At 38.6% G+C, this 126,819-nt stretch overlaps 5 protein-coding genes across 5 annotated transcripts; 2 read left to right on the top strand and 3 right to left on the bottom strand.

Annotated features, from left to right (window-relative positions):
- Positions 1 to 9,800: 9,800 nt before the first annotated feature.
- Positions 9,801 to 12,861, bottom strand: insm1a (insulinoma-associated 1a). Its single transcript, XM_044376202.1, has one exon. It carries the CDS (start codon positions 12,556 to 12,558, stop codon positions 11,218 to 11,220), a length of 1,341 nt encoding a protein of 446 aa, XP_044232137.1. The 5' UTR covers positions 12,559 to 12,861; the 3' UTR covers positions 9,801 to 11,217.
- A 4,143-nt stretch (positions 12,862 to 17,004) lies between these two features.
- cfap61 (cilia and flagella associated protein 61) lies at positions 17,005 to 60,236 on the bottom strand. Its single transcript, XM_044376668.1, has 25 exons — positions 60,121 to 60,236; positions 59,492 to 59,639; positions 58,354 to 58,504; positions 58,065 to 58,141; positions 57,395 to 57,462; positions 57,167 to 57,287; positions 56,385 to 56,517; positions 55,334 to 55,525; positions 54,740 to 54,849; positions 53,524 to 53,563; positions 53,011 to 53,147; positions 52,230 to 52,356; positions 50,846 to 50,923; positions 49,422 to 49,628; positions 47,387 to 47,515; positions 41,562 to 41,689; positions 34,863 to 34,955; positions 33,570 to 33,738; positions 33,157 to 33,334; positions 28,192 to 28,484; positions 26,188 to 26,515; positions 23,451 to 23,533; positions 21,417 to 21,628; positions 17,912 to 18,005; positions 17,005 to 17,614 (listed from the first exon to the last, which is right to left on the bottom strand). Exons 2-25 carry the CDS (start codon positions 59,632 to 59,634, stop codon positions 17,444 to 17,446), a joined length of 3,462 nt encoding a protein of 1,153 aa, XP_044232603.1. The 5' UTR covers positions 59,635 to 59,639; positions 60,121 to 60,236; the 3' UTR covers positions 17,005 to 17,443.
- Positions 60,237 to 60,326: 90 nt separating this feature from the next.
- crnkl1 (crooked neck pre-mRNA splicing factor 1) lies at positions 60,327 to 67,393 on the top strand. Its single transcript, XM_044376669.1, has 14 exons — positions 60,327 to 60,499; positions 61,297 to 61,449; positions 61,636 to 61,727; positions 62,145 to 62,303; positions 62,475 to 62,641; positions 63,047 to 63,225; positions 63,384 to 63,554; positions 64,088 to 64,279; positions 64,409 to 64,468; positions 64,562 to 64,642; positions 64,968 to 65,207; positions 65,310 to 65,411; positions 66,304 to 66,552; positions 66,879 to 67,393. The coding sequence occupies exons 1-14, from the start codon at positions 60,452 to 60,454 to the stop codon at positions 67,293 to 67,295; spliced, it is 2,310 nt and encodes a 769-aa protein (XP_044232604.1). The 5' UTR covers positions 60,327 to 60,451; the 3' UTR covers positions 67,296 to 67,393.
- Positions 67,394 to 67,402: 9 nt separating this feature from the next.
- Positions 67,403 to 73,351, bottom strand: naa20 (N-alpha-acetyltransferase 20, NatB catalytic subunit). Its single transcript, XM_044376670.1, has 6 exons — positions 73,248 to 73,351; positions 72,529 to 72,553; positions 71,837 to 71,927; positions 70,053 to 70,188; positions 68,885 to 69,030; positions 67,403 to 67,719 (listed from the first exon to the last, which is right to left on the bottom strand). Exons 1-6 carry the CDS (start codon positions 73,298 to 73,300, stop codon positions 67,634 to 67,636), a joined length of 537 nt encoding a protein of 178 aa, XP_044232605.1. The 5' UTR covers positions 73,301 to 73,351; the 3' UTR covers positions 67,403 to 67,633.
- A 958-nt stretch (positions 73,352 to 74,309) lies between these two features.
- Positions 74,310 to 108,733, top strand: cd109 (CD109 molecule). Its single transcript, XM_044329985.1, has 33 exons — positions 74,310 to 74,398; positions 76,871 to 77,037; positions 77,145 to 77,173; positions 77,785 to 78,021; positions 79,083 to 79,208; positions 80,500 to 80,539; positions 81,149 to 81,230; positions 81,383 to 81,476; positions 81,859 to 82,000; positions 83,011 to 83,120; positions 84,920 to 85,201; positions 85,907 to 86,008; positions 86,140 to 86,202; positions 86,677 to 86,850; positions 87,320 to 87,472; positions 88,118 to 88,207; positions 89,778 to 89,847; positions 89,940 to 90,057; positions 91,532 to 91,649; positions 91,953 to 92,066; positions 92,876 to 93,097; positions 94,645 to 94,786; positions 96,471 to 96,647; positions 97,148 to 97,229; positions 97,549 to 97,777; positions 99,349 to 99,520; positions 101,054 to 101,244; positions 102,922 to 103,077; positions 103,953 to 104,018; positions 105,289 to 105,425; positions 106,277 to 106,433; positions 106,522 to 106,624; positions 107,051 to 108,733. The coding sequence occupies exons 1-33, from the start codon at positions 74,328 to 74,330 to the stop codon at positions 107,248 to 107,250; spliced, it is 4,416 nt and encodes a 1,471-aa protein (XP_044185920.1). The 5' UTR covers positions 74,310 to 74,327; the 3' UTR covers positions 107,251 to 108,733.
- The last annotated feature ends 18,086 nt before the right edge of the window (positions 108,734 to 126,819 follow it).

Genomic DNA, 126,819 nt, shown 5'->3' with positions numbered 1-126,819 from the left:
AGTGTGTGTGTGTGTGTGTGTGTGTGTGTGTGTGTGTGTGTGTGTGTGTCCAGCAGACTGGCAGCAGCAGAGGGGATCCAGACTCATTTACATAATTATGCCCCTGCTTCCTGCAGCGGTGAGGAGAGGAGCTGCTGTGACCTCCTATGACCTTTTTTTTTTGAAGCTGCTCTGGGATTCAAACACCTTCACAGCCAAAAACTCAACGACCCGAACACCCAACAGTGTCCCCCAAAAACCTCCCAACTGATCTTCCAGCTCAACTGTGTCCGATGGTTTGAAACTTTATTGAGTTTTGCATGTTATGTAACTGAACGCTGCTGCTGCCTTCGCCTTCGTCTCCTTAGTTTAAAAGAGACGTCCTCATTGAATCTGCTGCCGACCTTCCACCATCATAAATTAATTTCCACTATGAACATTCTGAGCCAACCTCGTCCTCGCACCCACATACCTCTTCACGTTTAGTAGAATATGGCCACTTGAGATTGTATGCCATAAGAGCTTTCTGCTTTCAGATGACACAAATCTTAAAGGACACGTATCACGTTTTTGTGATTTATTTGTTTGTTATAATGTCAGATGTTAAACATGGTCAAAAACCCCAAATATGACGTGAATGTATGTAAACATGCTGCCTGAAAGACAAGCGTCAGGCTTCAGCCTGCTCTGAATGCTTCATTTGCAAAGTTACCTCTACTTCCTCCTCATGATGATTGTTCACACACAAACAGCCGTCTGTTGAACACGAGTTGTTCACGTTTTCCACTCGCATGTTTTGGATTTGATTTTGGCTCGAACATGTACTGATGTATTTGAGAAGTTGACACTTCAAGTAAAGAATGAGAGGAAGTGAAATCCTGCTACTATGGTTTGTTTACGTAGCCTCTAGATGTGGGGGAAGTTTCCTGAAGCAACAGAGTGGACTCTTAAAGAGACAGGAGCTAAAACAGTCTGTTTCAGACAGAGGCTGAACTGAGGGGCTGCATAAAGGACCAGTAGAAGATAAATAAAGAGTTTTTACAACTGTAAATCATGCAAAGATCTTCCAGTAGAATAAGATAAGATATTCCAGAATAAAAATATAGATGTGGAAATATGCACGACATGTCCCCTTTAATAAACTCCATGAAAAATAATCAGTTTTCCATCTCTCTTAAAACTGTCAGTACTCCAGATAAACCTTTATTTTAACAGGTGCATCACAGTAAATCAGAGTGCTGTTGGTCTTAGCTAAAGTGTTAATGTTGAGAAGTTGTGCAGTTAGGTGCAACTTACTAAATGTTAAATGTGAAATAAAGTGAAGAGCTAATAATAATAATAATAATAATAATAATGATAAAGCTCATATTTTATAGCCTTTCTAGGAATGGCTACAAATTGACTTCACTCAAAGTACAGCGACATAACATTGCCTATAGTGAGGAATTTAAACTTCCACGTCTTTAGCACAGAGGATCAAAAATGTAAAATAATCTGTGATTTCTGAACGTTGCTCAGATTCCTTTATAGGCAGGTTGTCTGCATCCTGTTTATCCAACGCTATTTGTCCGTCGGAGGACATACAGTACACATCTCTGCATCGACATTAAACACTAAACAGGCGGGTTTATTTCACGGCTGACTGTAAAGCAGGATTTTCTGCTGAACCAGAATCGGGTTTCCAGTGGAGAGAGGCTTCAGTGTGCTCATTAGAAATTCATTCTGAACAGCTTGTTATTATCTTTGGCCTCTGGATGTGTGAATAGATTTACAAGCATTAGGGCCGGGGCATTGTGTGGGGCAAGTGTGGAGGAGGTCCTGGCCCCTTTGTGTTCACCAGGGCCCTCAAATCAGCTGCCCCCCACCCCTCCAAACACACACACACACACACACACACACACACAGCATCCCACTGCCCCACCCATTACCTCAACCCTCTGAACAAAAGCTTACAGAAACACACTGATGTTTTGCAGGATTTTAGGAATTACAGAACAGATGTGTGCTTTCAACCACAGCAGATGCAAAAAGCTGTTCCCCAATTTCCACAACAACCTCGTGTAATTGTGTGCCAGAGTGCACACATCCCCTGTGACTGAAACCTGTTAATAAAAACCACAAATTTAAGTGATTCTGACTGATATATACAGTTGAATAGTTTTAGGGTTTGCACTAAAGAAAAGATAACCACAAGACGTCAAAGCTGTTTCGAAGCTGATGTGTAGGATTCTGTGTAATCAGTGTTCTGCTCGCTGGGTAACGAGCTTAAATACTGTGTGAATACTGTCTGAACTGTGCCCAAGGAGCCAAATATTAAAAACTGTTGAGTACTGAAAGTTGGGAGTGAATGTTTGGGCAGGTTCTTATTGTTAGCTTTTTCTCTGATCAGATATTTTATGATTTAAGTCAGAATTTAAAGAACTCCTCCGATTTCCCACATCAAAGTGTGTTTCCAGGTGTTGGGATGTACTACTGCATATGTGAAAGAAGTAGTATGGACTGCAAGTTTGAAGATTTAAAAAAAATCTGGGGGTGTGGAGTTAGAAAGGTTACCGGACCTCTGTAGCCCCGTTCCTCATTTCTGTTGGAAGCTAGCAGCTCCAGGATACATTAGCTGCTACTAGCATAACACACCCCAACCTCTGACTGACTTGTAGATGGTGGAGTTGCATCGTGGGCACCAGGTGTTGACAGGGAAGAAGAGTGTAAGGAATAAAGAAGACAATATCTGTGGTTGTGCAGCAGATCTGAGGAGTGCTTATTGAATGATTGAGTTTGATGTGTCTAGCAAGGGATTTCAAAGCAATGTTAAAATCCCCACCACATTCACTCGCGACAAAAAGAAGCTAATTTCAAATTCATTCATATTATCTCACACCAGTCAGGATGTGCAAGTTTTCTAAAGAAAAATCCCCAGATAATCTCAAATTTAGAAAAATGCTAAATGTCAGAGAGAGTAGATGTTCTGTTATAAATATATATACATATTTATAATTTGAAAATAATCTAAAAATTCTCAAAGCTCAGTAAATTGTATTTCTCCAGTACCCTACAGTGATGGAAATGCATTGGATTTTTGTCCAGAGTTTGTAGATTTTGTTTGTATGTGGACTCAAGAGGTCTCACGGCTGTTTCACCAGCCTGCCTCCAACATGTAAACATGTAATCAAGATATGAGGTGCATCATCAAGACAGCTGAGCACATGGACATCTACTAAAGAAACAAAGGAAACCTGTGTTAAATTAACACAAAATAAATAAATTAGGTAGTAAAGAAAAGACTGTTCCCGCTTACTGTTGCTAAATAGTCTGTAATTTAGAAGACAGAAGGTGACGAGCTAACGAGGTGGGCTGGCTAACCTAAGTTAGCTAACTAGTAGCGGTGATGCTCTCATCACCAAGCATTTTAAAAATATTTCCTTATAAGAAACGTGTATGTAATTCAAGATTTTCCATGATGATGTGAAGGAAAATGGGTAAATTTGTAGGCAGGGAGTGCTTAGAGATAGATATATATCTAGATATTGATAAGTTTCAACATGTTCTATCTCATGTGCGCTGACGACGAAAACATGTCTTCACCTTAAAATCTGACAAAGGACTGAAGCTGCTGTCCTGCACTTTTTGTTCCTCTGATTATATTTTACTCTCTGTTTGGGTCATAATTGGACACACCTTTGTAAATCTTGCAGAATTTTTTATTTATTCACTTAAGTTTCTTACACAATAAACCAAACAGTAGATTCTGTCAACTACAACTCAGCCACTGATAAAAAAAAAAGGAGCAGCGTCTAAGGGTAAAATTCCTCTCTGTCTCTGCGCTGCTGGGTTGAGTTAATTAGCTTTCCCACTTTGAGAGCCTTTCACATCAACAAGGCGATTAAGGTTTTACTTGAGCCCAGCTAATCAGAGGGGAGATGGGTATCACAGCCAGCTGTATCCTGGTCTGTAAAGCTGATCAGCAGTCATCTGCAGACCTTGACCTTGGAAATCATCGCATGTCAGAGAGGTTGGATGTACTGACGCTGCTTCAGTTTAGACAGAACAAGTGCTTTTAGGTGGCGTAAGTGCATATTATACCTACTGACGTGCATTTGAGCGGTGATGCGACGGCTTAGTTTAAGAAAAAAGCAAACAAACTTAATAGTCGGTGACTACAAATCTTCAAAATGAAAGTGATCCCACCTCTCCTTGTCTCCTCCGAGATGCATTTAAGGGATTAACAGCCCAGATGATGATTGAACCACGACTGATTTATGGGCTGGAACTGAGCGGAAAGCGCCCTCGTAAGCGAGATGAAAGGGAGACGACATCACAGTCCCGCCCACTCTGTTGTGATTGACAGGAGGTCGGCGGAAAGAAACAAAAGATGGAGAGTAAATGTAACGAATGACAAATATGGGGATTTACCACTTTGACGTTAACACCCACATGTCGGGTGAACAAAAGTCACTCTATAAGTAGGAGAAGCTCAAGTTTAACGTGCACCGGGGCTGAACAGTTAGTGAAATATGGTCAAGTCTTGCAGGAGCTGCAATTTTTTGATAAAGGTAAAATGTCTCACAACATACTTTTATAAATGAAGCATTGCTTGATACAAACCCCAGTAAAAAAAAACACATAATTTTTATATTTTTTCAGTGAAAATGAAACTCAAAGATTACCATTCAAACTAAAATAGTGACTCATATCACAATCCCAACATACAATAGCCCTAAACCACACTGCTGTGGTACTTAAACCACAATGTTTCTGTGTTTGTGTTCACCTCTCGCTGCTTGTTCCTCTCCACTTGTTGACTCTCGACGCCACGCTCGCCTGCCTCTGACACCAACACCTGCCTGCCTGGAAAATGCCCCCGAGGTTTGTTTGACTTGCCTCGGCCTACGCAGCGAGGCAGCGAGGCAGCAAGGCCATGTTTACTCTGTCTGCTCTTGCTTTTTCTTTTTTTTTTTTCCTCTTTTTCTTCTCTTTGAGCATGTCGGAGATAAGAGGAGGCACGTGCAGCCGTGATAGAGGGCAGAGTGGAGTAGGAGTAGGAGGAGGATGAGGAGGAGGAGGAGGAGGAGGAGGAGGTGGAAAGATGCCAGGTGAGGCAAGAGAAGCCTTTCAAATTAGTTTTGTGTCGTTTTGCGAACGATTCATTAGGTTCGTTCACAAGGATCCTGATTGAACAGATTTTGAGATTAAACGGTGACATACATGCGTGTGATTTAATTGACCACTTACATTTCTGCACCGCTGAAGAGACAAAAACATCAGATCTGTGCGGAGCGATGAGGAGACTGTGTAACATTCCCCAAACTAATACATGAAACAAACAGAAATGTCATATTTCCATGTTTTCTATGTTATGTTTCACTGTTTTCGGTTTGACGGCCGCTCTTTTTATGACGTCATCTCGTTGTGTCCACTTCCTCTGAGATGGTTTAATGGAAAAAAAGCACCAACAAGCTGTTTTGATTGAAACATAGCTACTGTTTCGGTTCACTCTCAGCGCTCTCATAGCATTGTTTTTGCCCGCAGCAGAGAAAAAACTCTAAAAACCCACCGTACACTACCTGCTCACCAATCAGACACAGTTGGTAAGTTGGTAGAGAGTGAAACCAGAGCTAAAAGAGAGTGAATACTGGACTTACATTCACCAGGTGGACAGAAACACAGAAACACGACTCCACATGAATGATAATGTTGCTCCGTAACTGCTGGATGTGGAAATAAACAACCGTTTGCCAACAAGTTCAACTATATATAAACTTAAAAAGGAGAACAATATGTCAATGCTGTTATTGAAGAGATAACCAGATGTGCTGAGAGTCTGTGTATCTTTCTACGGCTTCATTGACTCATCACTGAGATAAAGAGGAGTAAAACATTAAAGTGTTATTTATGCAAAACAGATCACGGATGGAACAGAGTATGGGGTTTTTTTTTTTCTGTAAACACATCATGTGTCTCCTCGTATGACAGACGCTCTGCTGTCGGTCGGTCTGTGCGTCCTCCTCGGATCTGCTGCTGTTCTGTGTTTCCTTCGACGTCGGACGGCTTGTTATCAGACATGAAAGCGACACGGTGTGATTCAATTTGTCCGGTTTAATCAGACATCCACTGCTCTCTAATGCTGTTAGCTCAGGACAGGGAGTAATGTTACACCCTGTGTGTGTGTATGTGTGTATGTGTGTGTGTGTGTGTTTACCTGCAGCGTGTCGATGTACATATGTGTTGAGGATATTTTTGAGCGATGGAAGTAAACAGGAGGCTTCAGTGTCTTAATGTTTATTGAAGTTACTTGATCGAGGAGAATCGTTAACAGCGAACATCCAAGTTGGTGTAACTCGGATGCCGTCTCTTCCCGTTCTGTCCTCTGAAAGTCTGAGTCTTTAGTCTTTAACCCGAGCAGATCAGCCCTACAATATGAATAATGAGTCTAATTGGTTCACTAGTTTCTAAACAAAGGACTCGTGACATCTGAAGTCACGTTGCACTGAGCCTTTGACACACTTTGGCTGGAGATGCTGATATACTCTTTATCAGAGAGGTTTCTGCTTTCACCAAAACATCACAGACAGCTGAAGTCTCGCGGAGAGATTAAGAATTACAGTTTTGACCCAATTTGACACTCAATTTGTAACCCCTAAATATGAAGGATTAACAGCCTAATCTGTTGACTTTAAAGCTCCTATTTTTGTCTTTTATTGATACTCGGATGAAAAAGTTAATAAATCAAGTAAGTTGTGTGTTAGTGTTCATTAAGACTACATTTCCCATCTGCCCCATCACCTCCAGAACATCCATGTATCATCTATCAATCATCCATTGATGCTAATATCCATCCATCCATCCATCCATGACACATGACCCATCTATCAAGCCATTTATCCATCCATCATCCATTAATTCATTCATTCAACCAACCAACGTTCTAACCATCCATCCATTCATCCATCCATTCATCTGTCCAACATACCTCCATCCATCATCCACAAATCTATACATCCATTCATCCGTCCATCTATCCTTCCATTCATCCATCCATAACCCACTGATTCATTCATTTAGCCTCATCTTCATTCATCCAAAGCTCCGTAAAGTCGAGGGGAGCTGCTGAGTCGCTGTAGGTTCGTCACTACGAGCCACGACCAACACATTACTCACTGACAGCTCAGTGTTATTATAAAAAATATTGATTTTGGCCACTTTAAACACTGTATACAGTCTGTGACATTATATAACGTGGAAGCAGGAAGTTATTTGTATAAATTTGACTCTACTTATAGGTAAATTCAAGGGAAACATGAGAGTTTAAAGGTTTCAAGACATGTCTGACGCTGTAAAGTTTGAGTTTTAATGAGTGAATGTTAAAAATACAACAAACAATCAGCAGACACAGACATGATAACCTATATTCTTAAATAACAGGAACTATTTTCATATTCAGTTTCAGACGTACAGTTTAAGTCCTGCGGCAGATCTGACAGCTGCTGCTTTCTGTTCAGACTCTGTTGTCTTTATTTCTCTGGAAACGCTGCTGTGGTGCTCCATTATAGAGACCATGTGTGTGTGTGTGTGTGTGTGTGTGTGTGTGCTTGTGTGCCTGTATGTGTGTGTGTGTTTGTTACTGTAATGTGTGTGTTATCTGTAGCTCTTATCTGCAGTCTGCTCCCCAGCTGGCTTACACCTGTCAGAGCCAAACAAGGAGGGAGGCACAGACTGATGGCCTGTGTGTGTGTGTGTGTGTGTGTGTGTGTGTGTGTGTGTGTGTGTGGTAAAAGGGAGAAAGAAAGACAAAGTGTGTGTGTGTGTGTGTGTGATGGAGGGGTTAAAATGAGGTGAGACAAAAGGTTTCCATCCAGATATTCAAATGAAAATTCTCAGCAATTTCCCCTAAATTTTGGCAAATTCTTGAATTTCATAACTGTTTAAAATCTTAAAAACGATCCAAACTTTTGTTCATTTCTGTCGACACGCAGCTCTTACGGAGGCTGGAGTGCTGCCGGTGTTTTAGAAAAAGCCGAACAAGAGAAAGAAAAGAAAGGAAACTGCAGGAATGTCTTTCACATGCAGAAATGTTTTGTGCGCATTGACCTGCTGGTGACCTCTGACCCGACCTCTGACCTCTGTTATACACTGTACACACCGCTCGCTCTACGGGAGTTTTCCGAACCTGCGCTGATTGATCTCTGTTGCTTGGCTTTCCGCAGATCTGAACACAGCGATTTCTTCCTTCGCTCGCTCCCCGCCCCAGCCGGACACACCCGACCAATCAGAGGAGAGAACGCTCTCACCTGGCGTTCACTGGTGCATTTTTGGTTCACTTGAAGGTTTTTTCGGGGTGAAATGAAACTGAATCAAGTCTATAAAGTCATGCACTGATTCAGATCAGAGCTGTGACTCTAACAGTCAAATACCTTGTTTACACCTGACATTAAAATGTGATCTGTATCTGAATATGTAAATGCAAAAAAAAAACATGTTAAAACAGGTATAAATACACTCAGAACACAGCGATCGGATCAGCCAGACCACATCTGGAGGCTCACAGTGTGATCAGATCTCAGCCAGCTGTAAATGACATCTGTACAGCTTGACCACATTCATGAAGAAGGTTAAAGGTCATCTAGCTCCGTCTTTTCCCGCCAGCTAAAACAAGTCCTGCAAAAACTACAAGTAGCAGCAGCAGCAGCAGCAGCAGCAGCTAGAAGTCTTCCCTCGCAAAACATGATTCAGAAACGAATGACGTCCGTTTGCGGCAGCCGTTTCTTGACCTGGGATGCTCCATGTTTGTTGAGTCCGGCCAACTCCACCTGGCTAATTTGCATATTGAGATCTGATCACAATGCAGGTACAACTGGGAAAACAAGATCAGATTTTAATAGCAGGTGTAAATGCAAAGAGCCATTGACGTCATTATCTAGATCATGTATCCAGATACAGATCACATGTTAACAGCAGTTGTTAAATGGGGTTGAAGAGTGATTTCTACTCAGATTGTTGCAGTCGAATGACTTTTAGAGGCCTGAAGAGATCAAGTTGTAAATGTTTCTCACACAAGAGAAGCAACAACTGGTCTGAAAAGTAAACTTTGTGCGGGGAAACAGGCCTGAAGTAGGAAAAGTGTCCAAAATCCAGAGAATATTTGTAGAAAAATAAAATTTAAAATAATTTTCTGTGACAGCAACATGTTTCTTTATTCATCTCTGGACTCCATGGTGGGTCCCGACCACTAGGTTGGAAACCATTGCTCTACTGGTATCTTTGATCACAGAAACCTGCTTTTTCCTGTTGACATTTTCTTCAATTAAATATATATTTTTTTATTTTAAACCCACCTGGAGCGGCTGGATGTGATGTCATCCATGCAAATAACTTCACATGTAGCTGCTTTCAAGGTGATTCAGTGATTTTTACGGGAATTTGGTGGATTTCATGACCCGAGGAGAAGTTTACATTCAACACACCCTGCACATGTTGAGGTTTTTAAGGCTGATTCTGACATTTATAGACTAAATATTTTAAAATCGGACAGTTTTAGGCCAAAAAAAAAAAAAAAAAAATTACACTAATAAAAATAGTGTTTCAGTGTTTCTAAAATCCTGGCTACAAGTCTGGATATTTATAATAATACAATTTATTTATAGAGTGCATTTCAAGATACTCAAAGAAGCTTTACACAACATTAAAAAGATCCTAAACTACAAAAAACACAAAAAACACCAAATTGAAGTTGATCTTGGGTTTGAATCCGTCTGTATGTATATTTGTAGTGTTTGTGTTTCCTGGAAGCAAATAAAAGCAGCAAAAAAAAAAACATGTTTCTCAGTTTGGTTTTTATTGTTTTTGGACATTTAGCAAATTACTGCAGAAACATCCAAAGCAGTATATGAGCTAACGGTTACAAAGAAACCAGAACAGAAAAAAACATAAATTAAAAATCATGATTGCATTCAGTTATAAATGGAGAGCGGCTGATAAAAACTCATTGATTGCTATAAATGTCACTCGAACGCACCGTCCTCACAGCGCTTTCTTTTTTTTTTTTCTTCTTTTTTTTTGATATATTAAGTTAAAGAAATAAAAACAATTTGGCTACGTCATGAAAAAAAACACAGCAACAGATCACAGGTTTGACCACACAGAGCAATAATTTACACAAATAATTTAATAAATACATAAATAAATAGCAAAAAAAAAAACAACAAAAAAAGCAGTTAGATATACTGTATAGTGGTAATACAGAAGGCTTTGTAAAAAATAATAATCATAGGATACCCAGCCAGTGATAAATAAGTGATCAACAAACAATCAGATCAGTTCAGTTTAAGGCAGTTTTACAGCAGGAGTTTCTAATCCGAAGGCATTACTGGCTACACTAGTTTTTACTCTTTTTTGTTTTCAGGCAACAGCTACTGATCCACAGATCCACAAGCTATGTTAAAGCTAATCAGAGTGATGAGATAAGGTCTTCTCAGGCCTGTGAATTCTGGTTTTTCGGCTACAGGTCGTCCCCTCTCTTAGGTCTAGAAGCTAATAGCACTTGTGCAGAGATGCTAGAAAAATAAATCAACAGTCTAACGTTTTTTTTTTATTTTAAGAAATGTTTGAAACAGTGATGTAAAAGATCCTTTAAGGAGGGAGGAGGAGGAGGAGGAGGAGGAGGGGGTTGTTAGATAGGCCGGGAGGGGGGGGTTCAAACACACACCCAGAACCTGCTGAAGTGTCCTCGAGCAAGGCACTGAATCCCTGCCAGCTGCAGGTGAGCGGCTGACCTCTGACCTCTTAATATGGGTATAATATGGGTGCTGAAAGAAGTGTACATCATCATCATGTAGTAGGTAGGAGTTACACTGCAAGAAATATCCTTTAATTTCCTGTTTTACCTCAGTTATTGTCAAAATGTGCCAGAATTTATGATTATTATGTGATTTGTGCTTTTTTCTTGAATTGATATCCCAAAAAATAAGACAAAAATAGGCAAATCACTCCAGCAGTTTTGAGGAAAATTATCACAGTTTTAAAAATTTTGCACCAAATAATTGAAACAAGTCAAACAGTTACAGTGCCATAGGCCTATATTTTCACTTGATTTTTTAAAAAAGTCAGATTTTAGGCGCTCAAACGTTTAAAAATAAACCTTTTAAGGCGGATATTTTTGCAGTGCATCCTAACATCCACTCAGAAAACACGTCTGGACTGTGTATCTTGTTGTCTGACAGTGTGAAGGCAGCCTAAAGTCCCGGATCAGCAGGCGGGGCGGAGCGGCATCTGCAGCAGGATCACCTGCCGGTTCTCGGACGGGTGGCATTTGTTGATGTGCCTCGTGAGTCCCGGAGAGCTGTAGAAGATGGCGGGGCAGTATTTGCACGGGTAGACCTGCGAGGAGTGCAGCAGGCGGATGTGCCGCTCCTGGCTGTCCCTGTTGGAAAAGTTCTCCCCGCAGACCGGACACAGGTGGCAGGTGGAGGAGCTCAGGTTGAGCGGCGCCGCGCTCTGCTCGCAGGCCGGCGCGTCCTCCTCCTCCGCCGGTTTCGGGGAGCCGTGTTGTGACGCCAGGTGCTTCCGCAGGTACGCTTGGCGCTTAAACTTTTTCCCACAGTGATTACAATCATACAGCCCTTCCTCTGAGCCCGACTCGGACGGTCCTGGGCTGGGTGTGTCTCTGTCACTAGAATCCTTCGCTTCATCCGGAGCAGCCTTCCCGGACGCGGCAGCTTTGTCGCTCTCCAAATTTTGCGCACCGGAGGCTCCGCTCTGCGGCTTGGGTTTGTGCCACCGCCGGTGCGAAGCGAGGTTAGCCGGGCAGCTGAACACCTTGTCACACTCGGGACACCTGTACTCAACCCGGACTATTCTGGAGCACTTGTGCTGCGCCAGAGCGAACGGGTCTGCGTACGCCTCCCGGCACAGCTGGCACACGAACTCGCCCAGCGGGTTGTTGTCACCTCCGGCCGTCTGCGGTCTGGGAGGCTTCTGGTCCACCGGCGCTTCTTTAATTTTGAGCCCGAGGACCGGAGATGTGGTGACATCATCCTCAAAGTGCAGTTTCCGGATAGCTTTGGTTTTCTTGGACGGCGGTTTGCTTTTGCGCTCGGTGTCGCTGGAGGGTCGCTTGGCTCCGGGGTTAGGGAGCGTCGCGGTGGATGTGGCGCTGGTGTCGGTGCGGCTGCTGTTGCTGGAGACGGTTTTCAGATCCACCGGAGCGAAGAGGTGGTCTAGAGCCGTTAGTGCTGCTGGTGTTGGGAAAGACTCCGCAGAAACCGGTGAGCCGAGGTTGAAGCGTCTCTCAAAGTAGGAGCGGTCGTGGTCCTGGCTGACGGGCCGGGTGGGGCTGTAGAGCGCCTGGTACACCGCCTCCGGGTTCCCGAACTGGACCGGTTTAGCGTTCTGCTCCGGTGCTGCAGCTGCCTCCCCGCAGGTGGGCGTCGGCGTATGTGCGCGCACCGGGAAGGAGGCGAGAGCTGCGGAAGAGGACGGCAGCAGCGCATCAGCCGCTGTTTGCTCAGCTTCCTCCTCATCGGAGCGAACCCGGTAGGACACCGGGTTGGGTTTCTTGTTCCTTTTCACTAAAAATCCTCTCGGCATGTTCGCGCTGTTCGGAGAGCTGAAGGCACTTTGGACGCTGCTGCGGGGAGAAGAAATCCACTTTCAGCCGCTCGCGGATAGAAACATCTGATGCGTCTTTTTGTGTTGTTTCCTCCTGCTATTGATCCTCTGTTCTCCTCCCGAGGTGCTTTCACCACAACATAGCTGCACTCTTTTTAAGGCGACATGATGACATTGTTTCCGTCCCCCCCTTGTTGCCTCATCCCTGACCAATCAGAAGGAGCCGAAGTCCCCTGTGGATTTGGGGAGTGGGTGTGGGAGGATGGAGAGGCTGATGGAGGAGAGGAGAAGGGAGGGAGGGGGGGGGGGGGGGGGGGTGATGGAGGGAGGATTTGCAGATTGCAAAGCAGATGTACCTGAGGGTTTTATTGTATTTCACCCCCCCCTCTACACACACACACACACACACACACACACACTCCTCCTCCTCCTCCTCGTCTCGACCCGGGCACACGCCAGGAGCCTCCTGCTTTTACGGTCTGATGAGTTTGTATAGAAATCTACACGTGCCTCGGCTTTATGTGTCTCCTTTGGGTGGGGGCTCTGATTTGTCCAAAAAAAAAAAAAAAAGGGGAGACATCCTTCCAGTATAACGGCGTCAAGTCGAGGTGATAACAAATAACAACAATAAAGAATCGCAGGCTGTAAATGAAACTCCGGTGAGGAAAAACGCAGGAGAACTTTTAGAGATTTAAAATTCCAGTTTAGAAGCAAATTTCAGAAATGAGATAAAAGTGAAAATAAAGTCCAGAAAAAACAACTGCAACAAGCGCTCCAAACCTAAATAAAAACTCACTCTGAAGACCTTGTTTCACATGAAATCATTTAAGATATTCAAACACTTTCCAGGACAATTAAACATCCCCCAAAACTGGCTTGCAGAGCGGTTTTACGCACAGAATAATGAGGTTAAATACAGCCTGCTGCATTACACAAATAGACAAACAGCGAAGAAATAAACATTTCAAACCACCACGGCCCTGCAGCATGTGTGCTGGCGTGACAGTTAACTCCGGACATATGAATCCGTCATTTTAGGCATACATAATTAATAGCGAGAGGAGGGTTTCCTGCTTTGCATCACAATGGCTGCGCTTGTGCAAGCTGTAGACCCGCCGTGATTGAAAAGGAAATTGCACAGTAGAGAAGAGGGGCAAAAAAAAAAAAAAAAAAAAAAAAAAAAGGGAGAAGAAGAAGCGGGGGCCCTCAAAAGCAATCTGGCCCCTAGATACCGTCGGCGCGTGCTGTGCGTAATCACTGCGCTCTTTCTGTGTCTCCAAATGGGGCAAACCGAGATTATCTGCGAGTTAAAACACATCAAACCCAATTCCTGCTGGTCAGACCTGACCCGGTCAGTCGGATATGAGACACCGTGAGGGATGACGGGATGTCACATGTGAGGAGACATATGAAATGTTTAAATTAAGAGGAGATGTGGAGGTTAAAGGTGTTTGAGAAGCAGCAGGTTTTAGTTGATGTCTCCTTGAGCTCAGGATCAGATTGATCATTTGGTCACATTTCTGACTGAAAGCTGAATATGACCCATCATGATCTCATCATAACTGCCTAAAAATATTTGTTTTCATTTTTTTCATAAATTAGTGTTTTAAAATGTTGCGTAATCTGAACTAAAATCAGTTTATACTCCAAAAAAATCTCCACTTTATCAACTAATTTGTGGATTTTTATCATAAAACAACTGAAAATCTGCCTGTTAGCTGAGATTATTCCAAACCTGTTTCCAATATGAATCAACTTGCTTCAAGACTTTTCTCAAATCAAGTGTCTTTTTTTTATTGATTCTGCTGCAGCAACCTGCTTTAATCTGTCTGGTTTTAAGATGCTGACACCTGAAACAAGTTGATCTCTAGTGGAACCAGGTTGGAAAAAAAAAGTCATTGTATTAGAAGATTATGTTAATTATTTTGGGAAAGTTGTAGGAATTAATGATACACAGAAATGACTTTGTTTTTGCAGTAGAACAGTTTTGTTTTACATTTGGTTTCAAAAAATACATCTATAACTGAAAGGTTTTATTACATTTTATGCTGCAACAACCGGTAAAACATAAAATAAACTAATTCAGCAACATCATGTGATGTGATGTGATGTTATAATGAACCACAAAGGTCCTTGCAAGGATACGAGTCTCTGTGTAGAATATTATATAAATACTGTAATACAACAGAAAATTAAAAATCATTAAATGCCATAAAAACTATATTCTTAATAGTGATGTTATTGTAAAAAGCAGCACTTTTAGAATATAAGAACTGAGGTTATTAGTTATTAGAATGTCATTAAGTGCAGTAAAGTCGCCATTAAAGTCATAAATACTGTGTAGTATTTAGTACTACAGAGAAAATGATGTCATAGAAATATCATATATATAAAAATATAAAGTAGTTTAAATTGAAATACGTCAAAAGTTTCTGTAACTGCAGATTGTAAGACAGTCTGTTGGTTCGCTTGTTTTCTTAGGTAATTATACTTCAAACATGGCTGATCATATACGAATCCTAAAATATGTGACTTTATATTTTGACACCAGCAGTTGGTGTGTTGTTTGTAGATGCGGACATATGCTGTGGTGTGCGGTTATTTTCCATGACAGGCTTCAGCTAAGCCTCATTAGCATACAGCTGTAGAGTGACACCCTCCTCCTCCTCCTCCTCCTCCTCCTCCCTCCTTCTCCTCCAAAAAGCCACACATCCACTTTCATCTACAGCCACTATACAGCCGCCTGATTGGTCACGCTGCTGCAGAGTCACTGAGGGGAGAGTTACAGTTGGCACATTGTAGTCGTCTGCACAGAAACGTTAAAGAATGTCAGAAATACTAATTTTTACTTGTATTAAAGAATTCACTATACACTCCTTACTCCTTACTATAAGTAAGGAGTAATTAGGCAGCCTCCACACATCAAATAACATCAAATAAAGGATTTTTCAATGATTAAAAAGCAAATTAATTTGATTTTTAAAGGAGTAAAATGTTCTGTAAATGTCTGTACAAGTTTTGACTGTTATTGTGGGAGAAGTGGGGCTTAAATTCTGGAAAAGTCTCTTAATTTCATCAAATTAAAGAACTTTTCTGTGTTTTAATTTATTGGAAATCCCTTAAAATGTTCCAGTTAACAGGGAACATAATACAAAGTGCTACTTTTAAGATCTGATATTCATTTGCAATGTTTACTGAACATTTTGCAGATGTTAATATTAGTTACATAAGTGTTTCCACTCATTTAACACGAATAACATCTTTTCAGTTATTGAAAAGTCCTTCAAAATTCAATATGTATTTGAGTAAATTACAGGACTTTTCTGATTTAAAGAACAAAATTAAAGTGACTTGTCTTCAAGAAATAGTTAAACTTTTACTCTCTTGAGAGCGAGATGAGAAGCTCAACGTGTGGTTAGCATATTTTAGCTAGCTAGCTTTTAGTCTGGCCCTTTCTAAAGTTTAAAACAAGTCCTCCAAATTAAACAACCAAATCAACACATCCTCATAATTAAACGACAGTATAGGTCTAAAATTCAGCCGGCAAAACACGACCTGTAGCAGCCATGCTATATAGGAGCGTAATATACAAGCAGCAACCTCTGGGGCTGAAAAATGAAGCCAGCATGGAAGTGTCAAAAACTGCAGTTCCTAGAATGACCACTTGAGGCTCCACAATCGAGTCCATGGACCCTCATGTTAAAATGTCCAACTTTACAGCAGTAATAAACATTTTCACAGCCTGGTGCAAAAAAAGGTTTTGGTCTCTATAGCTAATCTCCCCGTTCATGACAACTGTACAGGGATGGATTTTTACATAATTCACCCGTTTAAATGTTATTAAGGCTTAAAGTTATGCATAATTAAGGGTGTGGCTGCTTTGAGTGACAGGTCGCTACCACGGCGACTACGTTGGTTAGGTAACGTAAGCATGGTGTAACCCCATATTTCCAGCATATAGCCGTAGCCGTTGTTACTTCACAGTGTGTTTTCAGTTCATGAACGTTAATTGTAACATTTTGGTTGTACTAAAAGATCCTCTGAAGAGTCAGATGTTCAATTTTTTCCAGTAAGTACATTTTGTATTGATGGTTTTAAGCCTGTTTTTCGCTAGCAATGTTAGCATATTGACATCGTCTGAACTGGGTCACTTTGCAGGGTCATAAGTACTACGGCTGCTAGATTGCGTAAACGTAGGGTTGTTTTTGCTGGCCTTACTTTTAAACCTATATTGTTGTTTTTCTTGTTAACCAAATACATTGTTTGACTAAAGTCACTTAATGTGATGTTAAATTACACAGTTTAAGACTTTTATTAAGGAACAAACTAAAGCCACTTTTCAAATCAAGGGCCTTTTCAAAAACTTAATTAGAAACACAATTTAACTACAGGGGGGATTCAGTGACCCAATAAGCTGAGACAAGGTTGAGATGGTTAGAAAGAATCGTCGTTTTATAAGGTGGAGAGATATTCTGATGTTCCACTGATAAATTGTGGTGCTGAATATGGACGATACTTTTGAGAGTAATCAGCTGAAACTTTTCAAAGACTCACTTTCCTAAATTCCACAACTGTTCAAAGTTTTCTTTCCTGCTGGATTACTTCAGATGTCACCAAGGTACATTTACACAGGTGTTGTTTATATCATGATGCAATGATTTTCAATTTTCAAATGTCTCTTTTTACTTTGCTGAATCATATCAAGAAAGACCAAAACAGAAACCAATTCAACGCTCATCTTAGGTTTACTAAAACTGATTTTAAATGCTGGAATTTGGAAAAGTTTGAAAACACACATCAGCATTTCCTCACAATTTTAATGACACTATGTTTAAATAAAAACTTTCTGATGTCACTTGTGATGTCACAGCTGACCCGGGTAGGCGAACATGGGCAGCAGATTACGGTTGTAGGTCAGATATTTCACAGCGCTGCTCCTCACAGCTGCTCGACTCTCTTCCTGTAACTCGTCCTGATGGAGGACGTTTGGCTCCTCGCCGTCCTCCGACATCACCTGATGCCTCGACTCATCGTCCTGCAGAGACGCAGAGATTAAAACACGATCTGCGACGACCTGAGTGACTTTTCCAGTGACGGATTATATGCTGAACTGCACTTTGTCTCTACTTTAGTGGGTTGAAAATAATCATTCTTATGTGCTGTTTTCACCTGTTTCCTCCTACTTATCAAGGAAGTCCTGGAATTTTATATGTTGTTTAGTATTTTATATACATGTTTCAAATTTCCCAGTGTGCAAGCTAAAGAAAAAAAAGCTCAGATTCAGAACAAACTAAATCTGGTTGATCTACAGGATGAAAATGAAACCTCGAACCTTCAGGTGAGTTGAGGTGATCTGCTGAAGCTCCTGCTCAAAGTCGGAAAATCTGTCGTGATAAACGGCCAAACACCAGCTCTGCCTGAGGAAACTGCAGCACAACCACACACATTAACACACACACACACAGATGATGTTTGTACATGTCTTCAGTGGTCTGACAGCCTGTATTAGAGTCAACCATAATTACGTTATGTGTGAGACTGTATGATATCAGTTTGAAGCTGTCAGATTGTGTGATGGATGTGTGGTCAATCGTAGCGCTATGATGTAAATAGAAAAAAGTACATCACACAAACTCCTTTTTTGTTTCTGCTCCATGGTTTCACAGCAGTCAGATGTTTAGAAACTGGTCCTAAATTTCTGACACTTGTCAGATTTGCTGCCTGCTGTCTTTGGTCAGCACCATTTTGGACTGACAACCAAAGATTCAACCACTTCTTTGTCTCACTACTGACAACTTTTGTCTTAGACAGTGTTAAGCAGTTTTTAGTCTTTCATACCAAAAAGCAACAATTCAGTGTTTCCTCTGTTGACTTTTCCTCTGAAACACCAAGTGACACTAAAACTCTACAGTAAATGAAGACATTTATTCACAATGAAGTGAACTCTGAGATAAAATCCTTTAAAAGGAAAATTAATTGACACAAAAACATTATTAAACAATTCAATTAAGACAAATGTCCAAAGAAAATCTAATTTCTGACAAATGAAAACAAACTAAACCATCTCCACGACAACTGAGGAAGAGATGTAGCCGATAGCTTCACTGACCCTGATGAAGGCCACGAGCCACGAGTTGATCCTCATGCTACACTCGTTTCTGGAGGTTTGACGCTTTTAAACATCACAAACACCAAGTGAGTGAACCCTGTGTCAAGTCACTATTGACAGTTTCTATGGAGCATTGAGCCTCACAGAGAGTCGTGTTTTATTAGTTCAGGTTTTGAGATATTTGACAAAACAGAACATTTAAAATATTTTCAGGAGCGGCGTGCCTGACAACCCACAGACCTCAGTGTCAAGAGTTTTCATAGAGAATATTTCTTCAGTAGAAACTAATCCCACTGAAACTGTTGACAGTGAGGTCTGTGGATTATCCAGACTAACGTGGACACCTTCTCTGGAAAGATAGGCTACTTTTTCATCTTTAAATACACATTTTTAGCAAGCTGTGAGCACTGCAAACTAAATTTCACTCACAGTTATTGTATCTGGGATGGAGGCAGAAATCTAAGGCACAGATATCTCAAATAAAACGATCTGCATCTGCAGGTAATCTTTGTGATTTTGAGAAATGACCCTTTAAATAAAATCTTGTGAACCCTTGAAGGAACCAAACACTCTAACCGTGTTGGCTGAATAACCCCCAGCCGCCGCTCGGTCAATCAATTATTTTAACGGCTGCTGATGCCCCGTCAGCCTCCACAATGACTTTACGAGTCAGCTGACTGAGCGGCGTGACGAGGAATCGGTCTCTGCTGCAGGGAGGCTCCGGCTTTGTCTCGTCCAGGACCGGGCACAAAGACAGATTGGGGAGCTGCATAAACAGATTAGGAGGCGGAGGACAATAGCTGTCCATGTCTGGGGGTCATTTGTGTTGAAACCTCAGAAGCAGGTCACCCGCTGTTTGACAAACACACACACACACACACACACTTTGCAAAGTCACACCAGCAAACACACAGACAGCAGGAGAACAAAAGACACTAAAGGCCTAAATCCCGTCACTCCTCTCATGTTATTTTGACACGCGAGGTCATCAGTCATCAGACACAAGACGAGTCTCGCTACCTGCAGCTTTCTGAGACTCAAACTCGCTCCTTTCTATGCAGAATCTGCTTATGAAAACATTTTTTTAAAAAAAAGCTTGACCACCTGCTGTCTGTCACATTTTGGTACCGAAATCAGACAACTGCAACACAGCAACATGTATTCATGTGGGATGACTGGACAAAATAACAGAAACACTGTACAACAGGATGTGCAGAAAATATCAGTTTGGTGAAGCTTGTTTTGTTGTTTTGTTGACAACAAACTAAAACCAGGCATCGTGTGATTCGCCAAACCGCTCGTTTCTGCAGGTCTATTGTGCTGTAAGTCGTCTGTTGTGCTGTTTTGTTTACTTCGTGAGTCACTGAAGGTAATAAGGAACTTCAGAGAAAGATGATATTAAAGGAAAATGTCTCTTTGTACACTGTTATATGACTGTGCTTCTACTTCTGCTGTAGATTTAACAGCCTTCACAGAGGGAGAAATAAAAGTTTAGTTATGACAATTAAAGGATAATTACAGTTTCTCACAATTAATTTTTGCAGTTTTTTTTTCCATCTTTGCTATTGATAACAGGTTGTAAAACAAACCTCCAGGTTAAAATTATAACCCAAACTGTCTGTTGGAAGCAGCCGTCACAGTTTATAGACCCACTTCCTGCTTCAATTTTCAGAAAAGTGCTTAAAATTCAATGTAATATTATTATTACACGACTCGGCTAAAGGCTGAACGGGCAAGTTTTGGCTGTTTGATAGCCACATTCACTATTAGGCATACACGTTCCTGACATCATATTTGTGTCTCATCGCTCATACACATGAAGACAAGAAAACATCTTGTCAGAATCAGACTCGCAGGTTGTTCTCTCTCTATAAACAGCAGCTCACATGTCCCATTAGAATATCTGCAACCTTTTTGTTTGTTTGCTTGTTTGTCCTTAAATGTGAGATCATTTTAATTAGCGTATTTCATTGCGTTTACTGTTTATTTCAAGTTAAATATTTAAGTTAAATAAGTAAATCTGCACAGCACCAAGTGATTACGAATGAGCCCATAGTATTTAACTTAATGTTGATATAATAGGCTATAATATGATGTAATATAATAGAAAATTGTTATACAAAAATGCCACATTGTAGGTTCTGTGGCTCTAAAAGGACTAGAAAAGTTTAGACCCCACTGACCTACTGTACTGTTCCTGTTAAATAAGAGATTATTACAGACACTGCAGATGCAAGGTTTGTTTACAACCTGTCTGACTGTAATTAGTACTTCTGATCGTCTTATCTCTTACAACAATAGTCAGGCGCCAAAATGAACATTGAAACAGATTTTGCTCTCTGTAATCATTCCTCCTGTTCATACTGACCATTATTCCAAAGTTGAGGCTTCATCAGTCTGAGTTAGTCATATCAAGTGGATATCTGACACATTTACAGTCTTTTTAGCATCAGATTCCCTCTTTGTGTTTCCCTGTTGAGCTGCAGTGGAAGAATAGTAACAAAAAGAGCAACTTTGACACTAAAAAGATTGTAATGTTGAAAGATATCTACTTGATTTGACTCATTTGGACGACTGAAGCTTCATATTAGCTTCAGATAAACTTTTAAATACATTTCTGCACAGAAGGAGGACTGTGGATCTTGTGTAGTGCATTATGTATGTGTAGTTTTACCCTCTCAGTATGTTTATCTAGAGATTAGTGGTGCAGTAACAGTTTCTCCCCCACCTGTACAGATCTTGGATCAGGCCCTGGTGGTAGCGGGACAACAGCTGTCCCAGCAGCTGCTGGTGTTTCCCGTACAAACTCAGGTAATTAGAGACAGGGAGGGGCTTCAGGGACAGGCAGGTGAGCGTGTCCACCAGCTCGTTGCAGTCGAGATGTAAACTGAAGTAGTTCCCCGTCTCCACTCGTCCGGTCACGATGCCGCTGTCCTGTAACTTTATACGGATGAACAAAGGAGTTAGTGAGAGAACATGCTGGTCTGGTTTTCAGAATAATTTATTAATGTGACACTACGTCAGTGGCTGTTAAAGATGGATTAAAGGATAAGGCTATATATAGTTTGATGTTTAAAAAAGTCAGTAATTTCCTTAAACAGCTGGCCACTGTAGTTTTTAACAAACAAACAGGAGGATATAATGCATTTGTTGAGGACTATTCTCAGATGAACATGTCACCCAGTGCAGCAGTGTGGCTCATTGATGTGTTTTTAATAGTTTTTGTACAACAATGGAGGTCTAGAGCACAAAGAAATAAGATATATCAGGCTCTGGATACACACACAATACTTGGTAGTAGATCAGTTCATTATTGGTCTTTTCATGAGATTTGTTGACTATAAGAAAAAAAACAGAATATCATCAGACTTATCCTTCACATAATACCTTTCCAGTACCAGTGTTGGGTACTTTTATAATAAAAATATTATATGTACTTGTTTACTTTTCAACATATGGTATTAGGTTGATGAATTACACAAGTTTAATCATTTACCAGGTTTTTCCTCTCTGACATGAACTGCTCACTGAAGCAGCCAGTGAAAACTCAACTCATTTATTAAAGTGAAGTATTTGTACTTGGATACTATACTCCTTATGCTACTTTATATTTCTACTACCCTACATTTGCAGATTACAATTTTTGATACAGAATGTATAATTTGCATAAAATATGATGCATCAATATAGATTAAACTACCCAGCAGTAGTTAAAATGATGTTAAAATGAGTATTCAGATGAACAGTCAAATGTTCCTTTGGCAATATCTCTGTGATAATAACACAAGTAACATGTAACATAATATAAAACAAGTAAAACTTTAAATGCAGGACTTTGACTTGTAATAGAATATTTCTATATTGCAGTATTGCTGCTTTAAGGATCTGAATTCTTCTTCCATCACTGGGAGCAGCAGGTTTCTTCACAGTCTTCCTCTCTTTTATTATAAGCTACTAGTTGACTCTCTCTCTTCCTTGAATGCAGTTTTTCTCATATTATCATCATCATTATTCTCTTTGTCTGTGTTAATGAGGATTTTGAGGGGGGGGAGATGGTTGGTGCACCTATCATCTAACAAATGAGTCGACGCAACAGGAAAACGTTAGTAACCGTGGTCCTGCTAGTTGTTTCAGGGGGAGCAACAGAAAAGCAGATTACCATCCGGAGTTTAACAATGATTGCAATGATTGAAATGCACACTGTGACAACTCTGTTTCACTGTTTGCTGTTGTGTTAAATTGCACGTTTATCCAGTAATGGAAGAGTAGTCTGTAGTGCACGAGGAGGGTCGCACATTGACAATGATTTGAAAAGGCTTTGGGGGCCTTTTGTAAGTAATTTGGGGTTATAATGAATAAGAATCGTAACATAATTTCATATGTTTCATATCTAAACATCATAATAAATCTATAGCTGTGTGGGGCCTCTGTCAGTTGGGGGCCCCAGGCACTTCGCCCCTGGTCATGATTCCATGATGGTGTGCAGCATTAAAATGAGATGGAAGGAAGGACAACAGCTCCAATTAAAATCTGGCTCTATTTTTTTTTTCTCCTTGTTATATTTATTTATTCATCATCTTGAAATTAATTTGCTGTTGTGTGTAATGTTATTCATGAGTCATTTGTAAAGTCTCCTGTGTTTTTATTTGTTTAATTAAGTGTGATGTCCTGCTGGTATGAAAATAAATAAAAGTAAACCACTCTTGTGAAGCAGAGCAAATAAAACAAACACTGACCGAGATGTTGGGTAATAAAAACCTACGTGTTTAACAGGAGGACCTGTCAGGTCTGTAGTGAACGGTTTGGTAACGTGCAGGTAGTTGTATCCTCCAGGCAGCTTCCCACCTGAGGACAGAATGGAAAACACATGACATACTGTAGGTTAAGGTGGTTTATATACTTCATGTTGTAACATAAATCCATCAGTAAGTGAATAATGGCTGGATGGATGGATTTGCAGTTAGATAATTCAAAAATAGTGAAAACAGATGTTATTTGACTGGTCAGTCAATGATTTGCCAATTCACCAATTAGTCAGGCGACACAAAATGTATTGAAAACAATTGTTTACGTCATTCATTAAGAAAAAAATGCGAATTATTCTCTGGTTCCAGCTTTTCAAATGTGAGGATTTTCTTATTTTCTCCGTTTTATATCATTCCACATTGAATATTTTTGGGTTTTTGACAGTTGGTTGGACAAAACAAGCAGTCTGAAGACATCACTGTGTACTTTTTTTCGTGCGTTTTTCATTATTTTCTGATATTTTGTAGAATAAATGAATAATCCAAAAAATAGTTGTTAGCCGCAGCCACACTTGAGAATAATAAAAGACATGAACAATGCTACAGAAAATCTGAAAGCCTGAAAATATTGTTATTAAAAAGCCCAATCATGGGATCAACATCAATAAAAGATGTTTTTTATCAGAAGACAATATTGAAATAAGATTAGTTTCAGTGTGGAAACATGCACTCAAACCGATACTGGGACAAAAGAAGATACAACATAACATGCAATTCTCTGTTAGCATCCACCCACAGAGAGGAAAACAGAGCTGAGGCAATGAACTCAGATAGCAGGCGATGATATGACATCTCTGCTCTCCCTGAAAAGTTCATGTGTGTTTCATCTCTCTGAGAGGGGTGACACAGAGTGGCTGTTATGGTTATGTAACCTGTGGAGTGGCCTTGGTTAGTCTGTGAATACACGGCAGCAGAATACGGCATTGTTACACTCTGTTATGGTTTGAGTGTCCGTCACAATAACATGGGCAGTGGGTGGGCGGGTGAAAGATTGGAAAATGTTTTACTAAAGCATAATGAAAATATATTGGCAGTGCGCATTCTCTCAGATAAAAGCAGACGGACATTTTGACGGACAGGGAGAAGGACACAGAGAGGGGAGTATTGTGGTGATATGCTGATAGACCCTGAAAACATATGGAAACATGAGATCTGCTGATGGATGTGAAGGAATTTTGTGTTTGTGATAAACATACTTAACAATAAAAAAGGATGAAAAAAATTAAATTGGGAATATTTTCATCATCCCAAGAAGGAAACTTCCCAGTTAGCTCAGAGTGCAGAATTAACTGTTAGCTTCAGAGATCTGGTCAGAGTCCTGGATTTTATATATTTTATACTCACTCTGTTACTGTGTGTTTACAGGTGTCCAGAGTCTTTTGTCATACTGATTAAATCCTTTATTGTCTGTATACACCACAGTCCAGTGTCTAGTATATTATGAAGAAACAGCAGGATTTTGATTTTGAGAGTTAACATTACAAATATAACTAGAATGAGTGTGTCTGTCCTGTGCAGCAAGCAGCAGGAATTATATGCTAACATTACTGTATTGTTTTCATACTAATGTTACTTTATTGTTTTCATGCTAATGTTACTTTATTGTTTTCATGCTACTGTTACTTTATTGTTTTCATACTAATGTTACTTTATTGTTTTCATGCTAATGTTACTTTATTGTTTTCATGCTAATGTTACTTTATTGTTTTCATACTAATGTTACTTTATTGTTTTCATGCTAATGTTACTTTATTGTTTTCATGCTACTGTTACTTTATTGTTTTCGTGCTAATGTTACTTTATTGTTTTCGTGCTACTGTTACTTTATTGTTTTCGTGCTAATGTTACTTTATTGTTTTCATGCTACTGTTACTTTATTGTTTTCGTGCTAATGTTACTTTATTGTTTTCGTGCTAATGTTACTTTATTGTTTTCATGCTACTGTTACTTTATTGTTTTCGTGCTAATGTTACTTTATTTTTTATGCTAACGTTACTTTATTGTTTTCATGCTAATGTTACTTTATTGTTTTCATGCTACTGTTACTTTATTGTTTTCGTGCTAATGTTACTTTATTTTTTATGCTAACGTTACTTTATTGTTTTCATGCTAATGTTACTTTTTTATTTTTTATGCTAATGTTACTTTTTTGTTTTCACACTAACATTAACATGTGCTGCTGGTTGATGTTGTGGGATGCATTCAGTTAATTTCTCACTACCTGTAGAGCTAACTTTGTGGAATCTGTGTAAGCGTTATCACTGCTGCTAGCTGCCGTTTCTCGCTGTAATATGTGTCATATTAATTAGTTTATTAGTTAGCCAGAGACTGAGACGAAAATGTCCATATATAAGACATCTATTCTCTGTTATCATTACTGTAGTATCTGCCATAACAAAAAACATGATTTTTCAGAAACAAAGCTCAAATAATTGAAAGTGAGGATCATAACATAAACTCATTAAATTATCCTGTTTCCTGTTTTTAGGAACATTGAGGATATCATTAGAAGAGAACTTTCACATGGGAATTTACATTTGTAAAACTACTTTCAGAACCAACCAAATCATAGAAATTTAAATCTATGTGAATCTTTTTTTTATATTGTGGAATATGAATGTCAGCTGGTCTTCCAAATACAACATTAAATATATTTTCTTCCAAGACTGACTAAATCATGACTTGAAGTCAGACCTTGAATCTTAGCCTGTTTGTAAAGCGGTATAAGATGATCCATTTCAGGTGGAGATTCATCAGCAGGCTCTAGCGTCAGGTCGAAGAGGGGCAGCAACATGGCCGCCAGGTCCTGGCCCACCTCCTTGGAGTTGAAGTGGGCGTGTGACCACTCGTCTGTGTAGTAGCAGCGAGAGAATTTGGTGAGAGGCCCGGCACCGCAAATGGCTGGATCGCTGGTATGGAAAGCGGCCTTTATGACAAGTCTGCTATCAAAGACCAGGAAGGAGTTTATGATGCTCTTGAAGGCGTCGTAGTCGACTCCTTTATTGAAGAAGTTGATGAACACCTGAGAGGAGAAAAAAATATGTATGTTTTATTGTGATTTCATGATCAGATTTGGTGTAAAAGGTACAATGTGGGGAATTCTAAACATCAAGACCACATTTCAATTTTTCTGCTCGTCCCTCTGTAACTTCCCTGGTGTTTTGTCTAAGTAAGGCAGGGTTTCTCTTTGTGAAAGGAATAGTTTGGAAAATGTGCTTATTAGCTTTCTTGCCTTGCCAAGAATTCAATGACAAGATCGGCAACAGTTGTATCTGTCTGTTAAATGTGAAGCTACAGCCAGAAGATGGTTAGCTTAGCTGAGCATAAAGAGTGGAAACAGAGGGAAACAGCTACCCTGGCTCTGTCTGAAGGTTACAAATACACCTACCAGCATCACTCAAGCTCACTAATAAATATGTTAACTTGTTTGTTTAATCTGTGCAAAAATCCAAGTGTAAAAACGACAAGTTTGATTCCTGGAGTGTCATCACCGTGACATCGGCAGGCAACCAGTGGAGACTTTATGTACAGACTAAACAAAAAAATGCAATGTAGTAATTAGTCCAATTAAGCAAATGTGCACAATGCAGCACTTTCAGAGCCTGTTTAAAATTTTGACCAACCAGTTTCATCTTCAATTTTCATCAGTTGAAATTAAACTGAGGATGAAGCTGATTGTTCTCTTGAATGTTTGGACTGCTCATTCTTGACCTTAGAAACAGCAGCTGACAAAACAATTTCAATTCAAGGTCCACTTACTCATTGTTTGAGTGACTGATTTGGTTTATTTGAAGATTAAAAATACAAAAGGACTCTTCTGGTGCTTTCAAACTTTTCACATGGTCTTGATCACCAGATGCAGTTGCTCAGTTGTCATGGAACTGAATGTGTTAAGATTTTGCATGATTCAACTTTTAGCTTGGAATAACAAGACATGCTCAGAATCATGAAGACAGTGTGATACGGTCAAAAGCTCTAGAACAATCAATTAAGTGGACCTTGATTTGAGATTGTTTTGTCAACCGGATAGCTGGCATTTGTTTTGAAGAGCCAGAAGAAAGATGAGAATCTGAATCACAGCTTGAAAACAGTGAACATGCTCTTTGAGCAAACTGAAGCTCTGGTTAGACTGGTGAAGTAGGAATAAAGTGGTAGATTATTTGCAAGATTTAAGTTCACTGTGAAGTTTTCTTGTAAACAACAGTTATGTTTAAATTCAGCGTCTCTCTTGTGTATATCCTTGAGGCCTTACAAATATGATGAATGTATTTCCTTCCTCATAAAACATTTGCAATACAAATAACTTGGATATTTTGCAACCTGCATTGTCTCATGGTGCATACACGTACAAGGACAACAGGACCCCATCTACGGTATGTTTCTATTTTAGACTAAAATGGAAAAAAGCAGACTTCAATATCCTCTTCTGTCTAAAACAATGAATATGGGAAAAACACCAAAATTACTTTGTGCTTGACAAACACAGTCTGCTTCCAGGAGGGAAATTAACATCCAAACAACAGCGACAATCTGGTGAATTCAGCCTGTTCCTTGTGAGCTTTTCAGCTCTACCAGACACCTTGGCTGGTAACCCACTATTGTTTGGATATCATGTTCTTTTGTAAAAACTAATAACTGGCTGGATAAGCTGTTAAATCACCCAATGGATTTTGAAAGTCACCAGAAAATTTGACTTACTCCACACTGCAGATGGAGGGGCTCTGTGTCTGTGGTGAATGACACCGATGAGAGAGGGTCGGGGTGTTCGCCATTGTTCATCTGAGCCAGCAGGCAGTTATGGTGGACCTGGACTTTGGCCTTCTCCATGCTTGTCGTCACAGCCTTCTCCACTTCTGGGTCGCTGAAGCAGGAACTCCGGGGTTCGCATGGTGGAAGTACCAGATGGATACGAGATCCCTCGATGCCGAGACTGAGCAAAGTCTCCACGGTGGTGTAGACATCAATGCTGTTTCCATAGACGACGGCATTATCTGAAGAGACACGAGGAAGAGACAGTTAATATAGTGTTTTCAGGGTGATTTTTGTTAATTTTTGGGGTTAGGGGACTTACTTATATAGTTAGATTTGGCAAAAAAAGGCTCAGCTCTTTGACAACAATAATGCAGGCATGACTTAAGTGCTCTGGCTGAAAACTATGTTTCATAAATGTATTTTTTGAAGACAAACTAAGTTTACATTGAAGTTGGCTTTTCTCTGGCTGACTGGTTTGGAAAAGAAGCCTGTGAGGAAACCTTTCAGGAAAACAAAGAACTGTATACTTTTATTTGAATCATTGTTCCACATGTAGGAAAGAGCTGAATTTGTAATTACACCTGGTAGGCAGGTATTTACAGTAATACTCTCTAGGCCATCAATTCATCCCTGGAGTGTACTTGATTGAAAATAATTTAAATTTTAATGCTAATAGTGATCAGAACAACATGAGGAGTCTGCAGCCATGCTAGCAGCTCTGTGAGGCTGTACTTAAGCTAAAAGCAACATGCTCTCAATGAAAATTCTAACATGCTGATGCTAAGCAGGTTTAATGTGTACCATGTTCACCACCTTAGTTCAACATGATAACATTTGCTAATTAGCACTTAACACAATGTACAGCTGAGGCTTATGGGAATGTTATTAGTTTTGCAAGTATGGTCATAAACCAAAGTATTAGATTTTAAAAAAGACCTGATGATGACATTAAAGAAAAAGATTACCAAAGTTCTTACAATTCATCCTGAGAACAACATGAAAGTTTGTACCAAATTTCATGGCAATCCATCTAATAGTTGATGACATGTTTCTCCACAAACCACAAATGTAACCTCATAAGTCAGGGCATCACCGAAGTCATTATGATACATCATCTGGGAGCCATGACTGTCTGGACCAAATTTTGTCCCATTTTCATTGGATAAGAGAAAACTTTGACCTGCTGTTAGCACTAAAAGTCAGAGGGTCACCAAAGTCAGTAGGAGTCATCATCTGGGGACTATGAATATCTGTACCAAACAACAATCCATCCAATAATTGTTGAGATATTTCAGCCTGGACCAAAGTGGTGGACCATCCCTTGAGCCACATCGCTACTGTGGCTAAAAATCCCTATTAAGTAGATATTTTCCCCATTCAGTCCTGTTTTCACAAAAAAGTTCCATGCAATATCTAAAACTGATGGATGAGCCTCAACATTGGACATCCAATTAAAGTAACACCTCATAATTTTAAATGACACTGCTGAAATAGCAGCAACTGCTATTTATGTTTATGAATAACAAATGTAAACCAGTACTAGCTTTTAGACTTTGTTACGCACTAAAAAATAATATAGAAGCAAACTACACACTACAGTAATAACACTTGTGCTGAAAAAGAAGATCATTTTTTGATTCATTTTTTCAGTTTCAGCACTCCTGTCGTTACTTCTGATTGTAGACACAGTAGATGTTTATCTTAAAAAATTATTCCAAATACAAGATGCTCTACAATTTAGGGGGACTGAATGCTGACCACGAAGCACTGATTTCTAAAAGACGAGTGTATTTTGCAAAGGAACTCTTCATTTGCACTGCGGAGGCATGATACAAATGATTTCCCGTTTTCAATCCACGGTTTTCCTGTCAACAATAGTTTGTGCTCAGGTGTTCAAGACAGCCTTGGAAAAGGACAGCAAAAGCTACACGTTTCACAAGAGGCCCTCAGATTCCTGAACAATGAACCACAGATGCACCGAGAGAAATGAAAAAATAAACAATGTAAATCTGAACATCTGAATGAGTTCTTCCCAAGTAAATCCATAATTTGATGCACGCTCTTTAGAGTCCTCTTGACATTTTGCAGAACATACAAGTTTCTATACAATGAGTTGGACTATGTGGTCCTCATCTTTCACTGATAATGTTTCATTTAAAGGAACAATGCCTGGAGCAGCAGGGCCCATTTCAAAGGATCTTCCAGAGATAAACCAAGATTTAATAGGTGCATTCATTCATTTTTATGTTTTTGTGAGTGCTGGAGTTCATATAATAGTTACAAAACAGATCATTTTATGAATCTTAACTAGTGGGCTACAGGGTGTCCCTCATAAACAAATTCTTACAAACACCTTAATGTACTTAAATTATGTGAGAAAAAGAGTGTTGCCTCCGCAGTCATTGTTGGGTTGCAGGATAATGTCAAAGATGGGCATGAAGTAGTTGATTGCCTGCAAAATATTTGTTTCCCTAAAATAAAGTAGAAATTTTGCAAGCTGATCCCCAGGATCAAGATCAGGATCAGGATCAGGACATCCCTGGATCGGGCATCAGCTATATAAAGCACAATCGTTTTCCTTTAGCTGTTTGTACTTTAGAAAATATTAAAGGCAGGTTATTCAGCTGTCAAACATCTAAACTAATTTTAGTGTAGTCTCACTGTGGGCTATGTATTTACTGTAAGCTGTATTATGTAAGAAGAAAGAAAGAAAATAACAAATCATAGTTAAAATAAATACTGTATAGGACTCAAATGTATTGAATATTAAAGGGATTTAGGGGAAATATGTTAACAAGACGTTACAAAAATGAAGTGTTGTTCAAATCTTACTCAAAGTAGATACAGCTAATTTACTTTATATGTGGACAGTATCATGTTTTATCTTTTCAGAAAGATTGATGATGGAAAGCTTCTGTGTGAAAATACATTGTGGAATGGAAGCTAATGGAACCAAACCTAGCTGTGAAGAAGAGTGGGACTGTGGGTTTTCTAGACCAACAAAGATGAGTGTATTGGTGATTGTATTATCGTGTCTCCATTTCCCTTTTTACTGTCTATTTTTGATAAACTTTCATCACACAAAAAAGGCGACATTTACAATAACTACAGTACATTTTTATATTATGTTTTAAAACATGAAAATGGAAGAAATAAGCAATAAACATCAAAATAACCATATAGAAACGTGGTGACAGTTGGTTAAACAATGGAAAGATTTGTCACTGTAAACAGAGCTCAAAGAAATGCTGATATGTGTGAGCTCAGTCTGAGACAATTGAACAAAAGAGCCAAAAACACTAAAATTAGACTGTAAATTAAAAGCTACTGGCTTCTGTGGATGGGGGAAGCTAGCTGCCCCACAAAGAATGTTTCATCTGCAGGGAAAAACAATCAATCAAGTAAGCTCAACACAAAATACCTTTATTTAAGCTGCAAAGATCGGAAATACTTCTAGTGACTAAAGCTCCTTTTTCAGATTGAGTAAAAATAAACCTACATTATCTGTTAATTCATCTATTCATATAGTAAAGTAGAGTTGGTGTTGGTGATGAACACAGCTTTCAACAGCTGTTGTACGTGGTCTCTGTCCATGGTGCTGAATGAAAGGAGCGCTGCTACCACTGAACCATCAAGGCCAGCAGAACATAAAGCTTCTCCGCTGTCATCAATAAATCTATATTCCACTGCTCACTTAATCAGTTTACTGCTTCTGTTACAAGAACTACCCGAGGAAACATGTTATATATGTCCTTTATCTGTAGGTATTGAATGCCTGTCTGTCACGTTGCTGTTAGATCTGAGAAGCACATCCTCATTTGTTTTTTATCAATTGTTTAACTTTCTATTTATTTCCATTTGCTATGACTGTTTTTATTATTGTTACATTAACAGATATTTTTCTTATTGTCAACAAATCCCATGAAAAGACCAAAACCAATAATGAACTGATCTACTAACAAGTATCATGTGTGTATCTAAAGCCTGATGTATGTTATTCCTCTGTGCCGTAGACCTCTGTTGTTGTCCAAAAACTATTAAAAACATGTCAGTGAGCCACACCGCTGAACTGGGTAACATGTTCCTTCATTACTATGATTACACTTACTATAGTTTATTTTGACTCACTCCCACACATACTGTCCCGCTGCCAGAAAGACTCACCAAAAACTACAGCGACCAGCTGTTTTAGGAAATTACTGAGTCTTTTTTTAAAAATGAAACTATATTATTTATGAGCTGTTTTTAAAGATGTATGTCTTCAGTAGGAACCAATGAGCTTTGAGCTGAGAGCTGCAGACATAGTAGAGAAGTCAGAAAGTATTGAGAGATGCACCAACACATTTGTGGTTTTAGTGTTTTCATGGCATTTGTCGTGTATAAGAAAACATATAATAACAGCGGCCTTATCATCAAAAAGCTAGATGACTGCTTAAGTCTGTGAATGCTAAAATATACAGTCATTTTCTATTTCCTTTTGCTTTTATTATTAAAATTATGGAAATAAACATGGTATCTGCTTGAGTCTGCCACTGCAATTTGCATTTATTAATGGTTTTCCTTTATGACTGGGATCAACTAATTAGTATGTATAAAAACCTCACTCTAGATCACTGCACAATTCCTTCAGAGAGCAGATTAATTTTGCTTAATGACACTGTGTATTTTTTCCTGCTCTGAACAGCCTGGCTCTCAGAAACTGATATGATAATGGAAAATGGATGGAAGAGGCCGACCTGATTCACAGAGATGAAAGATTTCTCTGCAGCTAATTAGCTGCTAATTATACCGGGGCACTTCAGTGCTGACTGGCTGAGTAATGACATACTACTACAGATTAATTTTAGGTGCTCTGTGTGTATGTGTGTGTGTGAGTGTGTGTGTGTGTAGAGGGGGGGCCTGTTCACTTACCCTCCAGCTCCACAAAGTTGGCGCGCAGCCAGCGGCGAGCAGCCATGCAGTCGGAGAGGTCGTTGAGGGTGAAGAGGTTTGACGGTATGGGCCCAGTGTATCTGCGGTGAGCGGACGGAGTCTGAAGCTGGCTGTTTGTGATGGACTGGCTCAGATCCACACCGGTGGGACAGGGCACCTACAGCATCACATAATAATGTAATTACATCTAATTTGATTTAAACTGCACATTTCATACATCAGTATCATCAAAAGTACTATACAAACAGTTAAAGCAGTTCAGGGTCAGACGATGAATCACAAACAAACATGAGTGGAATCTTGAAACTACAGATGAACATATATGATATAATTCTTGTGTTATACTAAATTTACAAAATGCTTGTGTATGAAAATGCAAATGCGTGTCTCACCTGGTACTGCAGGCCTGTACAGAGGATGAGGTGATCGTAGGGCACCTTCCTACCACCAGACACCAGAACAAGTTTGGACTCCCTGTTGATGCCCACCATCTTCCCAGTGACCACATTGACGCAGGAATGTAGAGGGAGCTGGGCCAAGTCTCTGCTGCTGTACGCATGACTGCAGAAAACAGAGAAGAAGAGAATTAGCTTGAGAAACTAAGATTCTGTTCAGTTCTTCTTCAAGCTAACTGCAATAACCTTTTCATTTCCAGGTCTATATTTTTAATCTGGGGCTCCAAAGGAATAACTTTGCATGATTTACAGTAAAAAAAACAAAAAATCATATTTATTATTACTTATACTGGCTCTTCGACCACAGTTCAGCCTCTGTGGGAAACAGGCTGATTTAGCTCTTGTCTCTTTAAGGCCCCCCTCCCAATGAGCCCACTGTGTTCTGATTGGCCAGTTCTTGGAAGCTGCCCCTCAGGCTGCTCCTCTGGCTCGGGAGGCTACGTCAACAAAACCAGCAACAAACTATAATAGCAGGATTTCACTACTTTTTCTCATTCTTTACTCAAAATGTCAACCTCACAAATACATCTGTGCATGTTTGAGCTAAAATCCAATCAAAAATATGAGAGTGGACAATGCAAAAAAAACGTCGCAAACGAAGCATTCAGGGCAGACTGAATCCCTGGCTTCTGACTTGCAGGGAGCATTTCTACATACAATCACTTCAAGTTTGGGAACTTTGACCATGTTTAGCATAGATATCTGACATCATAGCAGTATATAAATAACAGAAAATCACAAAAAGCATAATGTCTCCCCTTTAAAGAGTATATATGTGTTTAATTTACTTATTTTTTAAGAACTTGTAGCCCCACCCCATTGGAGTCCCAGCAGTGCTGCACCATGGGTTTCAACAGATTTTGGTCACAGTTGGAGTCTGCAGTAAAACGTTTTTGCCACACTGGCGGCTCTACGGATGGCAAACGCCTGTCAGTCTGTGCTGCACTTTGGTCCAGACTGAAATATCTCAACAACTATTGGATGAATTACAATTAAATTTTGATCAAACAATCATTGTCCCCAGAGGATGAACTCTACTGACTTTGGTGATCCCGTGACTTTTCATCTTACACCGTACAGTGCATGCAAACCTGCAAAACTAATCACATTACTGTCAGCTCCGGGTGTAAATTAGAAATAATATGCTGAGATACATCAAATTAAGTTGCTCTATATAAAATGCCACAACATATTATTCTGTCTTTATGCGATGCTGTTACATCCACTAACCTTGTGGACAGAAATCCGACGTCCTCGTCGTTGTAGTCGCCGGGGTAACCGTGTGTTGAGATGAGGGTCAGCTTGTTGAACCTGAGGTGAGGGCTATGAGAGAACAAACAACAGACATGAGTGCTTTTCCACAGAATCTAGTGAATACATGCAGGGCACAGTGTGAGAGGAATGTTTTTTCTGGGGAAAGAATAACTTTAATTTCTGCGTTATTCATCCTGTGATGTGTCACGGTATTTAGAAAGTCTGGCTGATGTTAGCCGTGTTAGGAAGAAAATAAAGAACATGAAATAAAACTCTTGACTTTGCTTTGTGTACAAGGGAGCTTTGAACCATATATGAACACAGTGATACCTCTGAGAGAGTGTTTGACACTTGTGGTAAAAATATCAGCTGCTTCTAGTGTAAAATATAAAGAATATGAGCTCAGTTAAAAACTATCTCTTGGCTCAAACACAGCACATTTTGTCTTTATATGGCCAAAACAGGATTTATTTTATTTGGATCAAGGCTTAGTGAGTTCAACCAGTGTTGTCCTTATTGGTCAGATTATTTTTCTGCTTAACCCTCTGTTATCTTTGTTATTTAATTATCTGCATTACGGTGTTTGCTAGACGGTAGTCCGGATGGAGAGGGAAAAAATATTTTCTCCACCAGCCTCTATCAGGCTTTACATAAACACAATTTTCTGCCAAAGTTAGAACAGATTTTGTTATTTCACATGAAAAAAATTCTGTTATCATCTCACTGGATTGAAGTGGACGGGACTACATAGTGGCCTCTGTCAGTCAAACACAGTGAAACCACATCCACACTGACCTGATGAATCACTTTAACTGTTTTTAACTGTTAAAATCTTCATAAATAATGACTCTATATGATTTTTTCAGAACTTAAACTTTGGTTATTGTTCATTTAGTCAGGAATTGATTTGAAACCAGCAGCTTTAAAGACCCTGAGAAAAAAGGATAACAGAACTCTTTTTTGAGAGAGAAATGCTACCATAATTACCTTTTCTCTCAAACTGTGATTGTTTGTTCATGGTTCGAAGATTTGGGAAAACCATTCAAAGACCAATTACAGATCTCCCAGAATAAGCTGGTTGGGGTTGAACCCAAGGACACATGGTGATGAACAGCAGTTAACAGCTGAGTTGTTACTATTGCAGGTTTAAGCCATACAACCCATTCATATACATAATATTTACAAGAACAAAGGAGGGACCCTGAGTATCTAGAAGACCACTTTCATGGGGTTGAGGGAGCTCATGCCCACCAGACTAGAATTACAGTCGCTGACTTGTGCTTGAAGAGTTTTAACACCAACATTTATTAAATTGCTGGCACCACAGAACCTAAATGAATAAGTTACCTTTGCTCGTGGAAAACACGAGTTATATTAAAATGATGTTCGAATTATGAGATGATGTTTATCACTGTTATTATCTTTTGTGTATAATTTATGTAATTTTTAAATCATTATAGCATATTTGTTTTTCTGTTTGATTTAGTTTGATTTTACAGTAGTCATACTGATACAGTAGTTATTTAAAGGGGACATATTCAACACATTTCCGGGTCTATGTTTATATTCTGGGGCTCTACTGGATTATCTTTGCATGATTTACAATTAAAAACTCCTTATTTATCTTCTACTGGCCCTTTATGTAGCCCCTCAGTTCAGCCTCTGTCTGACACAGGCTGTTTTAACTCCTGTCTCTTTAAGGCCCGCCTCCCGATGAGCCCACTCAGTTCTGATTGGTCAGCTTTTGGAAGCTGTGCCTTTGGGAGACTTCCGCAGGCTCAGGCTACGTAAAAAAACCATGCAACAAACTATAGTAGTAGGATTTCACTACTTTTTCTTGTTCTTTACTCTAAATGTCAGCTTCTCAAATACATCTGTACATATTGTATTACAAGCCATACAAGCCAAAATCTGATTCTAAATATGAGAGTAGACGATGCAAAGACGTCAACTCGTAGGCAAGGTAGTAAAAATGTTGGGAACGAAACGTTTAGAGCAGGCTGAAGCCCTGGTTTTTGACTTGCAGGCAGCATTTCTACATATATTAACCTCAAGTTTTGGAACTTTTACTTTGTTTAGCATAGATATCTGACATCATAATAGTATGTACATGACAGAAAATCACAAAAAGTAGAATATGTAGAAAAAGTAAAATAAGTTTATTGTGTCATCCTTGAGTTTTGTAGATGTGAGTCTATGTTTCTCTTCTTTTAATATCAAATAAATTAACTAAACTGAAGTGTGCTGTTGAAGCCGATACTCTGATGAGAACAGAATAGAGTGCAGGAGATTGTTTTGTGCAGAGCATAGATTTGATCTGGTGAATTCACAATTTAGCTTGAAAATTTGCTTCAGTAAAACTCAACTGTGCTTCTTAAAACGCTGCTGATATGTGAAGGTAAGTCTCCCTGCTTAGAAGAATAAATGATAAAATCCTAAAAGACATTAAACATATCAAAATCTCAGATGTTGAATCCATGGTTGAAATCTTCTCAGGAGGTACTTCTCCAGCCTACTGAAGCATTTCAGCATGAACAATCCTGAACAGCCCTCCTAACTCTTGTGTGTTTACTGTCCACGTTATAAACCATCTCTTGTGATGCAAATTACCTCTTTTGTTGTGGCCAACGGGACATAACACTGCTGATAACAGCAGCTCCAGCTCCTACGTTCAGTGAATAGCAGAGTGTGTACCTCGCACAGTGCCCAGCCTTATCACACTGAAGCCTCTGATCACCTCCTGCTCTGTTCTTATCTCAGCTTCCTGCTAAATTAACGCCCACCAGCACAGATCTACAACACCAGACACCAAAATGTTGGTAGACTGACTACTAATATACTGTAGGAGGACTGTTGTGTTATGTTACACACCAATAAGACTGGGCATTATGTGGATATGTGGATATTTACCATTTCTACTGCAGGTATCTGATTGTAATATTTCTGGTTGTACACCACTGTGGTCAATCTTGCAAATCAATTAGCTAGATTACTTCATGGTAATACTGGATTTACAGGATTTTTGCATTCATGTGATGATGTACCATGATTTGTCAGGTATAAAACTCCCCAGATTAACCAAACACAGACATCCCCATCTAGTTATTTTATCTATTAATGCAATGCCCGTTCAAAACGAGCCTGTTCGGAGCAGGCCGATTGCTTGGCCTCCAGTGTTGCTGCTGCAGCTTTCTTGAGAACCGCTGAACCACTGAACTTTCTTGGGTCCTCAGCAATACACTCGCCAAGTGTGAGGTTGATCGGATGAACGATTCCTTGAGTACACTAACTATATGTACATATCATAGTGTTTAAAAGTTGGATAGATTCAAAATATTCAATCATGAAAAGTTTAGCTGATAAGAGTGTCATTAACATATCTTAATGTTACAAATCCTTCTTTGTCATTTATTTTGAAAGTCTGTTGTTGCCTCACATGTTATTTTATTTTAGTAAATGGCGGAAGTAGCTTAGTCCATGTGTAGTCGGAAAGCAGGTACTCAGAGTTCAAAATATATCATTGAGGTTCTGCAGTAAGTTAATGTCTGAATAAATGAAACAAACAGTATTATAACATGTAAAACATTATGATGTTGCTGTTTGTGTGTAGATACAGAAACAACACCTGATTGGCTGCTATATGTTGCAGCTATGCGTCTGCGTGGCCACCATATTGGAGAGTTCAAGATCGGCTAAATGTTTTCTCTTAATGATATCTTTAACTTTTTTCATCCAAACAACTTCACACTTGATGCTGCACTACCTTGGGTCGTCAGCTATACACCCGCCAAATGTGAAGTCGATCAGATGAACGGTTGTCGAGAAAAGCGAAGGACAGACATACATACATACCAACATACAGAGACTCCTTCCTTTATAGTTAGATAGAAGGTTTCACAATTAAATTTCCAGAAAATATACTATATGATGTTTCAATTTTGCAAATGCCAGAAAATAATGCCCATTTCTCAGAGCCAGAGGCCAAGCTGACATCTTCAGATTTCTTGATTTGGACCAAGAGTCCAAAACCTGAAGATATTAAATTAATAATGATATAAAACAGAAAAAAGCAAATCTTCACATTTGAGAAGCTGGAACCAGCAACTTTTTAACTTGATAAATAAATTAGATTAATTGATTATCAAAATTGTTGTTGATACATTTTCTGTCAATCAGCTTATGGACTGACTACTTGTTTCTTCACTCCACTCAAAAAGAACATGTAAGACATTGTAAATGTTTTTATCCAATAACATCTGCTGATTTATAGATTAAACAAATGTATACAATAAAAAAATCATTAGTTGTCATATCTAAGCTTTGTGACATCAATGGTTTGATCTTTGGTTTTGACGTCAACATGCAAATAACAATAATAATCACAGCAACCATCAGACAATGACTGCAGTCAAACTTTCCTTGTTAATCTGTGCCAGAAGGTGGATTTATGCCGCAGCACTGAGGCATTAAGGCCCATTATTGGTGTCTGGATGTGGCTGAATCAGTGGCTCTGGATTTGCTGTGTTATCAGCCAGTGACAGACGGCCATGGTGACCCTGCAGCCTGACCGCGGCGAGCAGAGGGCCGAGCCGCCGCAGAGCTCTTTATCTGTCTGACCCCGTCCCAGCCAGTAATGGAGTTGGGGGGGGGGGGGGTGCTGGTGCTGCTGGGCTGGATTCAATGAGCACATGGAAAGCTGTGTAGGGGTGGAGGAGGCAAAGGAGGGGTTGGACGTTTGGGCAGGGCTGATAAGGGGGGCCCCAGCAGGCCGAAACTGACCCATCATTCACCCTCTCAATGCGTCGCCGCCTCACCATTAGTTCAGCGGACACTAACTGCCTCATTAGTCAACTCATTAGTGACAGCAAACACAGATCGCTGCAGCAGATCCCTGACAGGGGGAAACAGTGGAGTGGCTAATTAAAGGGGGCCAGCGCTGGCCCTGCTGAATGCCAGGCGTCAGACAGCTGCGTGCGCCCGCCCCGGCGCTGCAGCCGTGCCAGCCTCGCCAGTTCTGCGAGCTGTGAGCTCTCGTTCGCACAAAACACTGACCCCGGTTGCCTGGCAGCTATCACCTGGTTCTGAATCAGCAGCCCTGTGCTTCTTATTATTTACTGGAGCAGTTAATCTCACAAAGCGAGAACGGAGGCAAACATGTAAAACGTCCGACCCGGAGTCAAGTGACATTTCCAGAGATTGGATTCCTGGAATAAAAGACAATAAAGAAATGAAAGAGAAGAGTGTAGAGCTGCTCTACTTGGGTTCAGGGTCTTAAGGGACATTTGGGGAATTTATATACAGATGCATCAGTGAATACTGATGTGAATACTTTGCATTATAACAACAATAAGCTGTTACCTGAGCACTTTATGGGAGATTCATTTGTGCTTTTACCACATAAAGTGTGAAACTAGTCCTCTGTGTTTACTGGATTTTGGAGATAAAAGTGATTCTCCCTCTGTGTTAGACGTACAGACAGTGTCTCTTCTGCCTGTACAAGTTCTAGTTGGGTGTAATGTTTGATTCTGGTTTGGTGTCTGGCCCTGTTTTGGTTCTACTGCAGCAAAATGGTTCCTAATTCTGTCATTTACAGAAAGAACGTCTTTCATCAAAGTTAGGTGCATACAGTTCAATTGAAGTTTTCTTCATTTTCATTTCCTCTACCGTTTTGCAGTGAGTACTGAGCCATCAGCGCGAGGCCTCAGACCCTCCAGACTCACTGCACCTCAGATTTTTTTTGTAATTTGATTAATTGCAAATTTGTTTAAGAAACTGCACTTCTAAAGTACAATATTCCTAATTTTATAGCCCTCTCTCATTGCCGAGCTCCTGCGTCAAAATTTAGTCTTAAGAACTTTATTGTGTTAGTTTTTTATTGTACTCACATAGTGTGTGGTAATTTCCTCAAACAGCTGGACATGGTAGTTTTTAAAAGACAAATGGGAGGAAAAAGTGCATTTTGGCTGGGACTATTTTCAGCGGTGGATGAATCCACATTTGGTGCTGTAGTGAGTATTTCTGGCAGCAGGACAGTGTGTGTGGGATTGAATCTAAACACACTACAGTGTGTGTGTTCATGGTGATGAAGGAACATGTCAGCGTGGCTCACTGATGTGTTTTTAATAGTTTCTGGACAACAACGGAAGTCTACAACACAGAGGAATAAGATATCAGGCTTTGAATACACACACTTGTTAGTGTTAGTGCCAATAAGGCCCTTTGAATTGGAGATGCTGTATATTATATAGATACTGTATATTCATTGTTGGTTTTGGGTAAATATATAAAATCACCAGACTTATCCTTCAATCAAATGACCTCAATTTCACTGACAAAGACAATCTGGATCCAGGATGTAGTATTCCAGCAGAGTACTGTTTGTATAATCTGCTGTGCGTGCTGTCCTCGGGAACTTGGAAACATCACGGTACATACACAATGCACAGATGGTGAGAGGTGTGTGTGTGTCAGGGGAGTTAATAGGGGGCCCCAAAACAAATTTTTGCCCCAGAGTCCCTTAACAGATTAATCTGCCCGTGGTTACAGAGAAAACAATTTTTGGTCACTGCTGCAACTATCAAAAAAAAAAAAAAAAAAAAAAGTCAATAAATACACAATCTACTGCACATCTAGGAGAAAAATAACACTGAGGAGCTTATTGTGAGGCAGACTCACCAGAAACAAAGCACCTCGAGGAAAGATAAACCTGTGTCCGACGCCCCCACCACCACAATCCTGGCATTAATGGTGACCTTTGGCTCCATGGTTAACTTTCTGCTGATGAGGCTGAGAGCAAACGGTGCCTGGAGGAGGAGGAGGAGGAGGAGGAGGAGGAGGAGGAGGGGGGAAGGACACAATCTGTCAGATTCACTGGTTTTATATGGATAAAAACAAATCGGAGGGCATTAGTCAAACCCAAAATGACTGGTGCCATTTTCGGGGAAAATTAAATAATCCATCAAATGCATGTACCTTAATTATCAAACCACTAAAAGCATTACATAATGATGTGTCCAATTTGCCCATTTGAATTTTACAGGATGGAGCAGGAAGCAGCTTTCATCAAGGCACTTAATCTGCCTGCTGATGAGACGGTCCGAGCTTTCAGAAAAAACAGTCTTTAACATTTATGAACAGTTTGAGCAAAATCTAACACTTCTATAATCTGCAACGAGTGAAACTTACTTAATACCAACAACTTTCCTTTTAAAGCTTGTACACAAATTCCAAGAAACACTTGAATTGAGAGAACAGATACATCTTGAAGTATTTCAAAACAGATATTTAGCTGATTGATAGACCTTTTGTGGAGGTTTTGTTCCACATTAAATGTGACATTTGCGTACCACCAGACATTGTTTTCTATCCCCAAGAGAACAATATCTTGTTTTCTTCAGCAGAAATGACAGTAGAAGTTGAGTTATTATTATGTTATTTTCTCTTGTGTACAGCTCTGCTTCTGATTAGCCTTCAAACTTCAACTGAAGGTCTGACATCTTCCCCTTTTTTGTTCATAAATACATGAGAGTTGTAGACACAGCCTGATGCAGTTTAAGGTGCTTTATCGACAGTATTTATCTAAAGCAAAACTCACTGATTTATCCTCATCCGGTGTAGTTTGCTCCCCTCCCCACTGGCTCGTATGTTTTAGCATTGTTCTTGTTCTTTTAGTTCTATATTTGAACAGCTGAGGTCCCCTGATTGTAATAAATGGTGTCTAGAGTGATAACAGGATATAAATGTATGATTACAACCTTTGTAACTACTAGCATGTAGATTCATTTTTATTTAACTGGAAAATCCCACCAGCTCTTGTCACACTCTGTGGTTGAGCAAGGTGATAATAATTCAAGAAAACATGACAGTCCAGTACTAAGCTCTTAATGTTGTCCAATGAAAATGAGATGGAAATGGTTAACTTTAAGCTGTCATCTGTAGCTGTTCTGTTTTTTGGTAATTAGTCTTACATCCAGTCATACATACACTTATACATACACACTATAACCACATAAACATAACAAACAAACCAGCTCCTCTCATGGGATTAACAGTCAAGTAAATACAGAGGAGAAACAAAATCTTTTCAACAGGACATTAAACACCTCTGTTTGTTTATTAGTCAAATGTAGAACTGAGACGATTATTCAATCAGTTGAAAAAAGCAAAGTATGTAAGTAAGTAGAAGTGATTCATGGTTTAAAATCACCCAGTCCTTCTCTGGTTCTAGTGTCTCCAAAGTGTTACATTCTACAATTAATTTTTCAATTAGTTGATTAAAGAAAATCTGCAATGATTTTGAAATTTCAAAGTAGTAAAGTAAGTAAAAACACCAATAAATATTTTAGTTCCAGCTTTTCAAATGTGAGGATTTGCTGCTTTTCTCTGTTTTATATCTTTGTAAACTGGATGACTTTACGTTTTGAACTGTTGGTCAGATAAAAGGAGACATTTTAATACTTCATCTTACATTCTAGCAAACTGTCAGGAGGATTTTTCACTGTTTTCTAACTTTAATAGCCCAATTCAGAAACTAATTTGCGCTTTAATTGACAATTAAAATGATCATTAGTTGCAGCCTTAGTCAGGTGTTTGTTTCGTATTCATAAATTCAAAAACAAATGAACTAAAAATATGAGAACTGCAGCTTCACAATGAGGTGGAAACACAGAGGCCGCTGCAGGGATCAAACATGTGACCTGACAGTTAAGGAACAGTTTTCCTTAATAATTACAAAAGAGTCCCTCAGGAATTAACAGAATACAGCGCTCTAATTTCCTAATTCCTCCGCCGCCTACCGTCTCTCTGGTCCACTCCCTCAGATCTGAGGCAGCTAATGGCTCCTTCATCATCTATAATTAGGCAGATTTGCCCCCACAATGCACCTTGTTGGATGAAAACAGCATCAAGCAGAAAGAGAGGGGAAACCCGAGGGTAGAATTAATTAACCTTTGTGTAATATTCAAATAATTTCCACGAGGATGTGCGTGCCCGACATCTGTCGCATACTGAGAGATGCTCTGGCTCAGGGTTTGACAATGGCAGGAAAATAAAGGAGCCTGTGGTTGTTATATAATGAATGCATGGCTGCAGGCGTCAGAAAAACTAATCATCTTATGTATAGTTTTTATTCTAGTGATGAAACCAAAGTACTTATACACACATAATGTCTTTACTAACAGCCTCAGTACACATTCGCTAGTATTCAATTAAAATTTAAAGACCCTCCCAGACATATTATCAGACGTATATAAAATACTCCACTTTGAATGATAATTTGTGTCTGACGGTGAAAAAAGGTTTAATCATCTTGTTAAAATGCTGTACTTACAATTACATCTACTCCTTCTCCCTAATCAGAAATCCCAGAACTATATCGTCTATAAATCTGCAAATATTTGCAATTTCAGATGTTTTGCAGCTGGACACAAGATGTTTCCTCCTTCACTGTGAAGTCCATCCTCAGTGTTTGTGCATCGGAGGTTCAAAGTTTCCACATCACGCTATTGTAAGTTGAATTCTGGACCGGAATTGGCTCCAAACTATTTGTGATCATGGTCGTAGGTATGGATTTTCACTGAGCACAGAGCAGATGAATGTGAAAACAGCCTTCAAGTGTCAAACTCTGCACAAACATTCAACTGGAACAAGAAGAAAAAACATATTTTGGAGCGGAGAGGGACTTTAAAACGTTTCTTTTTTTTTTTTTTTTGATATTTCAATCAATGTTTCTATTGTTATCTGGGTCAAATGTAAGCCAAGTGTAAGCCATATGTGAGTTTCAAGAGTTTTGGGAGATATTGAGGCCTGTCGACAGAGTGGACAAGGAAAGATAAACGCCTTCATACATCAGGGCGTCATTGACGATTTTGATGGGTATTATTTCGGTAATGCTTTATTTTACAGCTCCCTTAACTGTATTCTAATTTTCTGCGTAATTTGCAGGTATTTAACAGTAATTTTTAGGACATTTTACAGAGAAGGCGGCACAATTTGGTACAAATTATAAGAAAAAAATGAAAAAATAAAGTGCTATGTTGGTTTAGTTGGTAAGCGCTCACTCATTATATTTGGCTTCATGTGTAATTTTGTGTCAAACTACATATTAGCATATTAGGTCAACTCTATAACGAGCACTCTTCCTGTATATTACCAAATCACATAACCCTTTCAAAGAAATGTCCTAAGAATGAGCAGTTACACAGCAGCTACTTTTAGGAAGTTATTGAAATTGAATTGCTAATAAAGCATTTGTCACACAAAACCACACGTCAGATAAACAATGATTTTTACGCCGTTGTTTGTGACGTTTATTGAAAAACGAGTATTACTGTATGTTTTATTGCATGCAGGCAAATGAAATGCCTGCATGCATCACTCTGAATACTGCAGGAATTAAGCAGATGAGGTAATCAGATGAACAAAAGCTCCTGTCTCATCTGCATGTGCAGCGGAGCAGGTGCAGCGGCTCTTATCACGCTGGAGATGCCTCACCTTTCCCGAACACAATGACCACGGCTCTGTGTAATATGATCCTGTATTGACAGAGAGGGAACAGGTGCTTTAAATTTGATTCATCATCCGGAAGGCCGACATCGGGAGGCAAAGAGACAAAGCTCAGAGGCGAAGCTCTTATCTGCACGGTAGCCTGGAAATCATGACTGTTGTGTTGCTGTGGCGAAGGGTGGTGGTGGTGGTGGTGGTGGTGGAGGGGTGGGGGCGGGGGGGGTGGACTGGGTTTGATGGAGTGAAATGAACATGTGAGTGTACACGGTGACGCCTCGGGTCTAAAGAGCACCGCTGGACGTGCAGTAAATATTTGAAGTGCATGACATTTAAATAAATCACAGCCACATTAAGATCAGCCAGGCTCGGAGGATTTAAGACCAGAACGCATGACTCACGGTGAAACAAAAGAAGAAGAAACAGTCCAGGGTCTTATCATTATTCACCTGCTGCTTTTAAATTTCTCAAACGGAAATTATCTGCTATTTATAGTTTGTTTTATTTTATTTCATTTTATATTTTTTGTTTTTAAATGACAAGAAGCCATGTCGGATTGAATGTGTCTTTTGTTCTGGTTTCGTGCTGTTTTTTGAATATTTGGACAAGTGTGTTATTTGTAGGTTGTTTATAACAGAATAAAAGCAAAACCAAACAGACACTTTATGAGATTCAGGACTGATGTGAAAGTTTGTACCTTAAACAGCTGCAATTTCAAACTTCTATCCAAAACCTTCTATCAGCCATCTCGGCCGCATCACTGACACTGCAACTCCTTTCAGTGTTTGCACTCATACTGACGTTTCAACTCCTTTCTATGATTATACTGTCAGCGCTTACAGCTCAACTGACGTTACAACTCATTCTAGCACTTTGACTGTAACTGGCTCTCAAACTCCTTTTCCATGCTTGCAAATCAGCTCATTTCATTACTTTTATTTCAACACTTTTGTCAGTGCTTGGATGTTAAACTTCTTTTAGTCTCATTGAGATTTAAATCTTTAAACAACAATAAATACAAACAACATAAACAGACTACGACAGCTGTCACACACTAGAAACGGGTAAACACAACAATATCCAGTTAAGACGCAATAAACAAAATCCAGTTCAGATGATAAATACGTATGAATTTCAAAAACTATGTCAAATAAAGTAAGAACGATACATTTAAAAGCATCAAGAGTACTATTTTCCAGATCAATTAAAAATTCCATTTTGTTTTACCACTGTATATTTTTGCATTTTAACTATTTTCTTCTGCATTTGTGTATTTTAAATGTTGTTTGTTGATGTGGTGTCCTGTAAGATAATAATAAGTTCCTTCCTTTCTTTCCTAAGTGCCTCAACGTCTTCGATTACTCCCGTACAAATAACTTCTAAAGCTCCAAAGATTCAACATTTCATGACATTTAGGCAAATATTTCCACTGCAATTCTTCAGCAGATGCCTGAGCACACACATTTTTATGGAGCCTTTTCTAGCTACAAATGGTTTGTTCAAACTCGTAAAAGTTTCAACAGATATCAGATATGTAAAGCTTAACAAGAAAATATTTGCAGCCATGTGTGTGGAATGATAGATATTTCAGTTAAAATAAGCAAACTGAACAATTTTGTGCAGACAAGTCAAACACTGTTTTACACAGATTTTAAATGTATAATGTTAAGTTTGAAAAAAGCTGCTCAGAGGACTCAAAAAAAAACTGTTTGGAAATGCTTGTTTGCATATTTGTTGATACATTTTATGACAAAATGTACTAAAATTTCATCATGTTCATTCCATCATACTGTGTTTGTGCTGGAGTTTCCCCTTCATACCTTTGAGCGTGACACTATAAGCTTTTCCCTTTTGAAACAGCACCGTCTAGTGGTCACATTAACACCCTGCTGTGCTCCTTCTCTCTCTCTCTCTCTCTCTCTCTCTCTCCCAGCAGCCGTCAGCTAATCTACATTCCCTGGCAGGCTGCTCCCCCGTCAGCCAGCTGCCGCTCTGCCCACCTGGTCCTCGGTGATCCGCCTGGAAGGGGCGTTGATGCCAAGCTCCTCCAGTGGGTAGATGATCTGGCGTCGCGGGCGGACGGGGACTGTGCAGTTGAGGATGAGATCCAGTTGAAGAACGCAGGAATTCTGAGTGCAGAAGAAGAGGGCACAGTGTCATTGAGCTCAGAGAGAGAAAAATCCTCCTCTGGGGTTAAACATTTTCAGTGCGGTGGCCTCAGGAGGCGAGTGGACCACTGCAAAGTGATAATGAGCTCAGGTTGAAGAGGTTAGATGATGCAAGGTTTACACCGCTGATTATGAATGGAAAACATTACCCGGCGCTTCACCCACTGCCCGAACAGAGATAATTCTCTGGCTATCTTCTGCCATTATTCCATTTGCACATCATCATCTCCCAATCTGGTGCTTGTTTGTGTGAGGTAATTAGCAGAGGAAGTGGAGGCCTCTACACGTTGAGGAAATGTCTTATTATGGTGTGGAGAGGTGGAGCTGGCAGCGGTGTCGGCACCTGCTGCCCCGACCGCAGGGACAGCAGTCTGCTGAGGGCACAACTCTGCAAAAAATGATCAACTCTTACATAAAAACATCTTTCTGTCTGATCAGCCTAAACAGCTACAGAACAGAGGTTTAACTGCAGTATGTGGGATGCTGTAGATTCGTTCTCTGACCATGAACAAAACTTGGATCTCTGGTTGTCATTGGTGCATCACTTGAACTTGAACCATAGTTATATCTGCTTGTAGTTTAGCAGGTAATGAGGATGCTTACCTTCATCTTACTTTCCAGATAAAATGGTTTAAAAATATCGGGTCTGATATCTCGTGTCGTAATGTTCCCTCCACTCTGTTGTGAAGCTGTGGCGACGCCTACTGTATGTTGCTGGGTTCAATGTCATTATAATCACCAAGGTGTTAAAGAAAGAGGATTTGTCATGTAAAATAAAATGCAACTCTACAACTCTAAAGTATTAAATGTGTGCAGTATTTTGAGGATTAAAGGGGACCTATTATGCTTTTCTTTATTTTCTGTCATATATATAATGTTACAATGTTGGATGTTCATATTAAACGTGGCCAAAGTGTCAAATAATGCGGTAAACGTATGTAGAAATAATCCCTGTGAGCAAGAAGCACCAGCTTCAGACTGCTCTGAACGCTCGGTTTCCATCATTCCGACATCGGCTCATGACGGATTTCTACTTCCGCTTATGGCGTTTTTCCATCGTTTTGGGAGAAGTCACGCCGAGCCATCGCTCCATTACACAGTAGGTCAAAGTAAAATAAGCAGTTTACCTGTTGGAGGTGTGCTGGTCGTCTGCAGCTCTTCTTCAAACATCATCATCACTGTGGCTGTTTCTGCTTGTGCTATTCCTCCCTTCATTATTTCTAACTGATCAGCCAAACGAAGATCTCCGTAGTAAATCGCTTTTTCGAATACAGAAACTTAAGAGCTGATTCAGAAATGTCTTTAAACGTTTGACCACAAACGGTCACTCACAAAACACGTTTTAAATTCCAGGTTTCCGCAGATACAACCGAGAGAAAGAGTCAATAAAACCTGAAAGAACATGTCCAGTTGTAGAAGATGAGGTTTATCATGGTTTCTGAACGCAGAAACGACCAATGAGAAAAAAAGTCCAACAAGAAGCTGCAGCAGAAAACTAAACTTAGTGGTTAAATTGTTCTCACAAATTTACATAACTAGGAAAAAACGTAATAAGATCTGGGTTGAAAAACAGCAAACACATCCCTTGTCATGTTTTGCAGTTAATGGAGTTTTAGTAAATAAGATTTTATATGTTTTCAAACCAGGTTTTCATACTGTTGGCTTCTCTTGTCTACTGTGATGCAGAAAAGGTTTAAAAGAAATGCAAAGTTTCTGGTACGATCAAGTATATTGAAGTATATTTTTTGCAGTGTGTGAACTGAGGCTCATTACACTAATGACAATGTGTATCTGACCAGACATGCACGCAGGCTGGGGGCCCAGTGATGAGGGGCCCATGAGGGCCTGAAGGTCCCTGTGCACTCACCTCCTGGCTCTGGTTTGGGGGGTAGATTCTGTGGTACAGGCAGGATTTGTGAGCCAGCCTAAGGACCTCCTTAAACAAGTGTTTGGCGAAGTGTCGGAAGGAGGGTTTGAGGACGAAGTGGCGTATCTGAGCGTGCTCCTCGTAGCGATGATGGCTGAAATAGATGAAGTTCTCGATGTTGTAGTGGGCACGGATGTACTCGATGTCCTGAGGAGGAAAGATTCAGTACGATACACGTCATGTTTCCGTGACAGAGGACAAATATTTCTGTTTTATATTTTCTAATTTTAGTTTAGACAGTTCTCCTGTCAGTGTTTCATTCAAATAATAAGAAACAAAAGCTGCTGATGATTGTAGCATCAAATTGTTGTAATAACAAGTTTTTTCAACTTTTTTTCTTGAATAAAATCAGTGTTATTTATTAGTACAGTCTGTTAACAGGGCCAGTGGTGTCAAGCTAAATAAATTAAACTATTTTGACAAAAAAAACTGACTCACTAACAGACTTTAAAATATACATCTGTAGACTCATTCATGTTGAGCTGCTAAGTATTTTTCAAGCAGCCAGCATTGTATTTTAAATTCTAGAAGAAATCCAAAAGTTTTTAAAAACACTAAATATGTCAGACTGAATAACACAACAGTATGTGTAGGATTATACACAAAACATGTAGAGATTTCTATTTGAATAACTTTATTTAGTTTAAGTGTGATATACTGTAGCCTCACTGAAGATTAGTTGAGTGTAGACTGTAAAGAATATTATATACAGCATTTTCATTTTTCAATGAACTGATAAATCTATAATATGAGGAAATCAACCCAAGAGGAAATCTACAAATTGCTTGTTTTGTCTGAGCAACAATCCAAAACCCAAATATATTAAGTTATGTAAAGCCAAAATCAACAAGGGAAACATGATACATTTTGGCATTTTTACTTGATAACTTAAATAATTGATCGATTATCAAAATTTTTGTCAATGAATGTTATACTATACTGTATATGCACAGTATATACTGCTGTATACTGTACTGTCTGTTTTATTTTGCTGCCCTTATGAAGCACTTTGTAACGTTGACTTTGAAAAGTGCTCCATAAATAAAGATTATTATCATATAAACATGTATAAACAGTTCATATGTGAATATAACACTGTCAAGAAATGATAGAAATTGTAGAATTTAAGCTACCTAAGAATAAATCTATGAGGAAATTCTGAATATAAATAGTTAAAACTCAACACCTGCCTGAAAATATATTTCATAAAAATATCTTTATTTCCTGCAGTGATGAAGTGTTGTAGTGTCATTACCTGTTTTTAATGAAGTTCAGCACTTCAGACCTAAGATCGTACCATAAACAACCACCAACCCTGACCTGACACCTGCAGGCTGGTCTGAGGACTAGTGAACTGCACCTACCTGCTCGTCTCTGATGATCAGCATCCCTACAACCTGACTGTCCACCTGGGCTACAAAGGCCTGCAGCGGCACCCCATCCTGAAGAAACAAGACAACAAGACAAAACATGGAAATTTACACACGTGTACTGATTTGAATATGTGCTGTGTCTTGTACGAGCCGAGTCCAGTGCCATGAATACACATGAAGTGGCTGCATTCTCATTTGAGAAGTAATTATCAGTTTGGGAGCTGCAGCAGTGACAGCTGGGGTGTCAGTCAGAGAGGAAAATCCGTTCAACTGAATTGTCACCAATCTGTTCCCTGGCGTACGTGCGATATTCCTCGTTATTCCAAGACAATCATCATACCAGCTTGAGTCACACTTGATGGTCCAAAACGATCATCATTTCATTTTAAAAGTTGAAGGGAGCCCAGTTAAAATTTCAGCCATGATATTTTCTCTATTTACTGTTTATGCTAATTGAAAACTGATCATATTACAGGCCAGTTACTGTCAAGTAGGAGAACACTGGTTAATATTTGATACACCTTTTGTACTTTTACATATGATAGCAGTGGTAGTAGTAGCAGTGATTGTACTTGCATATTTACTAAAAAGAGCTCTGCCTACTGCCTAATCTTTTATTGATGTATACTGATGTCTAGCAGAGTCAACATTTTGTACCCAAAAAGATGCAGAGGAGTCTTTTTTTCAGCCCTGAGTAGTGTCAGTATTCTTCTCTGGCTGCAAAAGATGGGAAATTTTGGGATTATTCAACCCGGACTCTATTTTAATTTTGTGTATAAGTGACTAATGGGGAGAACAATTTTTGAAATTGGTCCAATATTGAGCGAGAGCCGTGAAACAGGCTGTAATGTAATCATTTAGGGTAATAGCGTCCCTTCAATGTATGTCCACTAAAAGTGCTTGTTTTTGTCACTGACAGGAGGCTCAGATTGTTATTGGTTGGTTATTTAGACACAAAATGATGAGAAAATAGAGTCCAGGTTGAAAAATTCCGACATTTCCCTTTAAGCTCCACCATAGGGCAGCTTATTGCCTGAGTGGCAATCACAGTAATAATTCAAAGTGACTCAGATGTACAGTATCAACATTTTAAACTCATCTGGATTTTGGTGTCTGGCAGGACACTGTTATGAGAGACTGTAGTGAGTCAATCAAACAGGATTTTGAAATGACGTCCTCAAGCAGGAATAAAGTTATAAAGAGACCGAATGTTTCATTATGTATGACACATGTTTACATTATTAAGGGACCAAATGTTTTTGCTTGAGGGCCAGTATTGGCCTGCTGGCCGCTATTTGCCTATCACTGGTCTACAGTCTGAAGACGACAGTGTGTAGAGTAGCTGATGTGTCGGTATCAGTGTGTGTTGACTGACCCGGTCATTGCGGGTCTCATAGAAGAGGGCCATGTCCTGCAGCAGGGACTTGTTCAGTCTCAGACCCTTCACCAGGTCAGAGACAGCATGCCAGTCTGTAGCCAGAGCCGGTCTCACCTTCACACTCCTATAAGAACCACACTGTGACCACAAACTGAGAGGAACACTGCTACGTAAACTGCAATGAGTAGAGTTTCAACATGAATAATAAATCATAATCAGATGATTTTAGAGTTATTAGTTTAATTACAATAACTAAACTGGATAATCCATGAGCAGACCATCAGTTTCCAGCATCCTGCACTGTATTTTACACCCCACACGGATCAATGGAGTCAGATTTGAAAGAAAATTTGCTTCTCACTGTTTCTAAATTGGAGTCTGTGCACCCCTAGTGGTCAGTGGCAGTATTGCAATATGTCTGTGGACGATTTTAGAACTAATAATGTATAAATGTAGATTTTTGCTGATTTTTTCCCCCATTAAAAGTATCATTATTCAATTTAAAAGGGCATTTAATATGTCTAACATTCATTCCTCAAGACACAGAAGTTTCACAAGAGGTGTATCTTTAAACAGCCTGCACCTCAGTAGTCAGATTTTGTGGTGTTTTTGTATTCATTGTCTTTCAATATGCACTAACAATATCAGAGTTGTACATGTGTTATCGTGGCAAGCATACCAAGACAACAACACTGATCTGACAGTAGCGACGCTGTCTTTAAGAAGCAGGTGAGATTAACCTGTCAGGAAAACCTGGTTTCTCTGAGAGATGGCCCACCTGAGCCCGACGCGGGGGAGGATGTAAAGTTCACGGGTCAGCGTGCTGCCGGGGCGCGGCGGCACCCTGAGGAAGCTCTGCAGTAACGGGAACTCAGGGGACAACGTGGAAACTGTGATGACGCAGAAGTCTCGGTCCTGACAGACACAAGAACAACACATTGAACCGCACAGAGCAGATATGTTCAATATATCATAAAAAGGTTTAATTTCTGAAAGATTTCTCACTTTTCTACAGTTCTCTTAGCAAAGCTGTCAAAGCTTCAGTCATGCAAAACAAATCCAAGTATTCCAACACTGTAATATCTATTTAATGTCTTTAAAATCCCTCAAGATGTGTAAAGGAATCCAGTTTTTACAATTACATACTGAAACATATCATCATTCCAGGGACACAGGAGTATTTATTTTATCTCTTGCCTATAAATTCATATAGAATGTTTGTACAACTGATAAACAAAAACATATTTTCTGATAGAGAATCAGTCAAAAATCTTGCAAAGATGATACTCACTGGGAAACATTCAAATACATATGGAATAAAGTCCACTGATCTGGAAGAGAAGCAGCAGAAGAAGAAAAAGAAGTTAAGTGAAAATGTGCCAACGTCAGAATCAAAGCCAAGTCGGTGATCACTGTGGCGGAACAACTGGCCGACCAATCTGCCCGCTGCTTCCAGCTCAACTTCTCGCCCCTCAACTTGCTGTCACTTTAAGCGCGGCTCTCATTAATAACATGCTCACTCTCGGCGGGAAGCGACTCGACTCCATATTCAGTAACGGCTGGGAGGTAAGGCGGTGGTGAGAGGAGCTCAGCGGGAGCCAACTAACAGTCACTCTCCCTGCTTTAACACAGCACATGACTGATGTAAGTCTGGACGGCTGCCACAACTGCTTCTGCAGCACTGGTGGAAGCAATTTACGGTAAAAATATGGAATAATTTTTAAAAACATAGGTCAATTAAAAAAAAAAAAAAACGGACTTCTGGTATCTGACTTTCTGTGAATTGTATCATATTAATTCTGTGAAATTAATATAATAAATAAATAAAATATAATAAATTTAGCCTTTTTCATTCACCAGAAGACAATGCTAATTACCTTTAATTTTTGTTGTATATCTCAATGTTTTAAATACAACAAACAAGCTACTCTGCCCAGTATACTGCAATATTGTTTACTGTGTATTGACCATGGTTTAAACATCATGTTGCATGTTAAAATAATGTAAATCTTACTAAGAACTTTTGTTTAAATTGAAAGGTTTAATTTCCTAAGTATCCTGTATCATCTTTGATTAAAAAATATAAATACTGTATGTTCTTGAAGTTCATCACAGCATAAAACATCCAACCTGACAAAAACGTTTCACCAGCTCAAAACTAATTATGTATTTAAAGGATAAGGCTGATGATATTCTATATTTTTATTTTGCCTTTTTTATTGTCAACAAATCCCATGAAAAGAGATGTCTCTAAATACTTCCTGACTTCCCTCCTCTGTCTGTGGCTCTCAGCTCTGAGCATGTTGGTTCCTACTGAAGAAATTAATCCTTAAAAAACACCTCACAAATATGTAGTTCCATTTGTGAAAGGTTTGTTGTTGGGGACTATTTTCAGCAGTGGATGAATACATATTTCTTGCTCTGGTGAGTATTGCTGGCAGCAGGACGGTGTATGGCCACAATGAAGCTTTAAAAAAAAACTGTTCTGACCTTCACCCTGATCTTACCTCATTTCATGACTCATGTCAATAACAAAGAACTGAATACAGAAAACATTGGGTTTCTCCAAAAGCTCTCCTGCTCCGGTCGACTGCGTCTCCTGCTGAGATGACTGTAACTACAAACAGACCAAAAAGGAGACAATGAATACTTAAGATTAATGGTTTCTAACTGCTGCACTATTGGACTATTGTTACATGAACACTCTGCACCTCATAAACTTCAGTTTCAATTATATTAAATCATCTCAAACGGATAAGACAGTGTTGGTTGTTTCATTTCTAATAAAATTTCTGGAGCACAGAGCAACAGTCACTCAGTCCAAACACTTCCTGCAATGAGGTTTCTCAGTCTGTTCTCATTGTCTTCTAAAATATCCATCAACAATTTAACATTTTTATATGACTTTATCAGCAAGGACCGAATTCTCTGTCACAATTAAAGGCTGTTTAAAGGCTTTTAAAATATAGTTTCCCTTTTTTTGTATTAATTAACAAATTTTATCACTGAAATGCTTCTTCACTGTGACTGTAAATTGCATCATTATCTTAATCTATCTGACCAAAATCCATCAGGTAGGTGTTTACAGAGGTGTGAGTTACCTGCTGTGAATCTGATGTTTGTCTCGGCTCTTCTTCGTCGTCTCTCGTGTCAGAACGAGCGGCGGATTCATCGCATCTCGTTTCCTGCGGTTTGTACAAACCGTCGAACTCGCTCAGCTCAAAGCTGTCGCACAGCTGTTTCACATCAACATCAGCAGTGACACTGATGAAGCCGACGGCGACTCCGTCACTCTGTAAAGAAAAAGAAAACACACACAGCCGTCAACTCTACAGTCATACTCATATTACCCCATGATATATGTTTATCTATATGTCTATCTTTTTCTATTTTCCTTTTTAAACACTCCTTCCGCATAGAAAGTAAACATTTTGTTTCATGTTGGCTTAAACTGAGCAAACTCTATGTGCTGATGAAGATCATGTGATGTGATCAAAAGCTTCAAAACAGCTATTACATGGACCTTTGTCATCTATACATGTTGTTTTAAAAAGTGATAATTAATTATTCATCCTTAATCTTAAAAAAAACATATTAATTCTCAGGCTGGTTTGAGTTTGGACTTAAATCATCTTTAAGAAAATAAACAAATGAAATCACACGGCGTCATAAATAGTTCAGCGGGCTGAGCAGCACAACCCTCAGGGGCAATGTTGGACTGTTTGTACTCCAAGTACTGAACATATTCAGACAAAAAGCCCAAAATGCTTCAGATGTCTGGACACAATATGTTCAGTGAGAGCATGTCTTGGCCAAGTATCAGCTTGTATCTGCCATATGCTGCCACAAACACATGTCAGCCTGACTGGCGGGGAGGGGAGAGAAGATCTGTCGTCTCCCAGGTCCCCGAGGGAACAGACCCCAGCGGGGTTTCTGACAATCAGTCAAAGCGTCATCAGCGAGCTGCTATTAGAGCGCACAACAGCGGAGCAGAAATGAGTGGTAACAAATTATTTAACTCACATAAGACCAGAAATGGAGTTTAATATCTACTGTGAGTGACTTTTTCAAAAGAAATGGGCGCAAAACCTTAAATAAAAACATGTAATTCTATGTGTTTTAATAAGGAGACGGCTATAAGTTGGAACAAACCTCACAAACAGCCGCGTAGTTTTCCTCATTCTGAGCCTCGATGCGCTCTGCCAGGACGTACGGCTGATCGATGACTGACAGTAGTTTTGTCCGCTCTGCAAATAACCTCACGATGTCATCATGATCTTCAACCCTGTGAGATACAAAGAGAGAAGTAGTAAGCCTACATCTTATAGATCCAACAATCAGCATTTTTTTTAATATTACAATGAATTAAATTACACTCTGTAGCATGCAGTGGGACATAGATGGCGCTTAACCCACAAATGATTTGAACTCTGCAGCTCTAAATATCTTTTTAGCCTCATTTAAATCATAGTATTGGTTGGTTTTAGTCTCAGTGCTTCCAGAATCATCCTGCTCTGTGTCTACAGACTTTATAAGGTGATAATACTGTATGTGAGAATTATATATGAAGGAGTTCTTCTGCCCCCAAGTGGCCAAAAAAATAAATTAACGCACCTTTAACTTTACCCACCTACAGCACAACAGTCACAAAGATCCACATCCATTGAATTCTGGTAACAAATTCACTGTCAACTCTGTGCTACTAATGAAATGTGGGCTCAATATTAGACTGATGAGCTATATGTTTGATTTTTGAGTATGAGCATTCTAGTTTGCAGATGACACGCTGGTGTTTAAGGCAAATGTGTACATGCTCATCCGCCACCTTCATCTCCACTCTTGTACTTTTCACTACATGAGCATGCACTATTTATGGACTATACATGTTTCATTGTTTTCCAGCATGTTAGCCAAGAGGAATGATCTGGAATCACCTGGCAGGGCGGATATGAAGTCTTGGACAGTGATCTTGTCTGTCGCAGATTAATGCTAAGCACTGAGGCCCCGGCTCAGTCAGGCGCTGCAGTGGCTCAAACACCTCATCCAGTCCCAGCTCTGGACACAGAAGTCGCAAGACCGAGTCTCTTAATTTCTGAACGAATTAATGAATAAAATTCTGAATAAATGACAAACTTAGCAATGAATTTGAAGCAGTTCTTCACCTGAACCGTCGGCATTTGGGCTGATCAGGCAGACGTATTCAAGCTCTGCGACGGCGTTAAAGACAGCCCTGTAAAGAGATGTACACAGTAACAACAAGGGAATTATGCTTTAATAGACACTGAATTAACCTTTATCAACCTACATTCTGTAGTTGCATCTAACAAAGCACCTTACTAGGGCTGCAACTAATGATTATTTTCATTATCTGTTAATCTGACGATTATTTTCTCAATTAGTCGCCATCTTGTTTTGGCCAAACAACAGTTAAAAATAAATTATTCAGTTTACTATGAGGACAAAGAAAAGCAATCATTACATTAGAGAGGTTGAAAACAGCAGATTTTGGGCATTTTTGGTTAAAAAAAAAGACGGATTAATTTTCTGTCAATCAACTAATTGGTTAGTAAACTAATTGTTGCAGCTCTGCATCTTACAGGAACTACCATTTTCATAACTCAAGGGGGAGCTGAACTCTGGCAGCGTCTTGCTCATCATGTCCAGTCACACATTACCCCTACATCACACAGATATTAAATGTATTGACATGTAAGGCTGTATATGATTCTTTAGATGAAATAAAACAACAAGTAAAACAACAGAAATTCAAAACAAATAACACAAGTTTTACTCAACTGCAGAAAGAGAGCATACACCCTTATTTTTTCATACCTCATTATTTCCTTTAGACTCGCTGCGGCGAAGCTCGGCTCTGCAACGAACAGGTGGGTGAAGAGTGTGTTGAAAGGCTGCAGAGGGGAAAAAAAATGGAGATATTTTCTTCAAACTTCATGTTGTGAAAAAGTCTTGGCATGAGCATATGAACAATTACAAATGACAGATCTATAACAAATCAGTGATCTGAAGTGTTTGCTTATGTTTTCAACTAACCAACTGAAAGAACTGACCCCCCCCCCAACCCGCATCCATCAACAGAATTCATCAACAAATCGATACAGACTGTGCATTTTTCAGCTCTGAAGTGTTTCTGCATGAAAGGTTCCCAGTGAGCCTGATCCACCAAGTCTCCAACAGGGTGATCGAAGAAGGAAGCGTGAGCCAAGATGTCGTCCTTCTCATTGGCCAGCGTCACTGCCAGGTTGGCTTTCTCCCTCGAAGTTTCAGGAGAGCAGAGGAAAATCATGTTTATATAACATCACAAGTTCTCAGTGACTCTTTACAAAATTATGGTTGAAGAATATGATAATTACATTATTATTATTATTATTATTATGATTGACAGCAGTAGATTTTCTTTCAAACAAATCACTAAAACAAAATCTGATCTGATCAGTCTTACATAGATGTTGCTTTTAGTTGTTATTTTGGAACCTTTTGATTATTTTTATTTTCTTTTTGCTTCTATCTTGACAACCTTTATTGTTTTTATTGTAAGTTTTATATTGTCTACCTTTTCAGAGTTATTCTGCTTATTTTCTGACCTTACTGATCAATGTGGAAATCAATGGAAATCCAAATAATGAATAAAGAATTGTAGTCATATTCTACATTGACACATCAACAATTAAAATGATACTATAACTCAAACCTCCCATGATTGGTCTTTTGGTAAAGAAACACTCATTCTCTGTGAACTTTAAAGTTTATAAAAGCTTGTTGTTTACTACCTAAACATAGCAGCTACTGTATGCTCGGCTTGAAAAGAAAGAGCTGAAAGAGAACTGTTTTATTTCTCGTCCATGCTGTCTTGTTTGTGTTCCCTGTGTTTTAATAATTTATAGTTAGCTAGCAGAATATCTTTGGGTTGTGGACAAAACAAGACATTTGAGGACGTCACTTTGAGCTTTGGGAAACACTGATCGACATTTTTCACCACTTTCAAATGTATTTCTTCGAGTTAAGTATGTGATCGTGGGCATTTGTCATTATTTTTTGACTATTTATAGACAAGATGATTGACAAAAATCACTGATAGATTAATGGACAGCTTAAATAAATGTTGCCCTAATGCTGGGTAGTTTGACAGATCAGTGACTTAGATTAGACAGGTATCAGTTAGTTTTTCAGTGTGCTTCTTTAAAGAAAGCCTGTCTATTCTCCATACTTAAGATACCAAAAAAGAAGTATTTTTTTCTTACAGAAGATGAATTACATTGACCTTTCCAAACACCTCCAGAGCTGAGGGGCTGATGAGGCTGTCAATCCCCTCAGCATCCGCTGATTCGCTTCTTCTGACAGCCACAGTTTCCACTTGGCCACTGGTTGAAGTTATAGTCCTCATCTTTACTGGATTATAGGAGAGAAAAGTATGATTTCAGCTACAAGCTGTATAATTATAGAACCAACTATTAAATTAATCGCCAACTATTTTGATAATCGATTAATTGTTTGGAGTCATTTTTAAAGAAAAACAAGTCTAAATGATTCTTCTTTAATGTGAATATATTCTGGATTCTTTAGTCCTCTACGATAGTAAACTGAATATTTTTCGATTGTGGATTGTTGGTCGGGATAAAACAAGACATTTAAAGACTTTAAAGGCTTTGAGAAACAATTATCGACATTTTTCACCGTTTTCTGACATTTTACAGACGATCGATGAATCGAGAAAGTAATCGACAGATTCATCAATAATGAAAATAATCGTCACTTGCAGCCCTAACGTCAGCCACAACAATAGTTCAACAACGACGTTAATAAAAATCTTAATAAAACTTACTGTTTACTCATTTTTCTCCTCATAAATTACAACATACGTTAGACTTACGGGTTAATGTTGTGGATGGAAGTTCTAAATAAATTCATACGAAGCTCCGTGAAAAAGAAACCTCTTGTGCTGATTACAGTATGAATATTTTGTTAGTTTGTGCTAAAGCTAGCTCCATGAGCTAACTATACAACAAATTCTGTAACCATAGCAACAGAACGCTGCGTGCACTGAACGTCAACTCGCGAGGCATGCTGGGTACTGTCATGGTGGCTCGCGCTGACTAGATCTGAGAGAAACGTTTCTTCCTCTCCGACAGTTTTTGTTGTTTCTGTTAATATTTGTAAATCAAAAGCTTACTGTGTAGTTTTCGGTTAAACCTGCCAGCAAAATGGCTTCGACGGCGGCGGGTAAACAGCGGATACCGAAGGTGGCGAAGGTAAGAAAAACCCAAACAGTCGTGTGCAGCCATGAGTTGACTGATGCTAAGCTAATGCTAAGAAGCAGCGCTAAAGTTTAAATCAGAAAACTTGTCGAGATAACGCCTTGGTTTGCTTTTAACCAAGTTTAGATCTTAAATATGGGACACCTTGTGCGTTAGAATATATCAAAATGTGATTAAGGGTGGTAAGGTGAGCATTTAAGTTTGCGTCGACAAACGTAAACAACATTAGCGCGTAAAACAGGCTGATTAAGTTGCTTTACCGATCAGAGCTGAAAGAGAACTGTTTTAGTTCTTCAAACCCAAATAAACATTGAAACACGTTTTTCTGGTTGTAATCATTCCTCCTGTTCATACTGACCATTAGAAGATCCCTTCATAATGCACTTTCAATGTAAATGATGAAGGACAAAATCCATAGTCTTCCTTCTGTGCAAAAATGTATTTAAAAGTATATCTGAAGCTAATATGAAGCTTCAGCGTCCAAATGAGTCAAATCAAGTAGATATCTTTCAGTGTTACAGTCTTTTTAGTGCCAAAGTCCGTCTGAAATTGGGAACCTTTCATTTGACCTTTTAGCACTTTGTTGATTGTTGTACATAGTGAAATGGTTCCTTTTAAAATACAAGTTTGATTTGGGTTGTATGTTACTCACTATTACAGTTTATGTTCCACATAAAGGGAATAAATGAACTTGAATGTGGTTAAAGTTAAGCATAGTCAGCAATAGGATACATAGAATAAAGACACAATGTTCCCATCATGTTAAAAACACTTTTTCTGTTGTGTTTCAGGTGAAGAATAAAGCTCCCGCAGAGGTTCAGATCACCGCTGAGCAGCTGCTAAGAGAAGCCAAAGAGAGGGAGCTTGAACTTCTGCCGCCACCTCCGAAACAGAAGATCACCGATGAGGAAGAGCTGAACGATTACAAGCTAAGGAAGAGGAAGGTAAGTGCTTAAAAGCAGTGAGATGAATATCAGTTGTTCAACACCGACATATAATTGATTTAAAAGTGTGAGATATGAGATCATGTGCTAGGTGTATTCCCTTTGTTTAAGAGGAACAAAGGCATCGTCTTCAGCAAACAATCATATTTCACTTTTTATGAGACTGTTGTCTTTGTTTTCTTGCAGGGGTTTGAGGACAACATTAGAAAGAATCGCACCGTCATCAGTAACTGGATTAAATACGCACAATGGGAGGAAAGCCTGAAGGAGATCCAGAGGTATTGTGTCTGTATTTACTACCTTAGATAACATCAGGACATATTTCTGTAGAAACTAGCAGTAAATCAGACTTATTTCATGATCAGTTTGAGCAATTCTCAATAATTTAATAGAAAAACACCCAAAAGGTTAGTTTCAGTGACTCCAGTGGTTTAAATATCTTGCTCATGTATGTCATATTTGTCCTGCTCTGTAACCTTTTGTAGCATTCCTTCATATCGTAATTAGCTTTTTTTGTAGTAACGATGCTGTGATTCCAAAAAAAACTTTTTTGAAGAAATCTGATCAGTCTTTCCAATTTTCAAATTCAGGTAAATTTATCCTAATTTACACAGAGATTGTACAGAATCCCTGCGTGTCCCACTCATGTCTCTGCTGCGTTGTTTTCCTTCATCCCTTCCTCCTCTGATTTAAAGGGCTCGTTCCATTTACGAGCGAGCGCTGGATGTCGACCACCGCAACATCACTCTGTGGCTGAAGTACGCCGAGATGGAGATGAAGAGCCGCCAGGTGAACCACGCTCGCAACATCTGGGACAGAGGCATCACCATCCTGCCACGAGTCAACCAGTTCTGGTATGAAATACATTTAATTACTTGCTGATAGATTATAATGCAACATGTGCATTGTTGGTGATGGCAGGTTTAGGTGGGAAACTTTCACATTTCTAGCCTTTCTAGCCTACTTGTACTTTTCTTTGAGGAAACATCTGCTTTATTCACATTTGACTCTTTGCCCTTCACCAGGTACAAGTACACCTACATGGAGGAAATGCTGGGGAACGTCGCCGGCTGCAGGCAGGTGTTTGAGCGCTGGATGGAGTGGGAGCCTGAAGAACAGGCCTGGCACTCCTACATCAACTTTGAGCTGCGCTACAAGGAAGTGGACAAAGCCCGCACTATTTATGAGCGATATATCCTTTCGTTGATGTTTTTATGTGTTGTGTTCTGAGTGGTAATTCACTGAGAGGCGCGATATTTACCAACATACATGAAGTGATGGAGCTGTTTAATGTGGTGTTAGTTCAAATTCAAACTCCATGATTTCATGTGTATCAAAGGAGACAAACACACGGTGGTACAAGCTAAACAAAATGACACAAATTATGAATGATTATGTAAAATGAATCATTCAGATTAATATCTTCTCCAGTAGGAGTATAATCATTTTCATGATGATGATTTGTTCCACCTCCAGTTTGTTCATGTTTCATTTCTAAACAGATGCAACAGTGAGGAACATTTTATAACAGTCTTTGTATTTTGAAACCTCTGGATGATATTTCTCTGTGATCTAAAAACTCTTTAACTCCGCTCACTCGTCATCGTCCACCCGGAAGTGAAGAACTGGATCAAGTACGCTCGTTTCGAAGAGAAGCACGGTTACATCGCTCACGGCAGGAAGGTGTACGAGAGAGCGGTGGAGTTCTTCGGGGAGGAACATGTGGATGAAAACCTCTTTGTGGCCTTCGCCAGGTTTGAAGAGACTCAGAAAGAGGTGAGTGAAGCCAAATATAGAACAAAACCAAACCATTTTCCTTGAATAAATGTAAATAAGAGGAATCTGTAGGAACCTGTTGAAGTGTTGTTTCTTCTTACCAAAAAACCAAACTTAATGACCGACTGTTGTTGACTAAAATGTCCTTTGCTTTACAGTTTGAACGTGTTCGGGTGATCTATAAGTACGCTTTGGACAGAATCCCTAAACACCAGGCGCAGGAGCTCTTCAAGAACTACACGATGTTCGAGAAGAAGTTTGGAGACCGGAGAGGGATCGAGGACGTCATCGTCAGCAAACGAAGGTTCCAGTATGAGGAGGAAGTCAAGGTATTAATCTTTGAAACTATGGCCTCAACCACCATCAGTAGCCTGAAAGAGTTGATGCAGGTCTACTGATGTGTAGAATAAAAGCCTGCTCTTCATCTTTGATTCACATGATTACATGCTACGTCACGAGTAATAATCTATTGAGCAGCATAGATTCCTTTTGGTTAATTTTATATTGTCAGAGCACCACAAAAAAACAAAACTTAACCAGTCATTTATCTATTTGTTGAGTCCTAAATTGTTGTTTTCTTAAAAATCTGCTAAAACAGTTCCTTAAAAGTTCTGAAACACATAAACCTGCACTGGGAAAAAGTGGAATTATTTTAACAGTCCTGTTTTAAGAAGAAATATATTTCAACAAGTGTGTTTTTATGACTTTATTACCATCAGAAATGAGTGAATGAATGAAAATGTTGAGACGGTACAGAATTCATACAATAAAGCATGTAAATGAATTTGACAATAATCATTAAATGGTTGTTAAGTTGGTTACTTCCTGTCCTCATCACTGGTGCTTCCTCGTATGCGTCCAGGCAAACCCACACAACTACGACGCTTGGTTCGATTATCTGCGCCTGGTGGAGAGCGACGCCGATCCCGACACTGTCAGAGAGGTTTATGAGAGAGCCATCGCCAACATGCCCCCCATCCAAGAGAAGAGACACTGGAGACGATACATCTACCTGTGGATTAACTACGCTCTGTATGAAGAGCTGGAGGTCAAGGTCAGTTGACTCACTTCTCATCTCAGTCTCAGAGACTAACGAGGAGGGAATCCTCATATGTATCGGTGATGTCACAAATCAATCAATATGCTAATTATGTTAAATCCATTTTTATTTGCTTCTTTGCAGGATCCTGAGAGAACAAGGCAGGTGTATCAAGCCTGTCTGGATCTCATCCCTCACAAAAAGGTAATTATACATTAATACAGTTGTTATTACAGGAAAAAAGTGGTCTCGCTGTTATCACCAAATGAAAATAATCACATCTTGTTTCTCTTTCAGTTCACTTTTGCTAAGATTTGGCTGCTTTATGCTCAGTTTGAGATCCGACAGAAGAACCTGCAGGGAGCCAGAAAGGTCATGGTAAGATTCAACCACAGTGACATCTATCCCAGCGGGAGACATCAGAACATGGGAAATTACGTTATTCAGTCAATTTAAAGATCCAATATCAGCTGTGATACTTAATGAAGTGTTTATTTTAATTTTCCTATATTTAACCAGAGAAAAGTCTCATTTTTAGCACAGTGAACATAATACAAACAACATAAACAGACTAAGACAAGTCTCACACTATATAACAGTATAAACAATATCCAGTTAAGATGCATAAACCTGAGCAAAGAACGTCTCTCAACACTTCCTGTTTGCATCAGTGATTTCCGCTCATCGGCGTCTCTCCTCTCAGGGAACAGCGATCGGGAAATGCCCGAAGAACAAACTGCTGAAGGGCTACATCGAGCTGGAGCTGCAGCTCCGTGAGTTCGACCGCTGCAGGAAGCTGTATGAGAAATACCTGGAGTTCACTCCGGAGAACTGCACCACCTGGATCAAGTTCGCAGAGCTGGAGACCATCCTGGGAGACGTCGACAGATCCCGTGCCATCTTCGAACTCGCCATCGGACAGCCGCGGCTGGACATGCCAGAGGTATCGAATACTGACCAGAAAACTCTTTTCTCACAAAATAATAAAGTAAAGGTTACAAACATATAAACACACTTGTTATGTTTCATTTGTTGATGATTCCAGGTGCTGTGGAAGTCCTACATCGACTTTGAGATCGAGCAGGAGGAGTTTGGAAACACCAGGAACCTTTACAAGAGGCTGCTGCAGCGCACCCAGCATGTCAAGGTGAGAACTGCACGCTGCAGCTTTCTGAAATACCTGGAAGAAGCTCTGAGACTGAACGGATGTTTTCAAAAGCTAAAACATGATACCTGTCCGTCAATCATTAAATTCAGTTTCCTCAAAAAAGTCTTAAAGTTCCAGGGAGATTTCATACGACTATAAATTAAAGCAGATTCGTTTCAACAGTGGATTTTGTTGCTGGAAGCAGTTGAACTCTTTTATGTGGAGTTTCAGTCGGCACCGTCGTCTCAGCAGAACCCTGGATGAACTGAACAAATAATAATTTTTAAATCGGTTCATCCATCCATGTTATTCCACTATCCAGGTCCAGGTTACACTATTAAATTGATTTTATTATTGGGAATTATTGTTATATACTGTAGGGTAGTAAAAGTGATATAAAGGTTTTACTAAAGGTAGTAAAAGTGATTATAACAATGAATAATACGAGGCCATATTGTCCCTCCTGGTTTTTAATAATACTTTTATATGTTTGGCCGGGATGATCCTATTGAAATTGTGCTCTATGTGATATTAAAAAGTCTTAAATTTAACTCGGTGAACGCTGCAGAAGGAGCTTTGCCATCAGTGTGAAAATCTGATCCTTATTTTCTTAATCAACCAACAAAACCGTCATTGTGAGGAATTAATCAAATGAAGAATGAATTTCCTGATTAATAGTGTATCCAGTAATAATTCAGCGTTTCTGCAAGTTTCTTAAATTAAACAACTTAAAAAAAATCAATCCAACTTGGCGGATTTATCTGGTAAAAAGAGAACTCCAAACAAATAAAAACATTTTTCAACCAGTATTTCTTATGGATGGAATTTGACCAGCATTAGCAACTCTTAAGAAGCTTTTTTGCTAGCTCATCTCATCCGTCTTTTCTCGCAGGTTTGGATCAGCTACGCCAAGTTCGAGCTGTCCATCGAAGGTCCCGACAGGCTGCAGAAGTGCCGACAGATCTACGAGGAGGCCAACAAGGGCATGAGGAGCTGCGAGGAGAAGGAGGAGAGGCTGATGCTGCTCGAGTCCTGGAGGGACTTCGAGATCGAGTTTGGCTCCGACAGCACCAGAGAGAGAGTCAGGAAGCTGCTGCCTGAGAAGGTGAAGAAGAGGAGGAAGCTGACGGCCGAGGACGGGGTAAGAACTGGACATCAGCCAGCGAACTGGAGTATAACCAGTTTGTTGGGATTAATAAAGTAGTCTATCTGTGTACCGCTGCAGAATTATAGTTGCAGTGGAGGTCTCGTTCTTCTTCTGACCTTTTTTTTTGGTCTTTTTTCCATTTTTCCAACCAAAAGTGTAATTAAAATATATTATTTTCTGTTTTATATCCTTGTAAATTAAATCACTTTTGGTTTGGACTGTTGATTAGACAAAAGAAGCAATTTGAAGACGCTACCTTGGGCTCATTAATGGCAGCCAGTCACAGGTTTTAATCACAATCTTTCTCTCCGTCTCCGCAGTCGGACGCAGGCTGGGAGGAGTACTACGACTACATCTTCCCCGAAGACGCCGCCAACCAACCCAACCTCAAGCTGCTGGCCATGGCCAAGATGTGGAAGAGGCAGCAGGTGGAGATCGAGGACAACAACGATGCGGAAAAAGATCAAACACCCGAGGAGACGACGACATCATCATCGCCGTCCTCTGCCGACCCCGCGGCTGTTCCCGCAGACCCGCCGGAGAACGACTCCGACAGAAACGACGCCGCTGAAACAGAACAGCAGAACACGTACGACGACCGAGACGACGACGACAACAGCAGCTCCAGCAGCAGCTCCAGCTCCAGCAGCAGCAGCAGTGAGAGTGACAGTGATGATGATGATGATGATGGAGAGAAGAAAAAGAAGAGCAGGGGCAGTGATGAAGAGAAAGATTAGAAGTTTCCCCGCTCAGGGACACAAGGACATTCATCCCAGATAGATTTTCTACTGTTTGTGTGTGTTTTTTTATGTCATTACACATCAATTCAATCTCACTCGTCGTGTCGTTTCATAAGCAAATGTTTATTTTGAATATTGACAGAAACTGAATCGGTGATTTTTAGGAAATTAAAATTTGTACACTCAGTGGCTCTCTGACTATGAAGCGTTGAGAAACGGGGAAGCAGTTGAACTATGTACACTTAACCGAGCAGGTCCTGAAATAATTACACATATTTCACATCTGATTATCAGGATAAAAGGGGAGCAGAGCGTCAGAGAGCCACAGTCTACTGTTATTCGATGTCTTCTGGTCTGACAGGATGCGGCAGCGGGATGATGGACTTCTTCTCTGTGTCTCTGGACAGAGCTTTCCTCATGTCTGCAGGAGGGAAAAAGAGAAATATTATCAGTTGTTTGAACGTCGGCTCGGTTTGCTCTGGAGGAACAGCGCCACGTGTTTAGTGTCGAAGCACAGAGGTTTTGTTTATTACGCTCCTCCAGATGTAATGTCATAAAAGGGTAGATTTAACGAAAATACAAATAAAACCCTCATTTATTTTGAGTGATATCTATCCATGCAGGTATTTGGGGTTTTATTGTTTCCAGGTTATGAGATATCTTCTAAACACAGTTGATAGGAAAGACATTAAAAATAATAGGCCATAAACTTAAAAAGAAACAATATGTGGGATCGCTAATAAATACAGTGAAAGGCTACAAGCTTTCATTGTTTTCTGTTTTGTTCCTGTCAACTGTGTCTCTTCACATTTGTCTCCAACCCAATACACTGGAAGACAATGTATTTTCAATTGTAAAGGAAACTAGCATACAATATTTCAAGTACAATAAATATATAATTCACAGACATAAACTTAACACTTGCACAAACCCAATACAAACTTGACACCTTACATTTAAAATGCCAAAATATTAGGTACGAATGAGTACTTATAGACTTTTAATCTACATTTGTGGCCAGAGGGTAAAAGTTGGAGCTTACAGTGAAGAACATGAGCTGGATTTAAAACTATTTCAGGAAGTCTAGTCTAGTAAGACACTGCTAACAGATTGACTGATGATTTTCATGACAGATAAGTAATCTGAGTTCTGTTTTCAAAGCTCAAAGCTTTGAAATTGAACAAAAACAACTGCAACGTCACTTTCCAGAAACAATACTGAACAGATCTGACAGGAAGTGTTTTATCAGTAGAAAGTAGTCGTACACCTGGTACATACAGTACACTGTCTGAGCTGTCAAAACAATCTGCAAAATCTGGTTCATTTAAAAAAATTGGGAAAAAAAAGGCAACATAAGATAAAAAGTACAACTGAGAATGATGTTCCTGCCAAACTCGAGCAAGTTTTAGTTGCTGCCTCCGAGGAAGGAAACATAAAACCTGAAACTCTGCAGTCAGAAATCTACTAAAACATTTGAGTATTGTCCATAAAAATCAAACAATTTCATATTGAAAATTCTCTAATCTACCAGTATTCATTTTTTTCCCCTCTGAGAATCTGGTTTCAGTTTTGAGAACTCGTCTTACCGTAGGCGTCTTCATCTGGCTCTCCGTTGCTGGCGGAGTAATATTCTATCACCGTCCTGTAGACGCTGTAACCCAGACGTTTGTACATGTTCACCGCCACCTGGTTAGAGACTCGTACGAAGAGATCGACAAAGAAACCGCCCTTCCTACGGGACAAGACAGACAGCACGGCATTAAAAACTGCAGCTACACACGTCTGATAACAATAAAAACATCAAAACAAAGAGTATCTATGGGCTTAGTTCATTTTAAGCCTCGTAAAAACCACTTAAATGTTTTAGAACTGGGGACGAAAAGTGAAAAATATGTATTAAAATCTGAAAACATGCACATTTCTTGAGTGAGATTAACATGTTTTCTGGGTATCAATCAGGCAACATTAACAACATCTTGGTAATTTGAATTGAAGCCTCATATGTACAAATGTAGAAAATAAAAGATGTGTACAAGGACGACTGTAACAAGAAGAATTTAGATTTTTCAGAATAAAATCATCAGAATTTAAGGATCTTGCATATTTTCATAAATCATACCTCAATGAAAACTGACAGAAATTTCAAAAATGCGTGTACAGATAAATATAAATACTTCCACACAGGAAACTTCTGCTTAACAGCTTAATTAATACATTTTTGATGTAGTATTTGCCTTCAGATTTTGACTTTAACATTTCAATTTAGACTTTTCCTCAAATATAAATCAAGTTGAGAATCTCCTGTAACTTCTCTTATACTAACAATATTACATTTGTCTCATTTCTATCATAAAATTTACTTTATCAAGGCAGCACTAAAATTCACATTTCCTGTCTATTATGGGTTGTGTGTAGACAATTAGTCGATTACTTGATTAGTCGATCGAAAGAGAACTAATCAGCAACTATTGTGATAATCAATTAAAAGAGTTTCAGTCATTTTTCAAGCAAAAGCAAATATTTTATGGTTCCAGCTTCTCCAATGCAACAATTTCCTGTTTTTCTTTGTCCTATATGACAATAAATTGAATATATTTTATGGTTTTAGACTGTCAGTCAAGACAAAACAAGTAAACTGAAGACATCACTGTAAGCTTTCAGTAACTGTGAGAGACATTTTTTCAGCATTATAACGTAATCTGTAAATTAATTGATAATTGATTGACTACAGCTGCAGGGCGTGACGGTACAGACCTCTCCGAGATCTCCTCCAACATCTCCATGAGTTTGGCAGCGAGTCCGAGTCTTCTGAACTCCGGGGCGACGGACAGAGCGGTGACGTGACCGTGCCATTCCTCCCGAGCCACGGATCCCTCCGCCTTCCCCATGACTGCAAGAGAACCACGAGTCACACATGAGCTCAGAGAGTCCAACAAGATTTCAACAAATTCTGGATTTTTCAGTGAGGGAGACGAGGTAGATGTAGTTTCAAGGATTTTAACTAGATAAATGAACTTTTTTAAAAGGGGAAAAATTGAGTATTTATATGTCTGGAGGGGATCTTTAATCATGTTATAAACAACTATCACAGAGCTTTTAATGAGCAATTTGATAAGAACAGATTCATATATTTCATGGGCCTAATTAACTGAATGAAATAAACACAAATTACAGCACACATTAGATGTTTAAAGACACAGATGTCTTATGTGTTTCAGAGACTGATCAGACGTCTTTATATCAGCAAACCACTAGATGGTGCTAAAGAGACCACAGTCACACTCAACTTTTCTCACAGCTAAAAGGAAATGCCAGTTTTTTATTTCACTCCTGTCAATTTTCCGACGTGCATTCTACTTATTAATCCTTCACAGTGAGAATTGTGCTTAAATTAATATTAAAAGTTGTTGTTATTTTGTCTTCATGTCAGCTGTGAAACATTAAAGAGATGAATGATATCAAACATGCAGTTAAGTCAGAATATTCGACCATCAGCAGAGTTTCAGTTGAACATTATGTCATTCTGTTAGATCTTTGACCAAAAAATCTACAAAAAAAATGTTTTTTTTTTAAATAATCTCACTACAGAGAAACATTGAAATCTATTAGTAGTGAGAAGAAATCTAGAGTGTTTGAAACACATAGAAACAGACATTTTTGAAAGTTTGATACATTTTTTGAATTTTTATTTTGAAGCTGAGATGTATGAAGTTTTGTATTTTAGTTTGTTAATAAAGTTTTTTAAAAAATCCACAAGCATCCTTTATCTATCCACCAATCATCTGTTATTACTCAATTTACTGTAGTTACTTTGTGATTAGTGTTTGTAATTTGAGATGTTAGTTTGTTCATTTCCTGCTATCAGTTTGCTGCCAACCAAGCTAGCCATTATGTTAGCTGTCTGAGGCTAATGTGTTGCTAATACAACAATTAATGTAACTGTTGGTGTTATGTATTTTACTGGTGACTCAGCAAGTCTGAACACTTGTCACTCTACCTGTCAGTGTAATAATACTTTAGTCAAACTCTTATCATTGAATTTGTTATGTTTATCCACACAACGTTTCAAAGGTTTTTTTCAAAACTTTGCTTTATTTAGTTATTTTTGTATTATTTAACAAAAAACTGTATGGATAGTCAAGGCTTTTATAGTCACAGCTTCTTTTGTTGTCATGACTACATCTTTCTACTGCCCTATTATATTAAAATGTAATAAATAAAGGGATTTTTTTTAAAAGGAGAGCAGTTATGACAATCTTATTACTAAGAAAAAAGTCATTTCTTCACAGCCAACCAACATGTAAATGCATTTGAGGACTTTTCAGATTAATGTCCACGATGTAATAAAACTGATGAAAACAGCAAACTACAAGTCTCTTCAAAGTTTATATTTGTATTGTAAAAATGAATTAAAACATTCTCAAATTTAGTATTTTATGCTTGAGGAAAATGCTAAAGATATAAAGTACATCTGTGCTAGAGTCTAGTCCTAGTCAACAACATATAAACATAAAACATGAGCGAGCAGAAGAACTTACTGTAGCCCATCAGTTCACCTCCAGGAGCCTCAGCAACAATGAAGTACTCCGGCCAGTGAGCCAGGTACTGGAGGTAAAATGGGATCCCATACTGGAGGTCAAAGGTTAAAGACAACTACAGACTTCTGATACATATGAAACACACAGATAGTTTGTCCCCCCGAGTTATATCAGTGAGGGTAAACAAAATATTAGAAACACCTCTCTGTATAAGATACTACAAGTTATATAAACGTCAACTTTTGTATGAGACCTAATAAATAACTGAGTTCAGGGATGGGCAATATGGACAAAATATCAATATTGCAACAATATTGTCGGGATGACTATTGGTGCTTTCACAAAATATTTACATGTGATTTTTGACAAACTGTCATCAGTTATGTGGATATAATGACTAAACAGGTAAAGGCAAATAACAGAACAGCCAGAACAGTCTAGTAAGTTCAGAATATTACATCACTTCTGTAACGCAGCCTTTAAAACCAGGAAAATATCCAAAATCTAAGACGATACCTACTGTCATGTCACGATATTGATATAATATCAATATACTGTCCAGCCCTAACTGAGTGTATGTTAAATGTCATCATGATAAACATTCTGATTTACAACATGACAGCAGCAGGCAGGTGTAATGACAGATTTAGTTAATGTGAGCAGCTGTAAATTCAGGTGTAAATGAAGGATACAGTTTCTGTCAAAGGGTCCAAGTTGCTGTTGAGCAAAGAAAAAAAAAAGACAGTTAGTCCTAAATTGTTATTTATCTGTATCATGTCTGGTCAAAAACAAATCTACGTAAAGTCATATTTTATTTAGACAGACGAACCAAACTCCATCAAATAATTATAAGTTTCATTGTTTGACGTTATTTTCTAACAGTAACGTCGGTAGTAAACTGACAAACTCATATGTATTTACTTTGCTAAGGTCAAACAGTGAATTCGGCACATTCATATCCCACCAAACATAATTATATTTATATAAAATTACACATTAACAGTTCATTAACATTCCTAGCTAACAGCCACTGCGGTTACAACCTGGTTAGCTAACGTGAAAATAGTGAACAGATTCCTAATTGTGCTGAAACTACAGTTAGTTTGACTGATTGAATTATGCCGATTTTTCCATGAAAGGTTATCGATCCATAATAGTTAAAATAAAATCCTAACAAGTGTCTATAACCGTTCCGTTAGCACCAGTGCTATTAAATGATCAGATTATTGAACGGAGTTTGGCGCAGCGTTGCTTCCATCCGCAGGGAACAAGGCTGGAGGCTGGAAGCTAACGCTGCTGCTGCTGCACCAAAACACTGAATCTACACATATATTTACCACATAAACACCGGACATCCGGGTAATCACGTTAAATACACATTGGGCGATAAAACTAACAAGATTTCACTCACATATTGTTGAATTTAAACAGATCATCGCAGGTAAACGGTCTTAACGTTGTCATTTTGTCTTGCTGCTGTGTGTCCTTTCACCTCAGAGATGAAAAGACCAATCGGGTTATTTTTAAAAGATTAAAAAAACAAAGAGTATCGCCCCCTGCTGACGCGGAGACAACCTACATACAGGCAGAACAGTAGACAAATACTGTCTGTCATGTGTAGATATTTATATTTCTATGACCTGTTTTCAGTAGATCAGAATGTATTTTCCTCTTTACCTTTAATCCACAGTCCAGTGAATTTAATAATATACCATTAAAGTTTGACTTGACATGCTGTTTGTCATCACCATCTGCTGTTGAAGTAATGAACAGCACCCCCCTCTCTTCTAAAAATGTGTTGAGATTTAAATTTTTAATTCAAACGAAGGTTGAAAACAGAATTTGGACATGAACATTTTAAGGTTTGTTTTTTTTTTTTTTTTTAAAACAAAGGACCATTATTATTTCACTCTAATAGAAAATAAGTGACATCAGAGGTTGCAACTGAGTGTAGGTAATTAATCCAGAAATGTATGGCATGTTTTGGAAAATGATGGGCAGCAATGTATTTTAGCATTTACAGGATTTACATCGAATGAGATAAAACATGAAAAAACGATGAAAATTAAATGTAGTGCGGTGGAAGTATAAAGTAGCATCAAATGGAAATACTAAAGTACCTCAAAATTGTACTTAAGCACAGCACTTGAGTAAACGTACTTAGTTATTTCCCACCATTGTGATGTGATGTGAACCATCTCGATGGCTGTCAGTGAGACTTGACTAATAAAGATACCGTCCAGACATCATAAATCTTTTTTTCTTTTAGAGGAACATCAGTAAAAACAGTGTAATTATCCTCAGTATGGAAAAACCCATCTCAGCTCGTCAATGAAGCCTCCCTGAGGGGGGGAAACTGACACTGGTTCAGTTGATCAGGTGATACTGTATCAGGAGGTGTGGTCACTCTCTGCAGGTATGAAGACCGCTGCTGACATCACCTGCCTCCAGCACTGAGCGGAGATCTGTTCAGTGAGGTTCAGTCACGCAAATGGAGCGTCTCCAGGTGTGGGGATTCTTCAGCCTGATTGTTTTCACCGCCGCCCAGACCACCACGCTCAGGTAAACGCACAGGTGCAGGTAGAGCCGGGAAAAACATCTGGACAATTTAACAGTCTGTCTGACAATCATTAATTATCAAAACTGGGACTCATTTATGATCTTAACATCCTGTAATGTCTTTGTGGTACATGGTAAACATACAAATTAGGGATTAAATATAAAATTAATACTATAATTCAATATTTTTCATGCATATTTGATGTTTTAATGCTCAATATAAAGCACTTTGAATCCCCTTTTGTGGGAAATGTGCTTTACACATAAACTTACCAAACCAAGGGTGAAAGAAAAGTTTTGCCTGATGTGAAGTCTTAACTTTTAATGCTCAAGATCTCTGAACTGAATTATGCAAACATTAATTATCCAGATATATATTTTTAAATTATTATTTTAAATCCATTATTGCATCTTTTAGTTGGAAAATTATTATTATTGTTTTATTTGCACACATAACAAGACACAAAAAATGTATTGTGCATTAAAGACATCTTGCCAAAAAAGAAAAACAAAATAAAAACAATAACATCTAAAACTGAATTTATCACATAACACACGTTACACCTTTTCGTATGAGCTTTAATGTTTGGAGTCTTTTGGAGTTTTCAATGTATCTTAATTTTGTTTATCATAATGATTATTATGTATGATTGCATATTAAAAGATAAGGCTGGTGATATCATTTATATCAACAAATTCCATGTAAAGACTAAAACCAACAATGTGTCAGTCCTCTGGCTCTCAGCTCCAAGCCAACTGGTTCCTACTGAAGACATAAATCTTTAAAAACAGCTCACAAATTGATAGTTTCATGATTAAAAAAGTTTCAGTAATTTCCTAAACCGGCTGGTCACTGTAGTTTTTAGCAAACAAACAGCAGGAAATAGTGTATATGTTGGGGACTATTTTTAGCGGCGGACAAATCCACATTTGGAGCTCTCGTGCAGCGGTTCTCTAAGTGTGGTCTGGCAAAAAGGAGAATCATTTATTTTCACTATAATTCCATCCAATTAACACAATGACTGGGTTTCATCCATTTTCTCTAATAAAACATCTAAAAGCAAAAATCTTCCCATCTTCAGATGGGGGTCTGTGGTCTAATTTCTGAAAGTTTAGTGGTCCTTGTTGTGAAAAAGTTTGAGAGCCACTGATCTAATGAGTATTTGTGACAGCAGGATGATGTGTCTGTGATTGACTCTAAATCAAGTCACAGCTTGTGTTCATGGTGGTGAAGGAACATGTCACCCAGTGCAGCGACGTGGCTCACTGATGTGTTTTTAAAGGAAAGGTTCACAATTTTTTAAGTCTGTCCTAAAACAACAGTGAGGTACCTACAAAAACACTGTGTTTTTCTTGCTGTAATTATTTCTCCTGTTCATACTGACCATTAGAAGATCCCTTCATAATGCACTTACAATGGAAGTGATGGGGGACAAAATCCACAGTCCTCCTGTGCAAAAATGTATTTAAAAGTTTATCTGAAGCTAATATGAAGCTTCAGCGTCCAAATGAGTCAAATCAAGTAGATATCTTTCAACGTTACAGTCTTTTTAGTGCCAAAGTCCCTCTTTTTGTTACAACAGGGAAACACTGTCCGAGGAAACACAAAGAGGGAATTTGATGCTAAAAAGACTGTAAATGTGTCAGATATCCACTTGATATGACTAACTCAGACTGCTGAAGCCTCATATAAGCGTCATGTTTCAGTGTTCATTTGGGCGCCTGACTGTTGTTTTAAGACAGACTTGAAAAATTGTGAACTTGTCCTTTAAAAGTTTCTGGACAACAATAAAGCTCGACAGCAAAGAGGAAGAAGATCTATCACATACATACTTGTTAGTAGATCAACTCATTGTTGGTTTTGGTCTTTTCATTGGATTTGTTGACAATAAGAAAAATATAGAATATCAGCAAACTCATCCGAGCTTTTCAGTGCTATAGAAGCAGCAGTTCTATTTCTGTCTTTTCTCTCTTTTTTGTCTTTTTTGCTTTACACCTCTTGGTGCCATTTTTCTTAAAGGGTCAGTTCACTCAACTTACAAAAGCATGTGTTCTCACTTACCTCTTTCATATATCTGTCTCTTAAGATTTCTGCCTCCACCACAATACAACGGAGGTGAATGGAATTGAGTCTGTGACGCTCACAGCATTGAAAAATGAGTTTTCATTACTTTTACAGCAAAATATATATCAATACTGTCCATGAAAACCACAGAGCATCAGAGTCCAGCATCAAACACAAGAAGCAAAATCACACTTACACATATATCTACATGAATTTTAATAAGTACAGCTGCACAAAGATAAATGAAATGTATGAAAAATGATACCTAATATCAGCATATGTTTCTAGAAAGAATGTCCCTGTTACAAAACATATTAAACATCATAGAGACTAATTATTGGGTAGGAAGTAGCTTAAATGAACTTTTTACAGCCACATGTTTATTTCTCCATGCTGGTTTGGTTTTTCAGTCCTGACCTTCAGCCGTCCTACCTGCTGCTGACTCCCAGAGCTCTGCGACCTGGAGTCCCAGCATCAGTATCAGTCACCATCCTGACAGCGTCTCAGGTCACCGTGTCTGCTCACATCGTTCATGGCAACCAGACCGTGTCCTCAAACTCAGCTACAGTGGAAGGAGGTAAACCTTTTGTATTTTGTTTTGCATCAACAAAAGATTGTCTTCTGATTTAAATACTTGCACCGTAAAATGATTCAACACTGATTTGACAAATTCTCTGTTTAAAGGTTCGACTAAGCTGCTGACTTTGCCACCTGTGAGTATCATAAATCATTTTTTTGGCTTTGAAAGTTTTGTGTCATCTTTCTTGCTCGCAGCCAAAAGTATTTAAAGAGATACTCATCCTGAGCCATGAGTTTATCCAGGATTTTGCTTATAGGGATAATGTGACAAAAGACCAATCAACTTATATTCCAAAAATGTTTGATATTTCTTTAGCAATCTCTTGCCAACACGCAAAAAAAATGAAAGGGCTCACCCAAAAAGTATGCAAATGTTCAGCCATTTTTACCACACTGTCTCCATCATTCATTTTGTTCCTGAGAACCCTTTTGAATTCTTGTATTTGTTTGAGTTTTTGTTCCTTTTCTGTCCCTGTAAAACTCATCCTCTTTGGCAGCAATGAAACATTACAGGAACATCTTTTAGAGGGAACTATAGAGAGAAAATGACACTATTAAAAGGTGTAAAGTGACAGTGATAAGGGTAAATTTACTGTTAATAATGTAGTTAAAGCTGCAGTATTTTGTTTTTCCCCACTAGGGGGCAGAAAAACACAAATCTTTGACATATTATCACATTATCAAATTATAAAGTTTCTACAGTTTGAATTCCTTTCTCATTGATCTCCATGTCCTTCCCCTGAAGATCCACTACAGTGAGTCAAGCTACTGGCACCCCTACAGCCTGGAGGTCAAAGGTCACGTGGGTAGCATCGAGGTTTTCTCCAACTCAACGCAGCTGCGCTTTGATCCCAAAGGTGTCTCCACCTTCATCCAGACAGACAAGATGAACTATCTGCCCGGGCAGGTGGTGAAGATCAGAGCGGTGTCCATTCACCCCGACGGGAAACCCTTCTTCAGCCCAGTGGACATCGTCATCAACGTGAGTCTGACATCAGACTACATATATCTTTTACAATAAAACATAATCTTTTACAACATTATGTTTCAAACACATTATATAGGTAAATTGCTTCCTTTTATTTCAGTGTATCAATGATCAAACATCTTCATCAGCAGTAAGTCAGTCAACTACTGACAGAATTTGGGAAGGTGTTGTTTCTGTCTTGTTTTCTTTAAAAGACTGTTTTAACTTACAATTACAAACAGTCTGGCTGCCAGAAGACTATCCATTTAAAGGAACAGCTCACCTAAAAATATAAATGTCTCTTCAATATCCCGTCACCCTTGTGTCCATGGAAACATGGTAAAGTTTGTATCTCAATATAGGTTTTTCCACACTCATTCATTATCTGTTTATACAGCAGCACCTGGTTATGGATGCCCACGGGAGGAGTTATAGTTGTGGACAAATACATTAATAAACACTTATAAACCATCTATTAACTGTTCATATACTGCTTATAAATGCTAAATAGAAGGACTTAAAGTAAGGTGTTGCCATTTTTCCCATAGACAATGTCAAGTGTCACAGATTGAGCATTTCTACGGCTTGGATCAGCATGAAACTCTCCCACTAGAATCATCAGTCCACAAGATGAACAACTGCGTTAGAAAATATCTGGTTCTTTGATTGAAAATGTCGAGGATATGAGCCTGTGTACATAAAAACTTAAAACTCAAAAAAAAGACCTCGTTTCCACTACAACAACTTTCCCTGGGGACTAAACCTTTTGTTCCTCTACTATGACGTTGTGTTTTGTTCCAATGATGGAACGTTTTAAAATCCATACTGCTCTGATTCACACCTCTTCTCCATAGTTACAGTGGTTGAGGCTCATGGGTATTGTAGTATTTAGAACAAAAGATGACCTATAGGGTTGCTACATTACCTGGGAGTGTCCTATGTTAAATAATATTAGAATATAATTTAAAGAAACATTTGAAATGAGAGTACAGAATGGGGAAAACACTTCCCTCATATTTCTCTATTTCACTGGATAATCATTTAATTTTTCTCTATCCATGTTCTCCCTGATCCAGGATCCGAGGGGAAACCTGCTCAGACAGTGGCTGTCTCTGGACGGTGTCCTCGGGGTCGTGTCCAAAGAGTTTCAGCTGTCTGAAAACCCTCCTCTGGGTGAATGGACCATCGTCACTACAGTCAATGTAAGTCTGTGACATCTCACTCAGTCAACCAGGCTTTTATAAGGACTGTATGAACTAAACTAGGAATTTCTTGGATGGAACTGGGATGTAAGTTGAATAACCTATCATTACAGTGTGTAAGTGTTATGGCCTGGCTCAAACGAAAGATACGTTATTAAATCAAATAAACAAATTAACAAATACCTAATGTTTGGAGTGTGGAGATCAGTAAGAACAGTATGAGGTGTGTGATGCATGAATGGTGAGGGTATGTGTGTAGGTGTTGGCAAGTGCATAAAAGCAAAATAACTAAAGCAACCAAACCGAAAATGAACAACCGGAGGGGAGGGCAGAGTGAGCTGTGCTGCAGCCAGGACTTAAACAACCTGGGAACACCCAGGGGTCATCACAGTAAAGGATATACTGTAACTGTCTTGTGTTATTGCCAGATTCTTTAATATAATTTGTGACGACTGAGTATCAAATTCACTTCCTTGTTGAGATAAAGATATTTTCAGTGCCTTTGAAATAAATTACACACTACACACTTTGTTTTAAAAGGAGTTCATCCAAGGAAAACAGATGACTTTTTCTCTACCAGAGCTGCAGGCTTGAAACCTGGCCACAAGTCAGACATGAAATTTATGATTTCCAACTCAGTTTGTTATTTGTAAGACTCAACTTGACCTGGGAGTCCACTGGAATCTACTAGAACTGGCATTGATTTATTATTCCACTTGCCATGAAGGATACCAGTGAGAACGCATGCTGTACACAGCTTTCTTCAATTTATTGATGGCATTTAATAGCCATCTGATCTCATACTATAAGGCTATAGCATCATCACATCTAATAATTTATTATTTTTTATTTAATTTTTATTATTTGAAATTGGGTAGCCTGGCTCCTGAGCCAGTTTTTGGATGTAATAACGACATATTATAAATATTATAGAAATAGAGTGTCAGTTTTTGTTATGTTTGCCTTGAATATAATATTTTTAAATATTAGGGGGAAAATCAAAGGGCAGGTCCAAAGAAAACATTAATAATGTTTAGGAGGGTGTTGTTTTTTTATAAAACAAAATATAAGATTCAGCCGTCCTCCCCACCTCAAAAATTTTCTTAACATGAGTAAACATCTGCAGCGATACTAGCATCCTCTCACTGCTGTAATACTTATAATAAACCAGAAAACAAAATTGTTGCATGCATTAAAAATGAAGAGACAACTTTTTTGTTTTAGATCTTTACCACTAGTGGGACTGACCATTTCGTTACCTAAATTAAGGGGCTTTGTTGTTGTTTTACAGGGCGTTTCCAGTAAGAAACATTTCAATGTGGCACATTATGGTACGTACGTTTTCTCTTTCTGAACGTCTTCTTTTATTTGTGTAATGAAAGCCGGATGATTGTATGTAGAAATAAACTTTTCTATCTTGCATGTAAACATTCTTTGAACACTGTAAAAACACCAACTTCTAAAGGATAAGTGTGGCGATTTTCCATATTTTTCTTATTGTCAAAAAAACTCATGTGCAGGGCCAAACCAACAATGAACTGATCCTACTGACAAGTATTGTGTGTGTATCCAAAGCCTGATATATCTTATTCCTCTGTGCCATAGACCTCCGTTGTTGTCCAAAAACCATTAAAAACACATCAGTGAGCCACACCGCTACACTGGGTGACATGATCCTTCATTATGAAGAGTTTGGTCACGTTAGTTTGTTTAGAAATGGCTCCAAAGACTAATAACAGTGGTCGTGTTTCAGTCTCTGGAGAGTAGTTCTGTGTAAGGCAGATGCCACTGAGCATGTGCAAGAATGTGGTTCTGTTTTCAGCTTCACTAGCTTGTTGTGCTACATATCACAACCTCTTGACTTTGTACTACGTTGTAAGTTTCTCAAAGAACTTAAGTACAGCAGCTCTAAAATCGATGCTTTGTGTGTTTGTTTGCAGTTCTGCCAAAGTTTGAGGTTATGATTGAAGCTCCAAATGTCATTTATCATCAGGACACTTTATGGGGCTCCGTCAAAGCAAAGTGAGAACCTCTTTTCTCAGTAATATTCTGCTTTTCACACATATTTTGTTACATATACAATGCAATTCCAATTCCAATTCCATGTTTGTGTATTAATAATCTTGTGAATTAAATTTGAGGATTATTTAGGATTATTGTGTTTTCAACCTCAGGTACATGTACGGGAAACCTGTTCAGGGACTCATGAATATAACGTTTCTGCATCATTTTCATGGTATTGAAGAGGCTTACGATGAAAACAAAGAGGTGTGTAGACCCACTTAAAGCTCCTGATTTGGAAGCAAACAGAATTATAACACCAGAATTCATTCAGGCAACATGGTGTTTACACATTATCTTGAGCTTAAAAGTCACTAAATAAACTAAATAACAACTGTATTTGTGTTATCATTTTTCCTATGTAAATATGTTTTGTTTTTTACTAATTTACTATTTTTAACATTCTATGTCAGTACAAATAAATTACTTTTTGTACTGTTGGTGAGACAAGATAAGAATTTTGAAGTTTATAACGGCATCCGGTAACTTGCGATGGACATTTATCATAATTTCTGAAATCTGAAAAAATATAATTAACAGATTAACAATGAAAAATATCCTTAATGACATTAGTGTTGCTTTGCTTTAGATTGACGGCACCGCAGACTTCATGTTTGATATTCCCGACTACCATCCAATGAGCAGAAGAGCTCTAGAAATGGTCTTCAATGATGGATTCATGGATGATGAATTTCTAATGATTGTGGTTCATGTGACTGAACATCTCACAGGTAATTGGTTTTTATCTTGATAACATCACCTCCTGGCTACGCTTATGTATTGGCCTTTGTATTGATAAATATAACAGTAATCAGTCCAGTACATTGTGTGTTCCATAATAAAGTTTATTTATTGGTGACAATTAGAGTTTATTAACCATTGTAATTCACATTATGGGTCTGCTTTATCCAAGGCTGTAACTGCCATAGAAGACACTGTTTACATTCTACAGTACAAAAACAAATTGTTGGTGGATTTTTTAAGCTTCAGTATTTTCACATTTGACCTCTTTTGGGTCATAAATTTAATGAACAAGGATTCATTATTTTGCAAACTGAACTATATTCCTGGCAGGATGGAGAAAGCTTGGAAACAACATTTAGACCTTCATGGTGGAAAATGCAATTTACAGAGAATAGAAAATCCAAATAATTTAAGAGCTTAAAGACAGTGATGTCTGGACAACTATTTTCCAGACTGCCATGAAATTTATTGCAGATATTCATGGTTTCCAGATAATAAATCGCACTAATTTTGTTAGCATCTTGATTTTTCCTCTAGGCCCTGATTTCCATGTGTGCACAGGAAATTTCAAAATCTATCAGGCAGATTGCACTTAAAGCTGCTGCTCACATTCCTGCCTCCAGGTGGATGAACCCTTCTGATTTTAATGACACTATGACCTTTGTCCAACGCCACAATCTGGACAAACTTTATAATTTTAGCACTACTGTTGAGGCTGTAAGAATAGTTAAAACATCAGTATGTTGTTTCTGTCCAATTCTTTCTTACTGCGGAGTGTAATGAACACTGCAGCCTCTGGGGGACGCAAGTCGTCCATTAGACTTTAAGTTTTGGTCTGTTATTTAATTGTTATTTAATTTGTTCAGTTACTGTCAATATCATTAGTCATATAGCTATTTAAATCAAAGTATTAATGATGCTTGCAGTGCAGTGGAGGTCGAATATTAATAAGATATGTGTGTTCTTGACTTCACTGTGAATGCTTCTCATCTTTCAGGTCTCACATATAACAGTACAGCAACGGTTTCTTTGGCAAAACATAGATATAAACTTTCCTTTGATGGCTATCCCAAAGTACTAAGGCCTTCTTTGAACTTCGCTGCCAGGGTAAGGCAAGCAACATCTTTTATAGATTTGCCCTAATTTGTTCATGATGTTTTTCATTGTTTGATTTTATTGTCAGAACAAAGTATTCTGATGCACATCGTACACGCTCCTCTCTTATTAAAACTTATTTACTATATTTAGTATGGGTTTTTTTTAAATTTCTTTTGTCTGTTTTGGTTGTATTGGTATGTCAGAAGTAATATTCGCTGACCCTGGCATATTTCATTGATGTTTTCAAAATGTCAATGCATTGCCCTCTATAAATATTCAATCAAACAAGCAAACAAAAGGTAATGTCAGACAAAATGCTATAATGAGCAACACTTTGCTTCTCTCTTTGCCATGAAAAGAAAACCAAAGAATCCCACATACTGTTCATCACTTGAACTCACTAATAACATGACTTTCGGTCCTCAGACCTTCATCAGGCAAAATACAGACAAAAAGCATCATGCAAACAACACTGCACATATAAAGACTATCTGCTTTCACTCGGGAAAATATGCATATAAATTAAGGTCAATGAGCTCATCCAATATAAAAACAAATGGAATACTGAGCTCTTACAATCGTAAACATACATAATAAATCTACCAATATTATAGACAATTGGTTCACATCATACAATAGGGCCCTCTAGGGATGTTAGATAAGAACATTTTCCCAAAATCACATATGGCACAATGTAGCTGTTTAAGGTAGAAAAAGGCACTAAAGGCAATTTAAAAATGGGCCAAACAGTTTGTAATCACAATATTCCAAACTTATTCACATGTACAAGACAATAATGCAAGGGAAATATGAGAAAAAAAAACTACAAGAAGAAATTGCAAGGGCAAAATATACATGTAGTATATATCAGCAAGTAGATGGTATCAGAACCAGAATACCTCAGATGTACAGAGTGTTATATACTCATGATGAGGGCTCTATACAACTAATTCCATACAGGTCATACATTAAAGGACAGGTTCACATTTTTGACTGTCTTAAAACAACAGTCAGGTGCCCAAATAAACAATGAAACAGGTTTTGCTGGCTGTAATCATTCCTTCTGTTCATACTGACCATTAGCAGATCCTCTCCAAATGCGCTTACCATGTAAATGATGGAGGCCAAAATCCACAGTCCTCATTTTGAGCAAAAATGTCTTTAAAAGTTCTCATACTATCTTAAAGTAACTTAAGATAGTATGAGGCTTCAGCAGTCTGAGTTAGTCAAATAAAGTGGATATGTTACAGTCTTTTTGGTAAAAACTTTTCTCTTTGCGTCTCACAGTATTTCCTGTTGAGCTGCAGTGGAGGGATTGTAACAAAAAGATGGCATTAAGCACTAAAAAGACTGTAACTCTGAAAAATATCTACTTGATTTGACTCATTTGGATGGGTGAAGCTTCATGTTATGTTCAAATAAACTTTTAAATACATTTTTACACAGAAGGAGGACTGTGAATTTTGTCCCCCATCACTTACATTGTAAGTGCATTATGAGGGGATCTTCTAATGTTCAGTATGAACAGGAGGAATGATTACAGAAAGAAAAATGACTCCTTAAGGTGGAAGGGAAACCTTTTTGATATCATAAAACTTCATTCCATCTTTGCCACCAAGACTAGTTCTCAGTGCAAAGTAGAAAAGGTTCACCACTCAGTTTCACATTCAGAATGACTTAACTTATCAAATAAAGTGCTACATAAAGACCAGAGCCAGTAGATACACAGTAGATTTCACACAGTGCTCTATATTTCTTTCTATAATTCAATCTGAAAGCATTTTATGAAATGTTTCCTCATTTTGTAGCTAAAAATATCCACATACAACAATCAGCCGTTGTCACTAGAGGATCAACGGAAGACCGTTAAAGTGTCAGTGATGCAGCAAAAGCAAAGTCCATGGAGTTGGAAAATGGACAAGATGGAAGAAATGGTCCCACGTCGACAGAACATATCAGATCCTTCGGAAATTGTGCATCCCAGTCCAGAGGAGACAGCAGCCCAAGACATGGAGTTTCCTCTCGCTCCAGATGGAATCATACCCCTCTACATCCAGCTCATGAATGAAACTGCTACACTCACTATTGATGTAAGAAACACTTTAAGACAAGTACTTTTGTACTACAAAAATGACAAATGAGGTGGACTTAATGTCTCTCCCACAATGCAATTCTTGATGGAACAGACGGAAATATTAAAGTAGTCAATCCTCAGGAAAGTATTGTACTCATAATGTGGAAAACTGGCAGCAGCTTTTTGGTACACTTTCCACATTATTTCTAATTGCAAAAACAGCAAAATACTTTATTGTGTTGTATACTAACTGCCATAACAGTACATCCCAAAACAGTGATTACATTTGATGCGGAATGTCTTGATTCTTGAGTCTTCATCTTGACGATATACATTATAATGTAAAGCAGTGTATCGTCTGCATAGAAGTAAACAAAAAGTAAAAACCATGTTTACAGATTTCTGGATGTCCTGAGCCAATAGATATCAGGACCAATCAAGGCTATTTTTTAATTGATTGATATAAGCTTATCATTTGGAAAATATATCTACTAGTGCAAAAAAGCATGATCAGGACATCCTAATGGGTAATGTTACTACGTTAGGCAATTGGTAATTTTGAACTATTCAGCAATCTGTAACTGATCAGTGTAGGTGGGAGGTGGAAAAAGAAAAAAAGGCAACCTTAAATTACCTGCAGATGCCAAAGAAAGTTTGGCATCTGCCAGAAGAAAAAAATTTCTCTTTCACATATTTATCTGTTTTGTTATGTTGTTTTCAGGCTTCTTTTGAGGATAGCCAAAACACTCTACAGCTCTATAGAAGCTACACATCACCTAGTCACTCCTACCTGCAGATCCAGAAACCCTCCAGACCTCCAGAGGTAATCACGTGGAACATAAGAAACAAAGTACAATCTGTGCCATAAAGTCCTGTCCATGAGCTTTGTGGAAATCAGTGATCTACATAAACTGAAATACTCACTTCACAATATCCTATTTTCTCTTCCTTCAGGTTGGTTCATCCTTCCTGCTGCACATTGAGAGGAATTTTCCAATGACTGAGATTCACTACATGGTAAGTGCCTTCATTTATTTACAATATATTGCATTTAATTAATTTACCCTATTGTTCATTTACAGTTACTTATAGTGTGGAATGAATAAGATATTTCTATATTAGTTAGACTAGATTTGCATGATTTATTTTTACACTGCTGTTCGTACTGTTTCAAACTGTTTTATGTTGTCTAATTTACAACTTGTATAACAAATTGCATATTACATTTGGAAAAATACTGTGTTTTAACTAACTTGTGGTGTTATTATGTCTGTTAGGTTATCTTGGAGTTTTCTGCCCCCCTAGTAGCTACAAATCAATTAATGCAGCAGTATAAAACTATAAAAGAGAAACAGAAACAATCAAGCTTATAGAACAATTAGTAAGCTGGACAGACAGGATATGATACAGTGATGTAAGGTGACCCTCCTTAATCTACCATTTTAAACATAAATTTCAGTGAGGCCTTACGCCTGTTTTCTGTGTGTGAAGGTGAAGTCCAGAGGTCAGATAGTTTCTGCTGGAAAAAGCTCTGGTGATCTAACTCTGGTCCCAGAAATCACCTGGGCTCCTCTCGCCTGCATCATCGTCTACTGTGTGCATCCAAATGGAGAGATCATCAATGACGTGATCCAGCTGCCCATCACCCAAACTTTACAAAACCAGGTGATTTATTGTCTTGAGTGGTTTTGATTTTTGCTTAATTAAAAAAAAAATTGACCCTGTTTAACAACCGACATCATAACAGTATATAAATGACCATTAACCATTAACTAGTGATTAAAAAGATCACAAAAGACAACACAGTCAGGATCTAATTACATTGTGGAGAGAATGTTGGCAATACAACTCTGTTTTCATGGACAACATCGCTAATTAGGGGATCGATTGGAAGGTAAACACATACTCGTCTTTTGAAGCTTTTCCTTTGTCATATGAATTCATGCTGTTGTTTTGATGGCTTAATTTTGAACAGTTTGACAGTGTTTTAGCCAAAAATACAAGGATGTCAACATGTACCACATCTGCAAACCAGTCTTCAAGAGGAACCCCTGATGGCCTCTTTGCCTGATGTAACAGTGTTTTTGCCTCTGTGTGATGTCATGATGATAAACGACTGATCTGCGATCGACAGGTGTCTCTGAGCTGGAGTGAGCTCACGAGGAGGCCGGCTGAAGAGGTCACACTGAAGGTCAAGGTGGCGGAGCCCAGCTCTCTGGTCGGGATCCTGGTGGTTGACAAGGCAACACAGTGGGCGGGGTCACACAATGACATCACCAAGGAGACGGTGAGAACAATTGCTGAGGCAAAGCCTGAACTGTTAAATTTTGTCAAAACCCAAAGTTTTCAAGAGCTTCCTCTTTGCTTTCGTGGAATAGAAAAATAACTTTTTAACTATGCTTATTATTTTTAAATTAATTCGCTACTATTTTGTTTCACACTGAAAGTGAAGCAGCTCGCTGTGACTTCAATCTGACCCTCAGTCAAAGAGATAAATAAAGAGATAAATCTAGGAGCCTTGAGTCACATGTTTACACACATGTTTGTCACATGTCTACTTGATGGTCATATAATGCGCTTTGCCATTTACAACAGTCCATCCTATGAGCTGTGAATACCAGAAGCTTCCATAACTCCCTGCGGCCCTCTCCAGTTTAATATTTTCCGTCAGTGACAGTTTTCCTGCTATATGTCTGCCACCTTCACATTTTTCCCGGAACAACATCCCCTCCAGGTACACCTATGAAACCCTATCAGCCGCCCACACCCCAGTATCAGTTCATTATGAACTGAGGCACCATGAACTGGTTTGTCCCAGCTCAGTCACACAGGTTTTAAACAATAAGTGTTCTTTTTGTGTCCCAGGCTGCTTTGTTGGTCTTTGTGTGATGTGACACTAGCAGATCTGAGGATGTTGGTGTTGCTTTCACAGGTACTGAAGGAGATGGAGGAGTACAGCGTTTCCAAGGCGGACGCCTACTCTGACTTGTTGACAATGGGAGATCCATACTCCATCTTCATGGTCAGCCTCCCCAGAGAGATATCTGTTTTTTCTGTCTCTAAAATGCTGTATGAAGTTCCTTTTTACTCAAGCATTTTCAACTCTTTTTGAACTCTCTGTCTTGCTTTTACTTTTTTTCTGTTTTTGGATATTTTAACTGTAATTTGTAGTGTATTTTCATCATACAGGGTCATTGCTGGTACATAAATATTTGTTGTCTTCATAGACACAATGAGGATGTTACATGCACAGAATATTCCTTTTCCAGACTCCATTTAACATTTTATTCAAGTATTAAATGACAGATACCCCATGTCCTTCATTACTGTATGTCAACTGTATAGTTGTGTCAGAAACCTCTTAAAGTTGTGACCACTTGTTACTCCATTTTCTCTATGACTGAGAAATTAAACAGTATATTCCCTTAAATACAGCGTAGAAATGATGATAATAAATTCCTTCTGCTGCATGCTGAGGAAAGCATTCACAGAAATTATTGTGGTAAGTGGTAAAAGCAGCAGGATGCTCGGATTTATTATAACTTGGTCTTCTTTTTGTAGGTTTATCCATCATTTCTATCAGTAATTTCATGAAATGTTTTAATTTGCTCATAACAGTTTGCAAATGATCTTTGCATGAAATGATATACATGAAACACTGATGTGAGACAAAACAAACAAAAGAAGGCAAAGAAAAAGAAGCTGAAAAAAAATAGAAAAAAGACAAGACATAAATAAAAATAAATAAAAGGTGAGTAAATATGAGTAGATGAATTCATAATAACAGAAATAAAACAGATATTTCAGTAAGATTCAATAAAATAGGTAAGGAAATAAAAGTTTAAACAGGCTACTAAGCAAGATTAAAAAGGGAGGTCTTGAGATGTTTCTGAAAGGAAGTTGCATGTCAGATATTTATGAGTTGTTCCACAGTTTTGGTCTATAATAAGAAAAAGCTGCCTCTCCACACTTATTTGTCTTAACTGCTGGTTCTTTTAGTGCTGTCGTGTTCAGTGACTTCAGGCAGTGGCTACATGTATGGAGGTGCGAAACCATTCAGGGCCTTGTAAACTAGCAATACAATTTTTAAATTCATTCTAAAAGAGACAGGGAGCCAGTGTAAAGATGCTAATATGGGTGTGATGTGCTCTTTTTTTGCATGTTTTAGTTGAACCTGGCAGCTGCATTTTGTACGAGCTGAAGTCTGTTCATTGATTTCTTAAGTCCAGGTAAAGAGCACTTAATAGTCAAGACGAGAGAAAACAAGTGCATGAAGAAATTTCTGGTCTGGCTTCAGCAATATTTTTTAGGTGGAAAAATACCGTCTTGCTATTGTCAAAGTGCTTTCTAAAACTTTAGGCATGATCTATGGTGACACCCTGACATTTAGCTTCTGAGTGAACCTATTTTTTCCAGAGTTTTAAGACCAAATAGAACTCTGTCTTGCTTTGATTCTGCACCAATTACAATGACTTGTGTTTTGTCCTCATTTAATTTCAGTAGTATTTATACTGTTTGGGCTGTTTGGGTTATAAGTGTTCCTGCCAAATGTTGAGTGAAATGTGTTTGCTATCCTCCATGTTTTTGCCCAGATGTGTAATCTCGTGGCGCTGACTGATGCCAGTTTGCACATGTCGGAGCATCGGCTGAGGCCTGAATTTCGTAAGTTTTAAAAATTAATCAAAAATTATTTAACTGTTTTGAATATTCTGACTATGCGATGCTAACATAACTGACACTCATCTTCTCCACAGCAGGGGAGGGAATTCATGCCTTCTCCCTGACAGATAGTCTACATATGGAGCAAGAACAGGAGCCACGAGAGCGCTGGAACTTTCCAGAGACGTGGATTTGGATGGATACCAACACAGGGTGAAACAGCATAAAAACACCAACCCATACAATAATTACCATATTGCTGGTTTTTGAAGATTCACTCTGGACCATTTTGTTTTAAAAGTCAACTTAAAGAGTAGCTAAACAGCAGACAGAAACCCAGTGTTTTATTGCCCTCTCTGGTTGAAAGTTTCTAGCTTGTTTCACCTCTTACCACAGCTGACATCAGTGATTAGATGTGTGCTTTGTTGTACCTGTAAAAACACCCAACAGTGATGTCACTATGTCCTGAAGTACATCTGTACATCAACAAAACAAGATTTTCAGGAAGCATTAAGTTACTCTTTAAGACAGGATATACTGTCTTGGTGAAGTCCAGGGTGTAATTCATTGTTAGAGATTTAGGGGGAAGCACAGTAGCACATATGTTTCAGTATAATGGAGGATGATGTGCTGCCCACATAGTCTATATAAAGACATCAAAGGGTCTGTGACATCACCCAAGGTTTTCTGAGGGGACATTTTTTTGGAGCCGGGAATTTACCACTGGAGCCAGAAAATGCATACTTTGGTAAAGAGAGAGAAGTCTGAGTGGAAATGATGTGCTAGCATACAACCACAACTTGATTCAAGCAGACATCGCCACAATTTCCATTATAAATCTATGCATTTGGAAATGGAACATAACTTTTAAAATGGGAGTAATTAGTGAAATTAGCCACATGGAAAAATGTATTGACTTTGTTTTACTTTTTATGGAGTCAGTAGCTCGTCAAGTTTATAACACTTCAAATCAAATCAGTGGAGTAAAACAGGTAAAACCACTGGTTGGTACTTTAATTACACTGTATTAACTGCAAAATCACACTGTACGCTGATAATACTGATATTTATTCTAATACTTCTTCACCTCAAAACAATTCAAAAACAAGGTTTCAATTTTGCTTCATATATATATATATACAAATCAATTTAAAAACAGGTAACACAACAATTTCCAAAACTGGCATCATACAATATAATGAGGGGATCCAAGATATTACATTATATTCGAGCCAGACATATTTTCAGATCAGTGGCTCCTGAAGGAACAACAGGGATAAAAGACTGTGGCTGAATCAAGCTTTCATTGGGAAGTTTGCCCTCCTGCCTTGCCCCAATTTGTGCTTTTCAGTTTGTGTGCTATGGCACATAATTTGCGGTTTGCTTGTGTTTATACTGCTGTGACGTCCAGATCCAGAAGAAGAACATAAAAACAAAGTTATACTAAAAACCTCTATGTCAGTAAACCAAAAACAGGCAGTTTGCATTAAATCTTGTACCACATTTGACCAGTTGCAGACAATAATATATTTGGGGCGGTTAATTAAGCTGTGGGGAACTGTTTGTTCTCTGCAATCATTTGATCATAAAACTGACATTTTTCTTGTGTAAACACATCAATCATCACATCATTTTGGACACATTGTGGTTTTCTTCTTCTTTTTTTTATAATATTACTTTTTTGCAGTAATTCAGACACACAAGAGATAAAACTGACTGTACCAGACAGCATCACCACTTGGTCAGCCACTGCCTGTGTCATGTCTGAGAACCTCGGTCTGGGCATCGTAGAGCAACCTGTAGAGGTATTTACATCACTTCAATGACTTCCTTCAAAGATAGAATAATACTCAATACTTTGACAAACCTCCCTTTTCCCCATTTTGTCCATGCTTTTTTACATGAATTTTCATATCTATATTTAGTGTTGTTTCAGTATTATTTTACTCCCTTCTCCCTCTATTTCAAGTGTTTTTAACCCTTTAAATTCTTTGCATTATTGTTTTCTGTTGTTGGTATTAGCCTTGTTATTGGCATTGCATGTCGTTTGGTTAGGATGTGTGTAGAGTGTTTTTTTTTTTAGCAGTTTCCATGTGACCTTCCTGCAGCTCACAGTGTTCCAGGATTTCTTCCTTTCCTTGAATCTGCCGGCCTTCATCATCCGAGGAGAGGAGCTTTTGCTGGAGGTCATTCTGTTCAACTACCTCCCACAGGACCTGGACGTGAGCACCTTTCTGCTTCTCTTTACACAGCAGGGATGGATGGACAGAGTGTGCCAAGAAAGTTTAGTTTTCTCCTGGATTCAATGTTGTTAATAAGGCAAAATGTTGGTTGAATGCTGGTGTGATTGAGCACTTAGAGCACCCAGGAACCTACTTGAGCAAAATTCAAAAAATCAGGTGTTTTATTTCAGCACCCTGAGCTTGTGTCACTTCCTGATTCTGTTGCTGTAGTGTTACCAATTCAAGCAAACACTTTAGTGATTTCTATATTCTTATTTTTCCTTATTAAAAATGGAAAAGGGTGGACTGCAGCAGTTCTTTGGTTGCTGTTAATCCATGTGTCATAATGTAGCACATGAAGACAGAATATAAAAGAAGGATAAAAGTGATGTTCCAGGAAATATCTCCTTAAATCGGTCAGTTGAATCTGAGAGTGTGACATATGTCACTGTGTACCAACAGCAGAATATAACAGGTGTTGGATTACAGGTGCAGGTCGTGGAATGAAAGTGGTTCACAGGGTTAGTGGGTTTATTTTAGGTGTCAAGTTGCAATAACCCAATGTGGCATCAGCGGTTGTAACATTTTGTACAACTGTCACACGATAAAGACATGGCCCTGGTCCTCTTTAATCTTTAAGTCCTTCAACACATAAAAGTTTCATAAAAGATCTCATCAAACTCTCAGAGAGCTGTTGTGTTTTAATTTCATATTTGGTTACAACAACATGCTCCTTTTGTTTCCTTCCACACTCTTTGTGTCTGTATAACGTGATCTGGGCGGATTCATTCTGTTGTCTTTGTTGTCAGGTCATGCTGATTGTTGCAGAGAGCGAGACCTTCGAGTTCGTCTTTCCGGACAATGAGGAGCTCTCCATGCCCAGTGTTCGTCATGTGTCTGTGAGGAGCCAGAGCGGAGCGTCCGTCCTCATTCCCATCAAGCCGCTGGTCCTCGGAGAGATCCCCATATCTGTGAAAGCCATGTCGTCGACGGTGGCTTCTGACTTGGTCCGCACGACGGTGCTCGTCAAGGTGCTGTGAGAAAATCACACAGAGAGGGTTGTTATCAGGGAGCTTTAGATAATGAGGTTGCAATGGAGGAGTTGAAAAATTGGACTAAATGATGAACAAATTATAGTCATGTTAATCATCTTGTGACCCCTTTGATTTCATAGAGGTGGTCCTGAGCATGCATGAGAATGCATTAGTGTTTTATGTTGAAATGTTGATTTCCATTAACTCCCATGCTTTTTCTGCTTTTTTTCCCTCTTTTTTTAAATAAGTACATACAAAAACATAAATAGCATGAGGCACAACCCATCCACCACCCCATTCCTCACCACCAACATACATACAGTCAAGACAAAACAAGACAGAAATAAAATGAAATAAATACACCTACACACACAAAAAAAAGAATTTTCGTCCCAAGAAAAATGACACAATAGGTTGTAATATCAGTCGCCCTAAAACAACATATAGTTACATATAGTTACATCCATCCAATGGGCGTAGTAATTGTGACCTGCAGCAGTGGTGCGGTTCGGATGATGTATATATATATATATATATGTGGACAGATTTCATCATTCAGAGGAGGGCTGGATGGAGCCATTAACCCAACAGTGGACTTTGTCACAGCAGACCGCTGTCCGTTTCCTGTTTCCATCTGCAAGTCAGGACAGTTTTATAAAAAGCGGAATTATGATCGTCCCCTAACTTTATGACTAACCTATAATAACCTAAGGTTAGTATCTTTAAACCACACCACATGTTTCTCCAACCTTAACGAAGTGATTATTTTATCCCAAACCATGAGCTTTCTCTAAACTAAAGAAGTGGTTTTTATGCCAAAACCTAACCAGACCTTAACCACAGCATTGTCACATCGTAAAACATCATTATTTCTTAACAGTGATGAGTAACAGATTTGGAAAGCACAGACAAATGATGTTGACCTGCCAATTACTGCCGATAGGGGCGCCAGAGTAGAAAACGCTCCTATGTGTCGTTCTGGAGTCACATGGTCAAACAATGTATTTGGTTGTTTAATTTGGAGGACTTGTTGCAAAAAAAAAAATGGTTTCCAGAGTGATGCGAAATGTCCAATCATGTAACAGCAGTGTAGTGTCCATGGCAACGAATGCAATGAGGTCTGAAGTTGGTCCGGAGATATGCAAGGATGCACTAGTAAAGGTGATAGAGCAGTTCAGATAAACATACTTTGAACCACTCTCACTTGCAGCAGAGTCCAAATCCCATGCTTTTAATTGAAAGTGAGAGAGCTTGTGAGGTGACATGTCAGAGTTTCAACGTCTTGCTAAACAAAACCTAATCGACTGTGAGGTCTGAATCTGTCATCTTCTGTTTATCGGAGCATCTGTCAATCTACTGCTTCTCCAAAACAAACACAAAGCATTTCAGAAAGGAAACTCTTCTAATGCAACCGACTCTCATCTGCTGCTCCACTGTAACCCAAGAAATGTTGATCCTGATTTACAGCTCTGCTTTTCCCAGAAATATTAGTCACCAGGTTTGTTTGTGTGTTGTGTTTCCATTCTTCACGGCTGATTGTGCAGGCTGAAGGCCTTGAACAGTCTTTCTCCACCTCGCTGCTGTTTGAGGTTTCATCCTCGCAGTCGAGCCTTTCCAGAAACATCACATTCACCTTCCCAGCAGATGTTGTGGTGGGCAGCGAGAGGGTTTCAGTGAAAACTGTCGGTATGTAAATACTACAAGGAAAACGTTGAGTCATTACCTACCAGAAAACAGATTCAGCCCGAGGGCATTACCTAAGGTCTTATTCCTGTAAAACAACAGAACAGCAGAGTTCTGTGGAAATCTATTAAAGCTGAATTAGGACTGACTGTGTGTACAATGAATGCAAAAAAAAAAAAAAAAGAAGCGAAATTCAACTCCTTTGCCACCAGCCTGATGATAAGACCATTGAATGTTTCAATTTAGTTTCTAATTTGAGTTTAATTGGTTGTAACAACATAAAAAACAAATAATCTTTTTTTCATTTTCATGTTTCGCACAATAATTTCTTTAATTTGGCCAAAACGTATTTACAAAATTACAACTGTTCCTTCAAGGGACTTATCTGATATGTACAACTTTAACTTAGATTTTTCAGAAGAAAAAATGGATTATACATCAGCCTGTTTAAAGTTTCTGTACAGTATCTCTCAATGAAATTACAGATAATCAATATCAAGTGAAATACTAACTAATTACCTTCAGTTTGTACCCAATTTGGCAGTTCAAGATTACTTCATGTATGGTAAATTATTTCTAAATCTATTAAAAGGCTCATTTCCTTTCCAATAAAGTGCATTACTGATAGAATACTTTTAATTTAATTTATTTAAAGTCCTTTATATAGCCAAAAGTATGTGGACGCCCTTGTTAACATGTCTTTATGGGTCCATATTTTCTTATTTGGGGACTCTTGAGCCTAAAAACAAGTCCACATTAGATTTTCATCGGAGGAAAATCTTTATATCTCTCTTCTATCTGTTGAAAGGTTTAAGTCTGTTGAACTTATAAAATTACCCAACATCACAGGTAGATGTCGTCAGGTGTGGTCTGTCGCACTTGCAAGTTTCTGTCTCATTATTTTAGCATGAAAGCAATTAAACAATTAAGGTTTTCTATCACAATCTCACAACATAATTTTGAGCTAATTTTAAGGTAGTTTGAATAGATTCATGTAAATGAAAGATTATTTTGACAAATATGTGGTTTGTAGAGATGTCAGCCGTAGAGAGGAAATGACAAAAATAAAACAAAACTGTTAGCTGTGGATGTAAACAATCATAATAATAGATGTAGACTTAGAAGTTGTAATGGGTACAAAACTGGACAGACCGTATATCACACATATGGACTCCAGTATGTCAGAAACATGTGCTATACAACATGGATTATAATAACCAGACGTAGTTTCTTTACGTTTTAGGGTCTATAGAAAACATATGTGCAAACAGCGAGCGGTGCAGTTAAAGTTAAGTTAAAGTGGTACTTTTCCATGTAACAAGGTGCTGTGAAGAGTTCAACACGGAACAACATCCAGCAGCACGCTGAGGTCATACTTTCCTGTACGTTCAGGTGTCGAACATGGAAAAATATTCATAACAAGAAGATTCAGTGTTTTACTGAAGTGAAAGGTTAAGTGTTGTGTCAGCAGTGAGGGGGGAAAGTTGTGATGAAGCAGCTGGTTGTACTTCGTCATGTGATCGGCGGAAACATGACCTCATTATTAATCTGCTGCGAAAACAGTGAATCGTCTTTTAATTCGCAGCTTCTCCACCCAGACTGATGCGATGTGTCTGTTTAGGTTGGCTCGGTTAACAGTAAACATTACTCATCACGTCTTATTTGTCTGGTTTCCACGGCGATGAAGGGGACATCCTCGGTCCATCCATCAGCGGCCTGGATTCTCTCATCCAGATGCCTCATGGCTGTGGGGAACAGAACATGATCAATTTTGCACCAAACATCTACGTCCTCCGGTATCTGAGCGCTACCGGACAGGCCAACCAGGACACCACGGATACAGCCACAGCTTACATGATGAAAGGTAGCTTACATCATTCAAATATATCAGATAATGTTCATGAGGTGTTATTAATAACTCTGAATCATCTCTGACGGGAAGGAAAGAGACTCATGATTAGTTAAATCATCACTCAAAAATGTGTTTTGCTTATTGTTACTTGGATGTTTGAGCTTGTCTGTGCAGACTGATGTGCAATGAGGTGGAAAAAATATTATTTTTCTGTGTGTTTATGGTTTTGTTATGATATCATTATTCATGTTAAAAATATCTGTACAAATACAAGAAGAAAAGTGGCTCAAGATTAGTTAAATCTTCACTCAAAAATGTGTTTTGCTTATTGTTACTTGACCCTGATGTTTGACCTTCTCTGTGCTGACTGTTGCACTGAGGTGGACAAAATGTTATTTTTCTCTGTGTTGATGGTTTTGTTTTGACTTCATTACTCATGTTAAAAATATCTGTACAAATACAAACATTAACTCAGGAGATGACATGCATGGTGTGTAACCTCTGCTCGTCAGGATATGAGAGAGAGCTGTCCTACCAGCGAGTCGACGGATCCTTCAGCGCGTTCGGAGACCAGGACTCATCTGGAAGCACCTGGTTTGTTTTCACCGAGGATAATAAATCTGTTTTTTGTGTTTCTGGTTTAAGTTTTCCCACATTTTGTTTTGTTTTTCCCAAGCTCTTCTGAAACATTACTTGTTGATATCAAGTGTCTAATGGCTGTTAGATAATGATGCGTCATGTATGCAGGTGACTTAAAATGCAAACTTTTTTGCAGCCACGTGCAGATGAAGTAATATTTTGTGGAGATTACTCATTTTAAAATTAAACTATCTTACATCAGATTTTTAAGAGCAGCTACTTTATTTCTAATTATCTCAGGATGTCTATGTGTGTCTGTCTCTCCTCTCTGCAGGCTCTCTGCCTTTGTGCTGAGGTGTTTCCTGCAGGCGCAGCCTTTCATCAGCATCGACGCCCATGTGCTGCACAGAGCGGCAGCCTGGTTAGGAGCCCAGCAGGGGGCCGACGGTAGGTTCGAGGAGCCCGGCCGCGTCATCCACACAGAGCTCCAAGGAGGCCTGGACGGCCCCGTTTCCCTCACAGCATATGTCCTCATCGCTCTGCTGGAGGACAATGACATCAGGGTGAGAGGCAATAAACACAGATGGGAAGAAAAATTCACCTTAAAGTCAATATTCTGTTTTTACTTATGACATATAAATAGTATAAAAGACCAAAACTAACAATGTGTTAGTGTGCCTCTTAATACTTTCTGACTTCCCTCCTCTGTCTGTGGCTCTCTGCTCAATGCCCATTGGTTCCTACTGGCAATCTTTTAAAACAGCTCACAAAAATAGAGTTTCATTTAAAAAAAAAAAAAAAAAAAAAAAGGCTCAGCAATTTCCTACAACAGCTGGACGCTGGAGTTTGCGGAAAAATGTTATTCAAAAAGGAGGAAAAAGCTGTTGGGGACAATTTTCATCTGCGGATTAATACAGATTTGGTGTTCCAGTGAGTATTTCTGGCAGCAGGATGGTGAAGGATGATAAATAGCACAATCACTATTGTGCAAGCAAAACTCTGACAGTTTGGTATTTTCTGACATTGAAATTCTTTCTTTGCCCTCTGTGTGATAAGCATAACACAGTATTTCACTGGTTTGGTGATTTTGGAAACAAGAGCAACTAAATACTCGGAGCAAATGTGTAGCAATAACTTAATAATGCTTAAAATGTACATAAACAATTTAAATGAAAGACTCTACAACCATTAGATGCATTTAAATCTGCATAAAAAGACATTTAATGTGGTTAAAGCAGGAATGTTAAAGCTGTTTGCGTTTATCTATATATTAATATGGGTGATTCTTACAGTATCTTTAGTCCATAGCTGATTTACACTGTATACCTCTGGCTGCAAATACAGTCCAGACAGGCTCTGTGCTTCAGCACATTCAATTTAAAAAAAAGTAATGGATACTACATTAAAGTGCCAAGTCTTGTTTGAACCCCTAAACTTTGGGCTCTATGTGTTAAAAGGGCTTCATCTCCCACACAGTTCTGCCTACTCAAATTAAAGCTGAGACTTGGTGCTTTAATGTAGGATCTATTACTTTATCTCAATTGAATGTGCTGAAGCAGGGAGCCTGAAGAAAAAACATGTGCAACTGTCGAAATACTTACTGTTAGCATGTTAACATTTGCTAATTAGCACTAAACACAAAGTACAGCTGAGGTTGATGGAAATGTCATTAGTTCTGCACGTATTTGGTCATAAACCAAAGTATTGGACATGTTGGACGAGATGATGGTTCTGGAGGAAAAGTTAGAGGATGACCAGAATTTGTTTAATTCATTGTGTGGGGAACATGAATGTTGGGACAAAATGTTATTGTAATCCATCAAATAGTTGTTGTATATTTCAGTCTGGACCAAAGTGGTGGACCGACTGACCGATATTTCCTTCCCGAGAGCCAGAATGGAGTTATCTAACTTGATATTGGCTCTCTGTCTCTTGGATATCTGTTTCCCCCACAGGGATCAATAAACTTTCGTTTTAATGAGCAGTCTGTAAAAATATAAATAGGAAAATCTGGAGAAACTAATGTGTCCAAAGATCTTGCCTCATCGCGCTGTGTCTTTATAATCTGATCTCATAAATGCCATCGAGCTGAACTGATGTCTGAAACGTTGCTGCCCTCTTCTCTGTCTGTCAGGCTGTGTATGGGAGCCAGGTGTCTGCAGCCCTGATGTTCCTGGAGACCCGCCTTGCTCTGGGCATCTCCAGCAACTACAGCCTCAGCCTGCTCACCTACGCTCTGGCTCTGTCCGGCAGCTCCAGCGCCAACACGGCACTCAGCGAGCTGATCGGACGAGCTGACATGAGAGGTACGATAACAGCTGTGTGTGTGTGTGTGTGAAACAGGTGAACAACTTTATTTTTGTCTCTGTAGTTTAAAAGAGTTGTTCAACATTTTTGGGAAATACACTTTCTTTCCAAAAGTGAGATAAAAATGTCTGATGTGTATTACAACATGTTCATGTTCATCACAACTTGATATCAATCACAATGATGTCCCCAAACATATTGATCCTTGCTGTTACAGAACAATTACAATTAGTAAAACAATCAGAGTGATCAAATCAATGAAAACTAGGGTTTCTGTTTGTTTGTTTGGCTCTATCAATACACAAGAATGTCCCAAAAACATGATTTTTATACCCCTGGAACACTGACAATCTCCTGTATCCATTCATATGTGGATATTTGTTGTGTATTGAAATCTTCTGGACATAAAGAAAACAAAAAATTACAACATTTTTCTTTTCTATAAAAATTCTAAAAAGAGTATGTATATTACTACTCACATGCAAAATTATGGCATTTCTAAATAGCCCAACTTGTCCTGAAAAACATAATAAATAACAGGCCTGGGTTACATATATACTGAAGAAATGAGCAAAAACACCCCAGAGTTCAAAAGATTAAAGGAATACTTAGGAAATATGCTTTCTTTCCAAAAGTGAGATGGATCCGTCTGATGTCTGTGTGTTAAGTACAGAGCAACAGCCAAGAAGCAATTAGTCTAGCTAATGGGATATGGCTGACAATTTTCTATATTTGTCTTCTTGTCAACAAGTCTCATGTGTAGCGCCAAACCTATAATAAACTGATCTACTAACAAGTATTGTGTGTGTATCCAAAGCCTGATATATCTTATTCTTCTGTGCCATAGGCCTCCGTTATTGTCCAAAAACTATTAAAAACATATCAGTGAGCCACAACGCTGCACTGGGTGACATGTTCCTTCATTACGAAGGTCACATTAGTTTGTTTAGAAAAAGCCTCAAAGACAAATAACAGCGATCACATTTTCAGTCTCCGGAGAGTAGTTCTGTGTAAGGCAGACGCCACTGAGCATGTGCAGGAATGCGGTTCTGTTTACAGCTTCAGTAGCTTGTTGTGCTACATATCACAACCTCTTAACTTTGTATTACACTGTAAATTTCTCAAAGAACTTCAGCACAAAGTCGAGAGGTTCTGTTACTAGCACAACAAGCTTACAAAGCTCTGTAAATATACCTGCCAACATCTCTTCTGGTTTCTGGTTTAATAGGGAGTTATATGTAGGAACTATTTGTTACTTAAGATCAGCCAGGAGCAGAGATTTCCTGGGGTTTTGTTGTCACTATTAGATTTCCAGGCAATCGGATAGATTAATAGTTCGTCATCAAGAAATAGTTCCAACATAAAACTTCCTCTATTACCACATTTTGTCGTTTTTGCATTCCTGTTTGTGTGCAGGGTTTACTGAAGACACTGAATCACTAAAAGCCACATGTCTCTTTCTTTTGTAATATGCCAAATGATTAATATTTTTAACAATGTGTGTCTCTTCTCTGACTCTCCTCTGTGAGCAGATGGCGTGCCGATGTGGTCGTCCCAGGATGGCGGCATCTCTGCGTCGTGGCAGCCTCGCTCTGCAGACATCGAGATGGTGTCCTACCTGCTGCTCTCTCAGCACCAGCTGGGCCACGTCGCAGAGGGTCTCAGCCTAATGAAGTGGCTCAGCCAACAGCGGAACTACAACGGAGGATTCGGAAGCACTCAGGTCACATCTTAAAAACTCTAGAAGATTTAGGGGGGGTTAGTTGGCAGAAATGGAATATAACATTCATAAGTATGTTTTAATTATTGTATAATCACCTTAAAATAAGAATTGTTGTATTTTTGTTACCTTAGAATGAAGCTTTTATATCTACATGGGGGGAGGGTGAGAGGACGGGTATTCAATTGGTTGCAATCTGCAATCTCACCACTAGATGTCACTAAACCCTACACACGGGTCCTTTAAACTACAAAAGTCAACTACTTTAGTCAATTTTAAAACTAATTTGGTTAGGGTTAGGATAAGGTTCGGGTTAGGAATACATTAAGAAGGATGTTATAAAGAAAATCATACTTACTTTATCGTATGTTTGGGTTTTAAAATTTCATTTGTCTTAAATTCTTGAGGCCAAACAAACAGTTAAAGACGATATCTATGGGGCCGCAGGGCAAAAGTTTGTTGTTGGGCCCCTACTGACCACCACTATACATGGTAGTACTGTAGATCTGAAATAAGCTGATTAATCAAGTAGTCAATTGGCAGAACATTAATTGGCAACATGTTTGATAATTAATTATCAAACATTAACATCTTTGACTGTTGGTCAGAAAAAACAAATCATGTTGATATGTTCACTTGGGCTTCAATGAATAATGATCAGCATTTTCACTGTTTTCTGACTTTTTATTCACTGAACCATCAACAGCTTATTAAAAAGAATAACTGTCAGATATATTCATAATAAAAATAAAAGTTGGTTGCTGCCTTACAGTACTCCTATGATGGAATAATACGGCCTGTGTGCAGTTTCATAAAACACAGCTTTACAACAAATGAGCTCAATATAAATCCCCCACAGAGACCAGGACCACAAGATGGAGGCTGGAGAACCAGTCAGAGTTCATGTTGTACTTCAGTGCAGCAAATTTATAACAAATTTTCAATTAATGAAACTATATGGCCCCAGATGATATGGAGTAAGGCTTTTTGGGGCTTTTGGGCATTTCCCCACTTTGTCAAATTGGCAGTCCAACCTTGCATGAGACATTTGCAAAGCTTTTTGAATCTTACATTGTTTACCTCAACTTTTTTTATGCAGCATAACTTCCATCAAATGTTCCCTCTGCTGCTCTCTCTGCAGAAATGTTCACTTCATGTCACCTTTGTCTTAATGATGTACATGTGCAACTTAGACAAAGACAAAAAACAAAACAAACTTACCTTTAAAGCCCTGAAGCCTCTATCTAAAGTTATAGACAATCAAAAAAGAAAAAAAGTCACTTCTGATGAAACTGGAGAAATTCCCATTCGTGTCACTTGAGCAGTAAACTGTGGCTTTGAGTCACATCAGATGGATACTGTGGCCGTCTGAGTATGTGGTGACTAAAGGGCAATTAACCCCTCAGCACGCATGCATGCACAAACATGCATGCAAGCTTTATGTACAGATGCAACAAGAAAACCGAAGATTGTAATTCAGTAAAGCAACATTTAAATCTTAGAGGTGTTGTCAGGCAAAAGACTCATAAACAGGAAATCAGCAGGAACTTTCAAAGCAAAAATCAATCAGCGCCTGAACTATAACAGAATGTTTTAGAGCTAACAGAATATGTAAGAGCAGATGTGTGAGGTTGAATCGGATATTCAGTGCGTGTTACTCTTGTTTCCTCTCTCTCTCAGGACACAGTCGTGGCTTTGCAGGCTTTGTCCACGTTTGCAGCTCTGGGCAGGTCTCACGACTTTGACCTCACCATCAGGGTGAACTCTGATGCTTCGACCACAGTCGCCTCCTTCCACATCCACCAGGACAACTACCTGCTCCACCAGAGCCAGCAGGTACACCGAGAGCACACACACGTCACGTTTATCACAAACACCAAGAGATTATCTGGCTGTGAGAGCGCTGTATAGAGCAGACTGACTCTGGTCTGAGCAAGTCACAAGTTTTATTTGATTCTAAAAATCAGGTGAAAAATGAAATTTCTTTCTTATCCCTCAATAATCTTGTGATCAACATTGGTGGTCATGTTACTCATGCTGAGAGATGACTTGTATGGATATGGCCCTAAAGGGAAACCCCATGTCATATCCAAAATCAAAATAATATAAATAAAAATAATAAAATAAATGAATAAAAAACATAATAGTAAAACAAAATAATAATATAAGAAATACATTGAAAAACATGTTTTGTAAATAAATAAAAAAAACAACCAGATTTCTGTAAATTTCAGATTTTATATACTGTTCACTCAAAAATATTATATTTTATGTATTACATATTATTTTGACTTTAAATTAGAATGAAAATGCATGCATATTTGTTGAAAAAATGATAATAAAAACATTATATAAAAAAATAAACCTCAGATCTACAGATTAGGAAGAAACATCAAGAATATTTTTAACAGTGAGTCACGTTTATTGGGAAAATTTCTGGTTTGGATTTGGGTTGAAAGATAATCCTCAATACAGCCACACTGACCACTTACTGTACTGTGGCTGAATAAGTTTCTTTAACTTTGTTTCATTGACTTCAGATCAGTTATGTTGGTACAAGAATGAAAAGCAGTGTTATTGTTATTTCCACAGAAAACTGCTGTCTGCTGTCATGTCACTTTATTTTACAGCTGAATGTTTTGAGCCAGCTCACTGATCTCACAGTAATCTGGAAGATAAAATATAATTAGTCTTGCCTTGTTATGTTTCAGATTGAGCCCAAAGACGAGCTGAAGCTTCAGGTGACTGCAGCAGGTCATGGACTCGCCATCTTTCAGGTATCAGGACAGAAATGTTCAAAATATTATAATAAACTACAGCAGTGTTTTTCAGTCCTGGCCCTGCATGCTTGAGATGTTTCCCTGCTCCAACACATCTGATTCAAATGAGTGGGTCATTATCGGGCTTCTGCAGAGCTTGATGACGAGCTGATCATTTGAATCAGGTGTGTTGGAAGAGAGAAATATCTAAAACATGCGGAACAGGGTCTACAGTATTATAACAGTGCCTCCTGCTGGTCAGCAGTCACAAGCTTCATGAAAACAGAGCATCTCAGCTCTCAACCACTACAGAGGGAGGGAGTATTCAGATCCTTTACTGCAGTAAAAGGACAGATATATCAATGTATAAATACTCCATTACAAGTAAAAGTCCTGCATGTAAAAAGTACATAACTATTATGAGCTTGATGTAGTTAAAGTATTACAGTAAAAGTAGTGGTTTGGTCCCTCTGACTGATATATTATTATATATGACATCATTAGATTATTAATAGTGAAGCATCAGTGTTAGAGCAGCATGTTACTGTTGTAGCTGCTGGGGGTGGAGCTAGTTTACACTACTTTATATACAGTTAGCTAGTTTAGTCCAGTGGTTCCCAACCTAGGGGTCGGGCCCCTCCAAAGGGTCAGCAGATAAATCCGAGGGGTCGTGAGATGATTAATGGGAGAGAAAAGAAGAAAAAACAAAGTTCTGACACACAAATCTGTTTTCAGTTTTTGGACTTTTTCTCTAATCTTTGATTTTTGCTGAAATATTGGATCATTTGAACATTTATTAAAATCAAACCATGTGAGAAGTTTAGAGGGAAAAATCACTATTTAGTGGAGCTGTTGACAACTAATAGACATGTGAAATGTGACCCCGACTACACACTGCTTTTTGTAAGACGTCAAAGCCAAAAAGGTTGGAAACCACTGGTTTCATCTTTAACAATGTGTTGTATTTTAAAAGCTTGTTATATTATCCATTTTGTCAAATCTTCATCTGAAAAGTAACTAAAGCTGTCAAATAAATTTAGTGGAGCAGAAAGTACAATAATTCTCTCTGAAATGTAGTGAAGTGGAAGAATAAAGTAGCATCACATGGAAATACTCAAGTAAAGTACAAGTACCTCAAAATTGTACTTAAGTGCAGCACTTGAGTAAATGTACTTAGCTACTTTCCACCACTGGTTTTACAAAAAGACAATACAAATTAAAACCAAAGAAAAAGGTGATTAAACTCCATGTTCCTTAACAACAGTCTGATTTTCTTCTCTTCCCTCAGCTGAATGTGTTTTACAACGTCAGGAAGGAAGAGATGACGAGGAGGAGACGAGACGCCGGCGAACACGAAGCGTTTCATCTGTTTGTCGAGCTGTTTGATGAAGAAATAAACTCTGCACATCTGTTCAGCTGCAGCAGGTGAGCAGGTTTGGCTCTCTGACAGTCGCTCACATACCGACAGTATGATGCAAACCATCCACAGCATGTGTGTGATATCTGTCACACATTCATTACGCCAGTTTACAAACAGTCAAACACAGTAGACGTAAGACATAAATAAAGTTAATCAGCTTTACTGGCTGAGAATGTGAACACTTAATACCACACAAAATACACTTAATACCTTTTATTAAATTCCTTGAAAGTCTTCACTACAAATATTGTATCTGGACAGAATGAATGTAAACTGCAGCTTGACTGGTTGGCGGAGACAGTGTTTCTAGTTTATTATTTATTTTCAGGTTATATTCATGTTAATTATATTTAATAATATATTATATTTAACAATAAAATAATAACATTAAATACAATTTATTTGTAACAATTTCTGAGATTTATTATCAGCAAAATTTTAAATAAAATACATTTAAGAAATAAAAATATAAATAGATCATAAAAATAAAACAAAACATACAAATATTTAAAAAATGTTTTAAATATTATATTTTAAATTATATTTTGTAAATACTTAAAATACATCAGTGGCTATATGAATAAAGTTTGTATATTCAAGAATATTCATTACTGTAAGTTACATATATTGTGTTAAATAATATTATTACCTTAATTACATATTAAATACAATAATTTAAAAAATGCTATATAGATTCAGTTTGTTATAAAGTAGTAGTTTTCAGTTGTTGTCTTAATGGAATTCAACATTTCTGTTTCTGCCATGTCACTGAGGTAAAGTCATGTTAAATTACTGATAAATAAAATGCACCATAATCCAGTGAAATATGTCGCTGATGTTCAGTTTTGTTGTGCAGTCTGTCAGAGCAGGTGGGTCTGAATGCGACGGGCATGGCCATCATGGAGGTGGGTCTGCTGAGTGGCTTCGGCCTGTCGCCGTACGGCATCCAGATCGACGAGGTCATAAAGAAAGTGGAGACCCAGCCGGGGAAAGTCATCCTGTACCTCGACTCTGTGAGCTTCACTGACACATACTGTACTGTGTCTGAATTCTCTGTGTGCAGTGAAAGACTAAACAGGTCAAATATTAATGTGTTTCCAGGTGACGACGGAGGAGATGTGTATACAGATTTCTCTGGTCATGGAGTACAGAGTCGCCAAAGTCCAGGAAGCAACTGTTCTCATCTATGACTATTATGAACCAAGTAAGAAAAACATACTTTAGACTTTAAAGTGGTTATAATCAATATTTCCAATATTTTTATTCGTTTCGACCCTGATCAGTGACTCTGCAACTCCCCACAGCATGACAGAGCTTTACAGCGAGTTTCAGTTCATTGTTTATCTGTCCAGCTGCAACTTTACTGTTTTGGTTCACTCTCAGCAACCAGATATTTCCCTCAGGAGTTGGTGGAGACCAAAAACAGAGCTAAAAGAGAGTGAATATTGGACTTCATGTTTCTGCTGAAAGCAAGAGGGCAAAAAAAATTAGTTATTGTTTTATTTAAGGTCACAGAGCTTTAAAAAAAAAAAAAAAAAAGCCCCTGGTTGCTATTTCCAGGTCCTACTTTCAAAAAAAGAAACAGAACTTAAATGAAGGTAGACTCACATCGAACATTTTACTCTTCCAGGGCGGAGGACGGCGAGGACGTATAAATCAGAGTGGAGGAGTGACATGTCCACCTGCTCGTTCTGTGGCGATGACTGCAGTCAGTGCAGAGTTCAGGATCTTTACGGTATCAACGTCACGTCACACAGCAGCAGACAACACCTCATGCTGACCAGTTTACCAGCTGCTCTGCTTCTTCTCATCATCATCTTCGTCTTGTAAATAAGGTCCAACAAAGCTTAGCTCAGCTTTAGATGTATACATGCGTCAGGTTCAGCTTTATGTGGAAGGTGTAACATTTATATTAAGGTAAAGTTGTTTTGCGTTCACATGCATTTTATGTCTATAAACGGCATATTGGCATTTGGAAACAGTATGTTGGGAGTTTGAGCTTGATGAAAAAAACAAGTTAGTTTAGTGTCTTAGAAAAAAAAGGTCAGATTCAGAAATGAAGTGTTTGACTGCTGTAATGTTGAAATTAACAAATGGAAGTTTTGAATGCACCAGTTACGCGCCAGGTGGTTTTTAATCAGAGGTTTTCCAGTCGGTTCCAGCCAACTGAGAATTATCACCATTTCTGAAGCTCTTTAGCCACTTTTAGCTCCTAGTTTGTGTTTTATGCCACATTTATTGTGTTCTCATAAATCTATACACTACCTGCCCAGCACCAAACAGGAGACAAAGTTAGAGACTAGCTGGTGAACATAGTGGAGCATTTAGCAGCTAAAGAGCCAGATATCTCCCTCAGTAGAATAAAAACGGAGCTAAAAGAGGGTGAATATTGGACTTAAATTCATCAGGATGACAGAAACATGACTCAAACAGGATGATAATGTTGTTTTGTATCTGCTAGGTGTAGAAAGATAAAATTATGCTTTTCTCAGCTGCATGCAGGCGAAGGTGTACGGAGGTCACTTAGAGACGTTTCATGTGGCTGTTTCTTTTATACTTGTGTGTAGTATGTTTATGTTTGTTTCAGTCTCAGTTTAGCCTCTGTAACCGAGAGAACTTCCTTCCCTGCGTAGCATCACAAAGACATTTACTCACATCTTCAGAGAAATATCTGAAGTAGATGATTATTTGCTTACAGATTAGCCATAACAGCTTTATTAGCTTGGTTGCATGTCTGTTAGCTTGTTTTGGAGTCTTTCTACCACCTAGTGGTCAAAAATAACTTAATAAAACTTTTCTTTTTTTACTAAAAATTTTCTACTCTCTGGTTCGTTCAGGTGTTGGTTTTTGTTAGTTCGTCTTCGTTCGGGTTGGTGTGTTATTGGGATTTTTTATGTCTGTCTTGGGTTTGGTTTAGCTCTTTTGAGGTTCAAACCTAATTTATATAGACTTGTTGTACTAACCAGGCAAAATAATAAGCCAGGCAGTAACCTGAGCTTCGTAACCAGTCATGTTGGCTGCATTTACAAAATAATTCTGTCAAACCACAATTATTCATTGTGTATGTGAACACAGCCAATGTCAATCACTGAATAATAACTAATGGTGTTGAACATTGTCTCATACGTTGTGAAATCAGACACTGAATCATGTTTGTATATTCAGATTGGAATTTTTTTTTTTCTTAATTGAATGATTGAATGTTGGCTTTCAAGACTTTTCTTGCAATGGATCATATTTAGTACGAGAGATTTACAAAGTGATAGGGCAGTATAAGTAACTACAATGTAGATGTTAAAAAAGAATAAATGTTACTGTGAAATCTTTATTTCTGGGATTTGGTGTTGATGCAATTTGAGTTTCTATGTTTTTGTTTCGGAAGCAATGACGTGTGTCACTGGTGTTTACGAGAATTGTTTATTATGTCTATTATTTATTTATGTTTATTTATAATTATGTTTATAATTTATGTTGAGCGGGTCCGAAAAAACAAAACAAAAACTGACGTTGCCAATCAAGTTTGTTTAAGAGCACATTCCTGGTAGATTACTTTGTAATGGCAACGGCTTAATTCTCTTAGAGATGCAGAGAGGCTGTCTGAATCCCCTACAAAGCTTCCCGCCACGGCACATTCATCTGACTCTGCAAAGATAAGCTGTTCTGGAGATCTGATTTAACTTGATTTAAAACTCGAATTTTTCTGTATTTCAATGAAATTTTACTGTAGTATCAGTATACTGTGCAGCTGTAATATAACAAAAAGGTTCACATTTGTGTGTCACACAGTCAGTAGTATACTATATCCTATATTTATATTCTGGGGCTTTACTGGAACATCTTTGCATGATTTACAGTTAAAAACTTTTAAGTTAATTATCTTATACTGGCTCTTTATGCAGCCCCTCAGTTCAGCCTCCGTCTGAAACAGGTTGTTTTAGCTCCTGTCTCTTTAAGCCCCGCCTCCCACTCTGTTCTTATTGGTCAGCTTCAGGAAGCTTCCTCCAGCTCCCAAGGCTACGTAAACAAATAGTAGTGGTAGGATTTCTCTTATTTTTCTATTCTTTTCTCCAAATATTAACTTCTCAAATACATCGGTACATGTTACAGCTGAATCAGATCCTGAACATGAGAGTGGACAACATGAACAACCTCAGCAGCGGAGAACGGATGGACATTTATGGTCACAAGCAACGAGTCGACGTCAACTTATCTGGAAAGTTAAAAAAAAATTCACTTTCAGGAATCATTTTTATGTTCACCATTTTTGTTCATCTCAAGTTTTGAAACTTTGACCATATTCAACATCAAACATCAGAACAGTGTAACTGACAGAAGGAGAAAAGATTATATGCCGGCTCAGTCATTCTTAGCGCTTTCAAATCAGTGACTGTGATGAAATTGCTGCTATGGCGATGCTTGGAGATTTTGCAGAATCAACCCATAATGATGTGCTACATAGGATATACAGTATGTAGCCAGTTTATGTTTACAGTAAAGTATGTTTTTTGGTGTGTTTGCTTGATATGCAAATGGAAAAAAGTGAAAGACTTTTTTCACCATTTTCTGACATTTTATGGAGCAAACAACTAGTCGATTAATTGAGAAAATCATCATTGATAATGAAAATATTCGTTAGTTGAAGCCCTAATTAGCAGGCTTCTGAGATATCTTGCTCATACATAAAACAACGACAGAAAACTTAACCCCCTACTAACTCTTTACTTTCATATATTCCATGGAAACTCCTCCTGGATTCATTTTAAGTCTCTCTGGAAGGGTCCCAACCTCCGGGGTGAGAGACCAGCTGTGACAGAGAACAGTAGCAGTCTCACAGCTTTCCCTGCCCTCATCAGACTAAACGCTGAACAATCAACATGAAAGATTTACTCTAGGGACGTTAACCTCGGCGGGGTCTATAGCTTTAATCAGATTGTGACCTTGACCGGACAAATGTCCAAACACAAGCAGGAGCAGGAGCAACACTTGCGGCCATAAATCCACATATTTACACAGGTATGCTGTCTAATGGTGCAGGAGCTCAATAAATCCCTGCGACAATCAAAGTGACAGAGACATAAACATTTATGACGCAGCGGCATAACTTCAAAGATCCCGCGATGATGGACAGCTTGAACTCAGCAGTGACAGAAACGGTGAGCCAAGCTGAGAATATTTGACCCACATGTTGATGTGAGAAGCAGCTCCCGTCTTGTTCTGCAGGTGGGATTGATACCGCCGACATTCATCTGCGCTCTGGCTTTTTACGGCCTCAGACGTTCTGCCTCATTACAGCTGACCTCTGCTCGCATAGCACAACGCCCCGCAGGTCACCTTTTGTCCGAGTACCAGTCAGCACCACCTGTATGAGTTTGGGATCTGTAGGAAATGGTGTGTGCCTTTAAAGCTGCATCAGTTGACTTTGTTGGACACTTGTGGGAAAGAAACAAGCTGAAAATATCTTACATACAGTCGATTATCACCTACTGTATTAATTGTGGTTTTCACAGTTTGCTAGAAGTTGCTTCAAGTTTGTTTTGAAGCTGCAGGAAGTAAATTTTTGACCACTAGAGCGCAGAAATACTCCACAACTCAACAGAAGCTGTGTACTTAAGCTGTCAGTGTTCTGCTCAGTCATTTGCTGCCGTACCTGCTGCAACATCACTCACCTGTAAGCTATGCTGTCACTTTCAGCCACTGCTACTGTTCAATGTCCCATCTCCACCCCAGCATCCACCTGGAGGCTCAGAGTCTAGCTAACATCATCACCCCCCCACACACCCTGCTGTACTAAGCTTGTGTTTCCTTACAGGGCCAAAATAGCGCAAATATCAACACTATACATATTCTACATTAACATAATTTATCCCTCGCGATTCGGCTGACTGAACTGTGTTTGCACATTTTATCACAAGAGAAGAAAAATGTTGATGAAACTGGTGTTTTCTTCTAGTTATGAGATACAGATCTCAATATTATGAAATCTTTTCTCATAATATGAGATGCAGTCATAATTACAAGACAACTCCAATCATTCTCTTTGGTAAATGTCACAAAACACAGTTAGAACAAGCTTTTTCTAGACAACTAGAACACATCCGTGCACATTCATTAGTTTTATGTCGTTGTAAATTGAATATCTTTGGATTTTGGACCGTTGCTGTGAGTTCTGGGAGCTTGTGATGGACATTTTTCACTATTTTCTGACGTTTTACTGACTAACGCCAAGGCCGCACCACCTACCTCTACCTGTGTGTGATGGGTTAGGGGTTTTTTTGTCATGTCTGTGACATATTCTACAGATGCAGACAGTAAAACTATAGTGAAAGGTGTAATGTTGCTAATATGATGTCAATATAATTATCAACAGATCATTTTCTCGGTCTATTTTTGTGTCATGGCAGTGAACTGTTCTCCAGCTCTACAAAGTATACAAGAATGAAAAATGAAAGTACAGGAAATTATAGAAAAACGGATAAAAAATACAAACAATGGCAATTTCAGCAGCAAAAGTGCAACAAAATAAACCAAAAGATACAACAAAGAAGAAATAAAGAAGTCTTCAGCACAAGTGAAAGCAGAAGTATGTTTTGTTATGACTAAATGATTCACTTATTAATCAAAAACAAGGATTAGAGTGCACAGTCATGCTAGCAGCTCCGTGAGGCTGATCAGACACATCTGTGCTTTGAGCTCAGTACGAGCATGCCGACACGCTCACAGTGATAATGCCAACATGCTTGATGTTTAGCAGGTACAATGTTTAGATAGTGGAAAGTCTAACCTAATGATGATGCTGCATGTAAAGTCAGGGGATCACTAAAGTTATTACAAGTCATCCAGAGGGGAACATGGATGTCTGCACAAAATTTCATGGTGATCCATCCAGTAGTTGTCGAGACATTTCACTCAAAACCACAAATGTCAACCTGCTGGTGGCACAGGAGGAAAATTCAGAGGATCATCAAATTCAGTAGGTTTGTCTTCTTCAAATTTAATAGCAATCATTTGAACAGTTTTTGAGATATTTCAGACTGGAGCAAAGTGGGGGACCGGCATCGCCATCAATAGGGTCTTGCTGTTAGCATTTCTAAAGATAATCAATAGAACAACCCATTAATCTACATTCCTTTCATGTGCTTCCAGTCAGTTAAACTGGTTCCCCAGCTTAGAATCTTAGCCCCGAAGCTAAAACACAAACTTCTACTGAGTCACAATCCAAACTAGAAAAACAAAAGTGTGAAACTCACACGTTCTTTGTTAAAAAAAAAAAAAAAAAAAAGAGGAGAGTTTGGATTATCTTGGATGGAGCAGATCCCCCAGTGAGCACAGATCAAAACCACCCTGCTGGACCAACGCGCTCATCACTCAGCCCTGTGAGTATGTATCAGATCCTGTCAGAATATAAACACGACCGCAGAGGCAAAATATTTCCTCCACAGAGGTCCTAACTCTCCAAACACCGGCCCTTCAGTGCATTATCTGTCAGCGAGCAGGACTGCACCACATGTACAGTACATCCAGTCAACACATGCACTGCAGACCACTGTGCTCATTCTCATGGACATCAAACAATGCAAGAATGTCACAATTACACAGCGCCGGAGCTACCATATTTCAAGAGAACGCTTTGGATGACGGAGATGAGTCATTAGAACGTGCAGCTGCTGCCATCTGGGTTCAATCAGCAGCTGAGGCCTCTCTCGAGCTCCGAGGCTGGAGCAGAAAAGTTGTTTCTATTGGATAAAAATCTGACAATACTCTCAAAAGCAGGAAAAGAAACTCTCATCCTCCACTGAGGACTTTCAGTCCCCAATCAGAGGAGAATAAGTAAAAGTGAGGACAGATTTTTGAGACTGATGACTCATGCAAAGAGTCTGTGCTTATTAGATCGTCATAATCCTTCAAATAACTCAAATTAACACTCCTTACTTTCACGCCAAACACCTTTAGAAATAGTTAAGAGAGTGATGCATGGTGAAGGAAATATATTCATTTGATTTCTTCAGTCCACTTTAACCACTTAATCATTTACTTTGAAATATATACGAGTGCTGCAGGTGTTTTCACTTTTTTGCCTGATTAGGACTCTCCTCTGTATCGTGTGTGAGTGGATACATATGTTTGATTGACATGTGACATCACTGAGGTGGGAAAACTTACACCTTAATCATTCTGACATGTGGGGCTGGAAGCGTGTGACTCACATAAAGTAACAGTATGCTAACATTACTACAGTAAATTAAAGGTGAGCCTACTTTTTATAATTATTTTAGAAGTATATCCTGTGTCCATATTGCATTGTTTTATGGCTACTTATGGCTAGACTCAATATGTTCTTTCATAGTCAAAAATGTCAAATTCCCCCTGTCATTTTATTGAATTAAAAAGTAGAAAAGGAAAATAAAGCTCTCCAAGCTAACGAGTGCTCTAATGGCCAGTCAGCAAACTTGTGAGCTTGTTAGCTTAGCTTGCTCACTAATGAGACAATATCCTCACACATCTGACATTCATGCAGATAACTGGGCTGTACTGCAGATGTGACTGGACAAGAGACAAGATGGAACATTTCCTCCAAAGTGCAATGCCTTCTCCCATCATGGGAACAATGTGATCGATCTGGCTCAGACCAAGAGAGCCAGTTATCTAATTTAACACCCAGTAATTTGGTTTTTGTGTCCTGGTCAACTGATATCCTACCTGTAGACAGACAAGTTCAATACCAGTTTTGTTCATTCCCACCTATTTAGTAATGGTTTGTAAGTAGATTTCCTCTCTGTGCTAATGCTGGTGAAGCACATTCAGCCTTTCTGCACATGTAACCTGACTTCTACCGTATCAGAAAGGTGTTATATGGGTGATGATGTGGGTTTTGGATCATGTATTTGAATAAATTATATCTGAAATAAGATGTTTAGCTTTTGATGCAAACTGATTCATCACTCAAGATCAAGGCAGCACTAAAAGAACTGGAGATTACTCAAGTTCTCTGTCTAATCAAATATATCTTTTTATGTTGTACAGTCATTGTTTTTTTTGCTCAAAACTGGCTAATAATTTATGTTTTTCACCCCTCAGTTTAACCTCTCCTCATTCCCTTCCACTGTTCCCAGCTCTACCAGTAGGTGGTAGGCTTGCTCAAGGTAAAAAACAAAACAAATCCTGGTTTGAACTTCACCAAAAAACGACAAATTTCCATGACATAAAGGTAACAACGGGAAACTTTTTATAGAGGCTTTCACATGAGCTGTGTAAGTTGAGGCTGTGTGAGAGTCGAGCCTCTCCGGCTGCCACTGTTAATGGGAGGCAGATGGACCTGGCCCGCACGCTGCAGACTAATGAGGGAAATATGGAATCAGTGGAGGTTTCACACAAGCAGGCAGACTGGATGCTGATTGTATATTTTACTCTGTCGCTGTCAAACAGAGAGGAAGGGGGCTGATCTGGTTATTCTGCTCGGAGTAATGCGACTCGACGTTTACAGACGGTTTAGGATTCATGGTAAATAATAAAACCGGCGTGTCGTGAATCTACAGCAGATTTAAAGATGATAATCATACATTTGAGCACCACATGCACACTGTAAACTCTTATTATACAACAGATTTTTTTTATTTTTTTTTTTTTATTTGAGCATTTCTAAGTAAAATAGGCCTTCACATGGTCCACAAAAATATGGAAACAAGCTGATGTGTGTAAACTGAGCTGCTTTTTTTACAGCCTACTTTGCAGTTTGAATGTGGATTTAACTGAGCCACATTCAAAAGGCAGTGCTCCATAAAGCAGAGAGGATGAGGTCAAAGCTCAGAAACTTGTTACACAAGCCTGAAAGCTTCAGTTTGGTGTTCGAGCTGAATGTCAAGTGTTTTCTCCTCAGTGTGCACATACAGACACACACACAGCTTGTCTGGTTCTATTTCTCATTTGTACAGTTTCATCCAACAAGTCCTTCATATTAAACAGTTAAATACATTGATGGTCTGTAAATCCAGAATGATACAAGGAAGTATTTTCTGATCTTCTGAGTGGATGTTTAAGTCACATGTTTCATTCATGATTTTTAAATTACTAAACTTGTTTCCTTTACTCTTTTTGCTTTTATCGATGCACCAACCTTTCCACCGCAGCAAAACATTTGCGATATTAAGAGATTTTTTGAATTTTCTGTATTTCCACTGAGGTTTTTTGATGCGCATACTGAGAATGTAAACAGGTGGATGGAAACACATATATAGTATCAGTGAAGGAAGGAGGACTCAAATCATTAAAGCTGCTCTGGGATCAACCGACTACATCTGATGTGAAAGGTGTCGCTCGTAGTGACGAACCCACAGAGTTATTACCCGACTCTACAGTTCCCTTCAGAGCTTTTTTAACATCTTTCAGCTCATTGTTTTGGTTTTACAGCCAGCAAATGTACTGTTTTGTTTCAGTCTCAACCTTCTTTCAAGCAGCATCTGGCCGCTCTGATAAAATCCCCAAGTGGCCCAAAAGAAAAAAGAAGATAGAAAATTAAGCTTTATGAAGCTTAAAGGACCAGTGTGTAAGATTTAGTGGCATCTAGCATGAGGTTGCAGATTGCAGCTGAATGGATACAACTCCTCTCCCCTTCCAAGCGTGTAGGAGAACCTATGGTAGCCGTGAAACTCGCAAAAACTGCAAAAAGGTCCTCTCTAGAGCCAGTGTTTGGTTTGTCCACTCTGGGCTACTGTAGAAACATGGCGGCCTCCGTGGAAGAGGACCTGCTCCCTGTGAAGATGTAAAGGGCTCATTCTAAAGTAACTAAAACACAACAATTCTTATTTTCAGGTGATTATACACTAATTAAAACATACTTATGAATATTATTTCTGCCAAGTCCGTTCCATTAAATGCCACGAAATTCACACACACTGAACCTTTTTTTTTTTGCAAACTCATTTTCTCAAAGTTCAGCCTAACATATTTGGTATTTTTGGAAACTTCAGGATCTCCACTATATTTCATAATAAGGTATGTGGGTTTGGACAGCACTTGTCTGCACAGCAAGACTTTGTAATGAAGGAGCCACCAAAGGTTCCTGCATGACTGAACGATTTAACAACACTGAGACACACGCCAGAGTTACACAAAGAATGACGCTGTTTATCATTTCTGTAACACAGACGGAATAAATCGACGAGGCCAAGTTAACATCGATCGGTCCAGCTCACATTTACGTGCTTGTAAGTGTTGGCCTCATATTTCGGGCACAATCTGTAACCTCAGACACCCGAGTGGCTCTTTACTCACAGTGTTCTGTTTCAGTGCTGAACTCCGGCAGCCAGACAGAAACACTCCTCCTCCTCCTCCTCCTCCTCCTCCTCCTCCTCCTCCTGTGATGTCCTGTAGATCAGCTCTGCTCGACTGTCTGGTGGCAACAGTTTCAATAAGATCTGGACCAGAACCACTCTCGCTGTCGATTTTCACAATGTGATCACCCCGACAGTTTGTTTTCTTTGGTTTGATTTGGAGTGGAAAAAGTTCCATTTTTTTTTAGCTTCACACTGACCAATTTTGAGAAGGACCAGGCTTTTGTACGACATTGTTTTGTAACACATCATCGTGCCTCTGTTTGGAGTTTTTTGATGGTTTGATGGAGTCAAAACCAATAGCCTGTCATAGTAAATATCACAGATGTGGGCTGCTGTGTGTGTGAAGCAACCAGCGGTGGCATTTAATCCTCATAAAGATCTGTATTGATTGAGGAAAGCTCAACTTCTCAGTGACAGCTGAGGTTTTATTGAGTAACAAACATAATGATGGAGTAAATACTATTAAACTCAATAGTAAACCAGGTACAATCCAACATGGTGCATGATGATGAACAATTCATTTAGAAGAAACACTCTGTCTGCCACCAACACAGCAGACATCAAAGCTACTATAAGTCTTCAAATCTTATTAAACGGAGCAATAATTTCCAAAATGTCCATCAGCACACTTATTAGAGGGTCTGAATTATTTAGAGCTTTAGACCATAATGACTTGTTGAAAACAATAATGACTTTGTATTTGTAGAGAGAAGCTGAGGCTTTTTGGTTTTGGCCTCCATCACTTACAATGAAAGCACATTTGAAGGGGATCTTTTAAAAGCCAGTATGAACAGGAGGAGCAATTACAGAGAGGAAAACCTCTTTCAGTGCTCAGATGGACACCTAACTGTTGTTTTAAAAACTGAAAAATTGTGAACCTGTCCTCAACAAAAGTCTTTTTGCCCCCAGTGCATTCTGGGTTTGTAGGATGCTCTGCTCACCTGCTCTGACAATAAATGTTGCAATACTGCTTCTGGCCACCGGTGGCAGAAAAGAGCACAATGCTAAACTTAAGTCTTTTAAAAAGCCCATGTGGCAACTATTGTCTACATATTTCTATGTGTAACAAGAGACAAGTTACTCATAAAATTAGCTGTTACTAAAAGCTGTGACTTCAGAGGGTAAAAATAACCAGGAGACCACATAAGTCAGATATTGGCAAAAATTCAGAATGTGGTCATCAAAGGATGCAGCTAAGCTTCGGTTTCATTGCTTCCAACAATCCTCCGTCACTCCCATTGTCTAAACTAGAAGATAACATCCACCTGTCTGTCTCCTGAGGACGATGACAACAACAAAAAGATATTTGCAGATAGTTTTGTGGCCTGGTTCGAGTTCAGACTGAGCTTCTGTTCAGAGAGACTCTTCTACGAGGCCTCAGTGCGTCTGCAGCAGTAAAGAGACTCTTCAAGCCTCTGATGTACATAATGTAATGCAACATGTAGTTTTTTTAGAAAGTAATCTGATTGGCTGAAGATGTGGTTCAGTCATGGCGATAATTTCCATTAAAGCTCGACGAGCCAGGATTTATTGGTTGCTTTGGCAGCGTTCCAATAACTAAACAGCCAATTATCAGTGTTTCCTGCAAGTAAATGAAATTTGTATTAAATGTATCAGACAGTCCACAAGCCTTTAAAAACCAGTGTTTGAAACCAAGTAAAACTTGGCTGATCCTTATACTTATTGCATCACTGAACTACCCATAACCACAACAAAGGGTCTTATTATTTTACTATTTATGTCATAGTGATGTAAAGTCACCCTTTTCATTAAGATTAAAAGAAACATTCATGATCTCACAGTGATCCATGTACATTTCTTGTGCAATGGTTCTTTTCTTTCAAGAGCACAATTAATCTGACACGCAGATTGTTTGTTGTTGTGATGTGTACGTCAAGTTCTCCGAAGAAAAGAGGTTTAGATGGAGAAGACAAACATCGGAGAAGTGGTTCAACGTGCTGAGCGGAGAGGAGAGTGACTAATGATTCATGTAGTGTAGTTACTGTATTGGAAATGATTAAAGTGAATGAAGTTACATGACACTGCAGGGAAAGGCTTCTTTTTCATCTACGGGCCGACCGCAAGAACAAAGATGTTTCTTCACCTGCCAAACTGGCTGCTGTTGGTTAACTCTGCTGTCACTGGTGGGAAATCTTGTGGGAGGAAATTTAAATATTCCTCTCTTATGGTAGTGTTGTCAAAAAAAACAAAACAAATGTATGTTTTTCCACTTTTTTGAGTTTGATACATAGCGTGTATGCACTGAATCAAATATGTATGTTTGACTTCATACTCATTACCAGGGGCCCCTTTCATGAGAGCAATTTGTGAGCACTGTTTACACACAGATCAGTGGCAATGACCCGTTTAATTCATCTTTAACCCATAAGAACCCATTTCTCCTTAAAGGAAAATTATGGGGAATATAAAACAGACCAAATGGACCACAAGGAACACATTTCTGATTCATTTTCTGATTCTACCTTCAGTGTCAAAGATCTGTAATGTAACATATATGTCATAATGATATTTCCCTAACTTGTTTTATATCAGTTTGTTCAAGAAATGTGGTCAGAACATGTTAAATGTAATACAGGACGTCTTATTAAAGCATCAGAATTGTTAAATGGGTTGACCAGGCACACCGTCGCCATTTTGGAAGCGATGTCATGGGTACACAGATTCACACATTGTCACATGACTGCACCAGGATGTTCAGTAGATGTCACTTCAAGGATAAAAGCTGTATAAGGAATTTTCCAGGACATTGAAAGGGTTGGTGGGTTCTTATGGGTTAAAAACAGTTCATCATGCTGATATTTTTTGTAATTTTAACTTTTTTCCTCTAAGCTTAATTTTTCATGTTCCATATGTTTTTTTGCTTGACTATTACTTCTGCATACTTTCAGCTACAGAAACCATTCAACATATCAACATGTTCCACTCTTTAAGGACATTTATGCTATTAGTTTTCTTCTTCTTACCTTTTATACTTTTTAAAATATTAAGCTTTTTAAGACCATTTTTTACAATGTAGGTAAATGGCAGTAATCTTCAAATCCTCTTCAACCTACTCCACTTTGAAATGCTACAAGCTCTGCACACTTTCAGCTACAGACTTTATTTAAACTGTCCAAATACTTCTAGTCCTAAAGGTTTATTCCACCCAAATACTACTTTCTGCATTTCCAGCAGCCTTTTTTGTTCCAAAGTGTTTAGCAATTCAGTTCATCTGTCTGATATCAATACAAATAATTTCTTGTTTCAGCCTTTTCAAGCAATTCATGTCAACTTCCAGCTTTTACAGTGTTACACTTTAGCTTTCAGCTTTTCTAGCTGTGTATTTCAACCCTCAGCTTCTTTAGGTTCAGCTTCCAATTCTGCCAGTTTTACATTTTTCAGCTCCCAGGTTTTTAAGAAGTGCAATTTGTTTCATATTTCTGCGTTTTCAGCAAGTTCAGCTCTCAGCATTCAAACACATTTTCTGCACGAGATGCAATTTTCTAGTTAGTGTGAATGCTGATTTAGCAGCATTCACACCTGGGGAAAGTAAAAAAGCAGCACTTGCCCCTCCCTCATTACCACCACTGAGATGCCCTTGTGCAAGACCCTGAACCCAAACTGCTCCAGTGGAGCTGCTCAGTGGTCGGCGGATCGGATTGTGGTTGTACTGGACAGCTTCCAGGTGTGAATATGTAACTGTGTGAATGTGATCAAAGTGTTCCTGAAAAAGAGAGCATTGTTCTCAGTGAAACTTCCCCCTGAATAAATAAAAAGGTGAAAAGGTATGAGGTTCTATTTGATTAGTATAATGTGTCAAAATGAAAAATTTAAAAATTACCTTGTTGCACCTCTGGTCCCAGATACTCTCTGCACTCAACGCTAACATACAGTATATACATATTAAACTGCTTTTCATATGACAAAGACTACTTAAATAAAACAAAGATATTGCTTCACCCTCTAGTAGCCGAAGAGGTGCGCAACACTTGATGGGGCTTGAAAACCTGCCAGTGGTTTACATACTGGAGGTACAGACCAGTACATACAGGGAGAGATTCAAACCTCTTGCCACTATTTTCCACATATGATCAGTAGTTATTGCCATCACAGGTGATGAGGAGCTAAAGTCAAACAGATAGTCTGAGATGTACTAACTTATCTGACAAGAGTGAGTGTGTGACTGATAGATAAGCAACACCAATGTGGGTTTTACATCTTTTTAATTTTTCCAAATCAGCTGTTGGAAAAGGGGTGATTGTCTCTGTTATGGAATTTTCCATCTTTAGGGGTTACAAATTGAGTGACAAATTGGGTCAAAACTGTAATTCTTAATCTCTCCGCGAGACTTCAGCTGTCTGTGATGTTTTGGTGAAAGCAGAAACCTTTCTGATAAAGAGTATATCAGCATTGTCATGGTAAGCCAAGGCCAGAGAGGACCCTTCTAGACAAAACAGATGGGTGGAAATGTGTAGCCAAAATGTGTTGACAATGACCTGAGGCTCAATGCAACGTGACTTAAGATGTCACGGGTAAAGTGCAGTCCTTTGTTTAGAAACTAGTGAACCAATTAGACTCATTTTTCATATTGAAGGCTGATCTGCTTGGGTTAAAGAATAAAGACTTTCAGAAGACAGAACGGGAAGAGACAACATCTGAGTTACACCGACTTGGATGTTTTCGATTCTCCTTGATCAAATAACTTCAATAAACATCTTCAGCCCTCAGACATCGAAGCCTCCTGTGTGCTTCTGTCCACTGAAGTGTTGACCATCGCTCAGAAATATCCACAACAGTCTCATAATCAGGTTTTCTTATATTTGAGTCTCACCATAGTTTATGTTTTTGTTGTGCTGAAGGAAGCCACTCTGCTGTCAGCCTGTATAGCAGAGGACTCTACAGTGAGTACAACAAGACAACATGACAAAGTGACAGGAGGCTGTACTACAAAGAAGGATTGGGGGTTAACGAGGTAACTTCAGGTTTAACTCACTTCTTACCGGGGTTCATCACCATGGTAACTTATGCTGCTCTGGAGCAGGTTAACTTCAGGGTATCAGATCACAACCTGTCAACATCCTGACGAATGACTGATCAGTTCACTGGAAAAAAGAGTCATCATTCCTACAGGATCCCGACATGGACAAAAGTCCTGAGTTTACAATAAAGTGACAGGTAAAAAGAGTGATATATATTTTTATAAGTCAGTGGAAACATTTTATTGTTCCAGTCTTTCTATTTCCACTCTGGTTTTAAAGCAGAACTTCTGACAAACAGAGATCGTTTACAACACTGAACCCATTATGATAATTTTAGCTGCATTTTAATTGTTGAAGTTAATTTTCTCCCCGGAGTGACAGCTGACAGTCTGGATGACTGCAGCTCAGAATAACATGAGACAGCTGTGTGATGATAACTGGAAATAAAAGCGAAAGATTATCTTTTATTAGAAAAAAAAAACACACTGTTAATTGACTCCCATTATTATAAATGCACCATTTGTGTCAGATAGACCTCATCAGTCATTAACTACTTTTCCACTTTTTGCTTCCATAGCAGAAACAGTCTGACATTACTCTTAAGTTGTTCTTTGTGACATATTCAGATGGTTTCTTCATCATCCAACCAAATAGCAAAAAATACTCTCTTTGTACTTAAGTCATATATAATAATTCTTACATATATTTTAAGCCATAGCCTACTGTGGAAATTATTTCTACTGTTTCTTCATCTTCTTGTTCTGTTGTGTGATTACAGACTGTCATTTACTTGGTTGAATATGACTTTTTTATGTCCCTAAAACAGAATTTTTCCGCAGATACTTGGTATCACCTTTTCATCTCATATCATATGAAGTCCTTCATTCATGGTTCTGATGATGTCGCTCATAATTAACAACTCGCCTCTTTCACATGAACATGCTCGTAGCTGGAAAACCCAGAGTTGACTGAACTGGTTGATAACCAGCTACGTAGTACTGGTTATCTGGACGGCCAGTGTCAGGCTCAGTGACGCCAGCTAACAAAAAGATATCCTGGGTATGTTGAACTTGCTTCATAGTAAAGGCCCAGAGAGTCCCTTTAATGAACTGAGCTCACTAGGAAGCTCACTAGGAAGCATCTGAGTGTAATCAGATTGATGAAGATCACCTGGAGCTGAGGAGGTGCAGAGGGACCAGCTGCGACATATATATATATATATACTTGGGAATATAAATTTGGTGCTGTAGGCTATTGCTTCTGCTTTCTCATCTATCTTTAGTGGTAACATGGAGACCAAATACTACTTGACATTTTACATGCATATATATACATCTCACATGGTTAATCTTAATTCTAACACTGTTTATACTTATGTTTTAATTCTGATAATATGCAGCATGAACAACTCAGTCACAGCTTTAGTCTCCACATGAACTATTGATTAATACTTTAATACTAAGTGATATAACTACAAAACACCATGAAGAGTGAGTCATTTTGAGCTATATTGTATTTAAATATAAAGTACTTTGGCATCTTTAAAATATATATGACACAAAACAAACCACAAATGTAAAGATTATATTGTTTCTATTTCAAATGCTTTTCAGAAATTCACCGCAGATTAATAGCAATCCTACTGCAAATCTCTCTCTCTCACACAAACACACACACATATATTTAAATTAACTCCAATTTACATATGGTAACTTACTGCTCAACCTGTATTTCCGAAATGTATTTTGAAGATCCAAAGCTTTTCAGACAGTTTATCAGAATACAAAATATTCCAGACACATTTTTTTTTTCCATATGGGCCACAATTCCATCACATTAACACCTCTTTCCTTCACCAAAGTTTTTCCACTGCTGTGTGCAGAGATTGAAAAGTGATAACATCTACCAAACGTGTAATAAACCTCACACGGAAAGTTCTTTAGTTTGGCCAGAGATCAGGTGCGATATCGCAAGCACAAACAGTCCGACATGACTGGAAGCTGGCTCGTACGGACGCTGCTGTGACCCGACAGGAAGCTCTCGTCTCATCACGGGGAGTCATGGAAAAGTCTGCCTGGTCGTTGTCCCGCTGCTCTCTCTGCTATTAGAGCAGCTTACTCATAATAACACAGTCTGGGGTTAATGAATCAAAAGAGCCCAAACACATCAGTACATTCAGTTTCCACTACACTCCTACATCTGGCTGCACATATACGCTGGTGGAAGAAGTACTCAGATACTTAAATATCCCAGTAAAAGTCCTGCATTTATGTTTGTTTAAGTATTAGTATTAACTCAGGCATTTTATTCATGCATTCATAATGAAATATCTCTGGCTTAAGGGGATTTTGCAATACATTTGAGGGATTATTAGTGGATTTCTTACTTCAGTTATAAATTTGACACACTTCATTAATCATTTTGGTAATAAAAATGAGCTTACCTTGATACACTAATGAAAATTGCAGATGAGAATTAGCTTCAAGCTAACTCTGGTACAATATATCAATTCTTAAAACACAGAATTAATATCGTATATGATCCCTTTTCTATAAATCACTGAAACTAATTTTTAAACCTCCTAAAGTTGGACATATAAACCTTAAATTATAAAAAAAAAAAAAAAAAAAAAATTGTATTAGGTGATTCAAGATTTTTCACCTTGAAGAGTGAACTTGGAAATCCCTAAAATCAAAGGTGACACATCATGGTTTTAATGATTTTCTGTCATTTTTATACTGTTATGATGTTGGATGTTAAACATGGTCAAAGCTCCAAAACTTGACATGAATGTATGTAAAAATGCTGCCTGAAAGTCAAAACTTCAACCTGCTTTGAATGTTAAAGTTATCTCTACTTCCCCGTTGAACTGTCTTTAGATTATTCACACATGCCCACAAATGGTCATCTGTTCAGTAGTCTTCGTTGCTGGGGGCTGCCCGTTGACCCATTATTCTAAAACCCCAATAGCTCAAAAACTGTTCCATTGGACAGAAAGCCCGTAGTCTGATGACCCGTTACCCCGAAAACAAAAGCCCAACTGCTCTGAAGGCCTGTTACTCCAAAAATACTCACTCTGGAGTTGGAGCCTTACTATTTTCCAGACTCTGTTAACATGTTGCTCAATTTAATAGATAATGTATAAATCATAATGTAAATCGTATGACAAATGACTTTGTATTCGGCTGATATTTAATTTTAACAGCTTTCATGTGAACTAAGAGTTCTGCTTTATGAAACATGACGCTGAATTTATCAGAAGAACTGAGTGAATTGTGAAAAGTCTGTTTGTTTAGTTAATTTACATTTTTAAATGACTGAAACTGAGGCAAATAAAGTTTTCAACTGTTTCTTACAGTTGGAGGAAAACCTCCGTTAACATACTGTTAAATTCAACAGAGTCAAGGTTACCAGTGAACATCGACTCCTTCTGAAAGATCATTTATGATTTCTTATGACTCATAAACAGAGACCAAGTCATTCTGTGAAGATCTAACATAATTCGGTAGTAATTTTAGCTTCATGTAAAGTGAATAAACGTGATGTTTCTCCATTAACGACGCAGTTTACACGTTTTTATAATTGCTGATTTATTAAATCAGAGTTTTACTGAGTGAAACATGACGGAAAATTTAGCAGAAGATCTCAGTAATATATAAAAAGTCTGTTTTGTCAGGTAATTAACATCAGAATCTAATAACCAATAATGACGCACTGCCATTACGTATGGTTACGTGTTCTGATTAGACTACCTCAGTCATCTTTTGACCTTAATATCTTAGTGTATTTTGACGTGCTTGTTAAAAAATAATGATGTTTTATGATGTGACAACGCTGTGGTGAAGGTCTGGTTAGGGTTAGAGAAAGATCATGTTTTGGGTTAGAATAAAGGAGAGAGTGTATTTTTGGAGCTTCAGGCCTTTGGCGCTGTTTAACATTATAACGGTGCATCTGCAGCTTCAGATATCTACTGATATCAATGTCAGAATGATGAAGGCTCTTCCAAACCACATCTTGTGATTAACACAGTTTTAACTAGCAACTTAACCTTTGGCTAACGTTATGATGATGGACATGGTCTCATTATTGAGTCAAGTCATACAGTAAATACATTCATTACTAACTTCATTTTGTTTGAGTTAAATTGGTTTGGCTGGTTAAACTTCACACAGAGAACCTCTGACTTTACTTCACCTCCAGATGCTACAGCTCTCAGTCGCTCAGTGTGTTGTGTTGCTGTGACTCGCTGTGACTCGCTCTGACTGTGTGTCTGTGCATGTTTGGCGCCGTGCTATACCGACAGTTTCCAGGAACCAAAGAGAACATTATGTATAATGGATTTTCTTTCCATTTCTTGCTTATTTTGGTGCTTCGGACACCTTGAGAACATATTGTGGACCGAAAAATACATTTCTTTTACAGAAACTGGGTCGGTCAGCTGTTGGGCAGCAGCATGTTGACTACAGCTTATTTAACAACCACAGGTGTCACTAATGAGGAGGAATTTCTGATTCCCACATATGGAATCTTGTAAGGATCACATGCACTTCCACAGGTTGAGTAAATTCTGTCAAAAAGTCTTTAGATGTGTGTTTCCAGTATGTGCAACACATATTTCTTCCATTCTTTGATGATATATGTATACTATACGTATGTATGCATGTTTATATATGTATTTTTTTCCTTTTTCTTTTCTCTATTCTGTTTTTAAAACATATTTCTTGTTTGTGTCACACCCGTAGTTGTATCCTGTTGTATGCTCCTGTATGTTTGTGCATAATGAATGGATCTGAGTTGTTTATGTAGCTTTTACGCATATAGACGGCGAGCAGAATAAAGGTGGTGATTGGTCTGCTGGTTTGCGGTACCTGTAAGTGATTGGCTCCTTCCTGTCAGTGACGACAACTGATATAAGGAGCAAAGATGACGCTCACAGGATAGAAAATCATTTCCCTTTGGGTTAACCTATCAGTTCACCTTTCCATGCTAATATTTTGCATTACTAACAACATTAACTATGTGGAGTTTGAGCTGCTAGTTCTGATAATCTTGTTTTCTGTAGTTATTGTAATTTGGCTTCTTTAATTTTG

The sequence above is a fragment of the Thunnus albacares genome, chromosome 16 (assembly GCF_914725855.1).
Source record: "Thunnus albacares chromosome 16, fThuAlb1.1, whole genome shotgun sequence".
Taxonomy (NCBI): domain Eukaryota; kingdom Metazoa; phylum Chordata; class Actinopteri; order Scombriformes; family Scombridae; genus Thunnus; species Thunnus albacares.
This window is presented reverse-complemented; position numbering and strand designations above follow the sequence as displayed.

Coding starts and splice junctions, on each gene's coding strand:
- insm1a (XM_044376202.1), bottom strand. CDS start 12,558: ATGCCGAGAGGATTTTTAGTGAAAAGGAACAAGAAACCCAACCCGGTG.
- cfap61 (XM_044376668.1), bottom strand. CDS start 59,634: ATGAGGACTATAACTTCAACCAGTGGCCAAGTGGAAACTGTGGCTGTC. Junction 34,956..41,561: donor CTCGAGGTGCTTTGTTTCTG/GTGAGTCTGCCT, acceptor GTTCTCTCATAG/CCCTCACCTCAGGTTCAACA. Junction 33,739..34,862: donor GTCGGATTTCTGTCCACAAG/GTTAGTGGATGT, acceptor TGTTTTCTGCAG/TCATGCGTACAGCAGCAGAG.
- crnkl1 (XM_044376669.1), top strand. CDS start 60,452: ATGGCTTCGACGGCGGCGGGTAAACAGCGGATACCGAAGGTGGCGAAG. Junction 63,226..63,383: donor TTGAAGAGACTCAGAAAGAG/GTGAGTGAAGCC, acceptor TTTGCTTTACAG/TTTGAACGTGTTCGGGTGAT. Junction 64,469..64,561: donor ATCTCATCCCTCACAAAAAG/GTAATTATACAT, acceptor TTTCTCTTTCAG/TTCACTTTTGCTAAGATTTG.
- naa20 (XM_044376670.1), bottom strand. CDS start 73,300: ATGACAACGTTAAGACCGTTTACCTGCGATGATCTGTTTAAATTCAAC. Junction 71,928..72,528: donor TGGACCCTTTGACAGAAACT/GTATCCTTCATT, acceptor TTTGACCTCCAG/TATGGGATCCCATTTTACCT. Junction 69,031..70,052: donor TTGGAGGAGATCTCGGAGAG/GTCTGTACCGTC, acceptor CTTGTCCCGTAG/GAAGGGCGGTTTCTTTGTCG.
- cd109 (XM_044329985.1), top strand. CDS start 74,328: ATGGAGCGTCTCCAGGTGTGGGGATTCTTCAGCCTGATTGTTTTCACC. Junction 80,540..81,148: donor TTTCAATGTGGCACATTATG/GTACGTACGTTT, acceptor GTTTGTTTGCAG/TTCTGCCAAAGTTTGAGGTT. Junction 92,067..92,875: donor ACCTCCCACAGGACCTGGAC/GTGAGCACCTTT, acceptor CTTTGTTGTCAG/GTCATGCTGATTGTTGCAGA.